The sequence below is a fragment of the Dromiciops gliroides genome, chromosome 4, assembly GCF_019393635.1.
Source record: "Dromiciops gliroides isolate mDroGli1 chromosome 4, mDroGli1.pri, whole genome shotgun sequence".
Classification (NCBI taxonomy): domain Eukaryota; kingdom Metazoa; phylum Chordata; class Mammalia; order Microbiotheria; family Microbiotheriidae; genus Dromiciops; species Dromiciops gliroides.
In genome coordinates, this window is record NC_057864.1 from 208,075,231 (window position 1) to 208,219,409 (window position 144,179).

General features: G+C 39.4%; 2 protein-coding genes and 1 long non-coding RNA gene across 5 annotated transcripts; 1 reads left to right on the forward strand and 2 right to left on the reverse strand.

The window, feature by feature from the left end:
• Positions 1-2,137: 2,137 nt before the first annotated feature.
• LOC122753242 lies at positions 2,138-26,322 on the reverse strand. Its single transcript, XR_006356261.1, has 5 exons — positions 26,222-26,322; positions 23,592-23,648; positions 21,753-21,821; positions 4,037-4,101; positions 2,138-2,255 (listed from the first exon to the last, which is right to left on the reverse strand). It is a non-coding gene; the product is annotated as an uncharacterized LOC122753242 (long non-coding RNA).
• FAM20A (FAM20A golgi associated secretory pathway pseudokinase) lies at positions 25,166-89,521 on the forward strand. 2 transcript variants are annotated; one of them, XM_044000523.1, is made up of 11 exons: positions 25,166-26,247; positions 71,543-71,727; positions 72,959-73,009; positions 73,641-73,719; positions 77,821-77,913; positions 79,221-79,336; positions 82,247-82,427; positions 83,148-83,257; positions 85,726-85,807; positions 87,168-87,227; positions 89,116-89,521. In XM_044000523.1, exons 1-11 carry the CDS (start codon positions 25,817-25,819, stop codon positions 89,378-89,380), a joined length of 1,653 nt encoding a protein of 550 aa, XP_043856458.1. In that variant the 5' UTR covers positions 25,166-25,816; the 3' UTR covers positions 89,381-89,521. The 2 variants fall into 2 exon arrangements, with proteins under 2 accessions (XP_043856458.1, XP_043856460.1); XM_044000525.1 differs by lacking the exons at positions 71,543-71,727; positions 72,959-73,009; positions 73,641-73,719.
• Positions 89,522-89,967: 446 nt separating this feature from the next.
• On the reverse strand, positions 89,968-116,918 carry PRKAR1A (protein kinase cAMP-dependent type I regulatory subunit alpha). 2 transcript variants are annotated; one of them, XM_044000526.1, is made up of 11 exons: positions 116,527-116,918; positions 112,032-112,214; positions 106,566-106,736; positions 104,928-105,019; positions 104,131-104,192; positions 101,884-101,930; positions 101,221-101,379; positions 100,293-100,353; positions 97,640-97,761; positions 96,676-96,757; positions 89,968-95,737 (listed from the first exon to the last, which is right to left on the reverse strand). In XM_044000526.1, the coding sequence occupies exons 2-11, from the start codon at positions 112,203-112,205 to the stop codon at positions 95,565-95,567; spliced, it is 1,143 nt and encodes a 380-aa protein (XP_043856461.1). In that variant the 5' UTR covers positions 112,206-112,214; positions 116,527-116,918; the 3' UTR covers positions 89,968-95,564. The 2 variants fall into 2 exon arrangements, with proteins under 2 accessions (XP_043856461.1, XP_043856462.1); XM_044000527.1 differs by lacking the exon at positions 116,527-116,918 and adding an exon at positions 116,117-116,267.
• Positions 116,919-144,179: the final 27,261 nt, after the last annotated feature.

The window sequence follows — 144,179 nt, forward strand, 5'->3', positions numbered from 1 at the left end:
GTCATAGTGGATAAAGAGTTAGTCTTGGGGTCAGGAAGACCTTCATTGAAGTATTTCCTCTGCTGGCTGTATGACCAAGTCATATGTCTCAGGCAATGCTCTAAAAGTATATTGTTCTTTATTTATTCAGTTATGCCTGACACTTCATGACCCATTTAAGATTTTCTTGGCAAAGATACTGAAATGGTTTGCTATTTCCTTCTCCAGCTCCTTTTAGAGATGAGGCAACTGAGGCAAACAGGATTCAATGATTTGCCCAGGGTCATACAGCTAATAAGTGTCTGAGGTCATATTTGAACTCAGACCCTTAGGTCCAGAGTTTTATCCACTGAGACACCTAGCTGGCCCTCTAAAAATATATATTGTGGATAATCTACATTGGTAGAGGAAGCTCCTCACCAAAAGCTTCCTAAACCAATAAAATCAGAGATCCAGTCCTTTCCCCATAATATCCCCTTAAAAAAAGAACCACATGAAAAATTCATCTATTTGTTTTAACTTGATAATCTTCTTCCCTACGTCAGTGAAAAACTACTGGCTGTGAGACTGATTAGATTTATTCCAGGGTAACTTTGATCCTGCTCTTTCTCCCACCACAGGACTGCTCTCTTCTTATACTTAAACATTTCAGAGACAGTGTAAAAAGTACCTCTTCTGTCAGAAGGCAAAAATCACCTATGCAAGCAGAATATAGATTGGTGGCCTCCATATGTTGCTGATGCTAGGACCTTTCTCCCTCCTTCTTTCTCAAAATAAATTGCATGACTCAGGGGATGTTATGCTCAAGGACTCAGAAAGCATAGCCTCCCCCACCCCAACCACACACTCTAGTCATTTGATTTTAATTCAATTTGATGAGCATTTATTAAACACCTACTATGTTCCAGGTGTTGTGCTAAGCAATGGGGATACAATGACCAAAAACTAAACAGTATCAATGAAGGGAGGGGGAGACAGAGGACCATGGACTATTGAGATGTCAAACTGGAAAATCTCTGTGTGGAAAAAGCACATCTATTCCTGCATCCCCAGATGTTGTCCCCTTAAGATAAGGTCCTCATCATCTCAACCCTAGTTATAGCATTGTCAATAAACTATTTCATACTGTCTCCAAAGCATTTACTATTGGCCATGCATCTAGCAGGAACTAAGAGCAGATCTTCCTTTCATTCTTCCCCTCAATGACCTCCAGGATGCGCTGTCCTAAAGGAGAGTCTCCCAAGTACAAACTTTCCAGGGAGATGGTGTAACATCAAACCTTACCATCTGCCCTATTACTGCATCCTAAAAGTCATCCAGGTCTTTCTATTTGCCCTCTTCCTGTGCCCTCAGATCTTGCAGCACTGCCATCTTACCAGCAAGTGCAAACTAAAGACCCCTGGGTTTTACCATCTATCCTATGGCTGAACCCTTAAAATTCTGGGCCTTTCTATTTGTTATCTCCCCCCAGTTATAGTGTGAATTCCTTAACAAGGAACTTCCTCAAGCTTTTTCTGGTTTTTTGTTCAATTGCTTTTCAGTCATGTCCAACTCTTTGTGACCCCTTTTGGGGTTTTCTTGGCAAAGATACTGCAGTGGTTTGCCATTTCCTTCTTTGGCTCATTTTACAGATGAGGAAACTTTGGCAAAGAGATTTGCACAGAGTCACTCACTTAGCAAGTGTCTGAAGCCAGATTTGAACCCAGATCTTCCTGACTCCAGGCTGGTACTCTACCCACTGCACCACCTAGCTACCCTTTATGCATATTTAGTTTTGCTATAAGCTTTTCATACTTTGTGCTTGGCACACAGTAAGCACTTAATGCTTCTTCATTCATTTATTCATGTTTCCTGCCTGATAAAGCATTCTAAGGCCCCACTTTCACCTATAGGTAAAAGGACTAGTGAAGAAGACACTACCAGCCCTTACAGGCAAAGAGATCAGAAATATTTCTGATCCATTAGAAGACTAGAGTCAGGGGCAGCAAGGTGGAGCAGGGGATAGAGCACCAGCCCTGGATTCAGGAGGACCTGAGTTCAAATCCGGCCTCAGACACTTGACACAACCCCAATTGTCCCACAAAAAAAAAGGAAAAAAAAAGATTAGAGCCAGGCTTTCTTTGAGTCAGAATCTTTTTATTCCAATGCTCTATTTGATCTACTTATTTCAGACTTGAGGCACTGGGGACCTTTACAGTCTTCTGACTCATTCTCACCCAGTAAGACTGACTATATAGGTCCTTTCCCTACAAGAAGTAAATGTCTTCATTCAAGGCCTGTAACGTAAGCAATAGAGACAGTCACTTAAAAGAAACTAAAGCCAGCTTCTACCAGCTTGAGCCAGTTGTTAAATTTTCAGCAAATGCTACACATCAGAGTTTGATTTATGATTTATAATTATGATTAAGTCTATTTAAGAAAGTGATTGAGAAAATGTTAATGATGCAGATTAAACTTAAAAGTGTATCCTGCTGTTTCAGAGAGTGAAGTTGCACCAAAAATAAAGAAGGCATCCCAGGATTTTGATTCTTTCTCCCTCCTCTTTACAGCTGACATGACTACTGGGGTGTTAATATGACACCTTATCCCTGTGACAGACACCAAGTAAACCTCAAGCTCACTTGGAGTCCTGATTTCTGAATGTAGCTGCTTTGTGTTTGAGCTTTCCTTCTGTCAGGATAGAGAGGATCTGTTCCAAAGCTAATAAGCTTTCTTCTCCCAAGAAAAAGCAATCCCAGAGTTATCCTACCATCAAAACTGTCATAAAGCATTTGCTATAAATTATATTCATGGGCCAGATTCCATACTTTTTGTGTATGTAAAGTAACTACAAAAAGAATACTGGATGAAACTCTAATTAGGGTAGGAAGGCAGCCTCTGGCTCAGCAATTTCATTTTTACTCTTTCTGGGTGAATTATGTAGTGATATTCTGAGGATTAATGACAATGTAAATTAACAGATGAGAGCATGAAACAAATTAGGACCATCTACACATTCTACTTTCTGACAAGGATGCTAATATTCTCTGACAGTCATGTTACCAGAATCAACATAGGTCACCAAATGAGGGGCTCATTTTATTACTTCATAAAGGAAATTCAGAGAGATATTTTTTCCATGTCTGGTTTTTAATTAAATCATACCTCATAAAGTGACATAGTGGATCGCTACCTTTGGGATCAAGGAAACATGGGTTCAAATTCTGCTTTTACCACATGTTGGCTGTGTGACTATAGGCAAATCACTTATGCTTTCAGTGTCCCAGAAAACTCTCCAAGACTCTGTTACAAATGAATTGCAATACATAGATGGAAGGAGTTTCCATAAATTCTTTATATAGATGAACTCATAGGCCCACACCACATCTAACCACGCACCTAGTGACTTCCTTCCTTAAAGCTAAGACTTAAAACCAAAATTGGCAATCAAAATTATACATGAAACATGCACCACAGTAGAGCTGATCTAAGCTCCATACCCATATTGACTTTCAGTCAGACTTGTCAGTGTGGTTCTTTGACTTGGCAACTCAATCCTCAGACAGATCTAGCTGCTTTGTTGGTATTTCAACATAATTAATAAATCATGGAATATTAAAGCAGAAAAGGACCTTGGACATGATCTATTCTAACCCCTTCATTTAAAAAATGAGGACACTGGGGCCTAGAAAGCTTAAATAAACTCTCCAAGGTTACAAAGTCAGGGGGTGACAATATTGAGAGGGAACTGGAGAGTAGGTGACTTCTAAGGTTCCTTCACACCCCAAAATTCTGGAGACTTTAAGAGAAATGTAATATATTTTAAAGGTTCTATTACACTTATAAGTTTTCTTTTCATTTTAGTAATATTAGGTGAATATTAATTAAGTGAATAAAATTAGGTAAACTTAAACAAATCAAATCCTATCCTCCTCCCATTCATTCAATAAATGTTTATTATGTACCTACTATGTGTAATACATATATAAGACAGCTAGGTGGCACAGTGGATAGAATACTGAGCCTGGAGTCAAGAAGACTCAGTTTCCTGGTTTCAAATCTGGCCTCAGATACTTACTAGCAATGCAGTGAGCTCCTCTCCACAAACTCCTAACGATTCTAGAAAATGCATCAGATCAAGTCCTGAGGAGAAAAATTCAGAGAAAGTCGCAATGAATCCTTTGTCCAGCCCAGCTTGGCATAAGGAAATGGACAGGTCAGGCCAAGAGCAAGCAATTCAAGGAGCACCCCAGTGCTGAAGGAGAAGCTGTATACCAAGGCAAGAGGCAGTCTCAGACTGATGCCAGGGAACCACTGGACCCACAACGGGGCTCTGAGATGAGGAAAGATGACAATTGGCAGCTTTGTCACTCATTACCCAGGCCCTGGTCACAGATCCAAGGCAGAGTGAGAAAAGTACATGTACATGGCAGTGGTGTTCCAGGGCAGGGAGGCTTGGAGAAAGGAGGAATTTCAGAAGCCAACAGCAGCAGTTGTGCTAAGGCTTATTTCTCATGTGCAAAGCAGAGTTTCACTTCTGACCGAGCCTGAAGAGAAATAACCAAGGTAGGAATGTCAGAGAACCTACAAAAAATTTTGTGCTCTGAGCCAAATGAGCTTTCCAGCTAACTGATTAGGGGCAGAGTCCAGGAGCAGTCTTTGTATAGACCTAAACAGAGGTCAGGAACTTGCAGAGCTCAAACAAGAAGGGTCTTATCCTAGATTAGACCAATTTGGAAGCACTGAAAGTTTATATATCCCCAGCCTATTCCTCAGATCCTGGAATAACTGAATACTTAATACTCTAAGAAAGTAACTATAAGACCAACCCAGACTTTCTCTCAGGATACACTGCAGAGTACAGCTTTAAAAAGCAAGCCCAAAGTCAGGAAATAGGTGGGAAGAAAGGGAGAAAAAAAAGAACGCCACCATAATGAGCTATTCTGTTGGAAAGGATGTACAAGACACAAACACAGAACAGAATGACTCCAAAATATCTACAAGTATTGCCTCAGAGAAAGACACGGTGTGACCACAAACTCAACTAGAATTCCTAGAAGAAGCAAGAATTTTGAGAGAGAGAGAGAGAGAGAGAGAGAGAGAGAGAGAGAGAGAGAGAGAGAGAGAGAGTTAGAGTTTAAAGTATCTCAAAACAAAAGTGGTTGCTCTGGAAAACAGATCAAGGTGGGGAAATTTTAAGAATTATTGGACTATCTGAACACCATGACTAAAAAAAGAGCCTGAGACTTCAAGAAATCTTAAAACAAAACAAAACAAAAACCTGCCCAGATCTCTTAGAATCAGAGGGCAAAGTGGAAATAGAAAGAACCCATTGGTCACTTCCTAAAACAAAAGCCAAAATGAAAAGATACACATGATTTAGCAGCCACCACTCTAAAGGAACAGAGAATTTGGAATATGATATTCTAGAAGGAAAAGAACATGTGCTTCCAGACAAGAATAACTTATCCAGAAAAACTGAGAATAATTCTATAGGGTGAAAATGGATTTTTAATGAAATAGAGGACTTCCAATGCATTCTTGATGGGAAGACCAAAGCTACAAAGAAACTTCAAAATACAAACACAGGAATAAGGAAAAGCATAAAAAGTTGAACATTAACAACAATAAAGGACTGAACAAGGATAAACTACTTACATTCAAACATAGGTAAATGATGCTTGTGTCCCTTCTGAGTCCTGACATCATAAGGGTTCACAGAAGGAATCCAATTCATTAAGATTGGAGATAGTTCTAAAAAAGGGAAGAGGAATACACCGTGGGGCGGGTGGGGGCAGGAAAGTTGGGGGAAATTATCTTATATAATGAAGGTGCACAAGGCAACACATCTCTACAAACGAGAAAGAAGGATAGACTATCATCTGTACTTGTCTAAAGAAGGAAGAGCACACACACAGAGTTGGGTACAGAACTATATTTCACTCAACAGGGAAATAGGAGAGAAAGAGAAGAATGAGGAGTAGGAGGGCAGGTTAAGAAAGGGATTAGTGCTAAGCAAAACAAATTCTAAGGATGTACAAAAATATTTATAGCTCTTTTTGAGGTATAAAAAGAATGGGAATCTGAGGGAGTATTCACAAATTGAGGAATGGATAAACAAGTAGTGGTATATAAATGTTATAGAATACTATTGTGCTGAACTCTTTATCAGTTAAATTACCTACCAGGATTGCAAAAGATTAATGATTAAACATACCACCCATCTCCCAGAGAGGTGAAGGATTCAGAATGTAGAATAAACATTTTTTTAGCACAGGGTCATTGTGAAAATTTGTTTTCATTGACTATACATTTTTGTAATGAGTTTTATTTTTTTCTGTGTTATCAATGTAGATGGGAAGGTGGGAGAGCAAAAAGACAGATCTTGGCTGATTAAAACAAAACACAAAAAGAAAAAGAGAAAACATAGGAACTCTGATCCACATAATGACCAATCACCATTCATGGGTCCTCATGATGAAATAGCCTGCCCACCTCCTGACAGAGAAGTGATGGACTCAGTGTTCAAATTGAGACATTTTTAAAAATATGGCCAATGAGGAATTTTGTTTTGCTCGAAGACATAACAAGATTTTTGTTTATCCTACTTTCTCAATGAGGAGTTGATCTTTGTTTGAAAATAAAATTAAATTTAAAAATTAGAGATAAAGATCATTAGGAGGTAGCAACAAGATTTGGCAACTGATTAAATATATGCATTGAGAAAAGTGAGGAGTTGAGGGTAACATCAAAGTTTTAAACCTGAGTTACTAGGAGGATGGTAATGCCCTTGTAAGAAGCATAGGTTTAAACAAAAATAAAAATAAAGAAGAATAAGTTTTGATAAGGAGGTCTATTTTGGAAGAGTGGCACTTGAGATTTCTAATAGGAACTTGGCAATAAAAAACTGAACCTCAGGAGAGACTAGTGCTGGATATGTACATCTGGCAGTCATCAGCATGGAAATGATCACTGAATGCATGGGAACTGATGAGAAAACCAAATGAGAAAATAGAAGAGGGTCCACAGTGTAAAATTGCACAGATGAAGATACAACAAAGGAAGGTAAGATGGAATGGTCAGATAGGTAGGAGAAGCAAGAGAGAACAGTGTTATGAAAACCCAGAGAGAAGAGAATAAATATCCCAGAAGGAAGAGTAGCCAACAGTGTCAAATACTGCAGAGAGGTAAAGGAGGAAGAAGATTGAGAAGAGGTCTTTAGATTTGGCAATTAAAAGTGATAAAAACCAAATGGGGGGGGGGGCGCGGCAGCTAGGTTGCACAATGGATAAAGAACTGGCCCTGGATTCAGGAGTACCTGAGTTCAAATCCAGCCTCAGACACTTGACACTTACTAGCTGTGTGACCCTTGGCAAGTCACTTAACCCCTTTTGCCCCGCAAAAAAAAAAAAAAACAAAAACAAAAACAAAAACAAAAATCAAATGGTCAGGTGTTGGGAGTTGAGAAGATTGAAGAACTAAGAAGTTAGGACTTTAAAGAAAGCATCTGAAACTAGGCTGATATTCCCCTGAGGGCAGGATTTGTCCCAGAGAGGGAAACCCTAAATTAAGCACTAAACTCTAAACTAGATAACTCCATCTCAGGACTGGTTCAGTCACTCATGCTTCAGGAAAGAACATGCAAAGAGGCAGCCAGACTATGCCAAAGAGGTAAAGTCAATGCCTTTGTTCAGTCTCACCTAACTGAGCCTCTGCTCTAGCTGCCATGTGGGAGCAGTCATCATTTCTGCAAAGATCAAGGAGAGTACCACCCCAAGAAGAGAGGGGACAGGGGGAGGAGAAGGGAGAGGGAAAGAGGGAGAGAAAAAGAGAGAGGGGGAGGGAAGAGGAAAGAGGAAAGAAAAGAAGCAGAGAGAGTGTATGTGTGCATGTTACTCATACTTGTGCAGAGAAGAAGAGGTAGAGGAGGAGGGAAGAGAAAAGGTGAAGAAGGGGGAGTGAGAGAGTGGAAAGAGGAAGAAAAAGAAAAGGAGGGAAAAAGAGGGAGAGAGAGAATGAGATCAGAGGGAAAGAAAGAGAAAGAGGGAGAAAGAGGGGGAGGGAGACAGGAGGGGAAAGAGAGGGGGAAGAGCAAGGAGAGAGAAGTAAGATGAAAAGAGGGGCAGGGGGAGGGAGATGTGAGAGAGCTTCCATTCTCCTTTAAAACCAATGGTTACTGGGGCACCTAGGTGGTGCAGTGGATAAAGCACTGGCCTTGGATCAAGGAGAACCTGAGTTCAAATCCAGCCTCAGACACTTGACACTTAACTAGCTGTGTGACCCTGGGCAAGTCACTTAACCCTCATTGCCCTGCAAATTAAAGAAAAAGAAAAAAAATTAAAACCAATGGTTATTAATGCAAAGTACACAGACCCCTAGGGGTCCATGAATTTGGATGAAAAACAATTACTTCTTTATTTTCCCTAACTTATAACTGAAATTTAGCTTTTTCTTCAATTACAGATGTAGGCAGCTATGACAATTAAAAATATGAGAGACATAGTTTCTGTAATTTAATCATTTCATTAATAGGCTGGCAGTTTATTCATAAAAGGATGGTCATTGGCTGTCTCTCTCAGACCAAAGACTCCTAATGGCAGTGGGGTGGCAGTTTATATATCCTTTTAACTGTAGGAGGTCCATCACATAGCAATCAAATTTAATTGGTTGACATGATTTGGAGATGTGTTATATTAAAATGAAGTCTGGGTGAAGTCTACATGACATAAGTCACTCAAATCTCTGCAAGAATGACATCAGAGAGGGGCAGCTAGGTGGCACAGTGGATAGAGCACTGGCCCTGGAGTCAGGAGGACCTGAGTTCAAATCCCGCCTCAGACACTTAACACTTACTGGCTGTGTGACCCTGGGCAAGTCACTTAACCCCAATTGCCTCACTAAAAAAAAAAAAAGAATGACATCAGAGAAAGAATCTAGCCCCCACCCAAGCTGATCAGAGCAAAATAGTTTCCACCTAGGTGTGCCAAATCTCATCAGTAAAGTCCTTCAACTATCTAAACAAACAGATCTGTCTCCACCCAAGACTCCTTTGAGTCTTGTGGGTCCTTTGACCCACATGAATCTTTCAAGGAGAATTGGCCTTTGGAGTCAGGGGGAGGGCAGAATAATGACTAAGAAAGAAGGGGAGAACACTGGGTCCCTCAAGATATCAATTATTAATAATTATTTTTCACACAGCAGACATTATTCTGAGAAGTGATTCATATGTTTTACCAGGCATGACACCAAAAAGGTTAACCCCTATTTTAAACTAGCAAATGCTGAGGGGGACCAAGAGACCCAAGGTTTGCTGCAACACCCCACAGTGCCAAGCCCTTCAGCACAAAGCTCAAACACATATGGCCAACCAGAAGTGGTTCAGGGTCCCACAGATGGAAAGGGATCAGGGAGGTACTCACTTGTTTATGCCTATTACACTTATAATCTAGTTGAGAAGATAAGACATGTAAGCAAATAACTATAGACAAATTAAAATGTGTTGGATACCCAAGAAAAGAACACACTATATGAAACAGAGATCTCTTCTGGCAGGTGAAATTAGGGAATGCTTCATGAAAAGCATAAATAATAGTTGATAGGTTTAAAGGGTGGTAGAGTTTCAAAGGGTAAAGAGGGAAAGTCATTCTAAACATAAGAGAATGACTTGAACAGCAATCATTCTCAGCAGAGACAGAGAGATGAATGTGAAGAGGCAAAGTATGGAATTTCTTCAGAGAATGACAAGTACTATAACTTGACCAAAGAATTGGCAACATGGCAGCAAGTAGTGTGAGATAAGGCTGGGGAGGTAGATTAGAGCTATGTTATAACTGAGCCATAGCAGGCAGCTAGGTGGCATAGTGGATAAAGCACCTACCCTGGATTCAGGAGGACCTGAGTTCAAATCTGCCCTCAGACACTTGCCACTTACTAGCTATGTGACCCTGGGTAAGTCACTTAATCCTCATTGCCCCACCAAAAAAAAAAAAAAAAAAAGATAAAATAAGTGAGCCATGACTTCCAGGATAAAATAGTTAGTAATATTTATTCAGGAAGCAACCAGGGTGATTAAAGATTTTGTTTGTTTTGTTTTGTTTTGAAAGTAGAGGAGTAAAATGATCAGAGTTTTGCATTAGGAAAATTAATCTGGCAGCAGCATGGAGGCTGGAATGGAGCCACTGATGGCCAGAAGTTAGGATACCATTTAGGAGGCCGTTGACATAATCCAGACAAATGATAATAATAATAATAATGGCCTTTGCTAGGGGCAGCTAGGTGGCACAGTGGATAGAGAACCGGCCCTGGAGTCAGGAGGACCTGAGTTCAAATCTGACCTCAGACACTTGACACTTACTAGCTGTGTGACCTTGGGCAAGTCACTTCACCCTAATTGCGTCACTTTAAAAAAATAATGATAAAAATAACGGCCTTTGCTAAGGTGGGATAGATGCTAGAAAAATGCAGGAGTAGAACTGAGAAGGACCTGGTGACTGCTCTCAGTAACTAAGTCTGATAGAATTCCAATTAGAATTAATGAAATTAAATGAATGAATAAAAAGGCATTTATTTTTGCTACATGCTAAGCACTATGCCTGGCTTTGAAGATATAAAAAGATAGTCTGTTCTCAAGGAGCTCACTCTAATTGTGGAAGACAATACAAGTAGAAGCTGAGGGGTTAAGCAGATTAAAGAACTGAGAAGTTAGGGTATTTGAAAGAAGGCCCAGAGGTCCTCAGGGTATAATTACAGGGAAGATGGCAAGGGTCCTTAGGGTGCATCAGGTCTGCCTGCCCTGCAAAAGCACTCTGCCACCATTATAAAGTGGAAAATGAGCCTAGGGATCACATTAGAGAGAGGATTTTGGGTTCCTTAAAACAGGAGTGTGAATGGGGAGTCAGTGTCTAGCCAGAAGAGGAAAAAGCAAAGGGGAAATACCAGGTTAAGAGTGGTATTGGGCTCCAGAAAAGGGAAGGGGGAGGGCAGTCTCATCTGACACCAATTCTGATGGAGGCCCTCTAGGTACCCATGGAATTTGGAATTAAATCATATTTAGGGAAGCTAATGTATATGCTTAATAGAATTAATTGAAAGAGTTCCTGTTTCTGAGAAGCTTCTTCATGAAAACCGTAATGATACAAAAGAAATTTCTTTACCCGTCTGTAGAAGAAAAAATAAAATATGTCAAAAACCAGACTGTAACATATAATTAGATAGGAAGTGTGTTGAGTTAGCCCATTGATTTATCTGTATCTTGGACAGGATCAGCAGATGAGCAATCAGCTAGACCCAGAAATGAGGAAGAAATCAGTTTATATCATAAAGTCCATTCTCTTTTTTATTTTTATTATTTTTTTCTCTTTTTTTTTTTTTTTAGTGAGGCAATTGGGGTTAAGTGACTTGCCCTAGGTCACACAGCTAGTAAGTATTAAGTGTCTGAGGCCGGATTTGAACTCAGGTACTCCTGACTCCAGGGCCAGTGCTCTATCCACTGCACTACCTAGCTGCCCCATTTTTTTCTATTTTAGGTTCCAAATTATCCCCCTACCCAAATTCATTGAGAAGGCAAGAACCACAATACCATATGTATGTGTTATGTAAATATACATATATAGGCATATATATGCAAAATATATTTCCACACGAGTCATGGTTCAATTTACATTCTGAATCTATCAGTTCTCTATTTGGATGTGGATAGCATTTTTCATCATGAATCCTTTAGAATTGTCATGGATCAGTGTATTGATTAGAGTTACCAAGTCTTTCACAGTTGATTGATTATCTTTACAATATTGCTGTTACTACATTAATTGTTCTCTTAGTTCTGCTCATTTCACTCTACGTCAGTTCATACAAATCTTCCCAGGTTTTTCTGAAACCATCGTCTTCATCATTTCTTATAGCACAACAGTATTCCATCATGTTCTTATACCATAACTTGTTCAGCCATTCCCCAAACCTCACTATAAGCAAATGCCTGAAAGAAATATACTCCACAGAATTAAGTGAGAAGATCCTTGTTAATGAGAATCCAACCATTTATGCCTCAGGTTGTCATTTTCTCTTTGGGTCTATTACATCAGTCGTTCGTTGTCTCATTATTTATTTGCCAACTAAAATATAAATATTCCTGCAAAAGTTCTGGCATTTCCTTCTTACCAGGAAAATATTAATAGAAAAACCAATCCCTGTCGTCTCTCCCCACCCCCACCCATTACTGGAGCAGTGCTTCATCATTCTGAATTAAATTCAGTTCAATAAAACATTTCTAAGGACCAACTAAATGCTAGGCCTGAGTCCCATGCACTGAAAATAGAAAGGTAACAATGAAATAGATCATGCCCTCAAAAAGTTTACATTCTACAGGTGGTGGGTGTGGAAAGGGGGACAAATAATTAAATAAAAAGTATATACAAAATAATTTCAAGACAGAAATCAACAAAGTCCTCTCACAGGAGATGGCACAAAAGTCAGGCTTTGAAGAAAGCTAGAAATTTTAAGGGGTCTAGGTGGAAAGGAAAAGAGGGCATTCCAGATATGGGGGACAGGCTGGGGAAAACTGTGAAGGAAGAAGATAGAATGTATTGTACAATGAACAGCTAACAAGTCAATTTGTCTAGAATGGAAATTGCCTAAAGAAGAGAAATACAAAATATGACCAGAAAGGTACCTGGGAGTTGTTCAGGGCTTTAAATGTCAGGCTGAATTTGCTATCTTATCCAAGAAGCAAGAAGCAAGTGACACAGTCGGATATGTGTTTGGGGATCAATCCATTTGGCTGCTGTGTGGATTAGGTTCAGTAGAATTTTTATCATTTTAATTTTACAGATCTTACAACGATCTTTTGGGGCCGGAAGTGTATTGCCTTTTGGTTAATAGGAAGTTATTTTTGTTTTTTAATTAACTTGGTTTTTAAAATTATTTCTTTCTCAGAGGACACTTATAGTCTCAAGTACAGCTCAAGGTACATATACTGTTGTTCTACAATGGAGATTGTTTTCCATTTGTTTGTTAGACTAAGCTTCAGAGAAAAAAAGTCAATTATTTCTCACAAGTTCCTGAGAGATATTTATGATAGAGCAACAGAGGGTTTTTAGGAGAAGGGGATCTAAACTTGCAATTTCATGAGTCTGGGGAACTCCCTCCATCAATACAGCTCAGCAATTTATAGGGGATCCTCATAGTTAAGTAGTTGTCCAAGGTTACACACAGTCATTATGCATTTGTGGAAGGACTTGAACCCAGGTGTTACTAATTCTAGGGCAAGGTTTCTTAAACTTTTTGTGCCATGAACCCCTTTGCTGGTCCAGTGATGCCTATGGACCATGTGTCAAAATGATATTACACAAAATACATAGAATTCCAAAAGAAATACAGTTTGAATTATATTGAAATTATTTGAAATTATATTGAATTGAAATTGAATTATATTGAAATAGAGTTATCAAAATATTTCAAACAAAAACAAATCCACAAACCCCGGGTTAAGAACTCTGCTCTTAGGCTAACTTTCTACCCTGCTTTGCCATGCTAGTTTTAGAAGAACTAAAAACTTATTACATCCTAACTCTGATAGTTAGATGGTTATCATCAGTTTGCTGTTATCATTACAAAAGAGCCAACTAACTGCCTTTAAAAAATGTTCCTCCATCTCCAGACTTTCCAGATTACACATGCTTTTACAAGCTGAGTTGTGAAACTCCTTCTTGGAATGAATCACCCACAATGTGATGGGGAGACGTGTCAATGGGAAACAATGCAAGGGGATATAAGTTGGTCTGCTGCTGTAGGTTTTGTTCAGACCGCAAGTTTGCTCAACTTGTAAGGTCTAGAGCAAAGGTGGGTTCTGTGTTCCCATTTGCCCTCCACTGCCTGTTTCCAGCTGTGGTTTTGAATTTCCCGGTGACTGGGAGGACCCAGAACTATCTCTCCTTCTTTATGGCTGCTGATTTATTGGGACAGGTTGTTCACTGTACTACCACTATGTACTACCAAAGTAAAAGGGTTAGGCTATGACATATGGGTATAAAAGGGACTCTAGCAGTTGGTTGGCTCTTTTTTTAATGAGAGCAGCAACCCAATAACCATGTAACTATCAGAATCAAAGCAGAGAAAACAAAACAAATTAAAAAAAGAATCAAAGCAGAAAGAGAATAAGATTTAGAATTAGGAAACCTCACTTTGAAACCTAGTTCTGCCTCTCACTAGCATAATACTGAAGCTTGAGAAAATCATTTAACCTCTTTATGTCTTGGCAAAATGGGGATAATATTACTGATCAACCTACCTAACAAGGTTATTGTGAACAACAACAACAAAAAAACCCCACAGATGTTGAGAATTGTTTTAAAAGGAATTGGGGGAAAATAAAATATAATCTTGAAAAAAAAAGAACTTTCTCCTTACATGGAGCTTAAATCTGCCTCTCTTCAAGCTCCACCTATTCCTTCTATTTCTGTCCTCTGGAGCCCATAAAAGTAAGTTTAAAGCCTCTCTGACATTACAGCCCTTCCTTCAAATACTTGAATATTGCTAAGATTGGCCCTCCCTAAGTCTTAGCTTCACCAGGCTGAACATTCTCATTTCCTTCCTTTCTATGTAAAAATCTTGCTTCCCACCAGTAGAACATGTGCTCTCAGTTGTTTTTTACTTAGCTAGTAATTAAAGATTTCTGCCTCAATTGAGAATCAAGCCTATGATTTTGATATCTATTGCTATCAGCTAATTGAGCTAACTAGTCACTGATAAAAATCAATAAATTTTATTGACTGATTTTTTTATTAAGCTGGTTGAGCATTATTCTTTTAGTAATGAGCATTCAATTTCAGGAATTCCAAACCCAGTCTATGAATGAATGGTGAAACTCCAGACTAAAACCTATAGATACATAAAATGTCACTCCCAACATGGCTATGGATTGATTTTTCTCTTAGCCAGAAGCATCCCCAGGAATATCAACGGATTACAACATTAATCATAGAATCAATTATAGAATTGGAACGGAACTTTGAGATTGCCTCATATTTAAGAGATTGTCTCTTATTTTAAAAACATGTAAACAAAGACCTAAAAAGGGGAAAGAGTATGCCGGGTTGTATGCATATTAACAGCATTGTGTAACATGGCTAATAATACATATAGCATGACTATACTATTCTGTTTCTCTATAGATTTTCACTTCCTTGTGGTAGCATGAGAAGATCCAAATGTTTAGAACATTCTATCTGAGCATTATGGAGAAAGTAATCGCCCATCAGTTTTGTTTTGGTTTGATTTTAGCTGCATTTAAAATTTTAAATGGGGTCAGATTTAGACAATCTGGGTGTTAGGAAGAGTTCTCTTGAGGAAGTGACAGTAGAAGTTTAAATTGGGTGTGTGACAGAGCTTCTAAAGGCCTGACAGTCATCTGAACTAGATAAAATGTAATTGGGTAGGAAGTATCCAATGATGCACTTTTGAATTGGCATGGTCTCTGAAGAAAGAAAAACCACAAATTAAGAGTGCTTAAAAAAAAAAAAGAGTGCTTGTGAAAATTGGAGGGGCACTGTGGGCCGTCTCTAAATTTTGAGGTGACATTTGTGCTAAATTCAGTAAAACAATTCAGCATGAAGGAAGATTGACCACCACAAGCTGTACATACAGGTAAATAGCCTATTATTGAGATGGGGTGGGGGGAAGCAGTGGTGCAATCCAAGAAAGCAAACATTACCGAAATTACCTAATTTGGCAGAATACTATGAGGAAGTCCTGAGTTTAAGACTTAGTTAACAAATGTCCTATCAACAAGTAAACATTTGACTTATGGGTAGTTGCTAGAGAAAGGGAAAGTATTTGACCAATGGGCTGAATACACAAGGTAGAACAACTCATAAAAACTCAGCTTCTACTACCTCCAGAACACCTTTATGGCTATGGAGCACAGAAGTATGTTTAGAAATGGAACCAATAGCATAACCATTTTACCTGGAAAGACAAAGGACCAAGGGAAAAGAAGTCACAATTTGAAACAAGAAAACCACTGGCAAGATATAACCATAGAGACAGAGCCATTTATTTTCTGTTACAAATATCACCTTGATGGTCCTATGTCAGATGCACTTGAGAGAACTATGACAGTTTCTTCTAAATCCATCTCATTTAGACTCATAGAACCTTCAACAGAAGTAATGGTGGAAATTGAGAATGTGGAATGCACTGCTATACTAGACAGTAGATCTTAAGTGACCATCGAATTCTAATCATGCTATGAGAAATTTTTAAGAATAATTCTTGGGGCAGCTAGGTGGCACAGTGGATAGAGCACCGGCCCTGGAGTCAGGAGTACCTGAGTTCAAATCCAGCCTCAGACACTTAACACTTACTAGCTGTGTGACCCTGGGCAAGTCACTTAACCCCAATTGCCTCACTAAAAAAAAAAAAAAAAAAAAAAAAAAAAGAATAATTCTTCTACAGCCTATGAAAGAGCTAGGGATTTGGGTGGACCAAGTGACAAAGACTTCCCATACTTAGGATATGTAAGAGTGACCTTGAAGTTTCCTAAAGTTTTTGATGTCAGCTTGGGTCATTGAAATCCTGGTGGCCAAAGTACAAAAAAAGTTAAGTTTAGCACTATAAGCTTATAGATATGATAAGAATTGTGATCAGCCAATTCAGGAAGAGATGCAGAAAGGTCAGCATATCATAAAAGAGCCAGAACCATCTAAGTTATCACCAGGTTAACTTAGTGTTGCAAAAGAAGCAGGAGAAGTAGGTATACATATTGTGAGACAATTTCAATGCTTGCCCATTTTAACGTATGCCTTGCACATAAATACATATGTTAATGGATGTGTTAATTATTTTTAGTTTCTTGCATGTAAATAGCGATATCTGTCTATTGGATATGTATAATATTGCTACTTATGAATATGCTAGTAATTAGGCAAGTTTTATTACAGTATAAGCCTATTGATATTGTTATTGTGAGTTATATTGGTTATATTGCTATTTGTGATCATTTGCTTGTGTATTATGAGTATACATGTATGTTATAATGTGTGTTATATGTCCTGTGTATAGTTAATATATTTAGTCCAAAGCAGCCTTGCATATTGTATTTAGATTTCATGCATATAATACCAATGGAGTGGATAATCATTATAACAAGTATTGATGTTATTTGCAGAAGTCACATGGGTACTAAGTTGCAGATCTAGGATTCAAACTGAAGCCTCCAACCTAAGATCCAGAGATTATTCCAATAAAACAAAAGCTTCTTTTTATAGGCCAGGAAGTGATGGCTCCTCCTGTAACATTTTGTCCTACAATAGTCTGAGCCAACTGATTCAGCCCTAATTAATATCAAATGAATTTGACTGAGTCAAAAGAATATGTCCTCATCCTGCATAAGTCCCAAATACAGGCTTTCTTGCCTATAAATTCACCAAGTTGATCAGGGGACTCCTACTTCCTAACCCTTTACATAAATATTCTCTATTAGGATTTTCTAAATATTTCATGTAAGCTCCCTGAAGGCAGAGACTGGAATAGATGGAATTTCATCTAATAGATTATTTCTCAGATCCCTTCCTAAAATTTTGTGAATCTCTCTTTATGATTACATAAATACTGAGCATAATGTCCTAAATATCTCATCAATATATAATAACTAAGCATTCCTCTTTTATCTTTTACTTCAAATCCAGCTTGCAAGAGAGGTGAAGGTATAGCTTAACCTGAAATTTGGTCTATAACCTGCCTCATCAGAGATTCAGATTTCACTGAGGTTTACCAGTGAAGAATTTGTTGATGGTGGGTTTTAAAGTTTCAAAGGGACACTGTGAGATCTCCTTTCTCAGAAGACATAAAGAGTCTACCAGATAGGATATATATGTGGCCTTCTCTGACAGCAGACTGATTTATACAGTGGCCTTGCAAGGTACCTTTATAGCCCAAAGATTTTAAGATTGTCCCATCTATCTGAGGTTCTATCTCAAAGAAGAAAGTATATGGAAATATCACTAGACCCAAGCATGAACAAAAACATATAGCTAAGTATTACTGTGTATAAAATGTTGAATATAAAGACAGGAAGACCCCATTCCTAAAACACTTAACTAGCTATATGGCCATAAGCAAGTCAATTAACCTCTCTCAATCTAGATTTCCTCATCTATAAAATGATCAATAATTTAAGTAATAATAGCAAATGAGCATGAGTAATACTAGGACCTACCCTCATGGGATTGTTGGAAGGATAAAATGAGATTTTATTCATACATATATACATATACACACATATACATAACATATATACACAATATACATATTTATATTCACACCAGAAAGTCCAATATAAATTATAGCTATTGTCAGAGCCATGATTCAAACCCAAATCTCTTCATTGCCTTATACCACCCGCTCTCTGAAATTTATTCTATCGCTTGTTCTGATGTGCTGGTTCCAGTGTTGCCCACAGTGTCTGGGAGTCTGTTTGGTCACCTGAAGAACCATCACAAAGAGAAGCCTTCAAATGCCCTACCATTTATCTATAACAAAGATCCTAACTGAAAGGTATTTGTTCTCCTTTACAGCTAAAGTTGAATGATGCAGCATTTTCTGAGTGTTAACATTAGCTAAAGGGAAATGCAACACAGTATCCAGAGCATGATCCAAGATTGAGTTGATGTTATAGTCCTTGTGCAAGGCCAGGCCAAGGGTGTGGTAGTGTGGCAACAGCCACAGGCTAAGTGCATGGTGGTAAGAAGTGGAGATAGAAGGGAAGAGAAGGAAGGAAGACAAGATTCACAGAAGATAATAGGAAACAGTCCAATAACTTGAAACATTTTTTAAATGTACATATTTATTCTGAGCTTAAAATTGAAAGCATTTTTTAAAAATTTTATGTAATTCACCAGCATTGAATACTTATCCTCTGCCACTAAGGGGACCTTCAGCTCTGGACCCATAAAGGTTCAATCTCTGATCCTTTAGGCCCCCACCCCATAGCCCCAGGGGAAAAAATTGCTTAAGGCTTAGGTATGGTTCATATCTATAGTCTCCCCAAAAGGGAATAGGAAGGTTTTCAATGTACACTGTCGTTCAGGTATAGGACAGCTATTTCACTATAAAGAAATGTTTACAACTCTAAAGACCCATAAGCACACATTAACAAAAACTTAAAATATGATACAGTAATCTACAACACCTATTTTCGATTCCTAGGAGGCTGATACTTAAAAAGCTAATCATAGAACAATTAGTGGCACTATCGAATAGACATTTCCCTTTCACCTTGACTTTGTACTGTCTGAACAACTCTCTAAAGGTTCATGTCTTCTGGCCATACGAGCCAAGACTTGGGCTTATCACCCTTTTAAGGCCATTTTCCCCTATCAGGGTACAGTTACAGATACCTCTTCCTGATATCAATCATCTCCAACTGAGGGCCTGACTTCTCCTGACTTCTCAAAAGCATGAGGTTCCCTCCAAAGCTGGAAACATCCATCTCCAGATTGTTGTTTAGTCACCTATGTTCAGGGAAAGAAACACAAGCAGGAGAAGCAGACAAAAAGCCTTGAGGCCCAAGCTCAGGCTCACATAGGTAGCACATGTATATAGCTACCATGACTTCCTGATTGAAGAAGAGAGCCTTTCCTCCCCCATCCACAGGAAATCCCTGGATGGAAACAGTTTGGGAGAGGAGGAGAAGAGTGGGAAAGCAGAATTTGTCTCTTTTTAAATTCTATTCAATGGATAGCTAGCCCCTCCTGGCTTAGAAGGGGACTGCTTCATCATCTCAAAACAAAGTTCTTCATCACAATGAGCCAAAGACCATGTAGCCCACTGTATATCGAGATAGAGGGATAGAAGATTCACTTATTAACCCCCCATTAAACCTTACATATTGAAAATTCTGAGTTTCAATAACTGACATATGCAAGTTTGTAGAAAGGAAGACAAATATTGAAGTCTGAGAGTTAAATCTCCATGAGAAAACTTTAGTGCTAAAGATTCAGGAATCCCTGGGAACAAAAAACCCTTTTTTGGATCCAGTACAGACACACACATATATATATATAAAATACATACATATATGTATATGTGTGTATGTGTATGTATTTATGTATGTGGGCAGGTAGGTGATGTAGTGGAGCATTAGGCTTGGAACCAGGAAGACTCATCTTCCTGAGTTAGAATCCAGTGTCAGACACTTATTAGCTGTGTGACCCTGAGGAAGTCACTTAACCCTGTTTGCTCAGTTCTTTATCTGGTAAAATTGAGCTGGAGAAGGAAATGGCAAACCATTCTGGTATCTTTAATAAGAAAACCCAAATGGAATCATGTAACTGGAAAATAATACTTTTATTAAAAATAATAATAATAATAAAATAAAGTTTATCACTAGAAAATTAAAATATATAGATGGAATTTATTTTAAAAATAAGTTGATGACTCCCTATATTTGCTTTCTTATGAAGGAGCACATAATTATCCAGGTCTCTGTCAATCTTTGTCATGAGGTAGACATTTTCAATGGTTGTCCCCCATGCCTGAAATTGCTTTCTCCTTATCCCCATCTGCTGGCTTCTCTGGCTTCCTTCAACTCCCAGGTAAAATCCTACCCACTCCTGGAAGCCTTTCCCAATCCCTCTTTTTTTTTTTTTTTTTTTTTTAGTGAGGCAATTGGGGTTAAGTGACTTGCCTAGGGTCACACAGCTAGTAAGTGTTAAGTGTCTGAGGCTGGATTTGAACTCAGGTACTCCTGACTCCAAGGCCGGTGCTCTATCCACTGCGCCACCTAGCTGCCCCTTCCCAATCCCTCTTAATTCTAGTGCCTTCCCTTTATTAAAGATTTCCAATTTGTCTTGTATGTAGCTTTTTTGTCTGAAGTTGTTTGAGATATATTGCAATGGTCAAATCAACAGATCTTGGCAACAAATTGGATAGGGGGAGTGGCAGATAGAAAGGAATCAAGAATAACATCTAGATTATAAACCTGGGGACTTGAAAGGATGGTGGTACCCTCAACAGTAACAGGGAAATTTGAAAGGGGAGAAGAAAAAATGAGTTCTATTTTGGACATGTTGGATTTAAGATGTCTATAAGACAACCAAATTGAAATGTCTAACAGGCAACTGGAGATGCAAGACTGGAAGTCAGGAGAGAGGTTAAGGATAGATAAGTAGAATTAAGAGTCATCAGCACAGTGGTAATAATGGATTCCATGCAACCACTTTGCATATGACACAGATTCAAGGCCTGTCATCTCATTTGTCCTCTTCTGGACACAATCTCTAGATTGCCAATTTCCTCCTTAAACTATGGTGCTAAGGATAGAATATAATACTTCAGATGAGTTCTAATGAGGATAGAGTACAAGGAGACTCTCACCTATCCCTGTAAGCTACTCCCCACTCTTAATATAGCCCAAGAGCTCAATGACTTTTTTGAATACCACAACACACTGATGAATCAGGCTGAGTTTGAAGTCCAATAACCCACCTCTGGATTTTATTTTCATGACTTCTGTCTATCCATATCGACCTCATTTCATCTTTGTGATGTTGATTTTTGTACTTGAGTACAAACACATCATTTATGCCTATGTGAATTACCAGAAGTATGCAGTTGTTATCCATTTTGAAAAGTCTTGAAAGGGTCTCTGTTAGGTCGTGGATATGTGGCCCAGGAAGACAACACACCTCTCTGTTGTTATTATCAAGTGGAAAAATAGCTGCCTGAGTGTCACTGAGCAGTAAATCACCTACTACTACTATTTTTCTTCCTCTGCTTTGTACTGGATGATCACTCACCTGATAGTTACTTTGTCATTCTTGGGAGGACAAGACTTCCTACTTTCTTCTCAGAGCATCAAGCTCCATCTAGAGAGAACAGAGGAGTCTCAGATCTGTTTTTAGCTCTAATTGTATAGGTGCCCTTTTCTGTCCTTTTCTCCTCAGGATAAACATTCTTCTATTCTCTATTATCTTGATCCAAGTCAAGTCTGCCCTCTTCCACTCACTATCCTTTTTTTCCATTGCAGCCTTGCTTCTGTTTCCTTTAACAACCCTTTATCCTCTCTAACAACCCAAAATAGAAATGTTCTTCCATTCTCTTCAAATCCTGGGGATCTGCCTATACTTGGGAGACAGACAAATCACTCAATTGTTGCAGAAATAAAACATCAAACACTTGGTATAAGTCATTACACACAATTGATAATGGATAAGATTTTCAGCCTTGTTTCTTGAAACTGTTATTGAGTTATTTCAGTCGTGTCCCATTCTTTGTGACCCCATTTGGGGGGTTATATCTACTGAACTTCATCTTATTATATTTAGACTGGCTTCACAAAACTCTACAATACATCCTGAAACAAATTAAAATGTAATTGGAAGGAGGGCAGCTAGGTGGCACAGTGGATAAAGCACCTGCCCCAGATTCAGGAGGACCTGAGTTCAAATCCGGTCTCAGACACTTGACACTTACTAGCTGTATGACCCTGGGCAAGTCACTTAACCCTCAATGACTAGCAAAAAAAAAAAAAAGTAATTGGGAAACACTTAACAAAATAAGTAAAAATATAATACAACATAGAAAATATTAATTTGTGGTTTTCCAAGTTCATTTCATTTGAGTTTGATACCACTGATCTAGATAGTCAAGATCCTTTTGGATCTTCTCATCCAGGTGTTAGCTATCCCTCCCAACTTGATATTATCTGTGAATTTGATGAATATGCTATGTCCTTAATCAAAGTTTCTAATCAAAATGTTAAATAGCACAAGGTTTAGTATAGATCTGGGGTCTCCTTTGAAAAGAGACCTCCTATCATGAGACAGCTAGGTGGCACAGTGGATGGAGTACCCGCCCTGGAGTCAGGAGGACCTGAGTTCAAATCTGGCCTCAGATACTTGACACTTACTAGCTGTGTGACCCTGGGCAAGTCACTTAACCCCAATTGCCTCACCCAGAAAAAAAAAAGAAAGAAAAGAGACCTCCTATCACATGGACACTGAGTCATTAGCAACTACTTTTTGAGTCTGGCCATCCAACCAATTCTAAATTCATCTGATTGCATTATTGTGTAATCAGTATCACTCCATCTTCTCCACAAGAAAAGTATGAGATTCTTTATCAAATGCTTTGCTAAAATCTAATTAAACTATATTCACAGCATTCCCCTCATCTACTAATTCAGTAAGATAAATAAGATGTTACATCAATTCTTGATGGAGCCATTCAAACTCTCTGTAATTGCCACTTCCCTTTCTAGATGGCTTGCCAATCATCTTTCTAATAATTCACTCTAGAATTTTCCAGGAGTATTTCACTTTAAGCTCACTGGCCTATAAATTCACAAACTCCATTCCCTTTCTTTTTTAAAAAAATTAGGGTATTCCCCTGTTTTCTATGCTCTCTCAAATATTTATCAATCATATCTGCCAATTATTTCAAGACCTAAGGATGTAGTTCATCTGAACCAGATGATTAAAGTTTACTTAAGTCCTCTCTTATTGTCTCCTTACTCATCTTGGGTATTGACTCCTCATTAGTCATTTTTGGTCCCCTCCTTTGTAGAGATCATAGAAACCAAAAAAAAAAAAAAAAAAAGAATTCAGCAGCTCTTCTCTCTTTCTGTTGTCACTTACCACCTTAAGAAGGGTCAACAAAACTTAGATGTTATATGTCAGCCACTGTTTTAAGTTCTGAAAACAAAAAGAAAAGTAAAGGCTGACCATTTTTGCCCTCAATAAACTCCCTTCCAAAGGAGAAAACAAAATTTTTTTAAAATGTACATAAAAGATATGTACAGTGCAAATGGAAGGTAATCTGGAAGGGAGGGAATGACCAGGAAAGGCCACCTGTGGAAAGCAGGATTTGATCTGTCTTGAAGGAAGCCAGGGTAACCAAAAAGGAGAGCATTCCAGGAATGGAATTTACATTTCCAGTGAAAAGCCACAAAATAGTACAAGTGAATATAGTTTCCAAGTAACAGCAAGAAACTTGGTGTTGCTGTATTAGAGAGTAAGTGGAAGAAGACTGGAAAGGCAGGAAGAGGCCAAGTTGTGAAGGGTCATAAAAGCCAAGCAGTGCATTTTATATTTGATCCTGTAATAGGAAGTCAATGGATTTTTTTTTTTTTTTGAGTGGTGAGATGACATGGTCAGACCTGTGCTTTAGGAAAATCACTTTGGCAGCTGAATAGAGGCTGCATTGGAGTGGGGAGAGACTTGAGGTGAAGAGACCACCCAGAAGGCACTTGCAATAGTCCAGAAGTGAAGTGATGAGGGTCTGTACCCAGGGGGTGGCTGTGTGGGAGGAGAGAAGATGACTTATATGAAAAGACTTAGCAACAGATTGGAGAGATGAGATGAGGTGGAAAGAGGACTAAAGAATGACACCAAGGATTCTAGCCTGGGTGACTTGGAGGATGGTGGTGAGTTTGATAGTAACAGAAAAGTTCAGAAAAGGGGAGAGTTTAGGGGGAAAGATAACAAATATCTACCCTTACTTTGATCCATCTTTTTCTCTGGATAACTCACCTTCCTTCCCTCTCCAAAAGAAAAAATAAAATAAAATAAAACAAAACAACCTTTCCAGCTCTAAATTTATGAAGATTTTCTGAAATGAGCCCCACCCCACCCCCACCCCCACTTCCAGGAAGAAACTTCCAGCCAGTGCTTGGCACAGATGAGATCAAACTGAAAACGAACTGGAAAATATTAAGATTACAGTTAAACTTGGTGCCTTGGGGAAAGATGAACAAGTTAAGATAAATTTAAAGATCCCAGAGCTCACCCAGAACATACCTGGATGTTCTAGATTGTGAGAACCAAAAATATGCCTCACCTGAAAGGGTTTACTTGAGATAGGTCATAACCTGGGCTGTGGGTTTTTGTTCTTGTTCATTTAACTTTTTTTTTTTTTTACAAATAAAAATAAGAAGTTCTTCTTTCCCTGCCAAGCTCTCTCCTCCAACACACCACACAGCTGAGCCCCATTTATAAAGTTCAGAGAAAGAGTGAGGGGCCAAAGAGTGGAAGAAAGTTTAATGACATGGAGAGCCAAAAAGTGGAAGGGCAGAACTGGTCAGCGAAATCAAGAACTGGCTGGAAAACTGCGGTAAGGGCAGGTGCCAGCTAAGAGTGGGTGGAGGGCTGGGCTCCTAGCCAGAGCCTAGGGGAAGGCAGTGCGTTACCTCTGCCTCTGGGAGTGCAAGCGGGCTGGCAGAACTAGCCGGGAGAAGCCCATCCCGCCGGCCAACCCCACCACCACCATCCATTCTCGTGCTTCTTCCTCGCTTTGCCAACCTGGGGCACGGACATCCGCACCTCCTGCTGAAGGAACGGCAGAAGCAGCAGCATCCTCTGTAGACAAGCCTCAGGCAACGCAGCCGCCGCTTTCTTCCCCTGGGTGCGGGAGCTGACTGGCCCACTTTTCTTCTTTACCTCGACACCTCCCACCCCACTTAGTGGCCAGTACTAGCCCGGCGCACCCACCACACGTCTGTGCTTTGCTAGTGGGGCTTCACCTGCTCTGGGCGGGTGTCCTGGCTGCAGGGAAGAGGAGAAGGCTCAGATCAAACATTCACTCGCTCCACCTCCCCTGCCTCCACACTTGGCTTGGTGGAGCTTGGCCGCGACCCCCGAAGAGTTGTTGGGTGGCTGCCACTGACAGACTGGTTAACAGCCTGCAGCCCCAACCAGCCCCTAGCCTGCTCCCTGGGCTCCCCCAGCCTTGACACTCCCTTGCTCCTGGCCTTGGGAGACCGGAGTCTCCCCGCCTTCCCCATTCCTCCGAAGGCTGGGTTAGCCCGCCTCCCCCGGCCCCAGTTTGGCCCCCACGGCCCCACAGCCACTACCCAGGCTCCGCCATGCTGGGGCTCCGCCGGGACCGGCTGCTGACCCTGCTGCTGCTCGGGGCACTGCTCTCCGCTGACCTCTACTTCCACCTCTGGCCCCAAGTGCGGCTCCAGCTGCGGCCACGGAGAGGTCGGGGGGGCTGCTCTTGCCCGAACTCGGCTGGCGACCCCACCGCCCCGCCCCCGGATTCCGCGGCTGCCACCGCCTCCCGCCCCGGCGAAGCTGAACACAACTTTTCCCAAGTACAGCCGGGAGAACGGAGCGAGGAGCAGGGCGGCCGCAGCGCCGGCCGCCAGGACCTCCCCTCCAAGCTGCAAAACCTCTTTGCCCACCCTCTATATCGAACCCTCGAGGAGCCGTCTCTGCAGGGACCTGAGGACACTCTTCTCTCCAGCCGGGAAGCGCTCCGCTATTACCTGAGAAAGGTGGCGCGTTGGAACAGGTGAGATGGGCCCCCACTGCTCCACCAGGCGGCGTCACCACCAGCTCCCCGACACCCAGCCTTCTAGGTACCTTGGGGCTGACCTCTGATACCTATCCGCCCTCTCAGGCTGGTCACTCACCAAAGCCATCCTACCTCTTTGGGCACTGTGCCCGAATGCCCTTCCCAACACACACCCGCGCGCGCGCGTGCCCGACCCTCTAGTGTTGATGAGCCCCAGTACCCATCTGGCACATATCACAAGCCTAAGACCTGGACCCCGGAATGTTAATGACCCCAGAGGTCAGTTTCAGAGAAGGCTCAAAGGCACAGGAAACGTTTATATATTTGACACATCTTAAAAGCTAGCTTTCCTCCCTATCCCCAGCTCTCCTTGTTTTTTCCCCTGCCTCACTTCCTTGCTTTGGGTCCCTGACCCACTTTTTCTTTTTCTTTTGGTTCTGAAGGGAAGCCTCTGCTCCACCGTAGTTTTTCCCCACTTGGAGTTCCCTACGAGAGCAACCACGAGAAGGCATTTTTGGCCTTGTGGCAAATTCGAGTGGCTTTGGAATTAATCCGAGATACAGCCCGACTTTACACCCACCCCTTTTTTCTTCTTGTCTTTTTCTTCTTCCTGGCCACTGTCAGAGGGAGGAAATGGGATGCTAGTGAAGGCAGAGAGCATATTGTTTTGTTGTTAGGGTTACAGAAGGAAATTTGGGGGTGGCTGTGGAAAGGATGTCTTTCTATGTTGACTCATTTATAGAGATTTTACCCCCTACGTCTTTGAAAAGCTTTTGTTTTTTAACGTGAGAGAAGATAGTTATCTACTTGGGGGGGGGGGGTTAAAACAAAGTAAAATGGGACAAAACGTATCAAGTAAATTTAAAATAAATGTTCCTTGAAGGAAGAAAGGAAGGGATGAAGGGAGAGAGGAAGGGAAGGAAGGAGAAAGAGGAAAAGAAAAGAAGAGGAGGAAAAGAGGGAGGCCGGAAGGGAGGGTATAGGAGAAACTGATGTGCTCTTCCTGTTGTTCCAGTTAATGGCAAAATAGTATTTTTGGGTGCTCAGGGCTCTATTTTGAATCTTGGACCTGTGATTTTATTGGTATGCTATCCATAACTCCATCTATCAAAGCTGACAAGCAGCAGTTATGCAGTTGCCCTCAAGGTACTGAAAGCTTAAATGCTTTGTCCACCTAGCTGGTTTAGGTCTGAGATGGAACCTGAACTTACACCTTCCTCCCTCCAGACTGGTCCCAATTCATTGTACCATGCTGCCTCTCTCTGAAGGAGAGATTTCTATCACTTCCTCAAAGTTCACTTTTGTATCTTTCTTTTAAAAAAGATACAAAAGACTTCAAGATAAGATGTCATGGAATTGTGTTATCTCTCTAGAAGGAAGAATGGCTTAACCAATAACTTTGTTGAAACAAAACACTATTCCTCTCCTGTGAGTCAGAGCCTGAATGTTTGACATCACTTTGTAGGACTATAAGCATTTTGCAACAACTTTCAAGGAAGCAAGAGGATAGGAAATCATCATTATTTCCGAAGAGTGTCCTTGGCTGAAATCAGTGTAGTAAAAAGCCCAATTGCAGTTCTTTTATGGAGAGTTTTAAATTAGAGAAGTAAGTGGGCATCAATGGATTTCATTTCTAATTATGTGCAACACAAAGGAGCTTGGGATTGCTTCTCAAGTGTTGTAATTTTCAGCATTTCCTTGTTTTCATCCATAGTAGGGTGTATCAATAGAAGGAAAGATTGGTAAGGCTTCTTCATAATGTCAGGCTAAGAGGCAAATGGAAGTGACAAAAGTGCTAAATTTGAGGAAATTCAGATTCAAATTCTGGCTCTGCCACTTAATACCTATGTGACCTTGTACAAGTCTCATAACTTCTTTGGGCCTCATTTCCTCTCTGGTAAAATTAGGAATCTAATTCCATTAACATTTGTTCAAATTCTATCAAATTCTAGGCCTTGTACTAGGTAGTTGAACTCTAACCCCTAAAACTTCCATTTCTAAACCTATCATGCTATAAACTGACACCTAGGATGTATGAAAGTAATCCTTTGAAAAAAATCCCTTTGGATTTGAGGATAGGGGTTGTGTATACAGTCATCCAAGACATTTTTGGAAATGTAGGGACCACTTTGGTTTAACTGCTATGACCTCTAGTGTTCTCAATGCCATTTTGGTGCAGCAGCAAAGTCAAAGTTGGAGTGAGAATTTTAGCGGAAAGCAAAAACATAATTACTGACCTGCCCAGCTATCTATTTTGAGCTGTCTCAGTTCTACAGCTTATGTGTTACCAAAAGAGAAAACCTAGCAACAAGAAACTATCTGTAAGGTGAGTGACCTTGCCATACTCAGTGGTAAAAGAGTATTTCTATGGTCAGAGGTGATAGTGGAGATCAACAGTCCTACCACTCTCTGTTAAATAAATGAATAAATGAAAAAAGTATATATTAAACACTTTGTGCAAAGTATTGTGGTAATAGCTAAAACAAAAACAAAAACAGAAAACAAACAAAAAAAACCCAGGGAGAAAGTGCCTGTTCTTAAGTTGTTCGTATTCTACTAGGGAGAGACAATACATAAAGGTTTTAACTGCAAGTTTGGTGAAAAGGCCCCATGGTCCTTAAGGTGTAGGGGCAAAGCAGGTGGTAATACATCTTCTTTAATGACATTTTAATTAATAAAACCACAAACATTTCTGATGTTGAATCACTTGACAGTGCAATGGACTTCATTGGCCAGAATTTCTCTCCTGGATTTTCAGTAGCTGGAGTTGCTGAGGAGGCAAGAGCTGCAGCACCTGCAGAAGCAATTACCAGGTCACATCTGCACAGTAGTTTCTCAAGAGGAAGGTTTTAGGGGCTGAAGGCACTGTCACTCCAGATACTCTTGGGTTTAACTAAAAGTTAATGACACTTGGTCAGCAGTAAGTGTTGTTGGTTTTGATAAATATGCATATATTCATGGACAAGGCACATGTGCTGTAAGAGCAGATAGGTTCCTGACTATTGGAATTTGAACTGATAAAAAGGTAGAAGGGCCCATGCCCTCCACTCAGTCCTTACTAGAAGTATTAACATAATTGAGAAAATTAAAATTGATCCTGTATCATTTTCTTATTGTTCCTACATACAATTAATTGATTTTGTCCGGTAATTGCTTTTATCCAGTAACTGCTTAAGTCATGGTTCTTTGTCTCTGAACTTGGTTCAGAATTCAGCTGTCCTGTAATGGGTTAATTCTAGAACTCCAGTTCTCCTGCTAATCACTGAGTTCTTCTTGCCTCAAGGAACTCTACTAACCTTGAGGAATGTATATGAAAGAAAGGGAGTTGGACCTGATATCTTTACTCCACCAAGCTATCCTTCAAGGATGTCTGGTTTGATGTCCAAAAGTCTAGGCTGCTATCTCACACCTGGACTCAAACAAAACAATGAGCTCTTCTTAGTCTCATGAGAGAAGGGTAGGGGTGGGGGACAGTCATTGCTAGCCCCCATTACCAAACTTCCAAACAATCATATTGGTCCCTGTACCTCAGCTCTGTAACCAGTCATGATGCTCTTAATCCCATGAAATTATCTACCCTGTTGTGTTCTTGGTACTATACTGCCCAAAAATCTATAAAGGGGGAACTGTCCTTTTGCTTGGAGTCTTTGGCATTAATGGAGACAAGCATTTATTGTCATTTATTGACAAGCAGCATAGCCTTGCTAATAGATATTTTCTTGCTCAGAGATCTCCCTCAGTTTACCCTTTTGTTATAGTCAAATTGTGACATAATGCTGGTAAGCATTGTTATTGGTATATGTAAACATACATATGCAATACATATGTATAATAAAGATGAAACAGAGACTACTATGAATATGTAGAATACCGCTCATCAGAAAATGTCTTTTTTACCAGATTAAACCTATCATTATCACTGTGAAGTAGGTGATGGTCAAATCTTTTCCTCCCACATTTTCTTCCCATTTTCAAGAAGTAGAAGACTGAGGCCAGAGCTATAATAAAATCACACTGTGGACAGAATAGGATCCAGAAATGTATTCAGTATCTTAGATTTTGGCTAACTCCTCTCTTCTTTCCCTTTTCCCTTGGAATTTAAAAGATTTGTGAATTCCAGTGATGCTTATAGTTCTATTATGAGGCATAATCATTTGGGGTATTTTTTGGTTTTATGTCTTGATTATTAGTACCAATATGTAAAATTATTGGTGGAACATGGGTTCCTTCTGCAAAATGTTTGTAATGATCTAGATTAAAGATAAAGAACCAAACTTTTAGAGATAACAGAAGTATAAATCATGCCTTAATTTGACAGTTGTTTTTTTTTGGCTAGGTTTTCCCCACCTTTGTAAACACTGATCCACTCTGGTTTAAAAAAAAATCTCTAATACATGTTCATAATATAACCTGAAACATATTATAAATGTATGTATAGCATTCTAAAAATAATGCTCTAAAATTTAGCCATCAGCAAAAAGGTTTTATCAGCTAATGGTTCTCCTTACTAGAAGAAACACAGTTGTGACATAGTCCATCAAACTTAGGTCAGCATTTTTTACTACTTGACTAGCAGATAAAATTAGTCAGTTGGGTGGGGAGGGAGACTTTGCAGGGCCAGCAGACAGCACAGTGATAACAGAAAATACTCTTATCCAATTTAAATATCTTATTATCACAAGAAAGCAGGTATAATCCAAGCTTTTCCCCAATGTATTCCCTTCCCATTTCCCCTCAGTGGAAATTGAGGCCAGTCATAAGAAAGATGCATCTTATTATGGGTAGTTTAAGATCCAGAATTCTGTTTGATATTCAGTGCTTCTGCTGAGTCTTCCTCCTTTATCCCAATATGTTCTTTTTTAACTTTTCTTCCACTTTGTCCCTCAATAATTTAACCATAGTTAACCCAAGTTAATAAGATATAGGTGAGGGGCAGCTAGGTGGCACAGTGGATAAAGCACCAGCCCTGGATTCAGGAGGACCTGAGTTCAAATCTGGCCTCAGCCACTTGACACTTACTAGCTGTGTGACCTTGGGCAAGTCACTTAACCCTCATTTCCCTGCAAAAAAAAAAAAAAAAAAAAGATTATAGGTGGAACAGTTGATGTAAGATAGACAATTGAAATATCACAATGAGAGGCGAAGCCTGACTGTCATATGTGATAATAATTTAAGGTATGGCTTAGAAGATAAAGAGAGGAAGAATATAGAATGCAAGGTTCATGAGGGTAAGGATTGTTTAGTTTTTATTATTATCTCTTGTTTCAAACATACTTCCTGGCATATAACAGATGCCTAATTGTATCATTTATACTTGGGATCCAGAATTGGAACCCACTTATCCAAAACCTATGTTCTTTCTCCTAAATCGTACTGTCTTCCCTTTTGTTCCAAGCTTTGGAACAAAGTTACAGTTTGGAACTCCAGTTACAGTTGTTAAAGAAAAGATGTGAAGCAAATTGGTTGAAGTTTTGGTGGGGAGTGGAGAGAAATGTTTTGAGGAGTTCCTGGTTTAGGGTGAGAAGAAATAGAGACCCATAGGGGAGCTGAAGCAAGAAAGGGGACGAAAAGAGAAAGGGAAAAGTTAATCAGAAAGAATAAATCTCTTGGTGTTGTTGAAGGGAAGACCTACCTCTTCAGTCAAAGCCTTGGGTTGGAACATAATAATACTAGCTGACATATATGTACATTGCCTTCTGCAAAAGGATTTTATTAGTTAATAGGTCCCTTTACCAGAAGAAATACAAGCGTGACATAGTTCATTAATATCTCTCTCTCTCTCTCTCTCTCTCTCTCTCTATATATATATATATATATATATATATATATATGTGTGTGTGTGTGTGTAAATATGTATATTTCATACATATATATATAATTTTAAAGCTTGCAAAGCATTCTACATACATTATGGGATACAAGTGATGTATATATGTGATCTCATTTGAACCTCACAAAAATCTTGTGTGATGTGCACTATGGGTACTGTAGTAAAAAGTTTTAACAGTCGGTTAGATAATGGAGAGACGCCAGTTTTTTTTAGGACCACCCTTTTGGGGAGGAGACCAACAGCATGAGCTATGCACACCAGTCCGCCTGCAACACACGCCAGATTGCCTGCTAAGCACTCGACTTCTGGGGTGCGAGCTTAAAAGGCAAGGAGAGAATGGAAGTGGGGCTTTTTTTCCTGCTCCGCTGGTCTCCTGGCTGTGCTGCACAGACAGACGCGGACTGGAGTTTTACTCCGCCCGGCTCTCAGTTAACAGCATGTGCTTGACTCTGTCTCTCGCCCCAAAGGTGGCCTTCCGCTTTTGGTGAGTTTTATACAGAATATAGACTAAGCCTAGACTTAAGATGATTTGTATTGTATTTCTACTTTCCTATCCTTCTAATCAACATCACCTTGTGACTACCATACAATAAAAGGTCTATCTAGAAAACCATAAGCTTCTTCCATTTACTAGTCTGGGAGATAAATTAAGGGAAAGGTTAAGTAGGGTAGATTTATGATCTAATATCCAATTTTAATCTCACAGTTTGGCGACCCCTGAAGGGATATTAAGGACCCTCCCACCTTCCCTAGTTTGGCCATGAGCCACCTAATTTAGTGGACTTTCTCTTAAATACCCCCACTGACTTTGCCTCATTTGCCTAATCTCCCTTGCTTTAAGCCTCTAAAAGCCTTGCTTTAAACAGAAAAGCCAGCCCAGTTTAAAGGGCAAGATGCTCGAATATTCTACTTATTCCCATTTTATAGATCATAAAAGGTTGGAACCCCCAAACTAGAATGACTTCTAGTCAACAGACCAAAGATGAGGATTCCTAACCTGTTAGGCTCTTTATATTCAAATAGCTATTAGTTTCCTCTCTGTCTACTCTCTCTAAGGTACTCATTTAGAATACAATGAAGATTTTATTTTGATTTTTTCTAGAGCGAGCAAATATTAAAATACCATCCTGATAGCAAGAAACAACTTAAAGGAATAGGAAACACTTAGGAATATCTGCTCTGGAAAGGTAAAGGGAAAAAAAACAGAGAAAAAAGTCAAGGTCTCAGCAGCGTCTTGGGGTAGCACAGTCACTTCCCAAGTGAATTCTTCCATATGCAGAAGAGCAAGCAAGGAGAATCTCCAGTAGTCTGATACTTGTGTTCAGTTCCTAAGTGTAGCATTCGCCATTACTGCTTTGGCATCTGCTGCTACTGTGGTCAACCCTTTCAATCCCCCTTTGCATGCCATTTCAAAAATTTTGTGAATTCCCTTCTGCAGACCATATATCTAATAGTTTAGTTGTTTTCTAAGGTACAAAAACTACAATGAGGGGGGCAGCTAGGTGGCGCAGTGGATAAAGCACGGCCCTGGATTCAGGAACACCTGAGTTCACATCCAGCCTCAGACACAGACACTTACTAGCTGTGTGACCTTGGGCAACTCACTTAACCCCCATTGCCCTGAAAAAAATTAAAAACTACATTGAACAGAAGTCCATGCAGTTATATTAGGAAACTTCTCCCTAATCTGTAGGGATTGATCTAAAGAGTATACACATATGTCCTCCAAAACAAACCATAGGATGGAAGAAGGTTTCAAGATTGCCAGAGGCCTTTTTTTTATTTTTAACATCCTCAAGCTTGACTGTATGACCTGTAATTAAAATTTGAAATAAGCTCATGATTAAATTTTAAAACCTAAGTCTTTTCAATGCATGTTGAAATTTGGGCAACAGACATTCTTCATCTATTTAGTGTTGCTATCTGTGTGTATGGACAAGCCGAATGTCTATGGGTCATTACAACTCTTCTTCACGAGGCTCATCAGTGTACTGGCACTTGATGCAATCAGCACAATTTCATCCACAGAGAGCATCTGAAAGAACACACTAACTATTCCCCAGCTTTGTTCTCTGTAGTGCTATTTTTCCTTCCTTTATAAACACATGTGGCACTGTGGTATTAGGTTCCAAGTGTGGTGGTTTCATTGTTCTTGTTGGAGTTGTGTTGTTTAAAATCTCAATTGTGGGTTCTAATCTGCCCCCACCCCAGTCTTAGCTGGCTAAAATTACTGATAAATTCAGCAAGAGTTTAGGCTTTTAAAGATTTATTAAAATATATATTACAAGTTTGTGAAGAGAGAGAGATTGAGAACAGATTCTTATAGCATGGAAATCCTAGCTCAGATCTAATTTGGTATAGCCAGAGATAAAGAAAGCAATTTCCTGGGGCAGCTAGGTGGCGCAGTGGATAGAGCACTGGCCCTGGAGTCAGGAGTACCTGAGTTCAAATCCGGCCTCAGACACTTAACACTTACTAGCTGTGTGACCCTGGGAAAGTCACTTAACCCCAATTGCCTCACTAAAAAACAAAAACAAACAAACAAAAGCCATTTCCTTTCCTAGCAGCCCACATGAAATCTCTCATCACCAAGCCAGTGCCCAAATGACTAAGAGGAGCACCCCCTATTCTCCATCTGCCGCCATGCTTGTTCCTCCTCACCAAAAAGAAAGTCCTTCTATGATAGAGCATCCACTTCCTCGCTCCTCTCTCCCTCCCCCAAAGGGGAGGTCCTTCAAGCTGTTTGATTGAGAGTGGTCTCTTGCTGACCAGTAGTACACCAGCAGTGAAACCACCACACTTAGGGCCAGCCAGGTGTGGTCTCCATCCAATCATCCTTAAGTAGGTACTTAGTTTCTCATTCTCACCCAATTCAAACAATACTAAATCAATCAGGTGGGGACTCTGGGCATCTGCCAAATTCCATTATTTTATCACATAGTAAACAGTTTGTTATGAAGATTTATGCAAAATTTCCCCCATTTCCCCCTCTCTATTTCTTCTTCCATTTGGGGGATAATTTTGATTAGTTGGATTTCCTACCAAACTTTTAAAAAATTTATTTGGTTGTGCATTACTTCCTGCTACTTTATGAGATATGCTCATTATGGGACATCTTTCTTGATAAGATTTTACAAATGAGTTTGTATTCACTCCCAGCTTGACTCATTCTCTGGACTTCTCTAGATCTTCACCAGTGGTCTTGCCAGCATGGGAATACCTCTGTCCTGAGGGCTTCTTTCCTGGTTGGATAGACTCTTAAAGTATTTCTTTCTTTAATGGTTCTGCTCAAATGTTTTATTCATGTTTGTCTTTCTTGGGAATGGGGGATGGTAGTAGTTAAGGAGTAGGGTTGGGGATGGAGGTAAGAAACAGAAAAACTGAATCAAAATCATGAAAAAATGTGACTACCCCTCCCAGCTACCCCTGCACCAAACCAGAGGGGATACTGCCCAGACCCTGAAGAAGTAATGAGGGTGAGGATGAGGACATACACAGTGGGAAGATACCAATAATTTATGAGGTCCCAGGAAGAGAACATTAAGTGTCACTTCCCAATTTAGTGGATAAAAAGGGCAAATTGTTTGTAGGGCCTATGGAACCCCCTTCTACTGAAGGAGCTTTGGTGAACCATTTCATGACAGGCCCCAACCTAGCTAACTTTAATCCCAGCTCATCTCATTCTCTGGACTTCTTACCAGAAACCTTCCCTCATCTCCTCCCCACCAATTTCCAGCTATACATTGTATTGTCTTTCTCCATTAGAAGCTAGGGACTATCTTGTTTTTCCATATTTGTATCCTTAAGCGCTTAGTACAGTCTTTGACACATAACAAATGCTTAATAAATGTTCTGTCTAGTTATCTAAATATCTAACTACATTCCATTTCAGTGCTGCTTTTGGCAGCCATCTCTGCTCATTTGGCAAGTAAATCAGATATCTGCTGACTCTTTTCTGGATTCTTCTACTCTTCATGTAGAAATTAATTTTCCTCAGTTAAATTTCTGGATGAAGTTATTATACTTGGTGCTGATGTCCCTTCTGTCATCTATTTCCCATTTAAAATTTTTCATTTTTTTAATTGTTCAAATAGTTGAAGGTTAAGTTGTTTCAGTATTAATACCATGCCTTTTTCTCATTAGTATTCTTTCTTCTTGTTTTTTTTACTTATTCTGATCATAGCTTTTAATGTTTTGATGGTCTCAACATTAGTTTGATGGTCACTGTACACCAATGGCTGACTATGGGATAATTCCTACATTAATAAAAAGTTTCTTCCTATCAGTTAAAAATATAGTCTATTTCTTTTTTATGGTACCATTTGATGATTGCCATGTTCAGCACCTAAGTATTCCTTTCTCAAAATATTCATGATATCAAGGTATTCAGCTTCTACGTAATCTACAAGTTTTTGGCCTCTCTCACACCTTCTTCCTGAGCCATGCTTTTCCATATACTTCTCCTCATCTTTACCTTTTCCCACCTTTTTCATTGAAGTCACTAAGTATCTGAATGTATATTCATTTTGATTTACAGGGTCTTATCAAGTTCTTCATAGAATTTCTCTACCATTTCATCCTCAGCTACCAATACTGGTAGATAAACTTCAATTATTTTCACGATGGTCATTCTATAAATGTTTATCAACAGTAATGTAATATATGCTAACCAAATATCTCACAAAATGTTTTTTGTTGCTTATCATAACACTCACTCTAAAAACTCCTTTCGTCTTCAAAAAATACCTGTGAGCTATTCTTCCATTTAACTGTGACTTCCTTCTTTCTCCTGTATTTATTTATAGGAAGAATATCAAGGTTGAGATGATTCAGCATGTCTTGTAAGATTTCCATTTGCTGGATATTAAACAAGAATCTTGCATTAAAATACCAACAGTCAGATTTAAGCTAATAGTTGATCTAAAAACCGTGTGGATGTTTAGCAATGCCCTTTTTTTTTTCTGCCACTTTGCTACTCTCACTGCAGAAGAAGATAAAGTCCACACTAAAAGCCACTTTTGAATTCCCCCCTTTTTTCTAGGTTGCCATGACTAAATTAATTCATTATTGAATGAACAACCTACTGGTGATGTGCCTTTTCATATTTAGCTAGGGTGGTTCTGGGAAATAGATCCAGTTTTTGGCTAGGTCCATACCCATAACCTTTCCAGAATATCAAAATCTGCTAGAGCTAGAGATCCATTAGCATAGCCTTTGAGAACCCACGGTCACTTCCATGCCACAATGAGACATCAGAGTAATGCTGTGTGGAGATTGTCAATCAGGACATATGACCAGGACCAGCAACATGGTAGACAAGAAGACAAGCCCAGAGTTTAATAGGAGGAAAAAGGTCTGAATTGTCTTTGGAAAGTTGCAAAGCTCCTTTATTGATCCCAAGCTTCCCATGAAAGGAAAACTCCATTTTTTTACTATTATCATCCTACTGATGATGTATCCTACTGCATGAAGACATGGAATATAACTTCCTTTGAAGAACTAAAAGTAAGTATCACAGAAGGCAGTGGAGAGGCATGTGGTAAATGTATGCAGATTGCAATGTATAACCAACAAGGAATTCTGAAGAAATATGGGGACTAAATGGTGTCATCAAGGAATTGAATGATAGAAAGAGAAGATGGGTTTGCCAATTGTCAAGAATGAGGTATAACACATAGAGAGCCAGAGTATAGCACTGGCACCCTTCCAGGGTCAGGAGAAAGCAAAGAAGGCCTTCAGCATGTTTGATGGATCCCCTTATAGTAAATTTATGGGAGAACAAGGACAAGTCACATGGAATGGGCTGACATGACTGGATTTTGATCTGCGTTGGAGAGAACTCCCGCATCTAGAAGACCACATATCTATTTGTGTTTTGAACCTTCTATGTGCCCAGGATTTTAATTTTGAGGGGATATGGCTCTTTAGCTTCTTAAAGTGAAGTTCTCAGAGGAGCTAGTAAAGTTTGACAAGTAAGGAAGGAAAGGAGGAAAGAAGAGGGGCAGCTAGGTGGCACAGTGGATAGAGCACCGACCCTGGAGTCAGAAGGATCTGAGTTCAAATCTGACCTCAGACACTTGACACTTACTAACTGTGTGACCTTGGGCAAGTCACTTAACCCCAATTGCCTAACAAAAAAAGAAAGAAAGAAAAAAGGAAGAAAGAAGAAAGGAAGAAAAAAGGAAGGAAAGAATTTCCTACTCGGGGCCAAGTACTGTGCTAAGTACTTTACAAATATTATCTCATTTGATCCTTATAATAACCCTGTCAGGCATGTGCTATTATTATCTTCATTTTACAGTTGAGGAAACAGAAAGACAGGTTTGGTGACTTACCCAGGGTCACACAGCTGGTAAGTATCTGAGGGCAGATTTGAACTAGGTCTTCCTGACTCTAGGCCCAAAGTTGTATCCACTGCACCACCTGGCTTAAGTTTAAGCAGCCCCTTAAGGTGATCTAAACTTACATAGAGTCCCCCTGTAGCAAACCTCCCCAGAAGGGGATAGGCTATATGTACACACTTCAATTGCTATAGCTCCTGAGCCCTACCAATGAGCTTCCCCTTAACAATCAACTAGTAGAAAAAATTCATTCAAAGTAATGGTATTTACTAAAATGGAATAATAACAAGAGTAGCTATAAAATATCTCCCCTCTCATAAGCCTGAGCTAAGTCTCCTATAAGCACAAATACACTTAGCATTCATGGAAAGAGTAGATTCAAACTTTACATAGTACATAGTGCCTAGCCAGGCACTATGCTAACAGCTTTTACATATATCTTATTTGAGGTTGAAGGAGGATAAGGAGCTCAGCTCATACGTATCTGAGGCAGAATTCAAATTGAATTCTTCCTGACTCCAGGTTCAACACTCTATACCCTGCACCATCTAGCTGTCTGAGAAGAATAGCCTAAAGGATCCAAGTAATTATTCAGAGTACATGAATAAATTCAAGTAAAATAAAAAGCATCAAAAAGGAAATGAGGGGAGGCCTGAGAATGTTCCAATAATGGAATAAAAAAGTAAGCATCTTATTTCCTATTTACTAAGTTACCTGAGTGAACAATTTTTACTGTTCAGTCATTTCAGTTGGGCCTGATTTGTCATGACCCCATTTGAGGTTTTCTTGGCAGGAGATTGGAGTGGTTTGCCATTTCCTTCTCCAGCTCATTTTCTAACATATGAGAAAACTGGGTTAAGTGATTTACCCAGTCACACAGCTAGGAATTGTATGTGGTCAGATTTGAATACAGGACTTCTTGACTCCAGGCCTGGCACTCTATCCTCTGCACCACCTAGCTGCCCAAGCAAATAATATCTTACAAAGCACTGGTGAGGTTTAGGGGCTATAATTCATTAAGGACAGGAGAAATCCTTAACTTTTTATTACTGTTAGATTGTAAACATGTCTGAGGTTCACTGAATATGATTACATGCTATCTGTGATTTAGTAGATAAGTCCTGAGGAGTTGAGGCACATACAGGTTATACAGTATATTGCCCATGGCCACACAGCTAATAAATAACCAGGAGCAAAACTTGAATCCAGTTCTTACTGATACCACACCCAGCACCCTATCCAGCATGCAACACTGTCTTTCTTTTTTTAGAGCTGGATGAGAATTTAAAGGTCATCTAGTTCAAATGCCTTGAGGCTTAGAGAAAAGAAATTACTTGCCCACAGAGGTACTGTAGAAAATAAGATTCAAACCCATTTCTTCTGGTTCTATAGTTTTTCCTTCTGCTTGTTCTTTAGAGAGGGCAGGAAGTAGGTTTGTTGGTCACAGAAAGGAAGGGTGCTAGTGCTAATTGTTGAGCACTGGCCATCATTTGGAGCTAGGTGCTTAATAATTGCTTTCTTTTGGTCCTCAATATATATATTTTGTGGGGCAATGAGGGTTAAGTAACTTGCCTAGGATCACACAGCTAGTAAGTGTCAAGTGTCTGAGGCTGGATTTGAACTCAGGTCCTCCTGAATCCAGAGCTGGTGCTTTATCCACTGTACCACCTAGCTGCCCCCTCAATAATTTTTAATAAACATTTTTATTTAAAGTTTTGACTTACAAATTCCACCCCTCCTCTCCCCACTCCCTGAAATAGTAAGTAATCAGATATAGGTTATATATGTGCAGTAATGTAAAACATTACGATATTAGTCATTTTGTATAAGAAAACTCGAATAAAATGAAAGAAAGAAAGTAAAAAAATAGCATGCTTCAGTCTGTTTTCAATCAATATCAGTTCTTTCTTTGGAGGTGGATAGTATGTTTTATCATCATTCCTTTGTGATTGTCTTGGATCATTGTATTGCTGAGAATAGTTATGTCATTCACAGCTCTTCATCAAACAATATTGCTGTCACTGTGCACAGGGTTCTCCTGGTTCTGCTCACTTCATTTTACATCAGTTCATATAAGTCTTTCCATAATAATACTGAAGGTGGTGCAACTCAGAGAAGGAACATCTGTCTCTTCTTGCTCAGTTCTCATCGTGTAGGCCTCAGTTTCTCAATAACTAATGGGAACACTGACAGTCACTTTTAGCATGAACTTCATTCCCATGTTTCATAGTTATGGAATGAAGATATCACAAAACCTGGCATGAAAAGTTGCTATAATCCACTTTTTATATTCTGAAAATACTCTTTTATTTACCAAAGGTGGATCTTTAAGGAAAATCATCATTAGAAGAAAATAATGATCTAGCAATGAGAAATCTCAGATGGGTCCACAGTGGTTGAGACTTGCACCATTCCATGCTCTACACCCAACCAAATGGCTTGGACAGAGTTCACTCCTAAAGAAGTTTAACTTCTAATTGGGGGGAGGGGTTAGGCTCTTTAAACTGATTGACTCATAATATACCCTTACCCTAGCTACCCCTAGACAACTTTACTTATGGTTCATGCCTAGAGCATCCCCAAAAAGGGAGAGTAGGAAAAGAAGGAACCAATATACATTATGACTTTCAAACATTCCTCTGGTATCAGAATCGGAGATGGAAGGGACCTTAGGAGCCATTGAATTCAACCCCATCATGTTACAGAAAAGGTAACTGAGTCACAGAGAAGATAATTGATTTGCCCAAAGTCACACAATAAATATCTCAGGCAAGATTTAAACTGCAGTCTTCCTGACTTTTAAGTATACTTCATTATTCATTAAGCCACACACCCTCTCAGGCAACATCCCTTCTATTCCCACTGGTAAGGCCACAGGCCATCAATACTGGCACACCTCCTGACTCCCTATGACTGTGTGGTCAGAATGGCTATAAATGACCAATTAGGGAGAGAAGAACACTAGAATTATGGGATGGTTCCTAGTATCTCTGATTCAGACTACTCTCACTCTGCTCTCTCATATATTATCCAATTTGGTGACCAAAGAAAAAATACTGCTTGGTCTCTTATAAGTAATGACTTTGGCAAGTCATATTCAAATTTTGTTCTTTTTAAATGTCTGAATGTTCTTTATTACTAACCAGTGAAAGTGGATAGAGCACAGGGTATGGAATCAGGATGACTCTTCTTCCTAAGTTCAAATTGGGCCTTAGACACTTAGTAGCTTTGTGACCCTGGGCAAGTCACTTAACCTTGTTTGCCTCAGTTTCCTCATCTGTAAAAATGAACTGGAGAAAAAAATGACAAGTCATTCTAGTATCATTGCCAAGAAAATCCCAAATGGGATCACAGAGTTGGACATGACTAAAAAATGACAGAACAACAAAAATGAAATTATATGGTGGGATTTTCCCCCTCACTTCAGGTCTATATAAGGCCTATAATTCATGTATAAGTTGCCACAGTCCTGTTTTCATCCTTTAAGATTATCCCAAATCTATTATAAATGTTATTAAATGCTTGAAGTAGTTAAAGCAACGCAATAGTATCTCTTTTGCTTCTTTAACTTTCAAACTAGCCATATTATTGTAAGGGACTAAAATTCTAGCTGGTCTGTCTAAAATATCTAATTAGTGGTTGCCAATAAGTTATAAGCTTTAGCAAGAGTTTAGACTTTTAAGCACTTATTAAGGAGAATAAGAATTTGATGAAGAGAGAGAGAAAGGCCTAGATTCATCTATCTATCTCGGGGAGCTATAGTTCTCCTGCTCCACTCTCCATGAGAGTCCTGGCAAAAGAGAGCAAGAGAACCAGTCTCGCCCCCTCTTTCTCCCACAAGCAAATGTCACTTCTAGGCGCCAAAGAAAAGCCATGTGGCTTGCCCTCAGATGCCTTCTCCTCATGGTGGAGCTTTCCTATAGTAAGTCTCCAGCAGGTGGCATCATTCCAATCGTTACTTTAACTAGCCACTGAATTAACTGAGCAACCAAAGTGAATTGTTTATCATCTTGTATGAGTGAGATCAGAATAATAACAATGAAGGGCATTCTGCCAATTCAAATTGTAATTTTATTCAACATAGATCCAAGAATTTATTAATCAGTACTATAATTCGGGCTTCATTCATGTATTCACTTAACATTTATTGATTCTCTAATTTGTGTAAGGCATAATGCTAGGTATGAAGGCATGTGTTTGGTGATGGGGCACAAGGGATAATGAAATGAATTATTTATAATTCTTTATCTCAGGAAACTTTAAATTCCAAGAAGGGAAATTATAGTTGTATGCAAATACCTAGAATGCAAAGAATGACATGATGTGTAATATAGAAGCCATACTTCTATTAAGAAGGAAGAAGAAAGGAAGAAAAAAATTTATTAAGTGCCAACTGTATATCAGGCACTGTTAAGCATTTTACAAATAATATTCTATTTAATCCTCACAACAACCCTGGGAAGTAGGTGTTATTGTTATCCTCCATTTTATAGTTGAGGAATCTGGAACAGACGAACGTTAAGTGACTTGACCAGGGTCACAAACTAATAAGTGTTTGAGGCCAAATTTTAATTCAAGTCTTCCTGAATCTAGGTCCAATGTTCTTTCTACTGTATCATCCAGCTGCTTTTTTCATCTAGCTATCTACTAGCTCAAAAACAAACATTCTATCTTTGTGTTGAACAAGAAAAAACTCATGGTGAACTTGACAGCCATATTTGAGTACTCGAAGGACCAAAAGGTGGAAGAGGAATCAGGATTTGAATGCAGGCATGGAGTCCAACTCATAAAAAAAAAAAAGGGAGCTACTGAACCATACAGAAAGATCCCTGTGGTTGCATATTTGTCTTAGAAAACCACATTTTTAAAAATTTTGTTAAATTGTTCCCAAATACATTTGGGGGGGCAGGGCAATGAGGGTTAAATGACTTGCCCAGGGTCACACAGCTACTAAGTGTCAAGTGTCTGAGGCCGGATTTGAACTCAGGTCCTCCTGAATCCAAGGCCAGTGCTTTATCCATTGTGACACCTAGCTGCCCCCCTTCCCAAATATATTTTAATCTGGTGACCTGCAATGCTGTGGGTGTTTGACACCTCCACCTTAGAGTAAAGAATAAGACAGAAGAGATGGAAGTTGAAGAAAGGCAGATTTCGGCTTCAATACAGAAAACTCCCTTAACTATTTCATCTACCCAACCATGAAATGGGCTACATCTGGAAGAAATGAGCTCCTCTTCTGAAGGTTTGTAAGGAGAAGTTTAATGACTTCTGTCAGGTACATTGTAGAAGCACTTATTGTTCTTGAACTAGGTGTTCTCAGGGTTCCTTTCTAAAATTTTGTGTTTCTTTGTATACTTCAGAGGTTGAACTACTTGGATCTTCCTAGTTCCTAGTACTCTCTTTTCTCAAATTACCTTGTATTTACTGTACCATATTTCGCTGTATATATGGTATCCCTTCAGTTGAATGTAAGTTTGAGGGTAGGGATTGTTTTATTTTTGTAGCCCCTGGTGCCCAGAATAGCACCTTATACACAGTAGGTACATAATAAATGCCGATTGAATCAGATAGTCTTGTTCTAAAGTGGTGAAGTAGACAAAATTGCTCCCAAAGATAAAGGCTTACAAATAACTGGAGAGAAATCAGGAATGGATCTTACTTCAGCATTTGCTATGAGGAAAATTTCAAGACCCAAAGGTCTCCCTGAACAAAAATATGAAAACAAATTTTTCACTAGAGAAACATGGGATCCCAAACAGAGAGCAGCTGGACAAAAATTCTTTGTGGAAAAAGAAAAGGACATGATTATTTATACTTCTAGCCAGCTGGACAACGGGTACCAGAACCATTAGCTCTTAGAAAACCAGAACATTTACTGAGCAAATATACCTAGGGCCTTGAAAAGAGAATCTAATCACAAAACCAGTTTCATGAGAATTTTCATCCCCAGGGTAATAATACTGGTCCCAGGTCTGTTTGGGGTAATTAATCTTCTTCCTTTCCTCTAAGGAATACCTCTAAGTTCTGGACCCAGGGGAGGCCTAACCTCTAAAGAGAAGAGTCAGTCTCTTTTGTTTTATTGTCTCTTGCTCAGGAAAAATGACTCAAAGCTTTAGTTTGTCTCTAATGCATCCCTAAGAGGGTTGAGGAACCAGGAAGTTACTCAAAATATAATGGAAATCGGGTATAGAAAAACCCTTTATTCCCTCTACACAAAAGACATGTTAAATACAAAAGATTCGTAAACATACTTTGACAAGGAGACTCAAAACTGGAAACCATTAACTTATAACTACTATTACATTCTCTCTGGAGATTGATCCTTAAGATATCAAGATTTGATGCATTTTTCAGGACTGTTGAATAGGCATTTTACACTTCACCTTGGCTCTGCACTGTCCAAATAATTTCCTCCAAATTCATGTCTTCTGTCAAGCCTGGATAAGGTTTGGGCTCAATCCTCTATCCATTGTTGTCTTCTTCTTCAAACAGTGCCTGAAGAGATATAGAGAGTATATTTTTCATACTAAGGACCCAATATTTCTATACCACTGAAACCCATGAAATATGGTCCAACGGTATACATCTTGTGATTGCTGCTCAATTACCTACAATCAGGCAAAACCAAAACAAAACAGGTGAACAGAGGCCCAACTCAAGCTCACCTAGCTGAGCCCCCACTATAGCTATTTTATGGAAGTAGTCACTGTGCCACCTTGCTACCAGAGTGGAGAAGGAGGGAAAGGAACTCATTCTCCAACTTCATGGAAAATCCTACAATTCCATGATCCCACCTGGAGAATCAAAGGAAGAGAGACTAAAGGGCAAAAACACTCTCTTATTAAGTAGGCCATACCTCCTGTCTTAATGTTTTTCCCCTCCCCTTTGCTTTCAGCCATCACAATGTGGAAAAACAAGGGACCAGCTAGGGCTCACTACATAATCCCAAAGCAACAAGTACTTAAAAGACAAGCATATTTCCCCAAAAGTGGTCAGGGCAACTCAGTACATACTTCAAGGGATGGCTCCCATAGACCCATCCCTTCCATGCAATCCTTAGCATAGACATAACACTAAGGCTAAGTGGTTGCTGCCTTATTCTTTTATGTGTTATACCTGGAAGACAGGGGTTGCTATTTGCTAATCCATTAATATCCAGCCTCTTTAATTTATGCTTTCTATTTGAGCTCATGCTGTTGAAAGAATGTTCACCATCTCTGCATTTTGTCTTGATTATTTATTGCTAGAAGAAAAGCACTGCTCCCAAGCTTATTCATTTGCCTTTGCTTAATTTATCTATCTATAATGCTTTGAGAAGAAGAAGATATTTATTGATTTCTTCTTGGTCATTTTGACATAAAATATATATTGTTCATAAACAAGGGAAACTTTCAGAGATCCACCTGTTAATTTTCCCATTTAACAACTGCTCCTCCCTCTGAATGAAAACTTAGAGCTTTGAGTTAACCTGATTATAAGCCCCTTGATGGCAGACACTATTTCAGCATTGGCCCTGTATTCCTAGCATCTAGCACAAGGTAAGTGCTTACCAAATATTTTCTGATTAATTAACTGATGAAATTACTCTATTTGCAGTAATCTGAATACTGCCCTTGTTGTGGGAAATTCTGACGGAGAAACCCAAATGGCACTCAGGAATAAGGAAGAGCAGTTTATTGACGCGCCAGCCCAAAGCAGAGTCACCTCTGATACTCTGGGCCCCCACCAAGTGTCCAAGCTGCAGTTTTTATATCTCTTAAGTGTGAAAATGCATGTAGGTTTTCACAGGTACATTGTGGTAAGCTTACTTGTCAGAGAGGAAGGCATATTTCAGTAAACAGAGGCATATGTCAGGAAGTTGGTACTAAACCACAGACTTCAGGGGAACAAACAGTATGTTCTACTTTCGTTTTGGGGGTCTCAGCTCGAGCCTCAGTTTCATCCCCTGTATTTTCCCATATCATTACCCCCTTTGATGCCCCCTCTATGCCCCCCAGGTTCTAGAGGGGCATCATCTAGGGCCCACTTTGATCTCCCCACTCCCTCCAGTTCAGGGGACACAGCCATAACTGGGGAAACAAAGTCTGAGTTAGCATAGGCAGATAGCTGGGGAACCAGGAAGATGAGGTAGAATTGGCAAAACATTAATCGTATGCATGTGATATGAAAGACAGAGTCAAAGAAAGAATGGTAATAATATTAAGGCATTAACAGAAAACAATGCCTTGCACATAGTAGGTAGTTAATAAATGTTTCTCAAATGTAAATATAAAAGTCAGAAGGGAAGAGCAGGTGTGAGAATCAATTTGGTTGGGGACATAAATTTGAAATCCTAAGACTAGAGAAAATGTTTAATAGGCACTGGGAGATTTGGGTCTGTAACTCCCAAGAGAAATCATGGCTGGAGAGATATATTTGCGAGTCATTCATGTAGAAGTTACAGTTGAAGCTACGAAAGTAAATGAGATCACCAAAGCAGAGAATTTAGAGAAAGAAAAGAGTTTGAAGGCAGAAGTTTGGTAAATATCTATGAAGTTTAGGAAGAAGGAAGAGGCTGTGAAGGAGACAAAGAAGATATGATTGGAAAGGTAGAAGAACAATCATAAAAGGCAGTATCAACAAAGCCAAAAGAAAAGAGAGTGTCCAGAATTAAGGGATTATCAAAAGCATCAAATGCTGCAAAGGGATCATTGACATTGAGAATGAATAAAAAAGACATTGGATTTGGCAAATAGGACACCAGTGAAAATAATATTTTCAGTCACTTACTGAGAATAGAAGCCAGATTGCAAAAATCTGAGGAGTGGAAAGGTAGTGGGAAAGGAGAGACAGCATGTGAACACTTCTCTTCTTAATAAATTTGGCAGTGACTAATAGTAATGGGCCCAGGGAGGTCAAAAATAGTAAGGTCTCCTATATGCCAAAATATTTACAGCAACACCTTTTGCAAGAACAAAGATTAGAAGCAAAGTAGATGACCATTAATCAAGGAATGGTTAAAAAAGTTGTGGTACATCATTGTAATGGAATGTTCCTGAACAGAACAAGTAATGTGAAGGATACAATAATGTGAAGAAACAAATAATGTGAAGAATATGGAGACACATGGAAAGAATTATATAAACTGATATAAAATGAAGTAAACCAGGACCAGGAAAACATTATACACAGGAACTTCCACAATATAAATTGAAAGCAAACAAAGCAAAACACCTGAAAAGCTGTCTAATTATAATGAAAGTTTGTCCCTAAAGAAGAAGAAAAGATTTCTGATTATTGAGAAAGAGACCTTCAATGACCTCTAACTATGGGGCCCTATCAGGTTACTACCAGGTAGAATGTGATAGGAATAATGGAAAGATCCAGACAATGCATTGCTTAAAAATTTGAGGAAGAAGAAAAGAAGATTTTATGGAGAAAGTAACACTGATTTGGACTTTGAAGGAAAAAAAGAATTATAACAGGTGTGGGTGTGGGCAGCTAGGTGATGCAGTGTATAGAGTGCCAGGCCTGGAGTTAGGAGGACCTAAATTCAAATCCATTCTCAAATACTTACTAGCTGTGTGACCCTGGGCAAGTCACTTAACCCTGTTCGCTTCAGTTTCCTCATCTGTCAAATGAATTGGAGAAGGAAATGGTAAACCACTCCAGTAGCTTTGCCAAGAAAACCCCAAATGAGATGATGAAGAGTCAGACATGACTAAACACCAATAACAATGTGGGTGTGAAGTTCACACAAGGCATGAGAAATAGCCTGTACAAATTCACAGAAACAGAATAGGGGAAGACCCTGTCTGAGAATAACAAATATTGCCGTTGAACTGGATGGTATTTAAATTCCCTTCTGGTTCCAAAATCCTATGGCCTCTTATCCCAGTAGCCCACTTTGGGTTGGAATTTCATATTTATCAAGGCATAACATATCAAAGTATTGTGTGGGTTTTTGCAAAAACTTCCAGTAAGGTAGGTGAAATCCCCACTTATAGCATGGCGTCAAGGGCCAAGGGTAGAGGAATCCCAAAGGGTTCACATAACATAATCTTGCCATCCTCCTTTTGGTTTCCCTAAAGAATGTTATGTTTTTGTATGTCTGTAGTCCACAGGAATTAAGGTTCTGATTAATATCTGTGCATATGTTTGGAGGAGGGGGAGCTATGCATATGTACACGCATGCAAACACTCTTATTTCTCCTTTTCACCTTGGAATGTTTAAAAGCTGATATGCTGGGGGGATGCTACTCCACTCATGGGAGAACCACCTAGGACCAGACTCATTTTAAGAACATCTCCCTATTTTCCAGCCTAACATTCGTTGCTAGGTAAGTCTACAGGTTGGTCGGTTCATTGGGTTTTTTTTTAAATATTCAGGACTCCTGTAAAACCCCTCCTCACCCCCATCACTCCCAAATAACAAGGCAAACACAGATTAGCCCACCCTCTGTTTTCTTTTGTCTAGCAGTGATATCTCCAATAGCAAAAGGTACTGGACAGAAATCATAGGGGGAAAAGAGAATTGGGATGATGTACATTGTGCTGCTGCTGCTGGAACCAGGGCTGCCTGTGTTAACTCCTTCTACTTTCAGGGAAGAAGTAACAAACTCTGAAGGAGTGGAGCAAATAAGAGCAGCTTCCTCCTTCCCTGCTCAGAGCCATGGGAGAGGAAGGTTGTCTTATAGGGCATCTTGTCCAACCTAGTCCTCTAGGCCTGTTGAGTTTACCTTCTTACATATGCCCACTTCTCCAACACTGCCACCACCCTGGTACAAGCCCTTATCACCTCAGACCTGGACTACTGCAATAGCCTGCTAGTTGCTTTACCTACCATAAGTCTCCACTCTCATCTGTCTTCTACTCAGCCATCAATGATTTCCCTCAAGTTGAGGATAGACTATGTCCCCATCTCCTACCCCTCCAACTTTAATACCTCCTAATCATTTCCAGGATCAAATACAAAATCCTTTTTGGTGTTCAAAGACTTACCCTGCTTTCCCACTCTTCTTACACTTAATTCCTCTCTCCTCTCTCCTCCCCCCATCCCCCCATACTCTGAGATCCAATAACACTGGCCTCCTTGCTGTTCCTCACGCAAAACAATCTCTCTCCTGTCTCTAGTCAATTTTACTGGCTATCCTCGATGCCTGATGTGCTCTCTCCCTTCTTATCTCCACCTTCTGGATTCATCCCAGCTAAAAATATTACCTTCTACAGGAAGATTGTCTATGATCACCCATGATTCTAGTGCCTTTCCTCTGTTGATTATTTCTAATTTATCCTGTATGTGATTCATTTGTACATAGTTGTTTGTACTTTGCCTCCTCTGTGACATGTGAGCATAGTGCCTGGTAAGTAATGGGCACAATGAATGTTTATTGACTGACCCACTAACTGACTGACTTAAAGTTCAACACTCACTGCCCACAGTCATTCTTCTCTGTCTCAGATGTGCTATTATCAGGACAACAGAGCAACACCTACTTTTCTCAGACTTTTTTTTAGGAGAGCAGAGAAGTATAAACCCCATGCTAAGTGTTTTATCTTACAAAGTCCACACGTGCCCTCAAAATGAAGACAATCCAATGTTCCAACCTGGGTCCAGGCTTCCTCTTTCTGCTATTCTTCTCTCAGCACAATCCCAGTCACCTTCATTCAGCCTTCCCAGAATCTCTATTCCAAAACATCTTTTGTTATACATTATGGAATTACTATACCTCACCAGCTAGGGTTTAAAAGGGAAAAACTATGAAATTAAACCTGAAAGAAAGCTTGGAACCAAACAGGAGAAGATCCTGCATGGTAACTAAAGAGATCATATAACTGAGTTATTATTTATTTTATGGGCCATTTGCAGCCGCTTAAATATGTACATTAGAAAGATGATTTGGAGGATGTGTAAAGGAAGGATTGGTGGAGGGAAAAGACTAGAAAAGGTGAGATCATTTATGAGACTATTATGATAGCTTACACTGGAGGTGGGAAGAGGCAATAGATTGGTGACACTGTGAGCAGAGGTGGGGGCAGGGAGAGACAGACTATGGAGATAAAATCAATAGAGTTTGGCAACTGATTGGATGTCTTGGTGGGAGGGGTGGTAAGGAAGAAGGAAGAGCCAATGATGTCTCAAAGTCTTCAGGGCTGAGTGACTAGAGGAAGGTGGCTGTAGTACTATCAATAGAAATGGGAAAGTTGAGGAGGTGGGTTAGGGTTAGAAGAGATGAATAATAAGGGACAGATTTTACAGTTGTGGGTTATCCAAGAGTTGCTACTTCTCCTCAACATTTTAGTGCCCCTTCTGATCTCATAGCCTTCATATTCCTTGTATGCATTTGTCATATCCTAATTCTGTTATATTCATCCATATATATTTTATCTTCCCTATTATACTATCAGCTTCCCAAAGGCAGGACTTGTGACTTATTTGTCTTTGTAGCTCCCGCCCCCCCACTTCCAGCACAGGGTCTTAGACTCAAGTGCTGAATAAATGCAGCCTGTTAAGACACTATTACAATAATCCAGAAGATAAGTAATGAAGATTTGAACTAGGCTGGTGATAATGTGAATAGAAAAGATAAGGGTGATAAGATGAGGAAAATTTAGGGACTGATTGATTTGTAGAGGGGCAAAGGTTACAGGACAATCAAACCTTTCTGGTATTAACTTTACTAACAAAAGTTAGGAGAAAGCTCAAACTTATAACTACTCTTTTTTTCATTGTAATTTTACTTTATTTTATAAAGTCATCTGTTATTTTTCTTCTACCTCCCTACACACACTGAAAAAAACCCCTTCTAACAAATATACATAGACTTTTGTTTGCTGGTTTTATATGATGAGTTTGCTAGTGAAGAGAATCCAGACAAGAACATTTAGATTAATCAGTAAATAGTGTTATATTTGCAAATCAAGACTGATTTTGGGGGGATTTTATCAAATCAAGCCTGTGTTTGAGTTTTGTCAATATGCCTGCTAAGGTGGTATAAATCTAACAATCAAGCAAGCCAAATTCATCCTCTTAAAAAAATTATTAAATCAGGGCAACTAGGTGGCACAATGTATAGAGCACCGGCCCTGGATTCAGGAGGACCCTGAGTTCAAATCCAGCCTCAGATACTTGACACTTACTACCTGTGTAACCCTGGGCAAGTCACTGAACCCCAGTTGCCTCACCAAAAAAATTTTTAAAAGATTATTAGATCATAGTTTTGATTGTTACTGTGTAGAAGATCTAGAAGGAAGTTTAAGAAGCATAATGATGATGATGACAATATAGCATGTTAAGGTTTGCAAAGCACTTTTAATGTATTATCTAATTTAACCCCCACAACAGCACTGTGAGAATAGGAACTATTATCTCCTTTTTACAGATAAGGAAACACAGGCTGAGAGGGTACAGACTAGCAGTGCCAACAAGTTTAGAGGATTGGAGAGGGTACAGTTTGTTTAAAAAAAAAGGTAGTGGGGCAGCTAGGTGTTGCAGTGGATAGAGCACCAGCCTTGGAGTCAGGAGGAACTGACTTCAAATCCGACCCCAGACACTTGACACTTACTAGCTGTGTGACCCTGCGTAAGTCACTTAACCCCAATTGCCTCACCAAAAAAAAAAAAAAAAAGGTAGATTTGAGGGGAAAGAAAATATTTCTCTCTTTATCATGTTGCATTTGAGATACCCAAGGGACATCCAGTTCAAAATGTCCAACTCAGGGGAGAGACTAGAGCTGGAGAGTCATCTGCATGGAACTCATGGGAACTGATGAAGTCACTAAGTAAAACAGAGAAAATGGGGGGTATACCCCCCATCAAGGGTGATATATGGATAATGAAATAGCAAAGGAGGTTGAGAAGAAGTGCTGAATTAGGTAGGAAGAAACCCAAAAGACAGCAGTGTCACAAAAACCCAGAGAGAAGAGAGTATATCTAGGAAATGAATATGAAGTCAACAATGTCAAATGTATTGAGCCCATGAAGAATGAGGATTGGGCAAAGGCTGTTTTGTCTGGAAATGGAGAGATTATTAGTAATTAGCTGTTTGACCTTGGCAAGTCATTTGTTGCCTCTGACTTTCAGTTTTCTTATCTTTAAAATGGACTAAATAATCTTGAAATTTCCTTCCAAGACTAACATCCTAAGCTAGTCCACCTCCCAGTCTTACAATTTATCACTTAAAGAGATGGAATTGATTTGTATACTAATCCAAGTAGATAATCTTCTGGACCAAAGGGCAAAATGAAAAGGATGAAGTATTCCATTGTACTTATAGCTTTAAGGACAGAATTTACCTGAATGAGGAACTCTACCAGTGCAGGGCAATATCCTCTCTGCACTGCCTGAGAGAGGTAACTAGGGCAGCTAGCTGGTGGAGTGGATAGAATGGTACTCTTCTTCCTGAGTTCAAATTTGGCCTCAGAAACTACCTGTGTGACCCTGGGCAAGTCATTTAAACCCTGTTTGCCTCAGTTTCCTCATCTGTAAAATGAGCTGAAGGAAATGGTAACCCACTCCAGTACCTTTGCCAAGAAAACTTCAAAAGGGATCATGAAGACTCAGCTATGACTGAAAATGACTAAACAAAAACAACAATAGCATATTTTTTATATATTCATGTTGTCTCCCTTATTAGAATGTATGTTTATTGAGGGGAGGGACTGAACAACAGCAAGAAAAGAATTACCTGGGGACACTGAGAGTTGAAGTAAGTTCCCCAGGGTCCTACAGTCAATATCTGTCAAGCAGGACTTGACCCTAACTCTTCCTTACTTTTAGGATAGCTCTTTAGTCAGGATAGATGGATGAATGGATGGATGGATGGATGGATGGATGGATGGATGGATGGATGGATGGATGGATGGATGGATGGATGGATGGATGATAGATAGATAGATAGATAGATAGATAGATAGATAGATAGATGATAGATTATAGATATAGGTTTGTGTGTATATGTATATCTACACACACACACACACACACATCACTACCTCTCATCTTTGACAGCAAACAAGGAAACCTAGGGTGAGAGGGGAAGCTCAGTTACCGTGAGTGCAGTCACCAGCTGAGCACAGGAAGATGATTCCCTTCTCCCCCACTGTGGTCATTTAAGCCTCACTTCTCAAGGGCACAAAGAGAAAAGGCCAAGTGGTGGGAGGGTTGAAATAACTGAAATTAGAAATGTGTTGTTAAGGTCCTTGGGCTAGAAGGAGACAGGGAGGTGCCCTGTCAGCATTCTGTGACCTCCTATTTGTGATGACATTGGCAAATTTCACATAGATTCGCCCCTGAATGCTGAAGGTACAGTTTGTTGTGCAATTTGCCATTCTGGTGCAAACTCTAGTGAAAGCATATTTACCACGGTTTGGATCAGTACAGAAGATGATGATAATAAGGGTAACAACTGGATATGCTCACATTTGTATATTCCAGAGGTTCTTCACCATGAACTTTGTTAGAATTAGGATAACTATTTTGATGGAATTGATTTCCTCTATGTATTTTCTTTTATGCATTTAAAAACATTCTGATAAAGGGTCCATAGGTTTCACCAGACAGCCAAAGGGATCCATTACACACACACACACACACACACACACACACACACACACACATCAAGAAGCCTGGGATAGTGCTTTAAAATTTGTGAAGCACATGTATATCTCTTTATTTGATCCCTGCATCACAACCTATAACATGCATCCACTCTCTTAAATCACTTTCCTATAATCAAAGCCAAGACTAGCATTGCCAACAAGTTTAGAGGGTTGGAGTGGGGCTCTTCTTCCCCAAACCCTTCCATAGAGTACTAGCTGCCTTACCTCCCCCACACACACACACACACACACTTCCCCACCTTCCCAAGGTCCTGGACATGGTAAAATTAAAATCATTTCCCAGCCAGACCTACCTACTGTTGTTGTTGTTGTTGTTGCTTAGTTTTTTTTCAGTCCTGTCCAACTCTTCATGACCTCTTCTGGGGTTTTCATGGCAAAGATACTGTATCTGCCATTTCCTTCTCCATTTTGCTGATGAAGAAATTGAGGCAAACAGGGTTAAGGGACTTGCCCAGGATCACACAACCAGTAAGTGTCTGAGGCTGCAATTAAATTTTGGGTTTCCTGACTCCAGGCCCAGCACTTTATCCATTTTGCTGGATTCTTTGGCAAAGGCAAACCAAACCATCTTTTGCTTCAATTCTTACCTACCCTTTGATCACTGAATGGGCGTTAACTTTCAGACAAACTGAGACCTGGGAAAGACCTTAGCTTAAAAAGGCCAAGGTTAGGGCGGCTAGGTGGTGCAGTGGATAAAACACCAGCCCTGGATTCAGGAGGACCTGATTTCAAATCCGGCCTCAGACACTTGACACTAGCTGTGTGACCCTAGGCAAGTCACTTAACCCTCATTGCCCTGCCAAAAAAAAAAAAGGCCAAGGTCTTCCACTACATCAGGGCCATTGCCAGTTGTCCTGATCTGTGTCCTGACACTGGACTCAGATAACCTGAAGGAGAGAGTGAGGCTGATGACTTTGGAACAGTCCTGCCTCACTTAAATCCAATTCACTCTCAAGTCAAGGTATCACCCTCCTGATATCATTGGTCCTCTTTGAGAAGGAAAGACAAACAACAACAACAATAGTTTGCACCACCTAACTGCCCTCTACCTACTCTGGTAGACAGCAAAATGTGCTGTCCAGACTGCCCACTTGTACACCCAGGATGATCAAGAGAGAAGAGAAAGAATCCTGCTGGCACCCCCCCATAGAAAACTCAGCCCTAGACCTCATGCATCCCTCTTTTTGTCTCTCCACCACCACCTTTCCATTCTGCTTTTGGGACCCTTCTCTATTGTTAACAAACTCCCCTTCATCCTGGATCTCTTCCTTTCATATTTCTTTCCTTTTCTGATTTTCACTGAAACCTAGCTTTCTCCTGAAAACACCGCATATCTTGGTACTCTCTCCAAAGCTAGCTGCCATTTCTCTCACACTAGTGCCACAGAAGACATTAACACGTACACACTCTTTACTCCCTATTGCCACTTTCAGACCATTTTTTGACAACATCACTTCACAACCAGCTCTCCTCTAACGTTCACTTCAGTACATCTAGTTCTTTATTGTTAACCCTGGACTTCTGGGCAACTCTCCTTTCTCATTAATAAGTTCAGTACCAGTCTCCAATACCCTGGCCCTTTCATATATCATGGCCTCCCAGTTCCTCAACCTCATCAACTCCCATAACTGATTTTTCTAATCTACTGATAGGAGTGAACATTGAATATCATGGCCAGCCTTCCCTGAATTTTGCCCCAGAGGCAAGAATCTCTATATATGGCTCTTCATCCAATAATATTTTTCTTTTTTTTTTCTTTTTTTCTTTTGCAGGGCAATAGGGGTTAAGTGACTTGCCCAGGGTCACACAGCTAGTACATGCCAAGTATCTGAGGCTGGATTTGAACTCAGGTACTCCTGAATCCAGGGCTGGTGCTTTATCCACTGAGCCACCTAGCCTAGCTGCCCCTTCATCCAATAATATTTTTCACAAGCTCACTCCATCCTCCACTGTGTGTGTGTGTATGTGTGTGTGCATGTGGACACACACACATATGCAGGGGATACAGTGTTTTTTTTTACTCAGTCCTGAGGATAATAATAATAATAATAATGCTGGGCTGAGCCAGACACTCTACAAGATTAGTGAGTCAAGCTCCCTGACACCACAAATACATTTGCATTGGTAAAGGGAGTAGCCCTACCTATGAAATTACAGATCCTTGAAATATTAAAATATAGGTTAAATACAAGTAAAAAAAATTGACAGTTTGCAGTCTCTTCTTTGTTTGTAGTGATGTCTTCTTAAAAACATCATTCTGTTCCAAATATATTCCTTCTCACTCCCTTACCCAATGAGCCATACCTTGTAACAAAGATTTTAAAAGAAAGAAGGGAAAAAATAGTTCAGCAACAACAATAAACACATTGACTGTTTCTGACAATATATGCAGCTTTTCACACCTATAGTCCTCCACCTCTGCAGTGAAGGGAAGGAGATGCATGTTCACTCTGTGTGTGGCTTATATTCTTTTTTTAATGCCTTTCATTTTTTTATATCATATTCACTTCCAAATATATCTCTTCCTCCTTCCCTTAGTGAGTTACCCCATTTAACAAAAAAATTTTGAAAGGGGGAAGGGAAGCAGTTCATCAAGATTTCTGAAAACATCAACCATGTCTACGAGTGTGTGAATATTTTATATAACGGACCCCATAATGCGCAAGGTAGGGAGCACTAAACAGTCAGCAAAAACCTCTGCTGATTTGTCATTCCATATATAGTGCAATGTCTTGTCTCTACTACCTACTCCTCAGCCAGAAAGCTGAAATTTGTTCTTAGTCTTGACTTTCAGGATGATTTTGCTTGACCCCCAATAAGAGGTGAATCTATATGTAAAGTAAATCTTTACATTTTATTGAATATGAAATTAGTGTACTTAATACAAAAGAACTTTGCAAGTACAGGATGGGAGAAATGTGGCTAGATAGAAGTTTTAAGGAGATTTTGTGGACTGTGGATCCAGCTTGTGTTAACACTGCATGGGACATGAAAGCCAAAATTGTGTCATGATCTTAGGTAGTGCACAAGACAGGCATCATCACCAGAATAAGGGAGGTGTTGGTGCCATTCTACACCACCATGGCCAGGTCACTCCTAGAGTATTCTGTTTATTTCTGGGCACAATACTTTAGGAGAGACCTTGTACAACCAGCCTGGTGAATAGCCTTAAGATCATGTCTTATAAGAATGACTGGAAGCAAAAAGAAATATTTAACCTGGAGAAGAAAAACTGTAGGTAAGATATGATGCTTGTCTTGAAATATGTGAAGGAATCTCATTTTAAGAGGGAATTTGTTCGGCTATCCACAGAGGATAGGACTGGAAAGTGAGTAGAAAGACTAGTCAGTTTACACTTAATTTAAGGGAAAACTTCTTAACAAGTATAAGCACACAAAATATTAGTGTTAGAAAGGGCCACTGAGACCATCTTGAACAGCTGGTACCTGAACAAGAATTCCCTGCACGATACACAATTAGAGATCACCTAGCTTCTTCCTGAAGACCTCCAGTGAGGAAGAACCCACTGTGTCCTGAAGTAGCCCATTCTATTTCTTTAAAAAATCTGAACCTAAATCTACTTATTCATGACTTCCTTCCATTTCCCCTATTTCTGCCCTCTGGGACTAAGAATGATACATTTAATCCATCTTCCACATGATACCCATAAAGATATTTAAAGATGGCTCTCACATCCAATCCTACCTTTCTTCTCCAGGCTAAATATATCTAGTTTCTTTCAACTTTTCTTATGCGGCATGGTCTTAAAAGACCTTCACTATCTTGGTCGCCCTTTTCTGGATGTTTTGGATCTTGATTTATAAATGTCATGCACACAATACTGCCGATGTTGTATGACTAGGACTGAGTATGATGGAACTATTAGCTCTGGAGTCCTGAATGTTATGCTATTACAGCACAATTGACACAGAAAATACTCAGCCAGGTACTCGAGGTGGAGAGAGAGTTTATTCCGTGTAGGCCCAAAGGGCCTCCATCAATTGGCATTGAGTCTTGTAGCCCGCCTGGTTATATACAAAAAAGAGTAGATATGGTATAGTGGCAAGTTTATCAAACGAAGATGAGGACAGTTATTCACCAAACAAAGGGTGCATAGTGGCACCTAGTGGTTAGGGGAGGCTTGTCATTGCAGCTGGGGTACCTCAAGGCCAGAGCCTGAGACAGACAAGGTTGGAAGGCAGAGATTACAGGCCTGCAGCTGTAGCTGGAACACAGCAAGGCCAGGGTCTGTTTGAGACAGACAAGGTCAGAGCCTACATGTGATTTTCCACATCAATGCCTCTCTCAATTCAGAGGTAAAATGTAATTAACTTTTTTGGCTACCTTCTATATTGAGCTTGCATTCTATTAAAACCCTCAAATCTTTTTCAGATGAACTTCTGTCTAGCCATACTTCCACCATCTTGTATTTGTGGATTTTATTTCTCAAACTCGAGTGTAAGACCTTTATCTCTATTAAATTTCATCTTACTCAGTTCAGGCCAAGTCAAGATCTCTTTGGATCCTATCACCAGTATGTTAGCTAACAAATTTCTGTTTTATATGACTTTATATGTTTTATATTTTATATAATAAATATGTTTAAGTGAATAGGAGTAAGCACAGATTCCTACAGAACTCCATTGTCCAAGTTGACTTCAAACCATTAATGACTATTCTCTGGGTCTAGCTACTCAATGGTGATCCCAAAGGATGACTAACCCAGGGTCAAGGGTACTTTGTGGGTCTACACTGCTTGAACTATAGCTCATAAACTTACATTACTGAGTTTTACCTTAATAATTAGTCAATAGGCACAATTAGCTCAAAGCAAAGACTTTACTAAGATGATATAGTAGGAAAATTGTTATAAAACTTTTACTCTATAAACATAGGGCATGCTTTCTCACTGAAACATACAGTATCATTAATAAGAGTGGGCACAAGGGGGAAGCTAGGTGCCACAGTGGATAAAGCACCAGCCCTGGATTCTGGAGGACCTGAATTCAAATCCAGCCTCAGACACTTGATGCTTACTGGCTGTATGACCCTGGGCAAGTCAATTAACCCTCATTGCCCTGCAGAGAAGAAGAAGAAGAAGAAGAAGAAGAAGAAGAAGAAGAAGAAGAAGAAGAAGAAGAAGAAGAAGTTGAAGTTGAAGTTGAAGTTGTTTTATAGTACACTGGTAACAAAAATCATGTATAGTGATCACTTTTGGCTAAGGCAATTCATACCTCCAGTACCTTAGGACTTAAATTCCTTCCTCTTCTCATGTATTCCTCACCATTCTTCCCTCTATAGACATAAGCACCTTTTCTGGAAAGGCCATTCACTTGGACTCCCTGGGTCTACTCCCTTGCAGCTCAGCTCTCATCTATCAGGGTATTTCCCCCATGAATCCAGAATTGTCTCTGTTCTCTGCCTTCCACAGTCAAATTCCTTGAAGCTTCTTCCTACCTTGAATGTTGTCACTATCTACAGAGTACATGTCTCTGCTCCCTCCCATGGATACTTTGAATTCTCTGAATTATATTACAGTCCAATTTGCTCAATTCTGTAAAAGTGGGCAATTAGCTCTTTCACAAGACAGAGTGGGCAGTTGGAAAAGAGAAAATCCCTTCCTCTCTACCCCAACTCCTGCCCTCTGGTAGACGCATGGGGATCACACTCCACAGAGCTACCTTGAATGCCTTGAACTCTCTGACAACTTCAAACTGTCCCCAGTGCCTGGTAGCTTAGCTTTTTAAATGGTTTCTAGTAGGATTTGGCTAGGTTTTTTGTAACCAATGTAACTTAATCAAAGAAATTTTGATATGTTATCAAAGAATGACATCAGTAAGACATTTCTTTGTACTTTATTAGAAGACTTCCTTTATTGTATGCTGCCTATTTTCTGTGATTACCTCAACTACACTAAAATCTAGAAAATCTGTATCTATATTATTCCCTTGATCTACCAGTCTATTAGAGTCGAATAGATCTATCTGTAAGAAAAAATAAGAAATTACATTAGTCTATCATTACCTGTTTTTTATATTTTTTAAATCATATTTTATTTTTTCCCTGAAATACAGGCAAAAACAATTATTGTCATTCATTGTTTTTAAGTTTTGAGTTCCTAATTCTATCCCTTCCTCTCTCTCTCTTCCTCCCTCCCTGAGACAGTAAGCAATTTTCAATCATATAAAATATTAATCATTTTGAGGAAATAAGGATCTTTGCCTTTCTCCAATCCTGGGGTACTTCTGTTCTCCACTATTCAAACAACACTGTCAGTGATTCAAAGTCATATCCACCTTTTTTATTTTCAGAACACCAGGATGCATTACTTGTGAGCCTCATGATTGAACTCATCAGTAGCAGATAGGTGCTATCTCAATATCTTCCTAATTATTTTGAGCATCAAGTTCTTATTATTCATTTGTATTCTGTCCTTTCCAGTCTAAAGATCATCATGGAAGAGATAACAGAAGCAAAACAAGCATTAAGCACCATACCTTCTTTTCATTGTTTATTATTATCTTGTGCATTCTGAGCAGTAGTCCTGGGCTTTCTTTGATTGATCCTTCAGCAGAGATTCCATCTCAGAAGATGTACATATAATCAAAGCCTCCCATCATTTCCATATCATGCTTTTATTTCAGGCCTATTATATTTTCCTAGAACTCTTCCCTTTTTCCCCTCTTTTTATCCAAGTGGTTTATGGTACACTTCAGTGACAACCTTGTTTCTGTTTCTATCTCAAGTGATTAGGGGCAGCTAGGTGGAACAATGGATTGAGCGCTGGCCCTGAAGTTGGGAGGATCTGAATTCAAGTATGACCTCAGACACTTACTAGCTATATGACCCTGGGCATGTCACTTAACTCCAATTGCCTTAAACATCTGGGGCCATCTTCAGTCATCTTGCCACTGGACCCAGATGCTGTGGAGGAGAGAATGAGGCTGGTGACTTTGCACAGCCCTCCCTCACTTAAAACGCAATTTAGTGCAAGTCATGACATTACTCATGTATCGTGGTCTTCTTGAAGAATGAAGAACAAACAATAACAACAATCTTAAGTGATTGTAACCAAAGTGTTCTTTATTATGCTTTATTACTCTCCTATATTTCCTCATGAGTATGTCTTCTTGGATATGGCTATATTAAAGATTTCCAAATATATAATAGGTTTTATTGGGAAGCAGTAGTTTACCCATTGCTCAAAGTGGAGGTTGGATGACCACTTATGAAATAGGTTATAGAGTAGAAGTGTTCATAATGAAATCAGGAAATGTTTAAAAAAATTAAAAATATAACATATGTAATGTCAATTGGTGTTTTATTCTAAGCCAGTATGTGGCTCACAAGGATTAATACAACTATTGTACAGTACTCTTGTTCAGTTACAGGTTAGACTAGATAACCTGTGAGGTCTTTTTCTCACCTCTTATTCTATGATTTTATGTCATTTTATGAAGGTCAACTAAGTGGTACAGTAGATAGAGCACTGGGTCTGGAGTCAGAAAGACTCATCTTCATGAGTTCAAATCTGGACTCAAACACTTACTAGCTGTGTGACCCTGGAAAAGTCACTTAATCCTGTTTGCCTCAATTTCCTCATCTGTAAAATGAGTTAGGAAAGAAAATGGCAAACCACTCCAGTATCTCTGCTAAAATCAACAAACAAACAAACAAAACCCAAATGGGGTTGCAAAAAGTCAGACATGATTGAACAACAACATGAAGGCATTCGACTAGATTATTCTTAGAATCTGAAATCCTAGAATTCCCCATCAGTTTGACCCTATTTACCATAAGATGGTGGCTGGAAATGTCTATTATCTATGTCAAGTCTTGGTCACAAATTACTAAACAGTACCCACAACCCAAATTCAACTGCCTTTTGTACTGTATATGCTCTGTGACATTCTTCTACATCTCACTCTCTTATTATTTCCTCTTTATAATGATATTTTGTGGTTGTTAGTTTTTCTCCTGTTGGATTAAAGCAGTTGTATCAAGTTCAAATTTGAAACTCTACCATATGAGTCCAAAGTCTAGACAGCCAAATCACTCACTAATACCAATGACTTACTCAAGTAGCAGCTACAAAATTTCTAGTAGGTGTACAGAGCTCCAAAGTTTTTGAAGAAGATCAAACTCAAGATTTCTCTACTTATTCAGATCTTTTCACAATCTAATCATTGATTGACTCATTTTAAAGCCTGTCAAGTAATATTGTTAAATTTTTAAATGTAAATAATTCTAGAACCTTAGGCTGAGTGAGAAAGAACTTAGAAATCATGTAAACCAACCTCTCATTTTACAAAGCAGGAAACTGAGACCCAGGGAGGGAAAGTTCTTTACCCATGGTCATTCAGCCACTTAGTGGCAGGGCCCACACTGGAATCTAGGAAGGAAGAAAAGAAAGGTATATACACATATATGTATATAGGAAGAATATACATATACACATGTGTGTATGTATTCTTCATATACACGCATATACATAAATACACACATACACATGTGTGTGTATATAGATATATATAGATATATATATATAATATATATTCTTCTAAATAGTCTACAAAATTTTGGCCTCTCTCATTTCCCAATCTATAATCTTTAGCCGACAGTCACATTTGTTTTGAAGTTACTGAATACTAAAACATTGATTTTTTTCCAAAAAAGAAAAATAATTAATTCTTCATGAATAATGACTTTACAATAGTATGTAAATAACATTCAATGTGAATGGACCAATAGAAAGAAGGATTTCTGTGCCCTAGAGATACTGACCTAGAAGTAAGTTTGGCATTATAATAGATGGGTTTTTTTCCTTTATAATGTTCTTTCTCTCCATGCCTGCATTCGAACGCGTATTAGTCCTGTTGATCCCTCTTTATAGCTGAGCAAAATGATGTTTTTTCAGGTAATTGTATAAAGCTATGTGGTAAATGAAGAGGGCTGGGAGAATTCCTTAAATCCCTCAGTGCTTGCTAATGCTCTCTCAAGCCTTTGAATCACCCTGTTCCCTTTCTCTCCTCGAATCACTCCCAGCACCTGGCTAATTAACACTACCCACCCCGAAATGGTTTTGTCCCCCACTGGATTCAAGAAGAAAATGGAGTATTTCTTTTAGCACCTTCCAGATGCTCTCATTTTCCCACATCTAAAGAGCAAAGGAAGAGCAAATTTTTGTTTCAAGTAGCCAAAGTGCCCAACCCCTCTGCTTCTACCCCACCCTAACATTCACTCACCTGCCATGCACAGTCCTGTCTGAACAGGAGCAGAATTTAAAATAGCTGTTTTCTAAGACGCCTCATTAACTTGGCTACTGCTTGCTGTCTGTTCTAAGTGAACTCATGAAGGATTTGACTGGATCCTAATTAATCAAAAACCATTTGGCACCTACTGTGTGTTTGATACTGTGCTAGGTGCTGGAAATACAAAGACAAAAATGAAATAGTCCCTGCCCAGAAGGAGCTTACATTCCATCAGGGGAATTAACATGTATACATATTAGTAGATCCAAAACATACAAAAGGTAGCTTTTTTTGTATGGGGAGGGGAAAGAGACTGAGAAGATTGGGAAAACCCTCGTAGGAAATGGAACTCAAGCTGACTCTTGAAGGAAAAGAGGCATTCCAAGAGGCAGAAATGAGGATCCATGGCATTTTTCACCAAGAAGAGGGGATGGTCAAAATTGTCATGCTATGGAGAAGTCAGAAAGGATGAGGACTGAGGAAAGGCCATTGGGCTTGGCAATGAAAACATCATTGCTAACTTTGAAGACAGTTGTTTCAGTTGCATAATGCAGTCAGAAGGCAGATAGCAAGGTCTTTGGATCCTAAAGTCCTTGGATTGGTCCATGGCTTGGAGATGCTATGGAGCAATAATGGCCAAATGTCACGGCTTAAAACCTGGCACACAAAAATGGTACTTTCAGGGGCAGCTAGATGGCGCAGTGGATAGAGCACTGGCCCTGGATTCAGGAGTACCTGAGTTCAAATCCGGCCTCAGACACTTAACACTTACTAGCTGTATGACCCTGGGCAAGTCACTTAACCCCGATTGCCTCACCAAAAAAAAAAAAAAAAATGGTACTTTCAAATATAGGATGTTCCTAAAGGATTTTGCTTTTCCCTAAAACACAGTTACTTTGTTATTACTCAGAAAAGCAGTCTTTTTTGAGATGTTGTCAGCTTCCTGCTCTGTAGTTTCCATGACAACCATTCCTAATTGGTTCTTGCTCTACTCAGTGTGGTCTAAAATGTTCAAATTTTATGCTACAGTTACCTCATTCTTTAAAATGTTAGGGTTTTAAAGATGGTGACAGTCCCTATCACCAAAAGAGATCCTATGTTGCCTCCATGTTGTTTCAATTCTGTTTGATTCAATGAACATTTATTTATTAAGCAACAACTATGCACCAGCCTCACATTGTGCTAGACTACAGATATAAAAATATCCAGAATGAAACTCCTTTCTTATAAGGAGCTTGCATATATAAGTTATGCAGAATAAATATAAAGAAAACAAATACAAAGAAATGTTGTTCATCCTTCGCTTTCAAAGACCAATGACATCATAGGTGATGTTTTGACTGGCAGGTGAATTGAATTTAAGTGAGGCAGATTTGCACAAAGTTGTTGGCCTCAATCTCTATTCCTGAATAATCCAAGTCCAGTGGCAGGACAAAAGTCCAAAAGGACCAGTGATGAAGTGAATGATCTTGGTGTGTTTGATGACTGACCAAGTTCTAATCGCTCCACAGTGCCTGCTTCAGCCACCTTCACGGCCCAATTCCATCAGGGAAAGTCTTCGCATACTGGGGTAAACACTGCCCCCTAATTCACTGACAGTTTTGAGGTCTGTCAGTCACTATCAGGGTGTGGCAAGTGCACATGCTTCTTGGAGTCACAGGTGATAGTTGGGTGAAGGTGGACACCAAAGGTGGATGAACAGCTCTGTAAAGGCTCAGCAAGCCCTCATGCCAGAGGTGCTAGTCCTACTGAACATTCCCTACACTCCATATGTGTGTGTTCTAAATATAAAAAAATACAAAGTAGTTAGAGAAGAAAGGCATAGCAATTGCCGGGGTGGGGCCAGGGGAGGAGAGAGCATTCAGGAAAAGCTTCATATAGAGCGCATCATTTGAGCTAAATCTGAAGAGAACTATGGATTCTAAGAGGCAGAGGAGATGAAGAGCCATGTATGAGGAATGGTAAGAAAGCTAGTTTAACTGGACCGTAGTGTACATGAAGGGGAGTAATGTATAATAAGAGGTAATGTTAGGGTGAAGCCAATGTGTGAAGGGCTTTAAACGCCAAAGGAATTTATATTTGGTTTTAGATCAGTGCTACTTAACCTGTAGTCCATGAACTATCCTTTTTTCAAAAGATCTTGATAACTGTATTTTAATATAATTGGTTTCCTTTGTAATTCTATATATTTTATTTTATGTTCCATTATGTTCATTATTCCAAGAAAAGACTTCACCAGAGTGCCAAAGAAATTCATAACACAGAAAGATAAAAGCCCCTGTCCTGGAGGTAATAGGGAGTTTTTTGAGAGGGGATGGTTCAACTTATGTTTTAGGAATGTCATTTTGGCAGCTGTGTGGAGGGTAGATTGAACTGGGGAGAGACTTAAGTCGAGGAGAACAATTAGAAAGCTATTAGAATACTTATGGTGAACACTGATGAGGGGCAGAGCTAGGAAGTGACTAGAAGAAAGAGGGCCTGATTGTAGGAGCAATCTGCTGGAGACTAGAGGGATCAATATTGAAGGATTAGCCTTAGAGAAGAAGAAAAAATGGGGAACAGTATCAGTGCTTCTGGGATGCATAGAAGGGAAGAAGAAGAGTATTCCTGGCAGATGCCCTTGATTTTCAATAAAATATGAGGAGAGATACTCAGCTGGAGTGTGGGGGGTGGGGAGAACTCAGGGAGGGGTGTGTGGGAGGGTTGAAAAGAAAAGAAGTTTAGAATAGCCAAACCAACTTTTACAACCTCATTTAGCCTCAGAGAGGTTGACTCACAGCTCGTGGGCATGAGAACCAGGATTCTAAGTACCTCTTCTGACCCCAAGACCAGTGTTGTTGTTTTTTCCATTTTTTTTTTGTTGTTCAGTCATTCTCAGTCATGCCTGACTCTTCATGACCCCTTTTGGGGTTTTCTTGGCAAAAATACCAGAGTGGTTTGCCATTTCATTTTTCAGCTCATTTTACTGAGGAAGAGACTGATTTACCCAGGGTCACACAACTAGTAAAATATCTGAGACCAGATTTGAACTCACCTCTTCTTGACTCCAGGCCCAGCACTCTGTCCCTTGGCCATCTAGCTGCCTCCTCTGTCATTTTACCATGCTTCTATTTTACCTCTGCTTCTATGAAAACTCTTAGGGATAGTTTGATGACAGAAAACCTAAGTGGGACTTTCTAGAAAGAGAAATTTCTTCAGTTTCTCAAACCCCAAATTTATATAAACTCATGTAACCCAAGTCACCCCCTAACACATGAACTCCCAGGCCCAAGGCACTATGAGTAAATATCTCCTCAAAACCAGTACTCATGATGTTTCTTTTACTACACTAAAACCAAGTATAACTAGTTTAAAGCAAAAGATACTTAAATAGCACAGAAAGAAAGAAAACTCCCTCCCCTCCCCCAGACACATAGAGGTTCACTTAGAGATTTCCACATCACTGGTAACAAGGCCAGGAAAGGCATGGGAGAATGTCACATCACTATCACGTATATTCAAGTCTTCTAAAGCTGTGAAACCCTCCCTGCTTCTGATGTAGCTGCTACTGTAAAGTTACTTCTTTCATTTGGTCAGCTAGAGGGTGAAATGGATAAGAGTATTGGCCCGTGAGTCAGAAAGACCTAAATTCAAATCCAGCCCCAGATATTTACTAACTGTGTGACCCTGAGCAATTCTCTTAACCTCTGTCTCGGTTTCCTTAGCTGTAAAATGGAGATAATTATAGCATCTTCCTCGCAGGGTTGTTGTGAGGAACCAATGAAATAATATTCATGAAGTGTTTTGCAAACCATAAAGTGCTATGTAAATACAAGCTACCCTATACTGGGCTGAATTCTGTAGGTCCTCTCTTGCTCTCTCTATTATGGGCTGTCCCAGGCTGGCCTCTTCTTTATAGAAAGAAGAAATCTATATGTTTTAAAAGATCATAGCTTCAGGGACTCTCTCATTTCTTTGTAATTAAGACCCATTCTCCCAGTCACTGACTTTCTTTTTTGTTTTTAATTTTATTTCTTTTATTCTGAACTTAAGAAATAAAACAATCATTTCCATAACAGACTAGAATAGGTTTAAAAAAGATGATTGTACATGAAACTGCAAATAATAAATTTATCATGTAACTGGGGGGGCGGGGCGGGGAGGGCGGTGACTTGCCCAAGGTCAGACAGCTAGTAAGTGTCAAGTGTCTGAGGTCGGATTTGAACTCAGGTAATCCTGACTCCAGAGCTGGTGCTCTATCCACTGCACCACCTAGCTGTCCTATCATGTAACTTAAAAAAAATTTTACCGTTTTTTCTTCCCCTTCCCCCACCCTAGAGATGGCTACCCACTTTCACAACCTAGGTACCATCTTCTCCTCACTCTCTCACCCTCTCTGTCAAATCTGTTACCAAGAACTATCGATTTTATCTTCATAACATCTGTTGCATATTCCCCTTTCTAACACTGCTACCTGGTTCAGGCCTTCATCACCTTATACCTGGACTAGTGCTATAATAGCCAGTTGGTTGTTCTGCTGACTCAGTTTTCTTCCCACTCCATTGCATCCTCTATTCAGTTGTCAAAGTGACCATCCTAAAAAGCACAGGTTTGACCAGGTGATTCTCCTACTCAGTAAATTCCTAATCACCTCCAACAACAAATATAAAATTCTTTGGTGGTCCAAACTTCAGAACCTGCCCCACCCCCAACACCTTTACAGTCTTCTTACCCCCAGCCACTACATTGAGATCCAGTGACACTGGGGTCCTTGCTGATCCTCAAACAAGACTCTTCATCCTTTGACTCCAGGCATTTTCACTGATGATCCTCCAACCATGGAAAGTTCTGTCTCCTAATCCCCACTTCCTGGTTTTCCTGGCTTCCTTCAGCTAAAATCCTATATTCTATAAGAAACCTTTCTGGATCCTTCTTAATTGTAGTGACTTCCCTCTGATGATTATTTCCAATTTGCCCTGTCAATAGCTTGTTTGTACTTATCGGTTTGCATGTTGTCTCTCCCATTAATTTGTGAGCTCCTTGAGAGCAGGCTCTGTCTATACGTTTCTTTCTATTCCCAGTGCTTAGCACAAGGCCTGGCATTTAGTAGATACTTAATAAAATATTGACTGACCGACCCAGGCCAGAAGCTTGCCAGAGAAGGCCTCAGACATTTTTAACTCCTTTATTTCTGCCTTACCCTAACTCTACAGGTTGGCTACTATCTGATTTGATGTTAATGAATGCTTTTCAACTCCTATCCATTCCTATTATATGACAAAATGGTCCATGAAAATCTTACTCTGGGAGCTGGAATGAAAAGAATTAGGTGAAACTGGTGAACCTTGACCTACTTTCCAGCCAATAACACAGTAGCTGCTCTCCCTGCATGTCAATCATGTTTTGCACAGCTAAGCAATAGTTTTCTCCACAGATAGGCTAAAAGATAGGGAGAAGGATTACATGTATTTGATACTTATGCTTTCTTAGCTTCAGAAAAGGAGGGACATAAGCAGAAAAAGGGATAAACCCTGGAAGGCAGAGAAGAACCTCACACAAACTCTGTAAATGATTATAGTCTTGGAGTCACAAAAACTATTGCCAAGGCCATCTGAAAACTTTCTTTTGCAAACCCCCCCCCCCCCCAGAGAGAAATCTTTCAGTTCTTTCAGTACCCCCTGCCTGGTGATCCAGTGCAAGAACTGTGGGTAACATCTGCAAATACCAATTATGAATTCAGACACTCTCCATGATAAGGATGATTTCCACCTCAGAGGGAACTCAAGCTTGGTTACCATATAATCCATGAAGGTGAGGAAAGATAACAGGTACTCTACCTGCCTCAAGTAGTCTCAATCACCTATTCAAACGTCCAGTCAGTGGTCTGACATTATGGTAGTGTATCTAGCCCAACAGTTCTCAAAGTGTGGTCCAGAGACTCCCAGGGATCTTGAGACTTTTTCAAGGGATCTCTGAAATCAAAACCATTTTCATAACAATACTAAAATAGCATTTATTTGTAAAAAAAAATACTTTATACTTTTCAACTATATATCTGTATGAGGTTGGATTTTCTTCACATACTTTGACCAAAACAACATATCACCAAAAAAAAAAATTTAATTATTTAGTTGGACATTAAATAGATTTTCAAAAATATCTAAAACAAGGCCACTCTCCTCATTTATTTGTTTGTTTGTTTATTTATTTTGTGGGGCAATGAGGGTTAAGTGACTTGCTTAGGGTCACACAACTTGTAAGTGTCAAGTGTCTGAGGCCGTATTTGAACTCAGCTCCTCCTGAATCCAGGGCCAGTGTTTTATCCACTGTGCCACCTAGCTGCTCCTCCTCATTGATTTTTGCTTTATTTTGGAAAGTATAGTTATTTTTCATGAAAAATGTCATTTGTGTTAACATGTAATATGTTCATTTTGTTATTATAAATTAATTGATAAATATTTTTAAATTGTATCAATTTTCATTTTCATTATGTTACCATGTTATTGGTAGATTTAACCCAAATAAACAGAAGTTCTTTGGGTTCTTCAATAATGTTTGAGAGCATAAAGGGGTTCCAAGACCAAAAAGTATGAGAAGTGCTGGCCTAGCCTATGAAATGGAGTCAGAGTCCTGTGTTAAAGCTGAGAGGGCACTTAGAACTCATTCAGTTCTTTCAGTACCCCCTGCCTGGTGATCCAATGCAAGGACTGTGGGTAACATCTGCAAATGATTTTATAGATGAGGAATCTTAAATTTAGCAGATGAGGAAAATAACTTCCCCAAAGAGTCACTGCTAGCAAAGATAGATTTTAGTGTATATATTCAACTGTATCTCCCACCAGTTCCCAACACGAACCAGGCTTAACTTCTCAAACATGTTGTACCTATTCCTTCCCTTGTCTTATCTCTCTATCAGAGATTTCAAAAACCAGTAGAAGTCCCTCTTCCTCCACAAAGCCTCTCCTGGCCACTCTATAATGATCCTTCACTATCCTGGTTTTATATGTGGTGGTATTCAATCATTTTCAGTTATGTCTGACCCCATTTGGGTACAGAGTGGTTTGCCATTTCCTTGTCCAGCTTATTTTTATAGATGAGGAACTGAGGCAAACATGGTTAAATAATTTGCCCAAGGTCACAGTTAGCACTGAGGTCAGATTTGAACTCAGGTCCTCTAGACTCCAGGGCCCACATTCTATCTACTGTGCCACCTAGCTGCCCCTTTGCCTGGGTGTATAGCCTGAACCATAGGCTATAATTGATTTTAAATGAAATTGTATTTTTCTCTATTTCACGTATGTGCCATCCTGTCTCCCCAGATGAATTGTAAGGAGGGGTATGTTGGTAAATATTTAACAACCGGGGGCAGCTAGGTGGTGCAGTGGATAAAGCATCTGCTCTGGATTCAGGAGGACCTGAGTTCAAATGCGACCTCAGATACTTGGCACTTACTAGCTGTGTGACCCTGGGCAAGTCACTTAACTCTCATTGCCCTGTCCCCCCACCAAAAAAATATTTAACAACCAGCTCTCCAAAAAAGAAAAAAAATTACTTGTGGAAACACTTCTAAGTTTAATCTGTATCATTAACATTTTCTCATCACTTTCTTAAGTCTAGACAATCAACAAAACAATAAATCAAATCCTGATTTGAAGCCTATGTTGATCTCCAAGTTATAAATGCTTGCACTGAAAATTTAACAATTTCTAGAATCAAGCAGAACTGACTCCCGCACACTATTGATTGTAAACTCATTGAGAGCAGGAGTTTCTGTTTGCTTGTTTTCTTGAAGCTAGGTGCCACAGTAGATAGAGTGCTGGGCCTAAAGTCAGGAAGACCTAAGTTTAAATCTAGCCTCAGACACCTTAGTTGTATGACTCTGAGCAAGTCTCTTAACCTCTCTCTGCCTCAGTTTCCTAGACTGTGAAATGGGAAAAATAATAGGATTATTGTGAGGATCCAATGAGATAATATGTATAAAGTGCTTACAAAGAACAGTGCCTGGCACATAGTAAACACTGTATAAATCCTTTCTTTCTCTCTTCCTCTCTCTCTTCCTCTTCCCTTTCCCTCTCTTCTGTTCCCATTCCTTCTTTCACAGCGTTCAACACAATGGTGACCACATAATAATAAAGCTTTTTTGACTCAGTGATTAATCCAGCTCTGCTTCCCCCAACATTCATCTTGTGGTTCTTATATGATGTCTATTCATGCACTCCAGATTTAGAACATAAAATATTTGGAATTTGGGTTCTCAATCCTCCAATGAAAAGTCTTAGTATGTTCTTTCAGACGACACAAGATATACAAAGAAAAGCTCAACCAGACCTCCCTGGAGGCTCCACTACAATTCCAACATGAGGCCAGCTGGGTCCAGTTCCAATTGGGTATCAATCGCCATGGATTGTACTCCAGATCAAGTCCCATCATCAACAAACTTCTTCATGACATGAGTCACTTCCCTACCATCAGTGCTGGTGAGGTTTCCTGGAATTAACCAGGTTCTTATCAATTTCTCACCAAGGGTTTGGGACATTGTCTCTAGGGCCATGCAAAACACTTTAACCATCAAAGGGGAGTGATTTGAGGCACTTTATAAAATAACGGTAGGGGCAGCTAGGTGGCGCAGTGGATAGAGCACCAGCCCTGGAGTCAGGAGTACCTGAGTTCAAATCCAACCTCAGACACTTAATACTTACTAGCTGTGTGACCCTGGGCAAGTCACTTAACCCCCATTGCCCCGCAAAAAAACAAACAAAAAAAAAAAAACAAAAAAAATAAAATAACGGTAACCCATTACATTCTAAGTAAACTTTTTAACTTTTTTTTAAAGTGTTCTCATCACATACATTTAAAAATCTTTTTATTTTCACAGCTGTTCCATGAGGTAGAACACACAGAGTGTTCGAGCTGGAAGTGAATGTAGAGATCATCTATTCTAAATCCCACATTTTGCAGTTGAAGAAACTGGCTCCCAGAGTAGGGAAGTGATTTGCTCATCTTCACACAGCTGGTTATTCACACAGCTGGAATTCAGGTCTCCAGACAATCAGTCCAGTGTTCTTTCTACAAAAAGCTACTGCCTCCTAGATTTAGGGAAGGGTTTTGTTTTCATGTTTTCCATTTTATTTTATTTTATTTTATTTTTGCAGGGCAATGAGGGCTAAGTGACTTGCCCAGGGTCACACAGCTAGTAAGTGTCAAGTGTCTGAGGCCTGCATTTTCCATTTTAAAGAAAAGGAAATTGAAACACTGAGAAGCAAATTCAGAGATCAGTATTATAAGGGACCTGAAAGATCTTCTATTCTAGTTCTCTGATTTTACAAATGAGGAAACTGTGGGTCAGAGATGTGAAGCTACTTGCACAGGGACACACAACTAGTATGTAGTAGACACAGGATTAAAATTCAGATCTTTTGACATATCCCAACCTGGCCACCATATTTGCCAGAATTCACACAGCAAGTAATCAGATTCAGGTCTTCTTCAGTACTGTCAAAGGTCTGTCACATGTTCCATTGTGTTATGGAGTCTTGAGACTAGGAGCAAAACAGAGAATTAAGAGCCTTTGGGGGATTATTGACAATTAGAGAGACAGGTCATATTCCATTTTCTTTTTGGAGTCACGCAAACTAATGTCAGTATGTCAAGCAGGAACGTCTGTTAGGTAGGCAAGATTGGTCTCACTCTACTTCCTCTCCTTTGCAGATTACAGTCAGGATGAGAAGGCTTTGCTGGGGGTATGTGACTGCACCCAGAGTAAGTGACACCTCTGTCTGGCTCCTACTCAGTGTCTTCTCACTGATCCTTTTATCTACACACCAGCATGGCTTGGCCACCCATTCAGACATACTGAGCATCCTGGCACACAATACATGAAAAATGCAAAAGTATCCATCTATGCTCCAGGACTTGACAATAATAACAATAATACCCAATTTTGAAAACTTCCAGAAGTAGAGGAATAAAATTAAAGAGATTGGATCCTGACCCAAAACCTGGGGTTCTGTTCCTTTTCTTAGAGGAAAGTCTCAGATTTTTTTAGTGAAGACCAGGGACAGTATGGAGACACCTGCACTGTTTTCTTTTCCAGTAGGGGAAAAAAACAGTGCTTGAAGCCACCACTATCCTGGAAATTGTCCTTGAGGGCATTATAGAAGGCATGTATTCCAACAGAGGCATTCCAACCTTCTGCTCATTACAGTTCCTTGAATATAATAGACACTTAATAAGTGGTTGCTGGATTAAGTTTATTTGAGCTAACATACTGGAATTGGGAGGGAATCAATGTATAAACCAGAGCTGGTCAATTAACGGCAAGATTAGGATCTAAGCCTTGGGACCAGGAAACTTCCTAAACTCATCCTTCTATCCTATGCCACCATCCCAGTTGTGAAGCCCAGTGGAGTCCACTTGAAATTGGTTCTGAGGTTTCAAGACTTCGGGAAGGCAATGTTCAAACCCATGAGGTAAGCACCAGCCTTCCTCACTTCTACTGTCTGCCTCACACCCCATTGGGGTGTTCTGCTTGTAAAGTACTAAAATTCTAGCTATACTGTCTAAAATATCTAATGAGTGGTTGCCAATAAATTATAAGCTTTAGCAAGAGTTTAGACTTTTAAGCATTTATTAAGGAGAATAAGAATTTGGTGAAAAGAGAAAGGCCTAGATTCAGCTATCTATCTCGGGGAGCCCACGCCTCCTGCTCTGCTCCCCCCTGAGGTCCTTGCAAAAGAGCGATCCTCTCCTCTTCTTCGTCCCACAAGCCTCCTCTGAAACTGGAAACATCCTATACACACACACACACACACACACACACACACACACACACACACACACACACAGCTCCAAGCTAATTGGCTGATAGCTTTGATAGACAGTACCCACGAGCAAAAACGTCACTTCCTGACGCCAAGGAACTGACCACATGGCTTGCCCTCAGACGCTTTCTCCTCATGGCGGAGCTTTCCTACAGTAACTCTCCAGCAGGTGGCGTCACTCCAATTGTTACATGCCTCAACAACTTCTCCTAGCACTTGAGGAAAGTAGCACAGACACACCACACTAGTCATTTAGAGTTTGGTACCTTTTATGTAACTTCCCCTGAGCGAATAGCTATTAATCAAAACAGTTAAGTATTTTGCTACAAATGAACCCAATTCTTCATGTTTGTAGGATAGAAGACAGAGAAAACTCTAATGCCCAGTGGTTCCCATTGTGGAGGGTAGCAAGGAAATAAAAATTATCCTTTCTTTATTACAACTCAGAATACACTTTCTTCTGACGGAATCCAAAGATGCTGACTTAACTGGATCCCCAATATTCACCCCTATGAGGAAGGGAATCAAGAAGCAAACTGGTTGACAGTGTGGCAAGAACTAGGAATCTAAAGATCTCAATTCTACAATTGGCTGGCTGTGTGATCTTGGACAAGCCACCTAAGTTTTCTAGACTTAAGTTTCATCTGCAAAATGGGAGAGAAAGGGACTAGATGATCTCTAAGGCCCCTACCAGTCCCTGTATTCTATGAAGAATTTAGGGAGTGATAGCACCCAAAGGCTGCTCACTGAATTGGTACTACATGCATCCTTCCCTTTAAAATAGCAACCCTGCTTTTGTGTATTGCTATGGTTTGGGTGGGTCTGGTGGGGGGAGGGGGAGTTAGGAAGAGATTTAATTTTGTTTTACTTTTGTTTTCTTTTTGTTTGCAACTTGCAAATCATTGTTTAAATTGTTCATACTACTTATTGATATTAAATTTTATTTACATTTAAATTGTTTTTGTAGCCCCACCTGGGTACCTCACCTTAGCTCATGAAACTATTCCAAGGACATCATCTTTCATATTTCTAGGAAAGTGAACCCAAAGACCAGGATCTCCATTTCATGTGCTCTTCATCTGTTAATGATTATGGCCATATTCCTGCAATAGAATTCCTGTTTGCACATAATTGTTTGTATATTGTATCCACCATTAGAATGTGAGCTCCTTAAGGTCAAAGACCATGTTTTCACTTTTCTTTGTATCCCTAGCACTTGCATAGTGTTTTGTTTTGGTTTTTTTGGTGGGACAATGAGGGTTAAGTGACTTGCCCAGGGTCACACAGCTAATAAGTGTCAAGTGTCTGAGGCCGGATTTGAACTCAGGTACTCCTGAATCCAGGGCCGGTGCTTTGCATAGTGTTTTGCACATTAAGCAATTAATAAATCTTTGTTGACTCACTGACCAGACTCCAGCCTCTCTAGAGAATTCATTCATGGACAAATTGTCCTATAGGAAGACCCCTACAGAGATCTAGAAAAGAAACAGGTCTTCTCATCTCTTTCCTCTTCTCTGGGAGACTTCTTGATATAGTGGAAAGAAATTTGAATTTGGTGTCAGAGTTTCAATTTCACTTAACCTCTGGGCCTCACTTTCTTTATCTTCAAAAATGAGGGGGTTGGACCAGGTGAGCTTTAAGGTTACTTCCAACTCTGAATTCAGGGTTCTATAAATCATCCTTAGCCCTCATAAGCCCATTCAAAACAATCAGCTTCCTCTAGACTCAGATCAGATGAGGGAGAAGGAGATGGTAAGCTTTCATCAAAGTGAGGGAGTCTATTTCTACTGACATTTCATTCTGTCTTATCTTTGTTCTCCTATTACATAGAGCTCCCACTAACTATCTGAAGTCCACTTCTCAAAACCTTTGAAGATTGTTTGGTCCTTCCAACTAATTCAAATTCTGTCTGTCTTAAATACAGTGCCTCTAAATATCATCTTGGACAAAGCACTGGGCTTGGAGTCAGGAGTCTTGGGTTCCAGTTCTGACTCTGTATCTAACTTGCTGGTGCTGGGGGGACCTGAGCTTCAATTCTAGCTCTGCTGCTTCACTGCTTGTGTGACCTTGGCTAAACCTGGAGATTGAACCTGTCACCTCAATTCAACCAGCACTTAAGAAGCACCAGTGTGCAGAACATTGTGCTAGATGCCAGTTGAGAAAGATTAAAGAAGAAACAGCCTTTTCCCTCATTGAGTTTATAGTCTAAGAAGAGAGGTGTCAAAGATGTGGCCCACAGGCAGCATTGTGGCCTAAAACATTAAAAATTAGAAAATATTTATCAAGATACATAAAAATACAACAGAACAAAGATAATGTTAATATGTGGTTTTCTACATCAATAAGCAACCCACAGGGATTCTTCTGTATGGTTTAGTGACTCCCATTTCTCTGAGTTTGATATCACTGGTCTAGGATAAGATATAGGAAAAATACCATAAAATCATAATATATATGGGGACAGCTAGGTGGCTCAGTGGATAGAGCACCGGCCCTGGAGTCAGGAGTACCTGAGTTCAAATCCGGCCTCAGACACTTAACACTTACTAGCTGTGTGACCCTGGGCAAGTCACTTAACCCCAATTGCCTCACTAAAAAAAAAAAATCATAATATATAGTTTTATAGGATGAGGGCATTAGAGAGAGAGCTCAAAAAGCATGGCCCAAAAAGCAAGGTTGTTATTACTGAAAGGAGTATGTAGAAAGGCTACATGAAAGAGTTAGGATTTGAAGGATATGCTAGATAGAATTCAACAGGAAAAGGAGAGTGTGAGGTCATTCCTTGCACAGGAAAGGGAGTAAGCAAAAACACAGTGGCTGAAAGTTTAGGCTATATATAAAAGGGACAACAAATAGTCCAGTTTGGCTGAAGCATAGAGAATGTGCTAGGAGTAATACAAGATAAAATCAGAAAGGTAGTAAAGCCCCAGATTGTGGAGGGTTCTATTAAATGTCAGATTAAAGTACCTGAATCTCTCTTTGTGGCTCAGTTTCCCATCTGTAAAATGAAAGTGGGGGTAATAAGGGGAGTAATGATTGCTGAGGTAATTTCCAGCTCTGATATTCCAGTATTCCTGTATCTTGACTGTGTTATGAGGACACACCTATCATTACTGCAATATATTATCCCAAGTGATGCAGTGGTTTTAGGGAGTTAGGGCTTTCCAGAAAAAATAGATGAGAAACTCAAGGCTAAAATCAGTTGCCCTTTACTTGACACCTTTTTGGGGTCATTAGACCATGGCAGAAGGAAGACAGAGTCCATGATGGTACAGTGAGGAATCCCCGAGATTTGCTGTATGTTTACACTAAACTCTTGTCCCTCCTCCCAATCTGAAGGGTAGGAGCTTCTGGATCTCATTGTCATTCCAAGCATCAGGGAAGGCCACAGATGCAGACCAAGGCTAAGGATTTTATAAGGAGGGGCAGGTTCTAGCTCAAGTGCCTTGGATTGGCCTTCCACCTCTGATGTCATAGGCACCAACTCCCCAGTGAAGCTAGAAGTTTATAATAAAGATGATTTCAGATATGGGGGATGGGGGAGTATGAGGAGGTAGAATGGTTGGAAAGATAAAAGCTGGGTCCAGAAACCAGAGAGATTTTCTGCACTACCATCCATACCAAGAAAGAAGTTTGTTGTTGTTGTTATTGTTCTTTTTAAACCTTGGCCATACCATTCTTCTGTGGCTTAAAGAGGGAATGAAGTAGCTGGTATGGATGCCCAGGTCATGACTCCTTGCTTCCTTCCAGACAGCAACGGGAGGAAGAGACACCTGAAGACTACTTTTACTTCATTGACTTTCAGAGGCACAATGCTGAGATTGCAGCTTTCCATCTAGACCGGTGGGTATCAGCCTAAAGACCAAGTAGATGGTGGTGAGAGGAAGGCTGGGGTATAACATTTCTGGGAGTGGATCCTGGCTCAATGTGACCACCGACATTTCTTCCTATTGATCTATTTCCTTTGGGTTCCTACCATGTGTACTCCCCATCTTACCACTTGTAGACAAGCATATTGTACCATAGTTGGTGTTTGGGAACCCTTATCCTACTATTAACTTGCTTCCAGAGCTAGTGTGCAGTAGTAGATAAAGTGCTCAAATTAGGATCAGGAAGCGTTGGGTTCGAACCCAACCTTATATGCCTAAACAGTTCTGTGATTCTAAGCAAGTTACCCTTCCTGAACTTCAGTTTCCTTAGCCTAATTATCTGGGGATAATAATAGCATCCATTTCACAGGCTTATGAGGACCAAATAATTTAATGTATATAAAGTACTTTGCAAAATTCAAGGTACTATATAAGTATTTAATTATTATTAGCGATCATTGGTGGGTTTTTTCCCAAATTTAACTTCTCTGGGCCACAGTTCTTCTATCTTTGAATTGAACAGAATGATTTCTGCCCTAAGCTCTTAAGGATTTTGAGAAATTGACTACAGTAAACTGAAAATACTTTCCCAAGTTTCCTAGCTCCTTTGGGAGATGAAGAAATAGTTCTCAAAAGCTCAGCCAGGATGGTGACTGGTATGGTCAAAGGGATGTGATGAAATAGGACCATTTCCTCACTTAAAACTGGAAAATCCATGGAGGACACCATCAGCTCTACCCCACAGTTACTCATTCACCAGTGTCTCCTGGTTAAGCCTATTTATAATTCTGGACAGCTATTGTTCTAGGCACTGGGGATACAAAGATAGATAGCCATAGTTGCTGTACTCAAGGAGTAGTAATAATGGTCATAGTAACAAGAATAATGTAGGAAGAGTCTTTTGATCTGGAGTTCCATATACCAACAAATTCATAGATCAGTGCTAATGAAAACAATAACTACAAGAACAACAACAATGACTTTTTTTTAATAGTGCTTACATACATGATCTCATTTTATCCTCACAATCACCCGGTGAGGAAGGGATTAGGAATTATTATCTCCATTTTATGCGAAAAAAATTGAGACTCATAGAGTCTAAGTGACTTGTCCATTAGCATACTGCTAGTAAATATCAGGTGTAGCGTTCAAATCTAGGACTCTTAAAAACTGTTGCAGGAGGGAAAAAAATGGCCATAAGAAATGTTGGGGAAGGGGAATAGACTTGTTGAGAGGACACAGGGATTAGAACTAATGTGGGCATTGCCCACTCCTTTTCAGGATTCTAGATTTCCGTCGTGTCCCCCCAACTGTGGGGAGGCTGTTGAATGTCACCAAGGAAATTTTGGAGGTTACCAAGAATGAAATCCTGCAAAGTGTTTTCTTTGTCTCCCCAGGTATAGATATTTTTTATTTGTTTATGTTTATCATATATATGTGTGTATATATATATATTTTTTTCCTTTGTCTCGGCAGCTCACCATCTTCTAGGGACTAAGTAGAGAGTGAATAAATGTGAAAATGGGGTTATCATCCCACTGTTTCAGAGTGTGTATTTTGCTAGTGGTGAAGGGGTGGGTTTGGGTTCAATCATCCTAGTCCCTCACCTACTGAATATTTGGGTATTGATAGGTGCCATCTGTGGCTAGGGAAGAGTATGTTCTGTGTGTAACATCAACTGGCCTGAATAGGTACTGAACCCACCACCTTAAGCACAATTGTATCCTGGGATCAATAATCAAGCCAGTAGATGTAAGCACATAGACACTATAACAAAGGTAGCAAGGACACCACGACTGGGTTCAGCATGAGACTGAGGTCAGTGTGTCCCTCCAGTGGAAGCTGTTGTTAGAATTAGCACCTAGGTTCTTGTTTAAATAAATTACAAGTTGTGAGGATCAAATGACATAATTCTGGAAACCTTAAAAAAAACTATTTTGGTTAAGAAAGAGATCATGAGATAATAGATTTAAGTTGGAAGAGATGTTAGAAATCATCTAGTGCAAACCCCCCCACACACACACCTTTTTTTACAGATGTGGAAACTCAAGCTTACAGAAGGTGTAACTTGTCCAGTCACTGAGCTAGCATATGTCAGTTTTGAAGCTGGATCTGAACCCAGGTCTCCTTGACAGGCAATTTGGTATTCTATCAACTATACCATTTTTGCTTCCTCTCCTGTATAAATGTGATGCCCCCCCCCTAAAAAAAAGTGTTTCTATAGGGAAAAAAAATTAAGCAGAACCAAGATTTCTTTGTCATAGGGAGCTCCCAGTGAGAAACCCCCTTTAACTAGTGCAGATCTGCAACTGATTGGCAACAGTCCTTGAACTCTCAAAGATCTCAAAGTCACTTATTCTCTCAGTGCTGAGGATTACATAATGTCAGAGGTGAAACCTGAACCAAGATCATACTATGAGGACAGCTCTCTATTGGCTAAACTTCCATGCAACCTTTCTTCACATCTCTCTCTCTCTCTCTCTCTCTCTCTCTCTCTCTCTCTCTCTCTCTCTCTCTCTCTCTCTCCCTCCCTCCTTCCCTCTCTCCCTCCTTCCCTCCATCTCTCTTTCTTTCTTTCTTTGGCAATCAGGGTTAAGTGACTTGCCCAGGATCACACAGCTAGTAAGAGTCTGATGCTAAGTTTGAAGTCAGGTCCTCTTGACTCCAGGGCCTTTACTCACGGCACCACCTAGCTACCCCCTCCTCTTTCAATGTCTCCTCCTCCTCCCAGCGTCTTGTATTCTGGATCAGGCCTTATTCAGATCAGCCCAGTGACTTGGGCTTGGGATTAGAGTTAAATGAGATTCTCATAGATCATATAATAGTTAACAACAAGGGGCAGCTAGGTGACACAGTGGATAGAGCACCAGCCCTGGAGTCAGGAGTACCTGAGTTCAAATCCGGCCTCAGACACTTAATACTTACTAGCTGTGTGACCCTGGGCAAGTCATTTAACCCCAATTGCCTCACACACACACAAAAATAGTTAACAACAAGAAATGTACTTAACAGTAGCATGGAAAGGATATTTATCAAGGATGTAGCATTAGTTCAGAAGGATGCAGGTCCCTCATATATGTTCAGCAGGGTATATCAAACAATATAGCAGCAGGGATTCCATCAAGTTTGAAGAGGTTAACTCCTTGTAGACTGGGCTTTTTATACCTTAAGTGCCCTGGAAACTATGTTAAAAGTTCAAGCCTTGGTCCCCTGAACCAGTTAAGTCTGGAGAACCTTGCTCCCATCATACCTCATTATGTCATGGCTTGGACCAACTTCTCAAAGGCAGAGTATGGACTCCTCCAAATCTTACAATGCTGGAAAGATTTCAAATATCAGCTCAGTGACAAATTTTATGTCTGTTGTCTGAAGACCAATCTGGAGAAGTGCAGAAAAGCTCACCACTAGATGATTAAAAAAAAAATTGGGGGGGGGGGCGGGCAACAGAAACTCATGAAGATCATGAAACAGTAGAAAGAGGGCTGATTTAGACTCAGATGACCTGGGTTCAAATACAAGCTCTAACATTTAACTACCCATATGGCCTAGAGCAAGTCGGTTGCTTCATCTCTCTGGGCCTCAGTTTCTTCATCTGAAAAATAGAGGGTTTGTACTAGATGACCTCTAAAGTCTTTGCAATTCTAAATTTATGGTTACATGTCCTATTAAGGTATAAGAGGATGGAGATATGTATGGTGATGGAAGCACTCACTACAGTTCTCCCTTTACTTAAGTGGACTCTCTGCAGATAGAGTAAATATATACTAAAGTATATTTACATAATATCAATTTGCCAGAAAACATGGAGGAGGAGGAAGGGGGCCACAAGCCTGTAAAAGAAGGGGACTGGCACATGGTTAAAGGATTCATAGGGGCAGGGAACAGAGAAGCAAGACCAGGAGGAGGAACATACTGGGCAGGGGAAGGGGCAGAGGATGGGGGGTGGCAGGAATGGTAGGGGGAGACATGTAGGGGCTGGGCACATGGGCAGAGTAGGGCAAAAGTTTCCTTTCTCAGTGCTAGACGTCTCAAGTCAAGCCCTCACTTTGGGGGGGGGGGGCACAGAGCACAAAGTCAAGGGAAAGGAATAGAGAGAGCACAGTGCTATTCAATAAAGTTAAGTGGTTTTTTGGAATGTGGATCTCTTTCAAAATTCTTGACATAAAGTACATAATGTGAATTTCTATAAAGCAAGAACTGTCTGTACATGTAACTTGACTGAATTCATGGTTTTCTGCAGCTACAAACATAGTGTTCTACTAAACCCGTCCTGTTGTTCCTGCTTTCTCTCCTGCCTCACCATCTAGCCAGCAATGTGTGCTTCTTTGCTAAGTGTCCATATATGTGCAAGACTGAATATGCCGTGTGTGGCAACCCTCACCTGCTGGAGGGCTCCCTCTCAGCATTCCTGCCATCTCTCAACCTGGCCCCAAGACTGTCTGTGCCCAGCCCATGGATCCGTTCTTACTCGCTGGCAGGAAAAGAGGAGTAAGTCCCCACAGGAGTTGGCAATTTGAAGCAGATGGATGGAGTTAGTTCATCGGTACCATTGACATACTTGTCATATTATAGTCCTGCAGTCCATGTCCTGGTTAGCTAATTTAGCCACCAAATGTAGGGTCTGTGGCTAGAATTGTCCTTGCCTTTACTTGGTCTGAACCAACATCACCCCTCTCTCCTTAATAAACTAATCAATGAATATTTATTTAGCATTTACTATGTACCAGGCACTGTGACATTGCTTCAAGATCAGAGTGGCTTGTCATCTGCCCTGGTTCAAAGTCTTTCCCAACTGCCAAACTGTATTTATTCCTTAGTGTACGTATAGGGTCTTTCTTCTCCCTGCCCAATTTGTAACCATCCCCCACCAGCTATCATCCAAGGTACTCACTAATTTGTGCCACTCTCCTCCATCTACTCTTTCCATGCATTGACAGGCTGAAAGAAATTTGTAACATCCTCTCTAACTGATGGGGTCTCTGTTGTAAGCTCTAGACCAGGGTCCATTCTCGGGAAATTTATCCATAATCCCCTAGGTAATCATCCTAAATCTTTAGGAGTTGACTCTTTAGCTATGCATGTTTCACTGAGAAAATGTCATAAATCCAAAGGGAGATTAGTGGATCTAACAGGTAAATGGGGAAAACAGAAGGGGCTCTGGGACCATCTCTGTGTTCCTGGGCCCCAAAACCTTTTTCTTTTCTTTAGGTGGGAGGTGAATCCACTGTACTGTGACTCAGTGAAGCAAACTTATCCATATAATAGCAGCAACCGACTCCTCAACATCATGGACATGGCCATCTTTGACTTCTTAATAGGTAACATAAAATAATTACATTTAAACAGCATTTAAAGAAGCCATGTGGCACAGTCGATAGAGAACTAGTACTGCAGTCAGAAAGACCCAGGTTCAAGTCATATCCCTGACATGTATTTAGTTAAGTAAGCATGGGCAAACTATTTAACCTCTCAGTGACAGAGCAACTCTCTCAAATTCTGAGTTATACAAGAGTTACTGACACTGAGTTTCTAGACTAGATCTGAGCCAAAGATGTGTGTACACATGTGTATGTGTATACCTATGTTAAGGGTTAAAATGGCTAAAATTCTAGCTAAACTGTCTAAACTATTTAATGAGTGGTCGCCAATAAATTATAAGCTTTAGCAAGAGTTAGACTTTTAAGCATTTATTAAGGAGAATAAGAATTTGGTAAAGAGAGAGAGAAAGGCCTAGATTTCTATCTATTAAAGGGAGAGCACATTTTTAGCTCCCTTCTCCGCCAGCGTCCTCAGGAAAGAGCGCCAGAGTCAGCGCCAGTCTCTTCCTTCCTCCTCCCACTAGTCCGCGTCACTTCCTCCCGCCAAGAACTCTTCTACAGTAAGTATCCAGCAGGTGGCGTCATTCCAATCGTTACACCTACATAAATGTCTGTAGAGATGTGTGTATATAAAGTGAAGATGATAATACCTACTCTGTCTACCTCATAGGGTTGTTGGAATCACATGGGGCAATGTTTATAATGCACTTTTAAACTGTAAAGTGTTTATACACACATGTATGTATATGCACACATATACACATACATGCATGTGGGCGTGCATGCATATGTACATATATAACACTTTACATCATATAAACATAAATAGCAACTTTTACATGTATAGAAACTTTATCTGTGCATGCATGTACATGTATATGTATAAAATATTCATATATGTGTTATGTCACATATGACTATATAGGGTATGTATACATATGTAGGCTACGTTATATTGTTTACATGTGTACTTTATATATAGATGTTATGTTATATACACACACATATATACACATTTGTATATATATATATATATATATATATATGTTATGTGTATATAACACTTTACAGCTTAAAACAGTATTCCCATCTGATTCCAATTACCCTATGAGGTAGACAGGGCAGGTACTGTCATCTCCATTTTACAAGTAAAGAAACTAAGGCTGAAAAGGATTAAATGATTTGTCCAAGTTCATACAGCTAGTATAGGAATGAGGCATCAAACCCAGGTTTTCTGACTCCAGCGTCCTTTCTACTGTGCTGCCCTGCCTTTCAAGTAGGTAACTCTCAGTCCTAGGGCCTAGATCTGCTATGCTGTTGACTTGCAGTATAACCTTGGCAAGTCACTTAGCATATTTAAGCGTCATAACATAACACTATACTTCCATGTAACATGGAGATCATAACCTCAGTCCCTACTTCCTAACTCAATAGTAGGTTGTAAAGTCACAAGAAAATAGAATTCAGAGCACTCTGATCTTTGGGGCAAATTTTCTAAAATTAAAAGGCATGACAGAAATTTTTAAAAAATTAATTCACACGTGCCCACAATAATGGAGATCTACTCCATCCTGAATATGTCACCAAATTCAGCCTCCCATGTGTGAATAAAAATCAAACAAACAACAACAACAAAAGGATGATGATGCTTATCCCACCTCAAAGGGTAAAATCCTATTTTGAAAAGCAGAAAGGGCAACATCTACAAGAGGTGTTAAAAACTGAAGAGTAAGAGCCAAAGCCAAGCAAAAAAAATGAAGTCCCCATCCTACTGTTGTTGCATCTCCATTTCCTCACTAAGTTCTGGAGTCATAGGAGAATGTAGGAAATGTAAGTGGGTAGGATTATTAGATTTGGAGCTGAGACAATAACCATCATCCAGCCTGACCCCTTCACTTTCCAAAGGATGATGCTCGGAGAGGTAATTTACTTGCCTAAGGTCAAGGATGAAGATAAACATACTGTTAACCTTCATAGGACCAAGAACTAAGCAATCAGAAAGGCAGCCCACCCTACCCCGCCCAAAAAAGGGACAAACCCCTATCTCATTTTTATTCCATATGACATTGACTTTCCAAGGACTTTTGTGTCTGCTGAAGGAAGACCCTAGTCTTCTTTTAGATGAAGAAACCAGGGAAGATAGAAAGAAATGACTTGGTATGGTGGAGGGACATTTTTGTTAATTGTCAAAACCTGGTCAGTTATAATGGCACCCCAAGGCTTCAAGCCTTTCATAAAACAGCCCATATTCTGGATCAATTCTAACTATAGGCTGCCCCAACTGCTGCCCTTGTGAACAACCTCAGGATCTCATTGTCCTGGATTCAGTTCTATACCCAAAGGTTGGGTCAAACCAGTCCTTGGGGGTGCCATTTGCCCCTCTTCATCATTGAGAGAAAAGAAATCTAAACGAGAGGTCAGGTAGCTGAGCTATTGGTCTATGGTCTATTTCTTCCCTTTCCATATAGGAAACATGGACCGTCACCATTATGAAATGTTCACCAAGTTTGGAGATGATGGGTTCCTCATTCATCTGGATAATGCCAGAGGGTAAGAAACAAATCTTGTGTCTGTTCCCTTCCCTCTCCACCACCACCACCAAAAAAAAAAAAAAATCCTCTGCTCATTCCACACCAAAATATGCCCTCAAAAAGTTCTGGGAATTCTATAAGTCCCACCAGAGAAAGAAGAAGGCATTTGTGTTCTCTTCCTCCAACCCCCTTCCAATGGGCTACCATTCACTAGAGGATTTGTAGCTTCACAGTAACTCCATGTTCTAGTAAACATAATTCTCTGGTATTAAAAATATTCCATTTATAAGAATATTTTAAGATAGGGCAGCTAGGTGGCATAGTGGATAGAGCACCAGTCCTGGAGTCAGGAGGACCTGAGTTCAAATCCGGCATCAGACACTTTATACTAGTAGCTGTGTGACCCTGGGCAAGTCACTTAACCCCAATTGCCTCACAAAAAAAAACACACACAAAACAAAAACCCCCAACATATTTTAAGAGTCCAATTTTGGTTTCTATGTAGCAGTTTGCCTTGACTATCCCTAGGCTCAGACTCAGAAAGGGCCTTCACTCCTCCCATTCCCTCTTTGCTCATTCCCTTCTTTCTTTCTAAGTTCTTTGGAGAAAAGACCAAGTATTGTCCTTCCAACCTGTGAAGTCTAATTTCCCCAAGAGGTGGGAGGTGGGTACAGATTTCTAATGACTATTTTCACTATAAAAGTCTAAAGGATAGTTCAACTCTCATAGATTTCTGTATTTCTCACTTCCTTGGCTTTTTAAAAAAATTTGAATAAATAATGAAATGGGAATTGCCTTTTTATTTCAATGGGTGCAGTGTCTGTTCAAGATTAGTCTTCATTCAGCATGGTTATTTGGATATCCTGACTTGTTTTAATCTTTCCTAGTAGTAAAAGCAAGAACCAAGAAATAACATAACTTGGTCACTGATTCCCCCCATCCCCACCCAGGGTGTCAATTTAGAAAAGCTAAGGGAAAGGTGCCATAGTGAACAGTGCACAGGGGTGGCTGGGTGGCGCAGTAGATAGAGCACGGGCCCTGGATTCAGGAGAACCTGAGTTCAAATCTAGCCTCAGACACTTAACACTTACTAGCTGTGTGACCCTGAGCAAGTCACTTAACCCCAATTGCCTCACTAAAAAAAAAAAAATAGTGGACAGTGCACCAGCCCTGGGGTTAGGAGAACCTGAGTTCTAATCTAGCCTCAGACTGGCTAGGCACAGGACCTGGACAAGTCACTTAACTTTGACTGCCAGAAGAAAGGAAGGAAAAGAGAAAAAGTCTAGAAAAGAAAGAGTGGGGAGGGGGAAAAGGCTTCTACCATAATGTCACATTCCCAGGGAATCCTAATTCACCCACATACTAATATCTTCTCTTAGGTTTGGGCGACATTCCCATGATGAGATCTCCATTCTCTCACCCCTCTCCCAGTGTTGCATGTAAGTTTTCTTTCATATTCTAAACAGCTAAGCACTGTAACAGGTGACCAGAAGAGTTTGTGGAATGGTCTTTTCTGAAGGCCTCTGAAACCCGGAATTTCTTCTTAGGGATTTGGACAGGGAATAGAGCAAATGAACTCCATGCCCCATCCTGCCCTTCCCTTCTGTGACTAATCAGAAACATTTTACATCACCAACAAAATCACTTTAAGTGCTTAGCACAGTGCTTGGGACATAGTAGGCACTATATCTAGCTGTTATTACTATTGTTAGTTCTTTAGAGCACTCAATCACCTACTTTAAGAACATCAAGAAAACATTTAATGTTGTCAACAAGCCCACTGTTTTTTGCCCAGTATTTAAAAATCAGGTCTTTTAGTCCTAAACAACTGCCTTAAATTCAATTCTTCAAAAAGCTGATTGGAGTCAGATTAAAGGAAAGTTGACAGGTTTTGCCTGACCACTGTTTCACTCTGGATAACATCTACTTTGCATCCATGACACTTTGTCTTTTGAGCTACATATATAAAATTGTCCTCCCTTCAGTTTAAAAAAAATATATATTCATAAACTTAGCAAAACTCCTTCATTTCCAATTGAGTCTTTTCAAATAAGTAATCAAAGTCCCTGATCAGGTTTTCTTGCCAAGTTAAATCTTCATTCAACCACATACCACTACCACTACCCTCTTTACTCTCCATCTTATCAGGATGGGCAGTTCCTGTTTGTGGATCAGAGGGAAACTCAGCTGTTTTTAGGCCCACATACCTCAGGGCCAGGTAACTGAAATTCTAGCAAGCCCAAGAACCAAGGAATATATGACAGTCCCAGATCCCTCCCCATCCAGTACCTTGTGAAGAGGAGGAATGTAGGAGAAAATGTGTTCCTCTCCATTCCTGTAATCCCAACTACTGGGAATACTTGAGGTTAATAGATCTGTTGAGCTTGGGAGTTCTAAGCTACACTAGGCTATGTTAATTTGGTTTCCAGTGTCCACTGTTTGGTATTATTATTAAGAAGCCCAAGAAATGGAAGGGTGGGGCACCTAATTACTTAAGAAAAAGCAAAGCAGCCCTTATGGAAATGAAGCAGGTCAGAGCTCCTGTGCCTATTAATGGTGAGATTAAGCCTGTGAGTAGCCTCTTCATTTCCAGCCTTGGTGAAATGGGGAGAGCCAGTTTTAAATAACAAAACAATATCTTGAGATCCAAAAGCTGGACCCAACTTTTTACCTACTCTCTATCTCTTCCCAAGGCAGTACTAGACCACCTTAGAATGTTACTGGGGATCGCTCCAAAAAACATCCAAATAACGCCATAGGAAAATGCCTGGAGCAGAATGTTACTGGGTACCACAGCCCACTCTGAATTTGGTTTGAATTTAGTAGTCGCTAACATTATAGCAATGGGTAGCACACACATACATATTGTCTAGTACAGAGGTTCTTAAGATGGGGATCTATGAATTTTAAAATAGGTTTAGTTAATTGTTTTTCAACATAATTGGTTTCCTTTTAAATTCTGTGCATTTAAAAACCTTATTCTGAGAAAAGGTACATAAGCTTCACCAGACTGCCCAAAGAGATCCATGACATAAAAAAACCTTAAAAAGTTCTGGTCTGGTATTTTTATCTGCAACATTAAATATGAAAGACCAGAGGGTTCTTTTAGGCCAAGGCCAAAAAGTTAGGCAAAGGTCCTAAAAATTTAGGTAAGCTTTACATTTATTCTATCTTTTCCTTTTTCTTAGCTCTCAGCAGAATGTGTCTTGGAAGTAGGGAGTCTCTAAGAACATTTATCAGGCTGATAAGCTAGTGTGGATACTAAAAACAAAATTAAAAAAAAAAACCTTTTGTTTTTTTGTCCCCAATTATTGCTTGTCATTTCAGGATAAAAAAGAAAACACTGTTGCACCTGCAGCTGTTGGCCCATCCAGACTACAGGCTGAGTGATGTGATGAGGGAGTCACTTCAAGAAGATCAACTCTCTCCTGTCCTCACAGAGCCCCACCTTCTTGCCCTGGACAGGAGGCTACAAATCATCCTAAAGACAGTGGAAGGATGCATAAGGATTCATGGAGAGCAGAATGTTGTGGTTACTGAACCATCAGAACTTTTAGCCCCAAACTCTGTCCAAGCAGATTTGGCAAGCTAGTGTCTGGAGTTGAAAGTGGATGGGCATAAGCATCAATTTCACCTGTTGCCTCTATTGCTGGGCCATGCTGAGACATCACAGTCTCAGAAAAAAATGTCAGGAGCTTGGCTGATTCCAATATAGCTACAAAAGTCTCCTGATCTTGAACTCCATTCTTTGAGGCAATACTTCAATGGCAAGCTGCTACCATATTTTCCCTAGAAAGCAGAAACTCCACAAAACTCACAATACTGTCCCTTGGGCTAACAGACAGCATGAAGGGGGAGAAGTGAGTCTAAATTTGGTATTCTCTTATGATGGTTTCAAGAGTTTGACACTTGGCTCCTAGTTAAAGGAATTAATGGGGAAAAAAGAGGCTTTGAATAAAAAGACAACAAATTAAGTGTACACTTACTCCCTCAGATTCTAGTTTTGATTCTGGTAATGATGAAAAAATAATGCTTTGCCCAGTTTTAATAAAAATTCATAGGATACCCAATGTAGGCTAAAATAAAAAGTTGGCAAAGTGGAACCACCCAATTAGAATAAAAACTTACCCTCCCCTTCCCACCTTTAGAGCTCAATTGAAATACAGTGATACCTCTCAATGCATTCCAAAGACACACTTTATCAGAAGCTTTGTTAGCAGAGGCAGAGATAACAACAGTTATAGAGAGCTTCAAAGATTGCAAATAGCGTTACATACATTTAACCTCACAACAACCCTGTGAGGTAGGTTTAAAATACAGTAAGAATCTTCCTGGACATCAGAAAAGGGAATAGTACATTATTTTAGACAGCATTTAATGTCAAATATTCCATAAGACAAAATATATACGAGAGTCTTGGGATACAGCAAGGAAAGAAAGGGAGCCAACCCAGGCACAAACAGAGAAGGGTTGAGTCTGCTAGAAGAAAGTGGTAGATTATGTATTCCTATGCCCCTAGCAGCTCCTAGAAGGTGGCTTTCATTAGCCATAGCTGGCTTAGTCCCTAAAATCCTCCTCAGGGAGACTGTGCCCCCAGCCACCCTAATGTTCTAAATAAATTTTAATCTTCAGGGCCCACCACACAAGTAGGCATAGTGTGACTTCCTAAAGACCTCTCTCTCTACCCACTTGCTGGTCTGAAATTCCTTAAAGGAGGTTATTCTCATTCCAGAAGTAAAGACTTAAAATGTAATTGCTTAGTTGAAATACCACACTAACATCTATTCTAAAGTGTCATCACTTGACAAATGAGACTAAAATTATTGTCCTGTTTTGAGAGGCTATTAAGAAAGCAGGATAGGAGGAGTCCAAATGCTTAAAGGGTTTTCCCATCTGGGCCCTGAAAGTCAGAACCGAGAGAAGACTCTAAAGATGAACTTTTTTTGAAGAATGTCACAATTTTCCTAGGGTGAGCCATTACCTTCAACTGCCAAAACAAGGTGTGTGAAGAGAAACGTCTTTCCCTGTATGCACAACTTAGGAGTCTGTCACAAGTCAATACTGCTTCATGCTATTCAAAGTTTCTTTTATTTTTATTCTAGTCACATTATGAAATAGCTTCATTCTGAGAATGTGAGAAATTATTCCGCACAAGGCTTCCTAGTTCATTAGCCATCATTCCTACTTATCTCATCTGTATGCTTTAGGAGAGGACAGTCAGAAGGAACACTATACAGTGCGTATAGGAAAGGTCCAGGTTCAAGGGATAGAAGCTATTGTTCAGCTAAGAGGTCACAGTGGTAGAACTTCAGACTACTAGCACAGCCCTATTCCAGTCTTAAAATAAGTCACTTGACCACTACAAATACACAAACATTCAAACATTTGGCTAGTTTTGAAGCACCAGAAGGCAGATTGTTGCCTCTACAAGGAGAGATATAGGGCAGAATAAAGGCAGGACAATAACCTCAATAACTAACATTTTCATGTTTTCAGAAAGCACAGGGTAGGATTTTTCCCCCATTCTGATTTTTCCCCTTCCTTTTTGTCTCTGGACTCACAAAATCCAATTAGAAGCACTAGACTAGGATAGTCCATGAAGTGGCAAGTTGTGCTAAGAATTTAAATTTGGCTGTGCTTCATCCTTGATATTCTAATATTCTTTCTGATCAAAATTCAAAGGGAAAGGGGTGGGCTTTTGCTTCCATTTGTCAAAAAGACCAGAAAACCAAAACTGCCTTTCTTATAACTAACTTCCAACATGTTCATTTTGAGTGATTTCTGGGTGAAAAATTCCTGCTCAACTTCCTGTGAATTAAAGACATTTCCTTCTCTAAATAAAACTTTCTTCAAGGTCTTACTGCCAAAAAACTGAATACCAAACAGGACTGTGTAGGGGGAAGAATGAGAATTAGTTTCAGCTTTCTCCAAATGTCAGGTTGAAGGGTACAACTTGTTTAAGTTCGCATGAGCTTTAGGAACTAAAATAGTGACAAAAGTAAGGTACCCCATTTAGTGGTAGTTTTTTTTTCTTCTAAATTCAGAAAGTTGTTTAAGGCTTTCTACTAAAAATGCAAAAGAAGGAAATGCTTTGCAAAACAAGAGTTGCATTTATTAATGGTTTAATTTCAGGGTGGGCTAAGGATGAGGTCACAGACCGGAAGTCCAGAAGACAGTTTTAGGTATGATGCTCATCAGAGCTTGTTATCATAGAACATATCCTGTGAACTAGGAGGAAAAAAGAAACCCAAATCCCTTATCCTCAGGTCTACAGACTCCAAAGAGCTTTTATGACATGTAATAAAGAGCTATCTAGACATGCATTCCTCAGTGTCACTTTAATTCATCTAGAAATACACTGGGAATTTTTTTTTTTGGTCCAGAAATTATTTCATTAGTGCAGGCGTAGGGAAATTAACTCACTTTACCAATGCAAATGGGCAACTGTACTGCAATTTATAGTCTTAAAGACTTATAGAGGGGCACACAAGCAATATTTATACGAGGTAGGATTTAAATCCAAGCCTTTCTGACTTTGAGGTTACTCTCTATATATTACACAATACTGGGAATAAGGGGAAGAAACTACTTTTAGTTATGAATTTACAGTTTGGGGTAAAAATGCTTGTATTTTTAAAACTGAGTTTAAAATCATAAAATCATGTCAAGAAAAATTGTAGCAATACAATGTTGGTGAAAACTCAATAAATATTTACTGAGCTCCTATATGCAAGGCACCATGGGGGATACAAAAAAGGAATAAGACACAGACTCTGCCCTGGAGAAGAAAAGCTCCAATTTGAGCTATCATTTTAGTGTTCTACTTTGGCAAAGGACACATAGAACTAGGGATCCACCCAAAGGAACTGCTATTGAGTTGGATTCTCTTTTGGCTGTATCTATTTTGTCCACGGCCTCCAAAACAATACTGAACAAGTTTAAGCTGTTTGCCTTGGAAAGCAAGATAAATGAAAAAAAATGCTATTTGACAACATCTAAATATACTAATCTTAAGTTTCATTACATGTGAGGATAAATACAGTCACATGAACTAAACGATTAACAAGCTAGAAGCCTTCTGCTATGGCCACATCTGAAGAGTGACTGACTGGAAGCAAAGCTAGTGTAAAGATAAAGATAAAGCTAAGCAATATGTCAAGCTTTACACCCAATTACTATGCTGACTCAGGAAATATCATTTTGGTTGTTCTTGTTTACAGAAGTAAAGTCTAGGAAAAAAGCTCAAAGGTATTAACCTTTTGCCTTCAGAGTGAAAAAAGTGTTTGCTCTGGAGGTTCCTTCCAGTTTTTAGCTACAATTAATGTGACCTGTTCAAGAATGACAGGCACTCTACTCTCTTGCAGAAAATTTACCATCAAAATATATTTCAGATCCATTCTTTGGTAGGCAAAAACTGAAATGGGTCTCTCTGAAAGGAAAATCTTCTTAGTATATTGTCATAGTCCTATCCCTAATTAACTTCTAATTATACTCATTTCTGTTTGCTGGGATAAAAGATTATTATTCAAAGGGGGAGGGAAAGAGGATTTTATTTAATAATTTAGATCATTTTTATTTGCTTAATCTGCCATTAGGACACTCTTTAACAAAAGCAATAGAATATATTAGGATATACAGTATACAGATCGATAGGTAACAATACAAATAATGGTCCGCTGGTCATCTACTGATTGCTTTCTAGGGCTGTAGCTAAATGGAGCTTTTAAAAAAGGAGTTCTAAAGCCCTGAATGTTAGCCACAGTAACTATGCTAGTTATGGTTTCTCACACATATTTAAACTGCATACAATGATAAAGCCAGCACTGATTAATATTTAACCTACACTTAGCTTATCTTAAAATCTTTTAGGTATGCTACAAAAGGGAATAAAAACTGCAAGTTAAAAGATTCAGCAGGGAAACTTAATTAGAATGCAAGCATTATTATATTTATCTAAATAGGTATAGCTACATGTATATAGATCTATACAAATATATACTGGAAAGTGTGCATTTCTGTGGCATTCTAAACTCGTTTAGGTACATTTCTGACACATTAATAAGGATCAATCTTTACAATAACTAATGTAAGAAGAAAAAATCTAGATACAGATTAAAAAAATTCTTTAAAATGAAAAAAAAGATACTCATACATGAAGGTAAAGTACTGGAAACCCTCACTAGACATCCTTTTGAAAAACAGAAATATTTATACATGGTGACTTTGTATCTTCCCAAGGCTCATGCCTTAGGAATCAATTTTACAACCAACAGTCTGAAAACCACTTAAATCTTAGGACAAAAGACACCATGACCAAGGTAAATATCCAGGTAAAAACAGAAGCATTATTAAAGCCTGCTGCCTAACAAACACAAAAATGTTTGCTCTCATTCCCAGGTTCAATTTCCCTCTATAAGATTACAATAAAAATGAAACCTTAAAATTGCTTACATTATGAAACTGTGAAATTTTGTTTAAAAAAAAACGCTGAGAATCACTGACATACTTAAAATAATGTAACACAAGGCTGGTAAATATTGTAATATATTAAAGACTCAGAAAAGTTTTACTTAAAATAAAAATTGTCAGAGAACTTTAGGTTGAAAGAGAAAAGAAGCCTGCCATAGCATTTCACATAAACTTAAAAACAAACACAAACACATACACCATAAATTCTGGTTAACATAGAAGAAAAAAATGAAATTATATGCATTTTTAAGGACAGGAAATTGTACCTGACACCACACTTGATACACCTCACAGTTCCCACATTAGCCACAGCACCTCCATTAATCCATGGTGACAGGTTTTCCACATGTGTACATTCCCAGTCAAACCCATCTCCTGGAATCAGGCAGAGAACCTTGTACAGAAGTCAAATGAAGGATATAAAAGAAGCAAAGGCTACAAGGTGAGAACAGAAAGAATATCTATCTCAAATTCTTTTACTGCATCCAATGCGTGACATTTAATATTTGGCACTAACTGGGGAGAGAATTCATTCTATAATTTGTGAATCATTGGACAAATGTAGTTAAACATTAGCCCAGTTTTTACTTCTAAGATTTGGAATCAGGCTGAAAAGTAGCTAATGGCAGCTGAAAACATGTCAAGCAGAGAAGCTTCTTCTATAAATCAGGGAAATTACATCAGTATCTAGTGTGAACAGAAGCAAGCAAGTTAGCATATGACAGCCAAAAACTCCAAAGGTTTTTAAGAAACCAAACAGTAAGTCATCAAAAAACCAGCAGACAATGGGCACATTTCCTGCTACCTCTAAACTACCATTTGACTATAAGCAAATGCCTCTCCATTGTACTGAAAATTCAAGTACCCATGCATTTTTTAAACTTCAGAGAAGCTTGTTTAACAAAAAACCAGCAGATTATGATCAGTCTAAAATATGCTTACAATAATTGGAAAAGCATGGTTCATTTTTACTTTTTTTCCCCACTGTTATATCCTTACTCTATGGCAATTCATTTGGTGCTTGGGATCTGCCCTCACCAAAAAGCATGGCACTCACTGCCAAAAGTTGGGACACTAACACTGCACAAAGAGAAGCAGTAACAGCAAAATCTCCACATAACTATTTATTAAACTGGACACAGAGCACTTTAACTAATGCTCCAAATGAAAAATGGTGCAATGAAAGCAACTTTTTAATATATATATATATATAAACAGATAGGAAGCCACAATGACGATGGCCATGTGGTGCGGCAAATAAGGAAAAAGACTGGTGAAGCGTGGGCTCCAGCAGGGGGAACCACATTTCAGACTGACAGTGATACAAAGCTGTTGTACTGCTGGATGTTGCGTTTGAGGATGTCTGAGCAGGGGCCCAGAACACGTTCAAATCGGGGTCGGTCGAGTTTAACGCATTTCAAGGGGCCACGAGCAACCACTGTGGCAGCTCGTGGACGATTCATCAGAAGTGCAATTTCACCTGGAAGGAAGAAAAAAAAAATTAAGAGCAGGCTGCCATCAAACACTTTGAACATCAGCATTCTCCTAAGCCAGGAGTTCTTTAACTAAAGTCCATAAACTGGTTCTTTAAAGTAAATCCTAAGTATCTTATGGATTTAAAAATATTCTGAGAAAGGGTCCATGATAAGAACTCCTATCCTAGGAGATGACTGATAATCTAGGAATAGGAACTAAAACTATGATTTCATCAGTCTAGGTTTTCCCAGTGAGAAACTTCCTCTAACAAGGCAACTCAGAATCTTCTCTGTAATTTTTAGTGTAAGGGTTCAGAATCACACAGCTAGTACGTGTTGAAGGTGGGTCTTAAACCCTGGGTTTAAAGCCAGGTATTCATTTAGCCTCTCTGCTAATTATAGCAAAAAACAGAAAAATGAGAGAGAGAGGAATGGCAGCAATACGCATTTATATAGTACTCTACTTAGCACTATGCTAATTTTTACAAATATTATCTTATTTGATCCTCACAATAACCCTGCAAGAGAGGTGCTATGATTATCTCCATTTTACAGTTGAGGAAACCAAGTTACACAGAGGTTAAGTGACTTGCCCAGAGTTACATAGGTAGGAAGTGCCTGTGGCCAGATTTGAACTTAGGTATTCCTTACTCCAGGTCTAATGCTGGATCCACTGTACCACCTAGCTACCAATGAACATATTTCAATCATTTATTAATTAGAGCAGGAAAAAAAAAGGAACAGAAGGAAACAATCACAATATCAGACAACTGATACTGCAGTTCTTGCTTCTGTAACTTATTTACCAAAGTGGTCCAGAATAAGTGTTTTACTGTTTTCCTGAAAGTTAAGACTAAGATTTAAGAGAAGAAAAGCCCCAATGGAAGATTACAACTTCTCATGGAAAGGTGAAGTACAGATAGACTGTGAACTAATCACATACCAAAATAATCAGAAGGCCCCAATCTTCCTACTTCAACAAATTCTTCATTCTCCGACCTACGCTGTAGCACAGCAGCTGAACCCTACAATCAAACCAGCAAAACGTTTTTATCAAGGTTACAAATGACAAAATCTTTTAGACTTTTTATGCAATTTCAGCATCTGAGCAAAATCTATTCTCTGATCATTTCAAATCTACTGTGAGAAAAAACAGGAGTTTTTGTGATTACTTAACAGTTGTCTTTACTGCCCTCTTCTGGTAGTGTTCCTTCCAACAGCCTATAACAGAGCCAATGAAACTTGGATCTAAGTGTTCTGTTCCATTTCTTCATGATTTCATTGGTATAAATGAAGTCTTTCAGAAAATACCCTTTATACATAAAGACTTGTCACACAAACAGTACTGATACATACATTGACACTCATGGTGTACTCAATAGTTTATTCACAAAATATGTTCAATAATAGAGCTCTGTTTAGCTAGCATGCCAACAATTAATCTAGGTACATCTAACAGCTTAACTCTTATTTCACTGTTTGGGGAATGCCCTGACTGCATTTCTGTCTCAGCGGCTGAATTCATCTAAGCAATAGCTTTTAGGCAGGGTACCAAACAAAATGGCATTCAAAAGGTATTGGATAACTTTGATAGACCAGCAGGTATCTTCAGAATTTAAACTCAATCAAAACCAGTGGTTCAGATTTCACATGTTATTTTCCTTGTCTAAGTATTTGTAAAAAGTACAAAGTTTAAGTTTCTTTTCCTGCCCTTTGTTGTTTTTTTTTTTTGGGGGGGGGGGGCCAGTGAGGTTTAAGTGGCTTGCCCAGGGTCACACAGCTACTAAGTATCAAGTGTCTGAGGCCAGATTTGAACTCAGGTCCTCCTGACTCCAGGGCCCATGCCTTATCCACTTCGCCACCTAGCTGCCCCCTTTTCCTGTCCTTTGTAAATAATCTTTACTCACCTCTAAGATAATGAAGAACTCATCTCCTGGTTCTCCTTGCACTACAATCTTCTGCCCATCTTCAAACTGAACAGGTTCCAATGCATCGGCTACTGTGAGACGCTCCCATTTGTCCAGAGACTCTGGAAGACAAAGTGAAAAAGGCTGCTTTTAATTATCAATGTTTCTCCTCCCACTGCCATGAGAGTAGCACCACCACAAAGTATCCTCGACCCTTAGATGCTCACTTCCGGAACTTACTTGCCCAAAACTAACTTCAGGTATATCTAAAGACTTCAGCTAAAAGCAATCCAGCTGTGAAAGACCACACAAATAAACACAGGACCCAAAAATACTATTGTCATTACTAATTATTTCATAGGTTCGATTCATTGTAAGATATCAATGACAAAACTTCATCCAAATTTTGCCAATTCCCCCGTAAAGAACTGCCTCCAAGAACTATTTTCATATCCATGTGTCTTAAGGATATAACTTTAATTCCTCTCAATTTCAATTTAGACATTTCAGAGGTTGAAGCCTCAATTAATTTTCTTACAGAGTAAATGTATCATTTGAAATAAATCACATCTTGCACTTGGGACCCTTAATGGTAGACCACCAATAAGACACAGCAAGATGAAAGTAAAAAAATTGCAGTCAAGGGGCGCTAGGTGGCACAGTGGATAGAGTACCGGCCCAGGATTCAGGAGGACCTGGGTTCAAATCCAGCCTCAGACACTTGACACTTACTAGCTGTGTGACCCTGGGCAAGTCACTTAACCCCAATTGCCTCACTAATTTAAAAAAAAAAAATTGCAGTCAAGAATAATTGTGAAACACCTAATGTGAAGAGGGAGGGGCAGCTAGGTGGCACAGTGGATGAAGCACCGGCCCTGGAGTCAGGAGGACCTGAGTTCAGATCCGGCCTCAGACACTTAACTAGCTGTGTGACCCTGGGCAAGTCACTTAACCCTAATTGCCTCACCAAAAAAAGAAAAGAGGGAGAATCCCCAAATGACAGTTAAACCAGCTCAGTCACTACCACTTTGGGGGGTTTAGGGTTTTTTCTGTCACCTCTCTGAGTTGTAGAAATAGAACTTTTAAAATATCATCAGGGCAGCTAGGTGGTACAGTGGATAAAGCACCAGCCCTGGATTCAGGAGGACCTGAGTTCAAATCCAGCCTCAGACACTTGACACTTACTAGCTGTGTGACCCTGGGCAAGTCACTTAACCCCCATTGCCCCGCCAAAAAAAAATATATATATATCATCAAGCTTTTTCCACAACCTAGCACAAACTACCCTCCCTAGTCTTTATTTCTAGCTAAGAAGTTTGTCATACCGCTGGCTATACTCCATCAAGCTCAAAATTCCTCTCCCAAATTTCTCAGTATTAATCTCCAGTTCAGCATCTTCCTCTCCATCCCATCTGGTGCCATCATCCATCCTCAGAGCATCAAAATCCATGTTGACTCTTTTGACATCGATCTCCTTTTTAATGCCTTTTTAAACTTCAACATTTCTCAAAACTATGGCCCATCCAATAACCAGAACTTTGAAATGCTACCATAACCATGACCTTCCAATTCTCTCTCACACTTCTATTCTCAGTCTTAAGGAATTGAGGAAATAAAGAAATCAAGCTGACTTCACCCACTAAAACTTAGGTTATATAATAATCTCACTGCTGATGAACAACCTCTAGTCTATGCTTATTGACTTCTATGTCATTTCCCACCATATCCTTACCCTTTCTATACCCTGTCTCACTCTATCCCCTTCAAACCAATTTCAGCCTCCAACACTTACAGATGACCTAGCTTCCTGATTCAGACAGAAGCCATCAGCTATAGTTCCGTTTCCCTCCTCCATCCCTCAAAGTTGCTCAACATCATCACTTACTCTCTCCTGTCCCCATCCTCCAACAATCTTAATCCTTCTACCAGAGTGACTCATCCCATTCTCTATCTTTACAAATACCTTACAACTGCAATCAAGTCCTCTTGTGCACTTTTTTTTTTTTTGGTGAGGCAATTGGGGTCAAGTGACTTGCCCAGGGTCACACAGCTAGTAAGTGTTAAGTGTCTGAAGTCGGATTTGAACTCAGGTCCTCCTGAATCCAGGGCCGGTGCTCTATCCACTGTGCCACCTAGCTGCCCCCTTCTCATGCACTTTTAATCTCTACTGACTTCTTCCCATATCTATAGAATACTTTGGCTTCCTTTATCCTCAAAAAGCCTTCCCATGTCCCTTCTATCTCTATCCAGCTATATCTATTCACATGCTTCATTTCAGTTCTTTAATGAATTTAATATTATATCTTATAATTACCAATGTTCATGTCTTATATCACCATAAAGACAGTGATTTATGTCTTATCCAAATTTCCTTCAGTGCCTTGCACACTTCTCTGAACACAGTTAACATTGTGCTTAACAAATATATGTTGGAAAGAAAATTGCTGAACTGTAAAGTTAATGATTTCTAAGTAAGTCAGAGACCTCTATCAGGTGGAAACTCCACATATCACAATGATTAATAAAGGGATGTTTATAAAGCACTTAAAAATGAAAATGCCAATGATAATTACGTAACAGCAAAATGTCCATATACTTATACTTTACACCAAAATATTATTAACAGTTCAATACTCATGGCCTACCAACTCACCTAAAATAGAAACTTTGCTAAGGAATTCTTCATACATCTTCCGCTTTCTCAATGTGCTTCCCTGCAAAAGAAAAGAGAAACTGAAATTCAATATAAATTTTTAATTGCTACTAAGTGCTGTGAAAAAAAATATGAAGCTTCAGGTTGGAAAATAATTCAATATGTCATTTAAATGAGTGAGTGGTAAAAATTATTTGTGGTAAAGATTAATATTCACGTTTTTAGCTAACTCATTTGGGAAGGGCCACACCTGGCCCACCCTGAGGTTACTTATGCTACTGAGATCAGGAAGGCAGCTTTTGAAGAACCTCCCCTTTTGGGGGAGGAGAGATTGAACACTCGCTGAAGGGAGGCAGACTGTTTCCAGAAGGCGAGGCATCTTCCGGAATTCGGCCTTTTTCCTGCTGGGCCCTTGAGCTGGCGGCATGTGTTCATGCTCTCGGTGTGGCAACTGCGGTCAGGGTGGCTCTCGAGCAACCTTAGACTGGCGGGCTGTTCAGGTGTTTGGTGAGTTTAATTACGGAAAACCCTAATAGGCTAAGTTTAGAATTAAGAGCATTTCTCTGTATTTCTATTTTCCTATTTACTTATCTTTGATTTTTTATTAGTTTCACCTTTGTTGTTTAATTAATTCCCAAGTAATAAAATCTGATCCTCTTGTGAACTAAAGCTTAGAGGCTCCTTTCTTATTGGCCTGGGAGAAATATCTAAAAAGGGCAGTTCAGAGGGGAGGTTAAACCTAAAAGTGTCCCTCATATTTCCGGGACCCCAATATTAAGGAGAGTCACCCAAATAACATTCCGTATATCAAATTTTGGCCCTCATAAGTGGCAGGAGACAGAAGTAACCAGACATGGCCACGGGAAATTTAATACCACCACCATGTGCTGAAACTACAAGCAAATGAGAACTCTAGCCAATTTCTTACCATAAGGATTCTCCTATAGCTGTCTCGGTCAATACCCCATAATTTCACATTTGTCTTTGCTTTGACAGTTGCCGCTCTGGGTGTTCCATAAATCAAGGCAAGCTCTCCAAAGCTCCCTCCTTCTCCAACGCTGGTTGCCCATTCATTGTTGACATAGACCTAAAAAGACAAAAGACATGACTATATTGTTTCTGGACAAATAAATATACAGAAAGAACTAAAATCAAATAAACTATCTTCAAAGGTTTGGAATCCTGTACTTTTATTTCAGGATATCAAAAACAGAGATATTTAGAAATCAGAGCAAAGAAAGCCATATTTATAGCTTACACTGAGTTATAGTGACCTATGTATTTTATTTATCTAATAAAGGCCATCTAAAGAGGCAGGGAAGGAAGACAAAGAAAATTAACTTAGGATTTCAGAACCAGCATTTAATCACAAAACAGAAATAATGAGCATCTCCACCCAATTCTCCAGAACACTTACCTAGCATATCAAACTATTTAAAATAGGGTATGAATGAATACTAGTTTTACTGACTTCTGAGACAGAAGGAACAAAATACCTATTCCTTCAGCCATTACTAATAGTATTTCCTATTGCTTGAGAACAATGAAATAGCATTACATTTGTGAATTAAAAAATATGTTTATATCTTACATCCATCTCTCCTTGATCAATCACATAAAAGTTATCTCCTTCATCACCTAAAAATAAAGAGTGTATTAAAAACATTTCAGACAAAAGCATATTCATGAAATATCTATATAGAAAAAAAATTCATGAATTGAACAACTATAGTGTCAAAAGCTAGATACATCAGTCCCTTTGAGCAAAGCCCTTAGGAGGCACAAACGGACTCATTTTTCTTGACCTCTGAAACATGTGACACTATTAAACACTCTCTCACTTCCTGAATACTCATTCCTCTCTTAGTTTTTCTCCTACCTGTCTGATAGCTCCTTCTCAAGTCGCCTTTGGGGACCATTTTTGATAACCCTTCCTCTGTGTCAATATACTCAAAAACTATGCACAGATTCCTCTTCTCCTCTCTATGCTCTCTCTCAGTGACCTCAATAGTTCCCATGAGTTCAATTAGCATCTTTACACAGATGATTCCCAGATGTACAGATCTAGCCCCAGTCCCTCTAGAGAGCTCCCGTCTCACATACCCACTGCCTATTTGACGTTTTAAACTGGATGTCCCAAAATTATCTCAAATTCAACATGTCCACACCAGAGTTCATTCCCTCCCACATCCATAATCCCTTCTTTAATACCCTATTTCTGTCATGGGTACTACCAGCTTTCAAGTCACTCAAGATTAAAAGCCCTAAATCATCTTCAAACTCCTTACTTTCCTTCACCCTCCACCCAATCAGGTGTCAAGTCTTGTTGATTCTACCCCCAAAATGTCTCTCATATTGATTCCCTTTTTTCTGCTTTCATGGCCATCATTCTAGATTAGATCCTTCCCTGGACTATTGCAACAGTACTTAGTAAAAAGGCTAACAGCATCTTCAGATAGCATTAAGAAAGATAAAGATTCCAGGAATGGTCCCCACTGACTCAAATAGTCAGACCTCACCTGGAGTATTGTGTTCAGTCCTGGCACCATGGATTAACCTGGAAGTGTGCTGTCGGGACAACCAGGATGGTAAAGTCCCTTGAGTCCATTTCAATATGAGAATCAAGTGAAGAGGAAACTCAGATGGGGAGATGGCACCTATCTTTAAATATGTGAAGGACTATGAAATGGAAGAAAGATTAGGCATGTTCTGTTTTGCCTCAAAGGACAGAAAAATGAACAATATGTGGAAATTCCAAAGAGGGCAATGAAGCCTTCTCAAGAAAAGTTTCCTAACAATTAGAGCTATCTAAAAGTAAAAAGGATTGCCTTGAAAGGTGCTGGGTTCCCTCTCCTTGGAGTTCTTCCAAGAAGAAACTGGACAATCATTTGTCAGATATATTACAGTAAGGGATTCCTTTTCATATGGCCCGGACTGAGGTCCTTTCCAGCTCTCAAATTCTGTGCTCCTCTGATTCTATTTGGCTTTTAAAATGCCTCCCAACCTGGCCCCAAATTATATTTCCAGCTTCAATGTGCATTACTCCTCTAAAGTCTAGCCAAACTGGCCTCCTGTCCACTCTTCAGGCAAAACACTCCATATTCTGTTTATTATGAATATACTTATTTACGCACATGTCATCTCCCTCTAAAATACAAGCTCCTTGAGAAGAGTTTCATTTTTTGTTTTTATATTGGTAGCACCTGATTAACCACATCTATAAACTCAAGTGGTTCCCTATTATCCATAGAATCAAATACAAACTCCTCTACTTCACACTTAAAGACTTTCACAATCTAGCCTCAATTTACTTCTCCAGGATTCTTATACATCATCCCCCTTCATGCACTTCGTTCAAGTCAAATTGACCTTCTTGATGTTCTTCACACAACTTCTTATCTACACACATTTGTAGATGTCCCTTTGACCAGTAAAGCACTCCCTATGCCTCTTTAAATACCTAATTTCCCTCCAAGTTCAGCTCAAGTGCTAACCTCCTACTCTAGGCTTTTCCTTCCAACTCCTAAGACCACACTGCCCTCGAAAATTACCTTATATTTATCTTTTATGTATTTTGTGTGCACATACACATGTTGTCAACCCCCAAAAGAATATACAAATGTAAGGTTCTTGAAGGCAGGGACTGTTTCATTTTTGTCTTAGTATCATGCGACAGAGTAGGTGCTTAATAAATGTTCATTAACTGGTTAATCAAATGGGAAAAGCAAAAACATGAAAAGGAAGTGGAATAGTAAAGAACAACAACAACAACAAAAGAAACAGATTATGTTCATCCAATTAAAAAAAATAAATATATCATGGAAATGGTGGTCTTTACCTTGTTGAATTACAGTCTCTCCAGCAATAAAGGAAGCTGGGAACATGGCATCAAAAATATCACTGCAAAGGAGAGAAATACTTCTTATGTTATATTTCAAAATAGGCCTCTAAGGATATATAAACTTGAATAAAGAGATTAGAGCTGTTGTATATCTTAGCCCTAGACTGTCATCAAAGGGATAAACGTTCTATCTACATTAACATTTACCCCATTTCTTAAGGTTTTAACTACCAAAAGAAATTACAAAATCATACTAGTCCAGAGAAAAAAGACCTTCCTGAGCATCACTCTCCTACACAGACCTCAGGGGAGATAATCTATTCTACTATGGGGCCGGGGGGAAATGAGGAAGAGGGGCCTCTGGGGCAGAAGTGACCTGGTTGAGAGTATCTCAAAAATGCCTTATCACTTTATAACTAGTTTGGTCTCAGGATACCATCACTTCCTACCTTGACGGTCAGGTAGGGCAAGGAGTGGGATGGATTATCTTCCCTACTGCCAAATGTTCTTTCAAACTTATCCACATCAATTGCACCCTCCACTGGTATCTCTATCTTACTCTTCCTTATCCTTCCATTTTTCCCATTTGGAACTCCATTTTTCTGCTGCTAGTAAACTGCCTTTCATATTAAAACTGTGTTCTCCACTCCAAAAATTACTTTGTATTTACACATGTTTTTCTCCCCCCCAATTGAAAGTAAGCTCCTTACAGTACCTGGATTGTAGTAGATGTTTATTAAATGCCTGTTATTTTAAACTGAATTATTAAAACTACAAGGCAAACCAAAACCTACCTTCTTTCATTGTCATCAAGATGGGAAAACAACACATTCTTCTCAATGGCTTTAGCTAAAGCAGCCATGGTCTTGTAATCTTTCGGAATAACCTAGAAAAAGAATTAAAGATCTAGTGTCACAATTGCAAAACAAGCAAGTTATACATTTTGCAATCTGTATTCCAACTTACTATCAAACTAAATTATGAACACTGAAATGCTACTCTTTCAAACATGTACTATGATAGTCTTGCAACAATTGTGATTCTCACAGCAAATAACAAATACTAACTGATTAATCCATTTAACACTTAGGTAAGGCTGGTTTCCAGTTTAAACTTAAGAAATGAAGCAACTTGTCCAAGGAAATTATTCTGTGGTATAGATGAGTCTCTTTTCTACATTCTGACCATTATATCAAAAATTTTCAAACTGTAGTCACAGATCATTAAAATTCATGAGGAATATGTCTCAAGCCAGTTAATGAAGGTGAGCTATTTTTTGGTGGGGCAACGGGGGTTAAGTGACTTGCACAGGGTCACACAGCTAGTAAGTGTCAAGTGTCTGAGGCCAGATTTGAACTCAGGTACTCCTGAATCCAGGGCCAGTGCTTTATCCACTGTGCCTCCTAGCTGCCCCTGGTGAGCTACTTTCTAAAAGTTTGCAGTGCTAACAGTGGTGATAATTAAGAATCTGTGAACAAGAAAAAGTCTTTTTTTTTTTTAAAAGAAGACATGATACTGTTCCTATAGGAGAGTAAGATGAATCAAGTAAAGGAAAATATAGACAAGAATTGTTAGAAGATTCAGGAGATGGGACAGCTAGGTGGCGCAGTGGATAGAGCACCGGCCCTGGAGTCAGGAGTACCTGAGTTCAAATCCGGCCTCAGACACTTAACACTTACTAGCTGTGTGACCCTGGGCAAGTCACTTAACCCCAATTGCCTCACTAAAAAAAAAAAAAGAAAAAGAAAAAAGAAGATTCAGGAGAAAGGGTTAACAATCATGGGACATGTAAGGAGTCCTGGGTTCAAGTTTTCCTGTGGTTTACTACCTGCATCATCCTGCAAGTCACTTAACCCTTCTGGGCCTGTGTCCCCATTTGCAAAATGAGGAGGTTGGACTAAATGACCTCTAAGTTACCATCCAGCTTTAAATATGATTTTAACCTAACAAAGGAGAGGAGTAGCCACTTTCCTCATCTGTAATACAATATGCTTTGGAATAGGAAGAGATTCAAAACCCAACTGTAACCAATGGCTTAAAAATTTTAATAGGTTATTTGTGATCTTTAATTAGCAGCCTGTAGAACATCTGATGAAAAGATGTTACAACAGACTAATACAACATAAAGAGTATAGTGAACTTCAAGTTTCTGCTTAAACAAAGTAGAATATCCATTTATCAACAATCATGAGATGACTATTATTTGAGCCTTGAGAACATCTCTCAAATTTTTAAGGGGGTCTCTAAGCAGAAGCCATTTCCCACAGGTATTAATAATATATAGAAGGCAGGTAATCTTCATGAGTTGAACAAATAGTTTTGACAGGAGGGTGAGTTTTCCTAATTTGCTAGTCTGCCCTTGGTCTCGAGGTCTGAGACAGGGTAGATTCTATCCTTTGGATGGACCCGCACATAAACTGGAGCAGAATTACCTTTCTAACATATGATGCAGCATCTTCCTCAGTGTACACCTCTGCACTGATAGCCCCCCTTCGCCTCCGACCCTTAACCACTGGATTGGGAGGTGGAGGAGAAATTTCTTCTTCCCTAGATTCAGAATGGGCACTTGCTTTCTGCAGAGTCTGGAGCTGTTTTGTTTCTTCCTAAAGTTAAAAAAGAGAAAGAGAGAAAGAAATATGTTCAGGCCACATGATCATCCACTGATGAAAATTAGTATTTTATTTAAATCACCTTACTTTTCCTTCATTACTATTAAAGAGGAGAAAAGAGTGAAATTCAGAGGGGGAAAAGGGGATATTGAGAAGTTCCATAAGAAATACTCCCAAAATTATTATATTTCTAGTCCAATTTATTTTAATCAACTTTACAAATGATGATTGGGTAGCAGCGTCTGGGAACAAAAGTTTCCACATTAGGTGAATTTTTCAGATAATTGAAACTTACCAAAGAGACATAAAATATTTTTCACTTTAACAATTTTTTTTAACCAAATCAACAAGTATTTATTAAGCATTTATTATTTTAAAGTAGGCTATGTCAGGCACTCTGCTAAGCAGAGATAAAAAGAAGGCAAAACTATATCATATATCATACATTTCCAGCATCCTTCATATAGGTGATAATCAACTTAAAATGCAAAATGAGAAACACATCTTTGGATGTCACCAATGTGGGAATCTGTTTTGCTGAACTATATATATTTATTTGTTATGTCTTCACTTTTTAAAAATTGAAAATAAAGATTTTTTTTTGCCTACCCAAGTTCACAATGGGAGGGAAAGAATAAATGCTTATAAAAATAATTTTTTTATAGGAGTGAAAAAGGAGAGTCAGGAAGACTTATTATGACACTGCTGCAATAGCTCTAGGGGCTATTTAAAAGTATTTAAAAGTAATAGACTATAAAGGAGGGGATAGATGTTAAAGATGTTGCAGATATAGAATCTAACGGACTTGAAACTGAAGATGGCAGTTGAAACCACAAGAATGAATGAAAGTATCAAGGGTTATAATACTGAAGTGGTCAAAGTCAAAAATGAACTTAACTTTTTTATGGCTATAGTTACTTCAATACTAAAAGCAAAGTAAGCTAGAGAGATCAACAATTTTAAAGATACTGTTTTAAAGAGAACCTATAACTAATGCATCTCACAAGAGGGTAAGCAAAAAGCAGTTTCATTTGTATTATGATGAAATGCTAATTATAATCAGTTAATGGTCCACATAAGACTATTCAAACCCAATTTGAATAAAATGTCTATTAACAAAGACCCTTTCATTTTAATAAAGGACATTACAAGTAACAATTTGACCTATAGAAGCTAATAAATTAATTCAATTCTTCACAAAGAAATCACTTCAAGTACTTGTTCTTACTTCCCACCTTGGTTTAGCAATACATTATAACTGCATTATGTCCTTGTTCTCCACCACACCACATTCTAAGCAAAGGTCATCTAGTGTGTGTGGGGGGGGGGGGCATCCTTTTGGAAGCCTTGAACCACTTACCAGAATGTTTCAAGCCTACAGTCATTAATTGAAGGAAATGCTACATTTCAGTTAGAGGTTTGTGAAAACAAAGATTTAACATTTTTTTCCATCCAAGTTCATAGACCCCTTGAAATATATCCATGGATTACAGGTCTTAAGAATCCCTAATCTATAGGCATTTGGTCTTACACATGGATATAAAAAATTTAATTTTATAACTACAAGATAGGAAAAAGGTATCTTAGATAGTTGTTCTGAAAAAGACCTTGAGAGTTTTAGTGAACTGAAAGCTGAAGGTCGGCAATGTGATGATGTGTCAACCAGAAAGCTAACACAATCTTGGACTGCATTAGGAGATGGAGTACTGTGCTCAGTTTTAGGACCATGGTTTAAGGAGGACACTGATAAGCTGGAAAAGGATCCAGTGGAGGGCAAGCAGGATAGTGAAGGGCCTGGAGTGCATGTCATATGAGTTTTAGTTAAAGGAAGAAGAAAAGATTTGGGGGATGGGGAGATAATAAGCATCTTCAAGTATCTGAAGGGCTATCATGTAGAGGAGACAATAGATTTCTTTTATTTGGCACCAGAGGGCAGAAACAGAAGCAATGAGTAGAAGTTGCAAAGAAACCATGTCAGGAAAAACTTCCTAATACCCAGAGCTCTGCCAAGTGAAATACGGTACCCTGAGAGAAGGTGGGTTCCCCCTCTTTGGAGGTCTTCAAACAAAGGTTAGATGACCAATCACTTGGGTAGGTGATAGTTCAGATTACTCTGATAACTGGTTACTTTTTTTGTTGGACTAGATAGTCAATGAGGTTCCCTTACAACTCTCGAATTTTGTGATTCTGAGCCTGCAGTCCACTGAAACCCAAGATCTTTTTGTAAAAACATAAATAGAACTTTTTTTCCAATTACACATTAATATAGTTTTCAATATCATAGATGTTTTTCAGACAAACTTAGTTTTAACTATTCCTCATACTTAAGAAACTGATTTTTTTTTCATCACTAAGTATTTATTTCTACAGAATGTCATCCATCCCAGTGCTCTAACTTCTCAAAGGACTTAGACCTTATCATTCATTGTGTCAGTTCTCCCCTTACCAGTACTGTGTCATGTGCAAATTTGATAAGCATAGCATTTCTGCCTTCATCCAAGTTACTAATAAAAATGTTAAACCTCATATGGCCAAGCACAGATACATGGAATAATTCTACTAGAGTACTCCAACATGTTAAAAATGAATAGCAGAGGGCAGCTAGGTGGCGCAGATAAAGCACCGGCCCTGGATTCAGGAGTACCTGAGTTCAAATCCGGCCTCAGACACTTAACACTTACTAGCTGTGTGACCCTGGGCAAGTTTCTTAACCCCCATTGCCCCGCCAAAAAAAAAAAAAAATTGAATAGCGACTGCTTTTTTAGTCAAGACATCTAACCAGAACTGAACACACTATTATTATTGTTTAGTCCACATCTCTCCATCTTCGTGAATAGTATGAAACTTTATGAAAAGCTTTAATAAAATCTGGATAAACACAGAATTCCCCTTACCTACTAGATTAATAATATTGTCAAAAAAGGAAATGGAAGTTAGTCTGGAGTGACCTGTTCTTGATGAAACCACACTAGCTCTCTTTGAAATCACCTCATCTCTTTCTAAATGCTTGGTAACCATTTCTTTAATGGCCCATTCTTTACATTTCTCAGAAATCATGCCTAGGCTCACTGGTCTATAGTTTGTAAACTGTTCTCTTCCCCCTTTTTTTTTTTTTTTTGAAAACTGAGATAACATATGCCCTCCTCCAATTCTGTGGTTCCATCTCCTGATCTTTCATATACTACTGCTAGAAGTGATCAGTCATATTTGCCAATTATTTCAATGCCTATGGCTCTAGTCTCTCCAGGCCAGGTGACTTAAATCATTCAAGGCAAGGCAAGTAGGTACACTCTCACTATCTCTTTACCTTTCTTGGGTATCAACTCCCTGAGAATACATTTTATCCTGTCATTTCCAGTACAAGTCATTCTTTGAGGAAAAAAAAAAAAGCAAAACAAGAATAGGGAAGCTCTGCCTTCTCCATTTTCAGTTATCCATACCCAAGCTCAATCATTTCTTTGATCTCTTTTGTCTCAATATAGCTTTAAAAAATACAAACTTTTGTTGTCCTCCTATCTCCTTGCCAGCCTCTACTCATTCTGTACTCTAATACTAGCCCTGCATTTACTACATAACACTGCTTCTCAAACTGAATGATATTCTACCTTAATCTATTTTTTAAAAAATCTTGAGGTGTTTTTAACTGTTCATAGCTTATAATCAGAACTCTAACTCCATATTTAAATGTGGTTCCTGAGCTAACTTTTCTGTCCATCCAAAGAAGCAACTGGAAAGGTTCTAGAGCAGAGTTTCTTAACCTGGATGTGTAAGCCTTTCTTTTCTAATACTTTAATAATTATATCTCAGTGTAACTGGTTTCCTTTGTAATGCTAGATATTTTATTTTATTTTTGTGGAGTAATGAGGGTTAAGTGACTTGCCCAGGGTCACAAAGCTAGTGTCAAGTGTCTGAGGACAGATTTAAACTCAGGTACTCCTGAACCCAGAGCTGGTGCTTTATCCACTGTGCCACCTAGCTGTCCCCTTAGATATTTTATTTTAAGGCATTTAAAAACATTCTGAGGAGACCAAGGCTTCTACAGAGTGCCAAAGGGGTCTGTGACACAAAAAAGGTTAAGAATCCCTCTTCTAGAGAGATAATCTATGGTCAAAGAGCCCCGTGACTTTAAATAAGTCATTCAGGACAGAAATGTACATGAGATCTCAGTTGTTTCATTCATCAGTCCATGAGAGGAAAGTAAATGTAAGGTTTATTCTTTTTGGGGAGGGGGGGGGGAGACACAATGAGGCTTAAGTGACTTGCCCAGGGTCACACAGTTAGTAAGTGTCAAGTGTCTGAGGCCAGATTTGAACTCAGGTCCTCCTGAATCCAGGGCCGGTACTTTATCCACTGTACCACCTAGCTGCCCCAAGGTTTATTCTTTTTTTTTTTTTTTTTAAAGTGAGGCAATTGGGGTTAAGTGACTTGCCAAGGGTCACACAGCTAGTAAGTGTTAAGTGTCTGAGACCGGATTTGAACTCAGGTACTCCTGACTCCAGGGCTGGTGTTCTATCCACTGCACCACCTAGCTGCCCCCTCCCCCCACCCTTTTTTTTTAAGGTTTATTCTTAATAGAGGAAAAAAAACATTTAGTATAGAAAAATGTGTTCCACAAGTTAAAGGGAAAATATAAAAATTTCAGATAACTAAAAAACAAAAAGACAGCAGATTCTCTTAGATCACTTTCTGAAAAGGAAAAACTGGATTAAATTCCTTTATACAATGTTGCAAAAGATGTGTCCAAAAAAAGTGAAAACTGGGGTTTCTTTGATAGATCCACCCCATTTAGAAGCTAGAGAGTTATACCTTGATTCTTATCATACAGAAAAACAAATTATACAATTCTAAAATCTACATTAGTACTAATCATAAAAGGGAGCCTCTCAGTTAATTATATTTCCATAAATTGAATTTATAAAACTGAATAAACAAGATTTTGTGGGGAATATTTAAGCTGCTTACGGAAAAACCCCATTCTTGAGAACTTCTGATATACCCAAAAACATAACTACATAATAGCTAATTATACACTATACTTACCATTTCTTATTGGTAATGAGATGAACTGTCCTTTCAGATCCTGTTAGCCTAGACTATTACAAATGCATTTGAAAATGATAAAATCACCTGCATTTTAAAATCTATTACTTTATACTTTTCATTGACAGACTTACCTTACCATTTGATATAAAATAGTAAGATTCAGTAGCAATTAAAATTTAGCAATTGTTTAAATCTCACTGCTCCCTTCCCACATTTTGGGGTTTTGTTTTTTGTTTTTTGTTTTACCTTCTCCAATCTCTCAAAGTATTCCCTAAGGAATGCCATAGGTCTCTCAGGCCGAACAGTACAGAGCTGTACAATGGAATCCTTGAGGAGTGCCTGGATATTATGTTTCTGGACATAGAGCTCACACTCCCGGAGGCTCCGCTCCTCCTCACTGCTGGCGCTGCTGGTTGCCATCGCTTTTAGCTGAAAGAAAAATATGCATATATACTTGCAGAAAATATTAGGAGAAAACCAAAACTGAGCTTCTATTCTGCCCAATATCTCAAGCAAATTCTTCATAGGACAATGCACAATCATGTATTTCTAACTTCAGTGCTGCTCACAGTTAACTGAATCCTGCCATAGGAACTAGACTTGTTTCTTAATGGAATACTGTTTAGCTTCAGTTTCAATGTTCTCCTCCCCAATGGGAAAGCAGGGGAGGGGGGAAGGGGAGGGGGGAAGGAAGGGGATGATTAAAGATGTAGTTAAACAATATTCTTCCATTAAGTCAAGGCAAGATTGGTTAGTGTGAACATTTGGAGATAGTAAACAAAGCTATGATCTAGAATTTTTCTGCAACTATTCCTCCGACCGCTGAAGAGTTAACTTACTTACCCTTGGAGAGAGTTTCATTCAGTCACCTCATCTTAATGGTGTGGGATATATACAGTATATAGCAAACAGGAATATTAAAAGGGCATAATTCTAAACATCTGTGATCTATCCCTAATGTATATTCCTATCTAGTTAAGAGTTTCCTAATATATTAGGTACATCAGCACTTTGCTAACTGTCATGGCTTTAAAAAAAAAAACCTTAAAAGGAACAAAAGATACTAAGATTTGAAACCATCTTGTTTCAGAATCTCCTGTTTATGACATTAGTTTCTACTGATAACCAGACTTTCCTCAGAAGCACAGTCTCATCAACATTTTCCTTAATCAGAGTCAAAGTAACTTGCCCAAGGTCATCCAAGAAGTGAGAGGAAGGATTCAAACCCAAGTCCTCTGTTACTCTTTCCATTACACTCAGCTGCCTAAAAATTTTAATCTTTAGAAGGTTCCAAATAAATTGCTATATGCAGTCTTATATGCTTCAAAATGTATAGATTTTAAAAAATTCATTTGAACAAGTTTTTGAAGCAGGCTCAAACAAATTCCTTTGATACAGGACTGAGATGGATAAAAATAAATTACTGTTTCACACTGTCAGTTACATATTAACTTTTTAAAAATTGATCACTAATTAGACAAGAAAAACTAAATCATTAACTATATTTTCATTTGAAATATGTCATACCTCCCAATTACTAAACAGGTACCATAAGAAAACTTTGCCCAACGAGCTCAAATCATACCCCCCCAGCCCTTTAGCTACAAACTGAAATGCAAATGAAGCTAATATTGAAAAACCCAATGCTTTCCCAACAAAGTTATGCTATAAGCTCCCCAAAACTAATGAATAGAGACTGATTTAAAATAATGGGAAAAACACCCTGTCTCCAACAGTCCCTATACATTACTCCTTTTGTTTTGACAACCTCTATGATAAAAATCAATAATAAGTACCCTACAAGCTGTCCTCATGTCTTCTCATCATAGGTTTGGTTTTTTTTGTTTTTCTTTTTAAATAATTGTGAGATCCTGGAGAGGCTAAAGAAGTCCATGTACATGATCACACAAAACAAAATCCATTATGTTTTTAAAAGAATTGTTATTGATGTGTTATTTACTATTCGTGACGGTAAGTGTTAAATATTATTGCTATATATTTAAAAACAAGTAAGTACCCTAATTAATTGGCAATGAAAAAGTTAGTGACTCTATTAAAGTCCACAAATTAGAGACACTACAAGCACTTTGTTGCTGCAATTGCTAAAACCTAGTACCCAGCTATTAAAAAAATAAAGAGACAAGTACCATCCACTTAGATTGCACTACTACCCATTTTCCAGGTTATTCACAAGTAGTGAGGCAACTCTATGAAAACTATAAACTCCCAAGTGAAATCAAATCTTTTACTCTTCAAATCTGAAATCACTTCATGTATAAATAAAAGTTATCACTATAATACATTAAATCGTAAACGTCAATCTTAATTCTTCTGAGTCAAATCACAATACTGGCAGAATGTTTTTTTTAAAACACTGGATCATGGGATTTAGAGGAGAACTCAGAGGTGACCAAGGCAAACACTTCCATTTTACACATAAGGAAACTGAGGTCCCAATAAATGGAACAAAAAGCCCAATAAAAGACCACAATAAAAGGAAAAGGGAAATATATAAAATCACTTGAATTCTTGCATAACCCAAAGATGTACCATCACCTGTTTGCAGACTGATTTTTAAGAATCTAAAATCACAAAAGCTCACTCAAACAGGTTAAGTATCCTAGACTTGGCATTTCAAACCCTCAGCAATTAAACATTCAGGTCTTGTGATTCTCAGTAAAGCTAATAGCTTTCCCGCTTAGGTTAACCTCCATTTTGACACATGGAAATGTTCTTGCCAAGCTTACAACATATTGCTTGGAAATGGAGTCCTCCTATTAAGACAAGCTTTTTGAATCTTCCACAAGAGCATATGACTAAAGAATTTTGGTAGCGTTGGTTGTTTTATGGCTTGTCATGGCTATATAGATATTACTTGTGCCAAAAATTTCATTTATTTCGAAATTCAGTAGATATTTTCTTCATTTTAAATGGTTGTCTGTCAAATGAAATTTAATATCTTATTTTGACAAAATCTTCCCCGTTCAGAACAATGCCAATTAAGAGGAAAGCCAATCAAAAGGTAAGCTGGAACTTAAGGTAGGCAGCAGCCTGAGGGAGAAGGGGTACAATGTTGCAACAGAAGGAAATTAAATGATTTTGTAGCCACTACAGAGAAGCTACGTTGTAACTACTGTGATCTTACAATATTTCCTGCACAAAATTAACTGTGCTTTTGTTGTTACATCTCCAAATTTCCCAAAAGGAAAAAAAAATGTGGTTCTATTTTAATTCAGAACACGGGAGAGACATTCAAGAGAACTGTTTTAAGTTACAACTCAGCGACTACGTGTAGCAGGAGAATGGAGACTGCAGGCTGGGCCATTTAACCAAAAATCAGTTCAGGGTTTTTGGTTTGGTTTGTTTTTGAGGGACAGCAGAAAAAATGCCCTTCATTTTATTTATGGCCACTGGGAACTCTGTGAAATAATGAAAAAGAAAGGCCAAAGCCCCATCCAATAGTACCTGGCAGAGTACGGTAGAGGGAAAGAAAATGAAGAAAGGGGAGGGCTGGGGCAGACAGATATGAAAATCTGGTTTTAGAGGTAGGTGAGGAATTAACAAAAGGAAAAAAAAACCGGAGAGAAATACGGCTCACTGGGGTGAAAGGGGAAGAAGGTGCATTAGATGACAAGAAGAAGCGGGGTTGGGGGTTGGGAACGAAAACAAAATGCCGTTATGGGAGTTTCAGGAACAAAAAGACTTGTTTAGGAACTGGGATATAGTAACAGATGATAGCACTAAACAGCACAGGTCTTTAACAACAACAATAGCAATAATAATAGCTAACATTTATATATCGCTTTAAGGTTTGCAAAGCGCTCTAACAAATATGATCTCACCTTAGTCTCACAACCACCCTGAGAAGCATTATTAAGTTACAGCATTTTAAAGTTTGCACACCGCTTTCATATATTTTATTTTACTGGAACAGATTCAGATGCTCTTCTTTCAGTAAGGGAGGAGAGGGAGAGAATCGTAGGAATGAAAAAAGAGGGGGCTGCAAGGGGATGGGAGGAGCAAGGGGAGGGCGCGCGCGAGCTGCGGGGGGGGGGGGAATGGGGGGGTGTTGAGATTTGTGGGCGGAGGGAACTGAAGGTGAATGCTTCACGCAGGATTGGGGAAGGCTACGGAATACCGCAGCGGGGGGCGGGGGGGCGGGTGCGGCTCCGGAGGCCTGGCATGGAAGGGGGAGGGGAGAGAACTGGTGGGTGCGGCCCTTCCCCAGAGCGTTCCCCGAGGCGCCATCTTGGATCCCTCCAGCCTCAACAAACGGATCAGCCCGGCAGCGAAGCGCGACCGAGATCGGACCCCGGACACGCTCCACTTACCGAGGTGCTGGCAACCGCACGCTCGGAGCCCCCAGGAGTGGGCGGCCGGGAGCCGGCCTCAACCCGGTTTGCGTCTCCCCCCTCCACCGCGGCGGTTCTCAGGCGATCTCTGCTGCTCTCAGGCCCCCCCCACCGGAAACGAACCAGCCACGACCAATCAGCGCCCGATCAATGACGTCAATGGGCCTCGGTCTGGTCAAGGTGGTTGCCCTGGGCAACCTTAAAGGAGAAACCACCGCCCCTCCCCCCCACAGCCCCTCTCTTTTCGAACCCCACCCCCCTCCCCAGGGGCCCTACGGTCCTTGGTTCCTTTCTCTTCCGGTCCCACTCTGCAGTCCTCCACCATTCTTCCCCTCTTTTTCAACCCCCCCCTCCTTTTTCGGGTTTTTCCTGACCCCCGACCCACTCACCTGCTCGTCCACAATCTTTCCTCTTCTGTCTCTCCTTTATATAATGCTTTCTCTATTTCTCTTTTTATCTATAAGCCCTTTTTCTCTGTCTCGATTTAGACGCTATGTGTCTAGACTATCTCTCAGTCTAGACTGTGCCCGAGTCTCCCTTTTTCTATCTGTCTCCCTCTTTCTCTCCGTCCGTCCGTCTGTCTAGCTCTGGGTCTCGCCGAGCTCCACCTCTCCTCCCCGAGCTCCACCTCTTCTCGTCGGGCTCCTCCTGTCGCTTCTGCTGCACCTCCTTCCTTGTTCTTCTCTTCCTCTCCTCTCCTCCGCCTCTTCTGACTAGTCTGTCTTGTCTCCCCCTTTCCTAGCCCCAGACTGCCTCACGTGGGCGGAGAGGAGGGGGCGGGGAGGCGCCTCTGCAGCTGCGCCCTCTTCTCTGCAGACCCTGTTGGGGGTGGGGCTGAAGAGGGGGGCTGAGGGGGGAAGGTTTCGTGCTGTTACTAAGGCCGGGGCGGATGCTTAAGGACTGCGGCTACTGCGGCTGAGGCTGCGGCTGTGGATGCGGCAAAGCTCTGCTGCCATGGCAATTGCTGCAGTGTCTGGCAGCTGCAGTGGCACGTCCCAACCTGGCCGCTCCCTACCCAAAGGGCTCTTGGCAGAGCTGGGTGTGTATTATAGACTACGTCGTTTTCAGCAACTAAAACACCATCTAGTTTCTCTCCCCCTCCCCCTTAATTTTTTCGGAGGGGGAAACAGGTCCAATAAAGAAGAGGGACTGAGCCTCCTTTCCTAGGGACTAAGTAGCATAGTCCTAATTCCAACTCAGGGACGATGGGAGTCAGGATTCGAGTATAGGTGACCTGCCTCCAAACTCAGTGTTCTTTCCTCAGACACCTTATTGCCTCACCTTTTTCTCTTATCCCAGTCCTCTCCTTCATGTTGTCATATATTGCATTAAAGCCCTCTTAGGGTCCTGAAATAAAACATGTTTAAGCCTTGGGCTTCATTCACAAAGAACTGCTTGTTCCTGTTGAAAATCGATCATCCTGGGATCTGTGACTCCATTACAACAACCATGAAAATGCTCACAAGCTCATGAGCCATGGTGAAGGAAATTAGAACCCAAGTTAAAAAAACCAGGCCTAAGAATGTTAAAGAATAAACATAGTAGGAGCTTCTAGCATTTATTTCTATGTTGCTCTAAATAATATGTCATTTGACTACCACTTAGGGAAAAGCCAATCTGTCTCCTCTTAGGTTCATCATCACCGATTTTGGCAAAGGGAGAAAGGGAGAAAAAACAATCTTTAAAAAAAAAAAGCTTTCTTCACCACTGTTTCAGAATCCTAGAAATTGGATTGTTTTTAAGACACATAATCTAATCATCTCTCCAACTCCATGTCGAAATTTCCCTCCAAGCCTGGTTGCAAAACTATAATGATGGGGGAGGAAGGCAGGGATAAATTCAAGGACAAAATGATTCCTTTGATCATCATTTATTCACAGGCTCTGTCCCTTACTGAGCTGATTTCTACCTTCAAGGGAAGAAAAGGGGACAGTTGTTTCAGAAGGATTGTTTGAAGACTAATTAAATCTTACTGGCAGGCACATATATCTTGCTGTATCTTTTTGTATTCCTTTCACATATGTTTCTGAAGAACCAAAAGAATAAGCCATGAGTGTTCTAATAGGAAAGAGAATAATAAACAAAGCATTTTTTATTTATTATTGTCTCTCATATCTGATAGCTAACAGAAGCACAGTCAAGGGCAGAAAAGCAGACTGAACAAAATGAGAAAGGAAGCAAAAATGCTGTAGAGAGCCATAGATGGAAATCTCTTTCTCTCCCAAGGATGTTCTGTGATGAACATCAAAGGTGACATTTATTTTGTGGCATGCCTGGTATAGTGGAATGGTAGGATAAAGACAGTTTCACACAGGATTTCACACCTAAGAGTAAAGAGAGAAGGGACTGATAAATATGCCCTCAGCTGTCATGCAAAAGAAGGGAATAGGATACTGTGAAGCTAAAGGGTCACTCAAGCTACAAGGTTATGTCTTTTTGGACTGTGTGGGCTCTGCACCATGTTTGGTTTTGGTGCAATATTTTGATAAGGCAGCCTCAGAGGGCTAGAGAGAAAAGAAGCAGTAAACTGGGAATATTAAACATTTTCTCCTATGTTCTTGGAGTGACAGCTGCTTACTCAGTAAAGAATGAGGTTTTTATTTCTACCCATCTGCACTGTGGGCACCATTCCAACCAAGGGCAAGGACCATACTGTTTTCTCTGTCAATAGTATTACCCTTGTTCCAAATGCTAAATCCATATTGACTGGAGAGCTAGGGGAAAAAACAAGCAGGAAAAGAAGCTACGTATACTGAATTTGGGTGGAGTTTACTGAGACAGTTGGTGATTTATTTTTTTAAGTCATGATGGCTTATAAAGTGTATAGATTCCCTATGAATAACTCTAGATAGGTGAATACCAGATTATATATGACATTTCTCAATGAATGTTCTATAACATGTAATCATTGCCATATTGTACTTTCACTGTAAGATTTCTCTATCCCCAAGTGTCTACTGCTCTTAATCCAAAGCATCTTTTCCTATTTCCTTGAATAAATTTAGCATATATAAGTGAAATTAAGAAATGTAAAATTAAAATAAAAGAAATAAAGCCCACAAAAGTCTATATCTTAGGCCTTATCGTGTTTAAGATTGCTCTTTACCAAGGACAAATTTACAAACTTCAGGCGAGAACAATTAAGACAAATTCCATCCTGTTTGTACTACTCAGTCATGCTGAATGTTTTGCTTCTTGTGAACCAAAAATATTCAAATTGCCTGCAATTTTGCCGATTTCAAACACAGCCTTCCCTTAGGAGACACTCAAATTACTGGAAAGCCATGGTTTGTGTATAGTGAAAAGAGCACTGGATTTGGAATTAAGGGGACCTGGCTTTGCCACCCACCATGTGATCTTCAGCAAACTATTACACATGAGTGGGCCCTAGTTTCTTCACTAATGTGAATGAGAGATTGGACTGGGTGGAGTTTAAGGTCCTATCTAGCTCTGAATTCTATGATCTTATGATTCCTATGGGAAACAATTTTCTATCAATCAAGAAGCATTTTTTAAGCCACACAGCTAGGGAGAATGATGTAAATGATGAGCTAACAAAGGAGGCAGAGAAAGAACAATAAAGCAAGTAGGAGAACCAAGAGAGAGTATATAGTATGATGAAAACCCAGGGAAGAGAGAGTATCCAGGAGGAGAGGGTGGTAAACAAATGCAACAGATAAATTGAGAAGGATGAAGACTGAGAAAAGGCTATCAGATTTGGCAATTAAGTGAGAACTGGTAACTGGAGAGAGCAGTTTCGCTTGAGTGATGAAGTCAGAAGCCAGCTTGCAAAAGTTTCAGGAAGGAGAAAGAGGAGAAGAATTGAAAACAGCAAGTGTCGGATGATTTATCTTGAATATTAATAGAAATTATAAATCAAGAGTCATGCAAATGGATATCAAAGTTCAGATCTCAAATGAGTTCCCAAGGAAGATGAAAATATATTGAGGGGCAAGCTAAGTGGTGAAATGGATAGAGCACTGACGCTGGAATCAGGAGGACCTGAGTTCAAATTGAACCTCAGACACTCACTAGCTGTGTGATCTTGGGCAAGTCATTTAACCCTGATTGCCCCCACCCCCCAAAAAAAATTATATTGAAAGTCACCACACTAAATACTAGAATGGTGTAGAGCAAGGCAATAGTGGGAAGTATGAATTAGAGAAGAAAAAAAGTAAAAGAGAAACAAATAATGCATATAAGTGATGATGAAGCCCTGTAACAGACTGTAACAGGAAAAGGATGTGAAAGATGCTGTGGAGGAGAAAATAAGATTTTTGCAATTGGTTGGATATGGGCATGAGGGAGATAGAAGAATCAAAGATAACCCCAAGGCTTTTAAATCAGAAATTTAATAAATGGCAACTATTGTTGGAAATACTACCCTAACATTTTAATACCTCCTCAGGCGGGATGGGAAAATGAGAATAATTTGTTCCAATGGCCATGAAGGTGACTGAAGCAGACTCTGCAGAGCACTTAAAGCTTGGTCAGGCACCAAAGTTACCAAGGGCATCCACTGCATCCACTGCATCAACTGCATCCTGGGCCATCACCAGTCATCTTGATTTTTGTCTTACCACTAGACTTTGATGACTCAGGAAGAGAGAATGAGGCTGACAACTCTGTGCCACTCTGCTCACTTAAATCCAATTCACATACAAGTCAAGACTTCATCTGTGATGTCATTGGTCCTCTTCAAAAACAAAGGACAAACAAAAACTTCAAGATCAAATGAAGGAACAGCTATGCCACTGGAGAAGCCAAAGAAATTGACAAATGACTGATCCTCACCTATTCTTCATTCCCAGGTCAATGAATTGCCTGGGGCTGACCAGACTGTCCATTCTAGCTTCTGATTATTTGTAGATCTCCCAGACTCTCCCCTCCAGAAATTCCCAAGCTTTCTTTACCTAATTTTTTAAAGTGAGGCAATTGGGGTTGAGTGACTTGACCAGGATCACACAGATAGTGTCTGAGGTTGGATTTGAACTCAGGTCCTCCTGACTCCAGGGCTGGTGCTCTATCCACTGTGTCACCTAGCTGCCCCTCTTGACCTACTTTTGCTTGTTATGTAAAACAACTTAGCTTATAAAACTGTGAGAAACACTCTTCCAAGGACAGTCTCATAGCTCTCTATTCTGTTACCCTTTATAAACCCTGTCCCCAGTCCCCATCTTTGGGTATTCCTAGGAATCTTCTTTGTGATACTCTGAATTATAGTTCCTCTGCCCTGGTTAAAGACTTTGATTCTGTTATATTGACTGCTTCATTAATTTTCAAGTTAACAAAATTCTATAAACAATGAAGATGCAGGTCTAGATCCCTAGAGAAAAGTCAAAGCTAGAGTTTTGGAAGTAATCTGTGCAAAAATAGATGGAAGACTTGGTAAGCACCTAAAGAGATCATCAAGAAGAGGAAGAAGTCAGTGAAAGAAACACTGCAATCAGATAAAGAAGCAGGAGAAGAGCCAAAAGTGTGGAGTTTTTGAAACCAAGAGTGAAGAATGTTGCCACAATCAGGGAGTCAGTGAAGCTGAAATACATGACATGACAAGAGGGCTGCAGCTTTCAGCAGCTGCAACAAAAGCAACATTCAGCCTTTCTCTCACATCGAAGCTGCCTATAGGCAGCAGATAAAAACATGGAGAAGCCATCCCTTCCAGCTTTTTAAATTTTTTTTCCTGATTCATCATTCCCCCTAATACCAAGTGTCCTGGCTGGTGTTTACGCTGACCAGTTCTAATGAAATGACAGCAAAAAAACAAACAAACAAACAAAAAACCTTAATCAGACCTCTTCATAGCGTAACAATATGGTTCAGGGCTAGGAGGAGGAGGGAAGGAAGGGAAGCATTATTCTTAGGTGGCTTTCCTTGTATGTCTGGCTTAATGTTCCCATTATTATAGACCACATCTCAAACAGGCTCAAGGTTTAAAATACAATAAGCCATACAATTAAAACCACCTTTACTAAGAAAGGATTCAAAAGAACACATTTCCTGAGTTAAAAAGAGATAAAATACTCCCTCAATAATCACCATAGCAACTGGAACATGAAAGTATTCCCCTGATGGGTAGCCATAGCTAAAGTGAAATTTTAATCTCTTCCCCAGGCTAAGCTTCTTTATGCATCAGTCCTCCATTATTTAGAGCCAAAGGGGTGAGAGTTGGTGGGAGTGGGAAAGAGGGGGCAAAAGGGGAGGAGGAAGCAGACAGTGGAAGAGAATTGAGTTGTGGCCACAACAGCTACAGGACTGTACACCTACTTCCATTCTCAATGGTTAGGTGGATCAGACCTACCAGATCCCACCCTTTAATGACAAGGTCCCAAAATTCTATTGAGGATAGTCCACCACTACAGCAATCTTAAAAACAACCTTAACAACTGAGGGGAGGAGCTTAATACAAATAAAAGACATAAAAACTTAAAACAATATATACAATCTTCTTAAAATATCAAGGGAGTGACATTGGGACAATTCATAAAATGTCTTGAGGGATAAAAGCAATCATGATAAATAGGATCAGCACCAGAACATCTACTCTACTGAATAAAATAATGATACTTCCAAGATTATCATAGGTCTGGATGATCTGAATTAAAATAGCTAAGAGCACTTATTTTATGTAACTCATACTGTGTCCTAAGTGGGGCAGCTAGGTGGTGCAGTAGATAGAGCACTGGCCTTGGAGACAAGAAGACCTTAGTTCAAATCTCACCTCAGACACTAGCTGTGTGACCCTGAGCAAGTCACTTAACCCCAATTCCCTTAAACATCCAGGATCATCTTCAGTAATCTTTATATATATCTTGCTACTGGACCCAGACGACTGTGGAGAAGAGAGTGAGGTTAGTAACCTTGCACAGTCCTCCCTCACTTAAATCCAATCCAGTTCAAGTCATGACATCACCCTGATGTCATGGTCCTCTTAGAGAAGAACAAACAACTGTGACCTAAGTTGATACTGGAATTCACATTCAGTGTTTCTCAGTCCACCAGCCAAAACCTTTCCTTCACTAAGATCCTCATCATAGGGATGAGAACAAATACTGATCCCTTTAGAGTCCACTACCAAGGAACTATGCCATTCTTTTCTAGAGGAATTGGATGAAAATTCCCCTTCAATTTCTTCTAGGGCAGGGGTTCTTCACCATTTTATGTGTCCTGGATCCCTTTGACAATCTGCTGAAACCTATGGACCCCTTCTCAGAATATTTCAAAATACATAAAATATAATACATAAGATTACAAAGGAAACCAACTTTTTTGAAATAAAGATGCAATTTTTCCCACCCAAGTTTATGGATCCTCTGAAATCTAGCTAAGAATCCCCGATGTAGAGGCTCAAAATTATTAGTACCAGTTAAGCTAAATAAAGGATCCCCTTTTCCATATAAACTCCCCATCATCATGGTTGGAAAAAAAGGCAATTTCACTTCCCCCATAGCATTTAAAACACAAAACCCTTCCCAATAATTCCATCCTTCACCCTCCAAATCCACTCCTTAAAGGAGCTATCCAAAGGGAGGTAAGGGGAAGAAATTTGTCAATTAAGGAGTTTTTTTAACATTTCCATGTATTATGCACAATCCTATGAGGGGATAAAAACTTTGAAAAGGTAAATCTGCACAGATGATGGAAGTAAAAAGGGCTAGAGGGGGTCAACTTGGATAATGCACAACAATAGCTCATTCTGATAAGAAAAATTCTGAAAACTGGAGTGGAAAACCCTCTCCCTTTTTCATTGTCTACTCATTTATCAGATTTACAGCCTCTGGAAGATAGGACACCTAACTCTGTTATTCAAAGGTATCACAATAAAGCTGCTGTCTTAAAAAGTCTATGTCAGTGTTCCACACAGTATGAGCTACATGGGGCTGGTATAGAAGATGGAAAATGGGAAATGTATTAACAATGGGCCCACTTTGAAACCTTTTCCCCAGTAAAATGGATACTCTAATCATAGGCAATGGTACAAATGGGCTCATATAGAAGAAAGCCAAATTCTGTAAAGGCCTTTATAGTGGCTGTCTCAGTAACAGACTTGATTGGTACTTCAATCCCATATCCTGAACAAGTATCATCTTCAGTGGGGAAGAGTTATTGCCCTTTAATGGAGTAATACCAACATAATCTATTCACCAATCAGAAGCAGGTCAAGAACAACTTGGGATCACACCCTACTCATCCTTCAAAAGTAGACACTGATCGACATGAAGAGCATCATTAAGCAGAAGTGACTACATCATCTTAGTCTTTTAAGGCGATTGGCTAGGGGGTCCTTTTCCCAACACATTGTAATGAATGGCCATTTCAGGGAGCTTATAGCTCCAAAAGTCTAACTGTAATTTGGTCTAGCCACTCCTTGGTACCTAAGGTACTCCCTGATACAAAAGCTACACTAAGTCTGGTTCCTATGAATAGAAAGCTCCAAGAATATAGGTCCCACAGGATGACAAAGGTTCAAGATGAGAGATTATTAGGGAGCCGATTTTAGATTTTCCAGTTTGACGGTCTTTTCTTTAGGCCTCATCCCCCTTTCTACCTACTACTTCATTTGATGCTATCGACCACCATTTTTTCCTGGATACTCTTTCCTCTAACTCTCCACAGCCTGGCCTCAGCTGATCTTTTCAGGCTCATTGAACATTACTCTCTCTCCCTCATTCTATAATCCAACCAAACTGGCCTCACCTCTGTACTCTATTTCTTGTCTCCATGACTGGCCAATCCTCATGCCTGGAAAGAATTCCCTCCTTACCTCTACCTCATAGAGTCCAGTTATTTTAAGATACAGCTCAAGCATCATCTTTAGCATGAAGCCTTTCTTGATCCCCCATATGCTAATGTCCCCCAGACTACCTTGTATTTTATATACTATATAGACAAACATATATACACATGTATAAATGATGTACATATTTGTATTTATTTACATTATTGTTATTCTGTGCCTATTTAAGAGAATCAATTAGAATGTAAGCTTCTTGTGAGAAGAGATTATTTCACTCTTTGTACTTGTATCCCCAGCACAGTTTCTGGATATAGTAGGCACTTAATAAATACTTGATTGGTTGGTTGATGGATTCCAAGTCATAATTTATTCTGGTCCCCAGCTAAAAGAGGCAGGCTTATCAGTAACTCAATAAATATGTCATCAAACTATCCAGATGGGAAACATAGCTTCTTTTTTTCTTGTTTTTTGGGGGTTTTTTTGCAGGGCAATGGGGATTAAGTGACTTGCCCAGGGTCACACAGCTAGTGTAAAGTGTCTGAGGCCAAATTTGAACTCAGGTCTTCCTGAATCCAAGGCCAGTGCTTTATCCACTGTGCCACCTAGCTGCCCTCTAGGGAATGTAGCTTCTTTTTTTGGTGGGGCAATGAGGGTTAAGTGATTTGCCCAGGGTCACACAGCTAGGAAACGTAAGTGTCTGAGGCCAGATTTGAACTCAGGTCCTCCTGACTCCAGGGCCGGTGCTCTACCCACTGTACCACCCAGCTGCCCCCGGGAATGTAGCTTCTTAAAAAACCTGAAGAGCATAACGAGCCTCTAGACTTCCTTTTTAGACTGGGGGGAAACAAGTTTCAATAGCTTATTATGATACATCTAGAATCATCTCCAAATCCAACAAATTCCTAAAAATTTGACGAAGCAAGCTAGACCCTGAATTTTCATGGGAAAAGAGAGGAGAATCTCTCACCCTTGTCTCTGATATAAGCCAACATCTAAACTAGAGCTTCTGCTACTATAACCTCATCCACCCCATTCAAGATGGAAGGAAAGATTTTCCATGTTTCAAAAATCTTTCCTAAGTAAATATAAATTACTTCTGACTAGTCTCAGCCACGGGAACAAAGAAGAAGGTGGGATTGATAACTCAATATAATTCACAGGGAACCAGTCTGCTCAGTTTACTGTGCTAACAAGGTCAAGATCAGTTACAGCAACTGGTATAGTGACCTTGATTCATCATCTCAAAATCTCTAGTCAATTGCTAGGTACTGTCTACCTTCTATACCTTCCATATGAGGTTATCAAAAAGGGAGATAAATACAACAACTCCCATCTTCATTACTAGGGAAGAAATACTGGTCAACAAGTAAAACTTGAGCTTGTTTAATATGAACTACATGTAATGGTTAAATCAGCTCCAAAGGATTCCTACACTAGCCCTACCCACAATAACTGGCATAGAAGCTGCCCATAAAGGTAGTGACTCCCAAGAACTCATAATAGTCATGTCCACAATACACTTCCCCTGGTCAACTACCATCACTGAAACCCAAACAGGAATTCTTCTACCTACCTCCACCTGAACAAGGATGTCCCTTCCTTCAGTGGTTTATTACCAAAAGATATTGGGATATCTCTATGAAGTTACTGAGGAACCCTAGTTATAATAGTTATCTTACTGCCATTATCTTCCAGTCCCTTATATGTTTGTCAGCCACCCTTTCTGAACCATATTGAAGCATATGGCTTCTGGTTCCTGTGCCCCTAAAGTGCCTCCAAAAAAAGGGGTTAGATAGAAGACCAACTAGATGTGGTAAAGGCTTTCAGAGATGTCCTTAATTTGGCAAAGTAGAAGGACCTTTGCTACCCTGGTCCTGGATTTCTCCTTAACAATGTTAACACCCTTATAAGCAGACCATCAGTCATGTTCCAATGCACCCCCACAATTTCTTTTTTTTTCTTTCTTTCTTTTATCTTTTTTTTGGGGGGGGGGCAGCGGGGCAATCAGGGTTAAGTGACTTGCCCAGGGTCACACAGCTAGTAAGTGTCAAGTATCTGAGGTCAGATTTGAACTCAAGTCCTCCTGAATCCAGGGCCAGTGCTTTAATCCACTGCACCACCTAGCTGCCCCCTTGCTGCCCCCTGCCCCCACATTTTTAAAATCAGATGCAAACCACCTTTCAAGAAAGAGTAGAGTAGCATCACTTTCTGTTAACCTAACATGGCAATATGCATATCTCCTTCCATCTTTCACAGAGTGCCTATTTGTACAGATATCCCTATTTATCCCTTGTTACTAGAACTACACTAATCTCCCCTTCACACTTCACCTATTGATAAGCCCAGTAAAGCAATGCTCTGGCCTTAAAAGAATCATAGCTAAAGCCTTGTCCATTCTGGTATAGCTCTTCCCAGAGACTGGATCTAATTGCACCTTGAGCTGGAAGGAAGTAGAAGCACTGGATAGAGGAAATTTTTCAAGATATTTAGCAATAAGAACAAGAGGAAAATGGGATAATAGGTGGATGGCCTAGAAGACTTGTTTTTAAAGAATTATAGATATCTGATCCTTGTGTTTTTGCATATAGGAAAGAGACAGATAAAAGGGAAAGATTAAAAGTATATAACAACAATAGCTAGAACAAGGTCCCAAGCAGATGAGAATAAAATTGAGGGACAGAAGCAAATAAATCAGCCCTAGTGAGAAGTAGACATATCTTTTCCTCTAAGATAGAACTAAAAGAGAAGAGAATGGATGTTCATAATGAGAAATTTGGGAAAAGAAAATGCTCTGTCTTCTAGACAGACTACAAACTCACACTAACTCCTTATATCTTTTTTTTAAGTGAGGCAATTGGGGATAAGTGACTTGCCCAGGGTCACACAGCTAGTAAGTGTTAAGTGTCTGAGGCCGGATTTGAACTCAGGTACTCCTGACTCCAGGGATGGTGCTTCATCTACTGCGCCACCTAGCTGCTCCTAACACCTTATATCTTACAAGCCTCAAACTATACTTTAAATTTGCCAACCTAAGACATTTTGCTATTGGTCCTGCCACACCTAGCCTATCTTCATGTAGAAAAAGATTTTCTGGAACAGACCATTCAGGATGAGATGTGTTGATTGGTGAATATGTGAATGCAAACTTATCTAACACATTAATTATATCATTCAGCCCCAGGCTTCAGTCACAATCATTAATCCAGGACATTTTACCATCTACCTTGCCACTACATACATTATTTCTGTTCCCCTCTATTCCCACCCTTTGTTCTGAAAACAGAAACCAAATCAATACTAACATTGTGACTAGAAAGAACATTTCAGGGGCAGCTAGGTGGCACAGTGAATAAAGCACTAGCCCTGGATTCAGGAGGACCTGCATTCAAATCCGGCCTCAGACACTTGACGTTTACTAGCTGTGTGACCCTGGGCCAGTCACTTAGCCCTCATTGTCCAGCAAAAAAAGGGCCATCATCAACACTTTTCTTTATTTTATCTTTAATTTATGGATTAAACAAGCATTTCTATAACATAGCATAATAACACATTGCACATGAAATTGCAAATCTATTATGTGCAACTTGCTACTCTTTTCACTTTCTCCCCAGCTCTTGCAATTTGGCCCCTGTCTTTATGCCACTCTATTGGGACTTGTCTCTTAAATATCACCTATAACCCAACACAAAATTCAAGTGTTTTTAAAAAAATATTCCTCATCCTCCTTGACTTCCCTGCTGCTTTTGACATAGTTGGTCACTCCTTCCTATTGGATGACCTCTTCCTTCTTTGCTTCCCCTCTTTAACCTCTTTCCTTTCTCTTCCACTGGTTCCTTACCTTTTCCCCAATGGTGTACTCCCTAAAGGTCTGTATTTTGCCTTCTCTTCCATCCCTACACTCTTTCCTTTGGTAATTACATTGACTCTCATAGTTTCAACTATTACCTCCATGAAAATTGTTACCAATTCTTTTTTGGGGGGGAGCAATGAGGGTCAAGTGACTTGTCCAGGGTCACACAGCTAGTAAGTGTCAAGTGTCTGAGGCCAGATTTGAACTTGGGTCCTCCTGCATCCAGGGTTGGTGCTTCATCCACTACACCACCTAGCTGCCCCTATTGCCAATTCTTTACCTCCATTTCTGGATTCTCTAGGTTCTTTAAGGCTGCTCTAGTTTACATTTAAGAAATCTCCACCTGGATGTCCTGCCACAACTTAAACTGAACATGTCCAAAACAGAGCTTATCTTCTTCACCCCTGTCCATAATCCATCTTTCTTTTGGCTTCGTTATTTCTGTCTGTGGATATGCCATTGACCTACTCTATTAAGTCCTAATACCTTTGACTTTTCCTTCTACCTTATCTTTCAAATCCAAACAGTTGCCAATATCTGTTGATTCCACCTTCACAGCATCTCCTAATTTGTCTTTTCTTATCTTTTCCCATGGTCACCACTGTAGTACAGACCCTTTTTTACCATCTGTTACAACAGCCTCTTAACAGGTCTTCCTGCAGCCACCATTGTCCCTCAGCAATTCTCAGTTTCAGTCTTTCACTATACTCAGTCATTGAGCATTTATTAAGCACCTACTATGTGCTGTACTCAATATTGAGGATACAAAGAAGGGGGAAAACCAACAGCAACAACAACAAAATTAAAATAAAAAACAGTCCCTGTTTTCAAAGACTTCATTGGAGATCATCTCCGAGAGACGGCAGTAAGGTTAAGGAGGGCTGGAAAAGACTCCTTGCAGAAGATGAGTTTTTAGCTGAGACTTGAAAAAACAAGGAAAGTGAAGAGACAGAGATAAAGAGGGAAAGGTTCTAAGGATGGGTGGCAATACTACAGCAGTTAGGGTGAGGGCTTCTTGAGTTTGAGGAATTTTAAAATGGAAAAAAAAATCAGTTTCTTATGCCCATTTTACTTCTTTTAATTGGCAGCTGATGCCTCTTCAAGTAAGCAATTATGTAACCAAGACTAGACACTAGGGAAGAGAAAAGGAAAATCGTGCAAAAGATTTGTCCAAAGGAGATTTACTAAGGAATATTCTTTGAGGCCATCTGGAAATGGGAGGAGGATACTGTAAGCTTCCAAATCCACAACCATATTGAGGTGGTCGTATCCCAACTCTCTGGATTGTGGTGGTATGTCAGTTTCAAGATGGCTTCCTAGCTTTCTCTTTTTCTGCATAGGCAAAGTCCCATCTCTGATATGTTAAAGGTGCTCTTTTTTTGATGGGGAGAGGATTTGGAAGGAGAGGAATAGAAAGGAATAAAAATTTATTAAGTATTACTATGTGCCAGTCACCATACTAAGTACTTTCTATGTATTAATTCATTCGGTCCTCATAAAAACCCTGAAAAGTAGGCGCTATTATTATCTCCATTTTTACAAAGTTGCTCAGGATCACACAGCTAGGAAGGATCTAAGTCCTAGAGTGAGGTATCATTTGCTATCTCTGCTTCCATAAATACGTTTTGGGAACTTTGAGTATGATTATTTATTGGATATGTTAATATAGGAGTGGAATATTCCCTGATCTATTCAAGATTAGTTATCAAAGGTGATGTGAAATATATTATCAATGATGCCAGATGTCATAGGGCCATCTGGGTCCAGATGGATACTTAACAATGAAATTATCGTTGAACAAAGAGGATGAGACCTTGCTGACTAGGGGTGAGAGCAAAACTCAAGAAACAATGGACACTTACAGAATACTTGCCAAATGTCTGGAAAATGCAAGGATAAGGGCCTTGGTTTATTCTCTCAAGTATGGAATCAAAGGCCTCATAAGCCTTATATGTTTGGTTTTTTCCTCCTTGGGATTCTCTATATAAAATGTTAGCTCAGATTCCATAGGAGAGGGGGAGAATAAATTTCTAGTATTCAAAAGCTACTAATGAGGGAGAAAGACCTCAAAAATAGAGCTATATACAAATGTGTGTGCCTCCATATGTGCACATGTATGAGTGTATATATACACTCAGAAATATTCTATAGCAAGAAATACTGACTCATTTATGTTCCTCAGAGTGGAAAAGAATAGCACATGCAAATTCTGAAGAGCAAAATCACACCCACTTCAAATGAATACAAAAGGGGCATAGAACTACAGAAACCAATATTTGTGAAAAGTACTGCAGCAATTAAAGTTTTATTGTTTCTTCCACAAAAGCATGCATCAATTATGCCACCTCTGGCATAGTGTTTTGATTCCCCCTCCAGATCTCCCACATACATCCATTTCTCTCCACTCACATAGCCACCAAGTGGCTTCAGTTCAAACCATAATCACCACTCACCTGAACTATTACAATGGCTTCTCACTTGGTTTCCCTGTCTTCATTCTTTTCTCTCTCCAGTTCATCCTCCAAACAGCTATCAAATTGATATTCTTAAAGCACAGGCCAATCCCTGCCAATTTCCTGCTCAAAAAGTTCCAGTTTTTCTTGCTGTTGTATCTAACTCTTCACGACCTTGCATGGGGTTTCCTTGGCGAAGATACTGGAGTGGTTTGCCATTTTCTTCTCCAGTGAATTAAGGCAAACAGAGGTTAAGTGACTTGCCTTGGCTCACACAGCTAGTGTGTGTCCAAGGTCAGATTTGAACTCAGGTGTAGCCTGCCTCTAGGCCCTGACTCTATCCACGGAGCCACCTAGCTGCATCCAAAATTCCAGTAGTTTCTCTCTTTTCTCAAACTCGTTTTTCCCCCCTCATAATAAGACTCTCACCTACTTTTCCAAGCTTATTGCACAGTTATCTCTTTCATGTATTCTACATTCCAGCCAAACTTGTTGTTCCCCATTGATGACATTCTATCTTTTGTCTCCCTCTCTCTGTACAGGCTGTCCCTATGCCTTGAACGTATCCCCTTCTCACTTCTACCTCGTAGTATCTCTAGCTTCCTTTGAGGTACAGCCCAAATGCCACCTTTCACATAAGGTCTATGCAGATCCCTATACTTGGTAGTCTTCTCCATATTTTGTATGTATTTTCTATTTATGTAGCTATACCCATGTTGCTTTCCCTCCCCACAATAGAATATAAGCTTCTTAGAAGGAAGGAACTGCTTTGTTTTTGTCTTTGTAACTCCACTTAGTACAGTGTCCGGGGCAGCTAGGTGGCACAGTGGATAAAGCACTGGCCTTGGATTCAGGAGGACCTGAGTTCAAATCCAGCCTCGGACACTTGACACTTACTAGCTGTGTGACCCTGGGCAAGTCACTTAATGCTCATTGCCTCGCACCCAAAAAAAAAAAAAATACAGTGCCCAGTATATCATATTCATCTAATAAATTCTTGCTGAATGAATGAAAGAACATAGAGTTCATCATGTCACTTCTTTGCTCAAAAATTTTCAGTGACTTTCTTTTATCTCCTAAGTAATATTCAGATACTTTTGCCTGGCATTCATAAGGCCCTTCACAACCTGGCATCATCATACCTTTTCAACTTTGTCTATTATTATAACCCTCAATGCACTCTAAGCTCTAGCCAAATTGATATACTTTTCGTGCCCTGAACCTGAAATGTACCCCAAGCCCGTCTTACTGCTTAGTGTTCTTTGCTTGTGCTATTCCTAATCTTTCAAACAGAATTTTATTACCAGCTTCTCTGTTCCTTCTCCTTCCCATTTCTTAAAAGTTAATAACTGTCTTCCTCAAATCTTATATAGCATCTTATTTTGCAATATTCTGATGTATTTGTCACAGAATATCAAAAATTTAAGTTTTCTGTGTTTGCACTTTATCCCCTGGTAGAACTGTAGGTTCCATGCTTTCCTAAACTTGGTAGACTATTGTGTGGTCTGCACCTTGACTCTCTTACCTATACCTATGGGTGAGGAAATATTATCTTTTTTTGCCAGGCAACAAGGGTTAAGTAACTTGCCCAGGGTCACACAACAAGCAAGATGAGATATTATCTTAATAAAATTGTCCCTTTCACACAAGAAATATTGTCACCCCCATGCCAGCCAGATCCTGTGCTTCATCACAAATGTAATGTTTAATACACCAGAACTCAGTTTATAAAGTTTTAGACTTGAGGCAGCTAGGTGACAAAGTGGATAGAGCACCGGCCCTGGAGTCAGGAGGACCTGAGTTCAAATCTGGCCTTAGACACTTAACACTTACTAGCTGTGTGACCCTGGGCAAGTCACTTAACCTCAATTACTTCACTAAAATAAATAAATAAATAAATAAATAAAAATAAAGCTTTAGACTCAAGGCTAAACTCAGGAGTAATCTCTTCTGTGATTTCCTCTATGATTTCTTCAACTGCTTCATGGTGTTCTTTCTGGTGACATTCTGCTCATTTTTGCCACATATCTTGAACAAAGGTGCCATGTGTGCACCTCTATACCAAATTGGGAAAATTCACTTTCTACCTGTGAAAGAAGAATCAGAACAAAAGGTAAAACCTCAAAAAAGAAAAAAAAAGTAGAAATGGTATGGTTTGATTTGTATCCAGATTCCATAGATCTTTTTTCTGGATTTTTCCATCATTTTCCATCATGAATCCTTTGGAATTATCTTGGATCATTGTATTGCTGAGAAGAGTTAAGTCTATCACAGCTGATCATCACACAATGTTGTTGATACTGTGTACAATATTCTCCTGGTTCTTCTCATTTCACTCAACATCAGTTCATTTAAGTCTTTTCAGGTTTTTCTGAAATCTGCCTGCTCATCATTTCTTACAGTATAACAGTATTCCATTACATTCATATACCACAACTTGTTCAGCTATTCCCCAATTGATGGGCATCCCCTCAATTTCCAATTCTTTGACAGCACAAAAAGATCAGCCATCAGTATTTTTGTGCATGTGGGTCCTTTTCCCTTTTTCACGATCTTTTTGGGATAAAGACCTAATAGTGGTATTGCTGGGTCAAAGGGTACACACAGTTTTATAGCCCTTTTAGCATAGTTCCAAATTGTTCTCCAGAAAGGTTGGATTAGTTCACAGCTCCACCAACAATGCATTTCTACCTGGGGATTCTTGAATTCTTATGGTACTGTAAGTCAAGAAAATGTAGATAGATTCCTGCCCCCACCTTTACCAACGTATTAATGATATTCATTACAAGTGGGGTGCAATGTTTCACTGGATTCTTCAAGAGGAAGCCTAGAGTAGTGGGTAGAAACTTAGAATCTGGAAGATCTGTGTTTGAATCCTATCCAGGCACATGCTAGAAAAATCATTCAGTGTTTCAGATAATTCTTTGGGCAGGGCAATGAGGGTTAAGTGACTTGCCCAGGGTCACACAGCTAGTAAGTATCAAGTGTCTGAGACCAGATTTGAACTCAGGTCCTCCTGAATCCAGGGCCTTGCTTTATCCACTTCGCCACCTAGCTGCCCCTATTCAGTCTTTCAGAGCCTCAATTTTCTTTTTTATAAAATGGACAGATGAGAGACAATGTGATATAGTGGGTAGCAAACTGGTCTTTAGAGTAAAGCAGACCAGGGTTCAGGTCTTGCTTCTACTGGGTATGTGATATAATCACTTAACTTCTCAGTGTCCCAAGCAACTCTCTTAAGATTGTAAATTGAATAAAAGGTACTTTGCATTGGTAAAGGGAGTTTCATCAGTGGACATTCCCTATACAGCTAGGTCTAATTAATACAAATAATGAATCCCCTAAAGTAGTTGCATCATTTGAATTTGTACTGCATTTTCCATTGTGCTGAAACCAATCATCATATTTCATATAATTGTAACTTTGAATAGTGTGAATTTGAATACATACAACCACTTTAGGGGAACTTTTATTCATACTAATCAGGACATAGCTTACACTGATTTAATTACATGTCCAGTAAAGAAATAAAATGATAACAATAATAGCAACTCTCATGGGGTTTTTATGAGTCAGATAAGATAATATATGTAAGATACTTTGCAAACCAAAGAGTGTTATATAAATGCTAATTATTCTCCAACTTTTCTTTTTTGTAAACTTTTTAAACCAATGCATCTTTCAAAGGGGAATAAAAGATGCTGGGTTTTGATGGACTCTGATCACCCACACTGTCTTCACCTAACCTATAGCAATGGCTACTTCTTCCATTTTGGTTCATCCTAACCAGTCATTTGTTGTGGAGGCAAACACTTTTGACTTGGTCAGTAAGCCTATCCTCTCCTAAACTAAGAACCTGTTCCCCCCATAAGCTTTCTATTCTAAACAATAGACCCCTAAAATAGAACTAGATAATCTCTTTGACATCAAAATGACTTCCAAAGAATAAAGTTACTTTGGGATCTAAGCACCTAGGTTTAAATCCCAGTTTTGCCATTGATCTACTAGGTGACTTTCTGGGAGTCATTCACTTCTCTGGTCTCACTTTCCTTATCTGTAAAGTAAAGATAGAAGATTAGATGACCTCTGATGTTCTTTCCAGCTCTCAAAACAAATAAAAGTGCCCAGAATATCACAGACTATTCATATCTCTAGCGCTTTGACAGTAGAAATGCCTGAAATAATAGTGTATGACATTTTTTCCACACAATGTAATTTTATACTAACCTCCCTTTCCTGTACCTAGGTACTCAGAACAGGAAAGCATATTCCATATTCTATAATGTAGGGAAGGGACTCTTTAAAGACCAAGCCCATATCTTTCCCAACTTGGCTAATTTTTTCAGTACCACATAAACCACCAACCTAATTATACAAATGCAGCAAGGTCTGCCTTAAAACCACTTTGCTGGGGCAGCCAGGTGGCGCAGTGGATAGAGCACCAGCCCTGGATTCAGGGGGACCTGAGTTCAAATTCGACCTCAGACACTTGACACTTACTACCTGTGTGACTCTGGGCAAGTCAGTTAACCCCAATTGCCTCACAAACAAAAACAAAAAAACAAACTACTTTGCTAATTCCTGTACTGCTCTTGGAATATCAGAACAGCTCAGAGACTGTTACATTGAGAAATAACTATGTTTCTTCTGCCTGTGATTTTAAGCTTTTCAGCGGAAACACTAGAATCTACTAGTGTCCACATTGGCATCCACTTAGAGCTGTATAATTAGCTTGCCTGATCATCTGGGGGCCCTATATCTGCCATAATATGAAGAAATTCTGTTAACATTCATGTGTTTAGGATAACATCCTACCATTGCATCTTCAATAGTTGTCACACTCACTACCAGCTTCCCCAGATGCTTTATTATTACTGGGAGGTGGCTGCAACAGCAGAAGCAGTAACTTTGACAGCTCTCAGCCCAGGGATGATAGTAAAGGGGTCAGACAACTGGTCAGAAAGATAATATGGGGTATCCTTTGTTGGCACTGAGTGCAGATGGCAGTGTTTGGTAACTCTATTACCCATCTGGAGTTCTGGGTCACAGTTCTAGGGCATAGAGGAGCAGGACCCTTCCTGGGTAAAGGTCAGAGCACAGATCAGGAGAGTATTGACATTATAGCACCTTAGAAGCACCAAAAACTTGAAAAAAATGCAAACTAGCTCTAAAAACAGCAGCACAAAAAAAACCCCTGAAGTTTGGCAGAGCACCTTCCCACTCCCAGGTGAGAAGAGCCCAACTTTAACATAAAATTCAAAGTCAAGAAACAGACTGGAAAAATGAAGAAATAACAACAAAAAAGGAGCTTGACCATGAAGAGCTGCTACAGTCACAGGGAAGACCAAGACAAGAAACCCAGAAGAAAACAATAATGTAAAAATAGCTACCATCAAAGCCTCAAAGAAAAATGCTAATTGGACCCAATCTCAAAAAGATTTACGGGGGCAGCTAGGTGGCGCAGTGGATAGTGCACTGGCCCTGGATTCAGGAGAACCTGAGTTCAAATCCGGCCTCAGACACTTAACACTTACTAGCTGTGTGACCCTGGGCAAGTCACTTAACCCCAATTGCCTCACTAAAAAAAAAAAAAAAGAAAAAAAAAGAAGAAAAAGATTTACTAGGAGAGTTAAAGAAACAGATAAGAGTGGTAGAGGCAAAAATTGGAAAAGAAATTAGAATGGTATGATTATGAAAAGAGAATTAACAGCTTGGCAAAAGAGGCACCAAAATACTGAAGAAAATAACACCTAAAAATAGAATTGGCCAACTAGTAAAAGAGGCCCAAAAATTCACTGAAGAAAGAACTCCTTAAAAAGCAGAAGAGGCCAACTAGAAAAAGACATGCAAAAATTCACTGAGGAAAAGAAGTCCTTAACAATTAGAATTAGGCAAGTAAAAGCTGATGATCCCATGAGACATGAAGAAACAATAAAACAAAGTCAAAAGAATGAAAAATATAGAAGAAAATGTGAAATATCTAATTACCAAAATAACTGACCTGGAAAATAAATCAAGGAGAGATAATTTAAGAATCATTGAACTATCTGAAAGCCATGTCAAAAAAGAGCCTAGACATCATATTTCAAGAAATTATCAAGGATAATTGTCCCAAGGGGCAGCTAGGTGGCACAGTGGATAGAGCACTGGCCCTGGATTCCGGAGGACCTGAGTTCAAATCCAGACTCAGGCACTTGACACTTACTAGCTGTGTGACTCTGAGCAAGTCACTTAACCCTCATTGCCCCACAAAAAAACAAACAACAAAAAGCCCACTACATAAATTAATAGAAATATACAATCTCATTAGTTAGCTCTGAGGTTCCACCCCAGCTTATTTTTTTTTAAAATCAGAGAGAAGGATAATTGTCCCAAAATCTTAGATCCAGGGGGTAAAATAGAAAGGGGAAAAATCCACCAATAATTTCCAGAAAGATCCCAAAATGAAACTCTCAAGAATATTATAGCCAAATACCAGAGTTCCAGGTCAAAGAGAAAATATTGCAAGCAACCAGAAAGAAACAATTGAAATATCGTAGAACCATAATCAGGAACACACAACATTTTGCAGTTTCCTCATAAAAGGAGTAGAAGACTTGGAATATGATGTTCTTGAAGACAAAAGAACTAGAATTACAACCAAGAACAATCATCTACCCAGCAAAACAGATTATAATTCTTTGGGGAGGAGGAGGAATGTATATTTCATTAACTAGAAAACTTTAAAGAATTCTTGATGAAAAGACCAGAGCTAGGCAGCTAGGTGGTACAGTGGATAAAGCACCAGCCCTGGATTCGGGAGGACCTGAGTTCAAATCCAGCCTCAGACACTTGACAGTAGCTGTGTGACCCTGAACAAGTCACTTAACTCTCATTGACCTGAAAAAAAAAGAAACAGAAAAAGAAAAGACCAAAGCTGAGCAGAAAACTTGACATTCAAACAGAAGACTCAAGAGAAGCATAAAAAGGTAAACATGAAATAGTGATTATAAGTCACTCAATAAAGTTAAATCGTCTGCATTCCTATATAGGAAAAAGATATATGCAACTCTTAAGAACTTTATCATTATTAGGGCAGTTAAAAGGAGTGGACATAGACAGAGGGCACAGGTATGAATTGATTATGTTGAGATGATCTAAAAAAAGTGAAAGGATGAGAAAGAGGGATGCACTGGGAAAAGGTGAAAGGGGGAGGTAGAATTGGGAAATTTTCCTCATATAAGAGAGTTAGGCAAGGAAAATCTTTTATAGTGGGGGGAGGGGAAGAAATGTTGGGAAATGATTGAACCTCACTCTCATCAGAATTGGTTCAGAGGGAAGAATTTGGGTATAGAAATCTATCTTACCTAAAATGGAGATAGGAGAGGAAAACAATAAGAGATATGGGACATGAGGATGTGGTGGGGAATGACAAGATGGAGAGTGAATTAAGGGAGGCAGAGATCAGAAAAAAAAAGACTTTTGTTGAAAACTATATTTACTTGTAATTGGTGAAAAATAAAATACAATTAAGAAGAAAAATAGACTTGTGAGGAGGAAGAGGAGAGAGAAAAGAGAAGAGAAAAACAGAAGAAAATAGGATGGAGAGAAATACCATTAGTAATCATAACTGTGAATATGAATGGGATAAACTCACCCACAATATGAAAGCAAATAGCACAGTGGATTAAAAACCAGAATCCTACAATATGCTGTTTACAAGAAACAGACACACAAAGACTTGAAACGAAAAGACACACACACAGTTCAAATAAAGTACTGGAGCACAATATATTACGCTTCAACGGAAGTAAAAAAAAGTAGACCTAATTAAAAGAAATAATCGGAGAAATTACATTTTGCTAAAAGATACCCTAGATGATGAAGTAATATAAAAAATACAGCAAATTTCTCTTATAAGGGTCTCATTTCTCAAATATATAGGAACTGAGTCAAATTCATGAAAGAACCATTCCCATATTAATAAATGGTCAAAGGATATGAGCAGTTTTTAGGGGAAAAAATCAAAGCAATCTATAGTCATATAAAAAATGTTGTAAATCACTATTAATTAGAGAAATGCAAATTAAAACAGCTTTGGGGGTACTACCTGCCCTATCAAAAATGATAAATACTGGAAGGTATGAGGGAAAATAAGTACACTAATAAATTATTGGTGGAGCTGTGAACTTTTCCAACCATTCTGAAAAATTTAGAACTGTGCCCAAAGGGCTATAAAACTGTGCATACCCTGTGACCCAGAAATACCACTACTGGGTCTTTACCCTAAAGACATAAAAAGAAAAAGGAAAAAGGCCTATCTTGCACAAAAATACATATAGCAGCTCTTTGTGTGGTGGCAAGGAATTGGAAATTACGGGGATGTTCATCAGTTGGGGAATGGCTAAATAAGTTGTGGCATGTGATTGTGAGAGAGTGTTGCTGTCAGTAGTTTTCAGTCATGTCCAATTCTTTATGACCCCATGTGGGGTTTTCTTGGCAGAGATACTGGAGTGGTTTGCCATTTCCTTCTTCAGCTCATTTTCCAGATGAAGAAACTGGGGCAAACAGAATTATGTGACTAGCCCAAGGGTCACACAGATAGTAAATATCTGATGCTAGATATGAACTCAGGAAGATGAGTCTTCCTGACTTCAGGCCCAGCAGTCTATCCACTGTGCCACCTTATTACCTCTGTGATGGAGTACTATTGTGCTATAGAAATGATGAATAAGGTGGTTTCAGAAAAAATGTGGCAAGAGTTATATGAACTGATGCAAAGTGAAGTGAGAAAAACCAGAAGATCATTTTACATAGTAAGAGCAATGTTGTAGTGATGATCAATTGTGAAAGACTTGGCTACTGTGATCAATAATGATACAAGACAATTCTAAAGGAGTCATGATGAAAAACGCTATTCACCTCCAGAGAGAGAACAAATGAACTTTGAGTACAAATTGAAGTATAATTCTCTCACTTTATTCTTTTTTTTTTAATTTGCAATGTAGCTAATATGGAAATGTTATGCATTATTACACATGTATACTTGATATAATTCTGTTTGTCTTTATGGTGGGTAGAGGGGTGGGAGGGAGGAAGATAATTTGAAACTTAAAATCTTAAGGAAAAGGATGTATATTTTTTAAAAAACCGCCCCTGCCCCGCCCCCAAGAAAGTTGCCTGGAACACTGGGAAGCTAAATGACCTTTCCCTGGTCTCATAGCTAATATGTGTCTGAGGTAGGAATCAAACCCAATTTTTTCTGATTCCAAGAACAGCCTACTATCCAACATGCTACTATCCCTTATCCTACTAAGTGGAAGGAACCAGTTCTAAATCATATGACCTTGCATTAATTGTCCACAATTTACAGATAAGGAAATGAGGCTCATGAGGGCTGCTCAAGACTTGCCCAAGATTACACAGTTAATAGGTGTTATAGTCCAAACTTGACCTTATTTCTAATTTCAGTAAACAGCTAGTTCGAATAATGCTTCTTCAGGATGATTAGGGACCATAATCACCAAGTGTCTTGGCTGGTGCCCTTGTAGCTACAAACAATTTGGGTGCTACTTTTTAGGAAGGATATCTATCTATAAGCTAAAAAATGTCCAGGGGAGAGTGATAAGGATAGTAAAGAATGTAAAGATGAAATGGATGTGAGAATTAGTGGGAGAAAGTTGGATATTTCGCTTGGAAAAGAGAAGATTTTTAAAATAAATAAATAAACAAACAAATAAATAGATAGATAAATAAATAAATAAAAGATTTAAGGTATACATAGCTACCACCATCAGCAACATCCTAACAAATGTTTATAGAGTGCCTTAATCTTAGAAATTAATTAATGAACACTGTGCTAAGGACTGGGGTTATAAAAAAAAAAGAGGCAAAAGGCAGTCCCTGGCCTCAAGGAACTTACTGTCTAATGAGGAAGATGACATGCAAATGAATATATACCAAGCAAGCTATATGGAGGATAAATAGGAAATAATTAACAGAGAAAAGGCACTAGAATTAAGAGGGTTTGAGGAAGACTTTTTGTAAAAGGTGGGATTTTAGATGTGACTAAAAGGAAGCAGGGGAGGAGGGGGTCAGTCATCAGAAAGGAGAAGGGAGAACATTCCAGGCATGAGAGATATCCAAAGAGAATTTCTGGAGTCTAGAGATAGAATGTCTTGTTCATGGAATAGCCAGGAGGCCAGTGTCACTGAATCAGAGTACATGTTGGGGAGTAAGATGTAAGAAGACTGAAAGGTATGAAGGGATATGAATGATAAACAGAACATTCTGTATTTGTTTTTGAAGATAATAGGAAATAAATGGAGTCAACAGTGTCAAAGGCTACAGAGGGATCGAGAAGAATGAAGATTGAGAAGAGGCCATTGGATTTGGCCACCAGGAGATTAGTAACTTGAGGGCAGTTAGATGGTACAGAGGATACAGCACCAGGCCTGGACTCAGGAACACCTGAGTTCAAATCCAGCCTTAGACACTTAGTAGTTATGTGACACTGAGCAAGTCACTTAACTCCATTTGCCTCAGTTTCCTTACCAATAAAATGAATTGGAGAAGGAAATAGCAAACCACTCCAATATCTTTGCCAAGAAAACAGCAAATGAGGTCATGGAGTGTCTGACATGACTGAACAACAAAAACAAAAGTAATTTTGGAGAGAGTACTTTCAGTGGACTGATGAGGTAGGAAGCTAGGTTGTAAGGGATTAAGAAAAGAATGAGAGAAGAGAAAGTGGTGCCACCTATTGTGGCCACTTTACTTTTTCCCCCTTGAGTGACTTTTCTTTTTTTAACTTCTAAATGTTGTTAAATTTTATGTTTCATTTAACATGTACTGATCCTCTCTCCATTCCTCCCCCCATTAGGAAAAAAGAAGAACAAAACTCTTGTAACAAATATGCAATTAATGAGGGCAGCTAGGTGGCTCAGAGGATAAAGCACTGGCCTTGGATTCCAGAGGACCTGAATTCAAATCCAGCCTCAGACACTTGACACTTACTAACTGTGTGACCCTGGGAAAGTCACTTAACCCTCATTGCCCTGCAAAAAACACCAACAAAACAAACAAAAATCCCCCACATAACCAAACAAAACAAATCACAGCATTGTCCATGTTCCATTTTGAATCTTGAATCCATCATTTGAATGACTTTTCCAATACAAGCAACATACAAGTACAAACTTTCCAAAATGCCATCAATCGTGGATATTCCTAGGCCTATTAGTGGTATTGCTGGGTCAGAAGGTATGCACATGTTAACTTTGGAGTCATAGTTCCAAAATTTTTTCCAGAAGGGCTGGACCAATCCAAACTTCACCAACAATGCATTAATGTACTAGTTTTGCATAACCTCTCCAGTATTTATCATTTTCCTTTTCTGTCCACTTTGCTAAGCTGATGAGTGTGAGATAGAACTTCAGGGTTGCTTTGTCTTATGGCATTTTCAGAGCACTAAAAATCACCAAGCAGAACAATGTGATATGAGTTTTATAACTAACACAGGCCTTTGCCTGTGTATTATCAAGAGACTTCTGTTCTGTACTCACAATATGTCTGAATGGCAAAATCTCTTTTAAGAAATATTTTGCTCAAAGTAAAACCTTGAGCCCAATTATGTTTTGTAAATTTGTTTTTCATTGTCATAGGGTTTTTGTTGTTGTTTGGGTTTTTTTTTTTTTTGGAGTGAATCATACTATAAAGATACCTCAGATAAAACAGTGGCATCCATTCATGTACCTGATCCCACCAATAATCAGCACAGAAGCTTTGACCTGTTCTATTTCTGTCCTGGGCCAGTTTTCCCCTCCTTAAACATTATAGTGGCTACCTGCTCCCAAAGGCCCACCATATTGATGATGCTGAACTTACAAATGATTCACCAGCTTCAGCCTCCCCATAATAAGGATTACAGTCATTGGCTACCATATCTTGTAAGGAATATATTTTTAGAGTATGACCACTTGTTATAGAGGGGACTCTTATTTGGGTTGGAAAGGTAGTATGGTGTGGTGGGAAAGGCTTTGGATTCCCAGTCAGGAGCACCTTCATTCATATGAGTCAGGAGAAATCTAAGTTTGAATCTTGCCTCTGACATTTAATAACTCTGACAACAAGTGAGTCACTTATTCTCTCTGGCCTTGAATTTCGTCTGTAAAATGAAAAAATAATTCCCTGTACTACTTCCCTTCTAGAGGGCTGTTTTGAGCATCAAACAAGATAATGTAAAGCACTTTGTGAATCACAAGATGCTATACGAATTCCATCCACTGATATTATTTTATTGACAGAAGCAATATCATCTTCTTATACAAAGAACATTCATGTAAATTGTGACCAGAAATAGCATTTTTTGGTTTACTGTGAGTGAAATTTCAGAAAAGACTCATAAAATTGTGTTTACCAGGTTCGTGAGGAATTAACTACAGTGATAAAGCATAATTTCTGACTGTACTCTGAAAGAAAATGTCAGGGAGAACCAAAAAAATTTTTTTGAAAAAACCTGAGAAACAATGGGTGCCTTTTTGCCTTTTTCTTTTCTTTGAGGAACATTAGAAGCTACAGTGAAAATAGTGCTGAGTTTGTAATCAAAGGACTGGGGTTTGAATCCTAGTTTTGTGTGACCTTGGACAATGCCTTTAACTCCTCTAGTCCTAAGGTTCTTTAGAAAATGAAGAGATTGAACTAGATGAGCTGGAAGGTCCCTTCCAGGTCTACAAACTAGAATCTCAATACTATTCTTGTTGTTTGTCCTTGGTTCTCAAAGAGGACCATGACATCAGGATGATGTCATGACTTTCTCTGAATTGGATTTAAATGAGGGAGGGTCGTGCAACATCACCAACCTTACTTACTCTCTCTTCCAGAGTCATCTTGGTACAATGGCAAGATTAGATAGATGAATAGAAGGATGGATGGATGGATGGATGGATGGATGGATGGATGGATGGATGGATGGATGGATGGATGGATGAATAGACGGATGGATAGATAGGTAGATAGATAGAT

Coding starts and splice junctions, on each gene's coding strand:
- FAM20A (XM_044000523.1), top strand. CDS start 25,817: ATGCTGGGGCTCCGCCGGGACCGGCTGCTGACCCTGCTGCTGCTCGGG. Junction 77,914..79,220: donor GCAGCTTTCCATCTAGACCG/GTGGGTATCAGC, acceptor ACTCCTTTTCAG/GATTCTAGATTTCCGTCGTG. Junction 79,337..82,246: donor TGTTTTCTTTGTCTCCCCAG/GTATAGATATTT, acceptor CTCACCATCTAG/CCAGCAATGTGTGCTTCTTT.
- PRKAR1A (XM_044000526.1), bottom strand. CDS start 112,205: ATGGCAACCAGCAGCGCCAGCAGTGAGGAGGAGCGGAGCCTCCGGGAG. Junction 101,931..104,130: donor AGAGACTGTAATTCAACAAG/GTAAAGACCACC, acceptor CTTTATTTTTAG/GTGATGAAGGAGATAACTTT. Junction 96,758..97,639: donor AGTTCTTCATTATCTTAGAG/GTGAGTAAAGAT, acceptor GTTTGATTGTAG/GGTTCAGCTGCTGTGCTACA.